This window comes from Pantherophis guttatus, chromosome 12, assembly GCF_059756535.1.
Source record: "Pantherophis guttatus breed Tessera chromosome 12, ASM5975653v1, whole genome shotgun sequence".
Classification (NCBI taxonomy): domain Eukaryota; kingdom Metazoa; phylum Chordata; class Lepidosauria; order Squamata; family Colubridae; genus Pantherophis; species Pantherophis guttatus.
Genome location: NC_142074.1, coordinates 20,967,726 through 21,108,443, shown reverse-complemented (window position 1 = coordinate 21,108,443; position 140,718 = coordinate 20,967,726).

The window sequence follows — 140,718 nt, the reverse complement described above, 5'->3', positions numbered from 1 at the left end:
CAGGCACCAAAAAGGCTTGATTTTTAAAAAGTGGAAGCAACACCATTTTTAGACATGGAATTCCACCCTCAATCTTGTCCTGGGGTCCTTTTTTGCCTTTGGTTTCAAAAAAAAAATTTGCTTCAGAAAAGAGTTTGGTTCCTGGGAAGCATTTTCCTGACCGCGGAGTCATGCGTTTTCTTCCCCCGGCACCAAAAAGGCTTGATTTTTAAAAAGTGGAAACAACACCATTTTTAGACATGGAATTCCACCCTCAATCTTGTCCTGGGTTCCTTTTCTGCCTTTGGTTTCAAAAAAAAATTGGCTTCAGAAAAGCGTTTGGTTCCTGGGAAACATTTTCCTGACCGCGGAGTCATGCGTTTTCTTCCCCAGGCACCAAAAATGCTTGATTTTTAAAAAGTGGAAGCAACACCATTTTTAGACATGGAATTCCACCCTCAATCTTGTCCTGGGGTCCTTTTCTGCCTTTGGTTTCAAAAAAAAATTGGCTTCAGAAAAGCGTTTGGTTCCTGGGAAACATTTTCCTGACCGCGGAGTCATGCGTTTTCTTCCCCAGGCACCAAAAAGGCTTGATTTTTAAAAAGTGGAAGCAACACCATTTTTAGACATGGACTTCCACCCTCAATCTTATCCTGGGGTCCTTCTTTGCCTTTGGTTTCAAAAAAAAAAAAAATTGGCTTCAGAAAAGAATTTGGTTCCTGGGAAGCATTTTCCTGACCGCGGAGTCATGCGTTTTCTTCATCCGGCACCAAAAAGGCTTGATTTTTAAAAAGTGGAAGCAACACCATTTTTAGACATGGAATTCCACCCTCAATCTTGTCCTGGGGTCCCTTTCTACCTTTGGTTTCAAAAAAAAATTGGCTTCAGAAAAGCGTTTGGTTCCTGGGAAACATTTTCCTGACCGCGGAGTCATGCGTTTTCTTCCCCCGGCACCAAAAAGGCTTGATTTTTAAAAAGTGGAAGCAACACCATTTTTAGAGATGGAATTCCACCCTCAATCTTATCCTGGGGTCCTTCTTTGCCTTTGGTTTCAAAAAAAAAAAAATTGGCTTCAGAAAAGAATTTGGTTCCTGGGAAGCATTTTCCTGACCGCGGAGTCATGCGTTTTCTTCATCCGGCACCAAAAAGGCTTGATTTTTAAAAAGTGGAAGCAACACCATTTTTAGACATGGAATTCCACCCTCAATCTTGTCCTGGGGTCCCTTTCTACCTTTGGTTTCAAAAAAAAATTGGCTTCAGAAAAGCGTTTGGTTCCTGGGAAACATTTTCCTGACCGCGGAGTCATGCGTTTTCTTCCCCCGGCACCAAAAAGGCTTGATTTTTAAAAAGTGGAAGCAACACCATTTTTAGAGATGGAATTCCACCCTCAATCTTGTCCTGGGGTACTTCTTTGCCTTTGGTTTCAAAAAAAAAATTGGCTTCAGAAAAGAGTTTGGTTCCTGGGAAGCATTTTCCTGACCGCGGAGTCATGCGTTTTCTTCCCCCGGCACCAAAAAGGCTTGATTTTTAAAAAGTGGAAGCAACACCATTTTAGGACATGGAATTCCAGCCTCAATCTTGTCCTGGGGTCCTTTTCTGCCTTTGGTTTCAAAAAAAAATTGGCTTTAGAAAAGCGTTTGGTTCCTGGGAAACATTTTCCTGACCGCGGAGACATGCGTTTTCTTCCCCAGGCACCAAAAATGCTTGATTTTTAAAAAGTGGAAGCAACACCATTTTTAGACATGGAATTCCACCCTCAATCTTATCCTGGGGTCCTTCTTTGCCTTTGGTTTCAAAAAAAAAGAAATTGGCTTCAGAAAAGAATTTGGTTCCTGGGAAGCATTTTCCTGACCGCGGAGTCATGCGTTTTCTTCATCCGGCACCAAAAAGGCTTGATTTTTAAAAAGTGGAAGCAACACCATTTTTAGACATGGAATTCCACCCTCAATCTTGTCCTGGGGTCCCTTTCTACCTTTGGTTTCAAAAAAAAATTGGCTTCAGAAAAGCGTTTGGTTCCTGGGAAACATTTTCCTGACCGCGGAGTCATGCGTTTTCTTCCCCCGGCACCAAAAAGGCTTGATTTTTAAAAAGTGGAAGCAACAACATTTTTAGAGATGGAATTCCACCCTCAATCTTGTCCTGGGGTACTTCTTTGCCTTTGGTTTCAAAAAAAAAAATTGGCTTCAGAAAAGAGTTTGGTTCCTGGGAAGCATTTTCCTGACCGCGGAGTCATGCGTTTTCTTCCCCCGGCACGAAAAAGGCTTGATTTTTAAAAAGTGGAAGCAACACCATTTTAGGACATGGAATTCCAGCCTCCATCTTGTCCTGGGGTCCTTTTCTGCCTTTGGTTTCAAAAAAAAATTGGCTTTAGAAAAGCGTTTGGTTCCTGGGAAACATTTTCCTGACCGCGGAGTCATGCGTTTTCTTCCCCAGGCACCAAAAATGCTTGATTTTTAAAAAGTGGAAGCAACACCATTTTTAGACATGGAATTCCACCCTCAATCTTATCCTGGGGTCCTTCTTTGCCTTTGGTTTCAAAAAAAAAAAAATTGGCTTCAGAAAAGAATTTGGTTCCTGGGAAGCATTTTCCTGACCGCGGAGTCATGCGTTTTCTTCATCCGGCACCAAAAAGGCTTGATTTTTAAAAAGTGGAAGCAACACCATTTTTAGACATGGAATTCCACCCTCAATCTTGTCCTGGGGTCCCTTTCTACCTTTGGTTTCAAAAAAAAATTGGCTTCAGAAAAGCGTTTGGTTCCTGGGAAACATTTTCCTGACCGCGGAGTCATGCGTTTTCTTCCCCCGGCACCAAAAAGGCTTGATTTTTAAAAAGTGGAAGCAACACCATTTTTAGAGATGGAATTCCACCCTCAATCTTGTCCTGGGGTACTTCTTTGCCTTTGGTTTCAAAAAAAAAATTGGCTTCAGAAAATAGTTTGGTTCCTGGGAAGCATTTTCCTGACCGCGGAGTCATGCGTTTTCTTCCCCCGGCACCAAAAAGGCTTGATTTTTAAAAAGTGGAAGCAACACCATTTTAGGACATGGAATTCCACCCTCAATCTTGTCCTGGGGTCCTTTTCTGCCTTTGGTTTCAAAAAAAAATTGGCTTTAGAAAAGCGTTTGGTTCCTGGGAAACATTTTCCTGACCGCGGAGTCATGCGTTTTCTTCCCCAGGCACCAAAAATGATTGATTTTTAAAAAGTGGAAGCAACACCATTTTTAGACATGGAATTCCACCCTCAATCTTATCCTGGGGTCCTTCTTTGCCTTTGGTTTCAAAAAAAATATTGGCTTCAGAAAAGAGTTTGGTTCCTGGGAAGCATTTTCCTGACCGCGGAGTCATGCGTTTTCTTCCCCAGGCACCAAAAAGGCTTGATTTTTAAAAAGTGGAAGCAACACCATTTTTAGACATGGAATTCCACCCTCAATCTTGTCCTGGGGTCCTTTTTTGCCTTTAGTTTCAAAAAAAAAATTGCTTCAGAAAAGAGTTTGGTTCCTGGGAAGCATTTTCCTGACCGCGGAGTCATGCGTTTTCTTCATCCGGCACCAAAAAGGCTTGATTTTTAAAAAGTGGAAGCAACACCATTTTTAGACATGGAATTCCACCCTCAATCTTGTCCTGGGGTCCCTTTCTGCCTTTGGTTTCAAAAAATTTGGCTTCAGAAAAGCGTTTGGTTCCTGGGAAACATTTTCCTGACCGCGGAGTCATGCGTTTTCTTCATCAGGAACCAAAAAGGCTTGATTTTTAAAAAGTGGAAGCAACACCATTTTTAGAGATGGAATTCCACCCTCAATCTTGTCCTGGGGTCCTTTTCTGCCTTTGGTTTCAAAAAAAAATTGGCTTTAGAAAAGCGTTTGGTTCCTGGGAAACATTTTCCTGACCGCGGAGTCATGCGTTTTCTTCCCCAGGCACCAAAAATGCTTGATTTTTAAAAAGTGGAAGCAACACCATTTTTAGACATGGAATTCCACCCTCAATCTTATCCTGGGGTCCTTCTTTGCCTTTGGTTTCAAAAAAAAAATTGGCTTCAGAAAAGAGTTTGGTTCCTGGGAAGCATTTTCCTGACCGCGGAGTCACGCGTTTTCTTCCCCAGGCACCAAAAAGGCTTGATTTTTAAAAAGTGGAAGCAACACCATTTTTAGACATGGAATTCCACCCTCAATCTTGTCCTGGGGTCCTTTTTTGCCTTTAGTTTCAAAAAAAAAATTGGCTTCAGAAAAGCGTTTGGTTCCTGGGAAGCATTTTCCTGACCGCGGAGTCATGCGTTTTCTTCCCCAGGCACCAAAAAGGCTTGATTTATAAAAAGTGGAAGCAACACCATTTTTAGACATGGAATTCCACCCTCAATCTTTTCCTGGGGTCCTTTTTTGCCTTTGGTTTGAAAAAAAAATTGGCTTCAGAAAAGAGTTTGGTTCCTGGGAAGCATTTTCCTGACCGCGGAGTCATGCGTTTTCTTCCCCCGGCACCAAAAAGGCTTGATTTTTAAAAAGTGGAAGCAACACCATTTTTAGACATGGAATTCCACCCTCAATCTTGTCCTGGGGTCCTTTTTTGCCTTTGGTTTCAAAAAAAAAATTTGCTTCAGAAAAGAGTTTGGTTCCTGGGAAGAATTTTCCTGACCGCGGAGTCATGCGTTTTCTTCCCCCGGCACCAAAAAGGCTTGATTTTTAAAAAGTGGAAGCAACACCATTTTTAGACATGGAATTCCACCCTCAATCTTGTCCTGGGTTCCTTTTCTGCCTTTTGTTTCAAAAAAAAATTGGCTTCAGAAAAGCGTTTGGTTCCTGGGAAACATTTTCCTGACCGCGGAGTCATGCGTTTTCTTCCCCAGGCACCAAAAATGCTTGATTTTTAAAAAGTGGAAGCAACACCATTTTTAGACATGGAATTCCACCCTCAATCTTATCCTGGGATCCTTCTTTGCCTTTGGTTTCAAAAAAAAAAAATTGGCTTCAGAAAAGAGTTTGGTTCCTGGGAAGCATTTTCCTGACCGCGGACTCATGCGTTTTCTTCCCCCGGCACCAAAAAGGCTTGATTTTTAAAAAGTGGAAGCAACACCATTTTTAGACATGGAATTCCACCCTCAATCTTGTCCTGGGGTCCTTTTTTGCCTTTGGTTTCAAAAAAAAAATTGGCTTCAGAAAAGAGTTTGGTTCCTGGGAAGCATTTTCCTGACCGCGGAGTCATGCGTTTTCTTCCCCCGGCACCAAAAAGGCTTGATTTTTAAAAAGTGGAAGCAACACCATTTTTAGACATGGAATTCCACCCTCAATCTTATCCTGGGGTCCTTCTTTGCCTTTGGTTTCAAAAAAAAAATTGGCTTCAGAAAAGAGTTTGGTTCCTGGGAAGCATTTTCCTGAACGCGGAGTCATGCGTTTTCTTCCCCAGGCACCAAAAAGGCTTGATTTTAAAAAAGTGGAAGCAACACCATTTTTAGACCTGGAATTCCACCCTCAATCTTGTCCTGGGGTCCTTTTTTGCCTTTGGTTTCAAAAAAAAAATTGGCTTCAGAAAAGAGTTTGGGTCCTGGGAAGCATTTTCCTGACCGTGGAGTCATGCGTTTTCTTCCCCCGGCACCAAAAAGGCTTGATTTTTAAAAAGTGGAAGCAACACCATTTTTAGACATGGAATTCCACCCTCAATCTTGTCCTGGGGTCCTTTTCTGCCTTTGGTTTCAAAAAAAAATTGGCTTCAGAAAAGAGTTTGGGTCCTGGGAAGCATTTTCCTGACCGCGGAGTCATGCGTTTTCTTCATCCGGCACCAAAAAGGCTTGATTTTTAAAAAGTGGAAGCAACACCATTTTTAGACATGGAATTCCACCCTCAATCTTGTCCTGGGGTCCCTTTCTACCTTTGGTTTCAAAAAAAAATTGGCTTCAGAAAAGCGTTTGGTTCCTGGGAAACATTTTCCTGACCGCGGAGTCATGCGTTTTCTTCCCCCGGCACCAAAAAGGCTTGATTTTTAAAAAGTGGAAGCAACACCATTTTTAGAGATGGAATTCCACCCTCAATCTTGTCCTGGGGTACTTCTTTGCCTTTGGTTTCAAAAAAAAAATTGGCTTCAGAAAAGAGTTTGGTTCCTGGGAAGCATTTTCCTGACCGCGGAGTCATGCGTTTTCTTCCCCCGGCACCAAAAAGGCTTGATTTTTAAAAAGTGGAAGCAACACCATTTTAGGACATGGAATTCCAGCCTCAATCTTGTCCTGGGGTCCTTTTCTGCCTTTGGTTTCAAAAAAAAATTAGCTTTAGAAAAGCGTTTGGTTCCTGGGAAACATTTTCCTGACCGCGGAGTCATGCGTTTTCTTCCCCAGGCACCAAAAATGCTTGATTTTTAAAAAGTGGAAGCAACACCATTTTTAGACATGGAATTCCACCCTCAATCTTATCCTGGGGTCCTTCTTTGCCTTTGGTTTCAAAAAAAAAAAATTGGCTTCAGAAAAGAATTTGGTTCCTGGGAAGCATTTTCCTGACCGCGGAGTCATGCGTTTTCTTCATCCGGCACCAAAAAGGCTTGATTTTTAAAAAGTGGAAGCAACACCATTTTTAGACATGGAATTCCACCCTCAATCTTGTCCTGGGGTCCTTTTCTGCCTTTGGTTTCAAAAAAAAATTGGCTTCAGAAAAGCGTTTGGTTCCTGGGAAACATTTTCCTGACCGCGGAGTCATGCGTTTTCTTCCCCAGGCACCAAAAAGGCTTGATTTTTAAAAAGTGGAAGCAACACCATTTTTAGACATGGAATTCCACCCTCAATCTTATCCTGGGGTCCTTCTTTGCCTTTGGTTTCAAAAAAAAAAAATTGGCTTCAGAAAAGAATTTGGTTCCTGGGAAGCATTTTCCTGACCGCGGAGTCATGCGTTTTCTTCATCCGGCACCAAAAAGGCTTGATTTTTAAAAAGTGGAAGCAACACCATTTTTAGACATGGAATTCCACCCTCAATCTTGTCCTGGGGTCCCTTTCTACCTTTGGTTTCAAAAAAAAATTGGCTTCAGAAAAGCGTTTGGTTCCTGGGAAACATTTTCCTGACCGCGGAGTCATGCGTTTTCTTCCCCCGGCACCAAAAAGGCTTTATTTTTAAAAAGTGGAAGCAACAACATTTTTAGAGATGGAATTCCACCCTCAATCTTGTCCTGGGGTACTTCTTTGCCTTTGGTTTCAAAAAAAAAATTGGCTTCAGAAAAGAGTTTGGTTCCTGGGAAGCATTTTCCTGACCGCGGAGTCATGCGTTTTCTTCCCCCGGCACCAAAAAGGCTTGATTTTTAAAAAGTGGAAGCAACACCATTTTAGGACATGGAATTCCAGCCTCAATCTTGTCCTGGGGTCCTTTTCTGCCTTTGGTTTCAAAAAAAAATTGGCTTTAGAAAAGCGTTTGGTTCCTGGGAAACATTTTCCTGACCGCGGAGTCATGCGTTTTCTTCCCCCGGCACCAAAAAGGCTTTATTTTTAAAAAGTGGAAGCAACAACATTTTTAGAGATGGAATTCCACCCTCAATCTTGTCCTGGGGTACTTCTTTGCCTTTGGTTTCAAAAAAAAAATTGGCTTCAGAAAAGAGTTTGGTTCCTGGGAAGCATTTTCCTGACCGCGGAGTCATGCGTTTTCTTCCCCCGGCACCAAAAAGGCTTGATTTTTAAAAAGTGGAAGCAACACCATTTTAGGACATGGAATTCCAGCCTCAATCTTGTCCTGGGGTCCTTTTCTGCCTTTGGTTTCAAAAAAAAATTGGCTTTAGAAAAGCGTTTGGTTCCTGGGAAACATTTTCCTGACCGCGGAGTCATGCGTTTTCTTCCCCAGGCACCAAAAATGCTTGATTTTTAAAAAGTGGAAGCAACACCATTTTTAGACATGGAATTCCACCCTCAATCTTATCCTGGGGTCCTTCTTTGCCTTTGGTTTCAAAAAAAAAATTGGCTTCAGAAAAGAGTTTGGTTCCTGGGAAGCATTTTCCTGACCGCGGAGTCATGCGTTTTCTTCCCCCGGCACCAAAAAGGCTTGATTTTTAAAAAGTGGAAGCAACACCATTTTAGGACATGGAATTCCAGCCTCAATCTTGTCCTGGGGTCCTTTTCTGCCTTTGGTTTCAAAAAAAAATTAGCTTTAGAAAAGCGTTTGGTTCCTGGGAAACATTTTCCTGACCGCGGAGTCATGCGTTTTCTTCCCCAGGCACCAAAAATGCTTGATTTTTAAAAAGTGGAAGCAACACCATTTTTAGACATGGAATTCCACCCTCAATCTTATCCTGGGGTCCTTCTTTGCCTTTGGTTTCAAAAAAAAAAAATTGGCTTCAGAAAAGAATTTGGTTCCTGGGAAGCATTTTCCTGACCGCGGAGTCATGCGTTTTCTTCATCCGGCACCAAAAAGGCTTGATTTTTAAAAAGTGGAAGCAACACCATTTTTAGACATGGAATTCCACCCTCAATCTTGTCCTGGGGTCCTTTTCTGCCTTTGGTTTCAAAAAAAAATTGGCTTCAGAAAAGCGTTTGGTTCCTGGGAAACATTTTCCTGACCGCGGAGTCATGCGTTTTCTTCCCCAGGCACCAAAAAGGCTTGATTTTTAAAAAGTGGAAGCAACACCATTTTTAGACATGGAATTCCACCCTCAATCTTATCCTGGGGTCCTTCTTTGCCTTTGGTTTCAAAAAAAAAAAATTGGCTTCAGAAAAGAATTTGGTTCCTGGGAAGCATTTTCCTGACCGCGGAGTCATGCGTTTTCTTCATCCGGCACCAAAAAGGCTTGATTTTTAAAAAGTGGAAGCAACACCATTTTTAGACATGGAATTCCACCCTCAATCTTGTCCTGGGGTCCCTTTCTACCTTTGGTTTCAAAAAAAAATTGGCTTCAGAAAAGCGTTTGGTTCCTGGGAAACATTTTCCTGACCGCGGAGTCATGCGTTTTCTTCCCCCGGCACCAAAAAGGCTTTATTTTTAAAAAGTGGAAGCAACAACATTTTTAGAGATGGAATTCCACCCTCAATCTTGTCCTGGGGTACTTCTTTGCCTTTGGTTTCAAAAAAAAAATTGGCTTCAGAAAAGAGTTTGGTTCCTGGGAAGCATTTTCCTGACCGCGGAGTCATGCGTTTTCTTCCCCCGGCACCAAAAAGGCTTGATTTTTAAAAAGTGGAAGCAACACCATTTTAGGACATGGAATTCCAGCCTCAATCTTGTCCTGGGGTCCTTTTCTGCCTTTGGTTTCAAAAAAAAATTGGCTTTAGAAAAGCGTTTGGTTCCTGGGAAACATTTTCCTGACCGCGGAGTCATGCGTTTTCTTCCCCAGGCACCAAAAATGCTTGATTTTTAAAAAGTGGAAGCAACACCATTTTTAGACATGGAATTCCACCCTCAATCTTATCCTGGGGTCCTTCTTTGCCTTTGGTTTCAAAAAAAAAAAAATTGGCTTCAGAAAAGAATTTGGTTCCTGGGAAGCATTTTCCTGACCGCGGAGTCATGCGTTTTCTTCATCCGGCACCAAAAAGGCTTGATTTTTAAAAAGTGGAAGCAACACCATTTTTAGACATGGAATTCCACCCTCAATCTTGTCCTGGGGTCCCTTTCTACCTTTGGTTTCAAAAAAAAATTGGCTTCAGAAAAGCGTTTGGTTCCTGGGAAACATTTTCCTGACCGCGGAGTCATGCGTTTTCTTCCCCCGGCACCAAAAAGGCTTGATTTTTAAAAAGTGGAAGCAACACCATTTTTAGAGATGGAATTCCACCCTCAATCTTGTCCTGGGGTCCTTTTCTGCCTTTGGTTTCAAAAAAAAATTGGCTTCAGAAAAGCGTTTGGTTCCTGGGAAGCATTTTCCTGACCGCGGAGTCATGCGTTTTCTTCATCCGGCACCAAAAAGGCTTCATTTTTAAAAAGTGGAAGCAACACCATTTTTAGACATGGAATTCCACCCTCAATCTTGTCCTGGGGTCCCTTTCTGCCTTTGGTTTCAAAAAATTTGGCTTCAGAAAAGCGTTTGGTTCCTGGGAAACATTTTCCTGACCGCGGAGTCATGCGTTTTCTTCCCCCGGCACCAAAAAGGCTTGATTTTTAAAAAGTGGAAGCAACACCATTTTTAGAGATGGAATTCCACCCTCAATCTTGTCCTGGGGTCCTTCTTTGCCTTTGGTTTCAAAAAAAATATTGGCTTCAGAAAAGAGTTTGGTTCCTGGGAAGCATTTTCCTGACCGCGGAGTCATGCGTTTTCTTCCCCCGGCACCAAAAAGGCTTGATTTTTTAAAAGTGGAAGCAACACCATTTTTAGACATGGAATTCCACCCTCAATCTTGTCCTGGGTTCCTTTTCTGCCTTTGGTTTCAAAAAAAAATTGGCTTCAGAAAAGCGTTTGGTTCCTGGGAAACATTTTCCTGACCGCGGAGTCATGCGTTTTCTTCCCCAGGCACCAAAAATGCTTGATTTTTAAAAAGTGGAAGCAACACCATTTTTAGACATGGAATTCCACCCTCAATCTTGTCCTGGGGTCCTTTTTTGCCTTTGGTTTCAAAAAAAAAATTTGCTTCAGAAAAGAGTTTGGCTCCTGGGAAGCATTTTCCTGACCGCGGAGTCATGCGTTTTCTTCCCCAGGCACCAAAAAGGCTTGATTTTTAAAAAGTGGAAGCAACACCATTTTTAGACATGGAATTCCACCCTCAATCTTGTCCTGGGGTCCTTTTCTGCCTTTGGTTTCAAAAAAAAATTGGCTTCAGAAAAGCGTTTGGTTCCTGGGAAACATTTTCCTGACCGCGGAGTCATGCGTTTTCTTCCCCAGGCACCAAAAAGGCTTGATTTTTAAAAAGTGGAAGCAACACCATTTTTAGACATGGAATTCCACCCTCAATCTTATCCTGGGGTCCTTCTTTGCCTTTGGTTTCAAAAAAAAAAAAATTGGCTTCAGAAAAGAGTTTGGTTCCTGGGAAGCATTTTCCTGACCGCGGAGTCATGCGTTTTCTTCATCCGGCACCAAAAAGGCTTGATTTTTAAAAAGTGGAAGCAACACCATTTTTAGACATGGAATTCCACCCTCAATCTTGTCCTGGGGTCCCTTTCTGCCTTTGGTTTCACAAAATTTGGCTTCAGAAAAGCGTTTGGTTCCTGGGAAACATTTTCCTGACCGCGGAGTCATGCGTTTTCTTCATCAGGCACCAAAAAGGCTTGATTTTTAAAAAGTGGAAGCAACACCATTTTTAGAGATGGAATTCCACCCTCAATCTTGTCCTGGGGTCCTTTTCTGCCTTTGGTTTCAAAAAAAAATTGGCTTTAGAAAAGCGTTTGGTTCCTGGGAAACATTTTCCTGACCGCGGAGTCATGCGTTTTCTTCCCCAGGCACCAAAAATGCTTGATTTTTAAAAAGTGGAAGCAACACCATTTTTAGACATGGAATTCCACCCTCAATCTTATCCTGGGGTCCTTCTTTGCCTTTGGTTTCAAAAAAAAAATTGGCTTCAGAAAAGAGTTTGGTTCCTGGGAAGCATTTTCCTGACCGCGGAGTCACGCGTTTTCTTCCCCAGGCACCAAAAAGGCTTGATTTTTAAAAAGTGGAAGCAACACCATTTTTAGACATGGAATTCCACCCTCAATCTTGTCCTGGGGTCCTTTTTTGCCTTTAGTTTCAAAAAAAAAATTGGCTTCAGAAAAGCGTTTGGTTCCTGGGAAGCATTTTCCTGACCGCGGAGTCATGCGTTTTCTTCCCCAGGCACCAAAAAGGCTTGATTTATAAAAAGTGGAAGCAACACCATTTTTAGACATGGAATTCCACCCTCAATCTTATCCTGGGGTCCTTCTTTGCCTTTGGTTTCAAAAAAAAAAAAATTGGCTTCAGAAAAGAGTTTGGTTCCTGGGAAGCATTTTCCTGACCGCGGAGTCATGCGTTTTCTTCATCCGGCACCAAAAAGGCTTGATTTTTAAAAAGTGGAAGCAACACCATTTTTAGACATGGAATTCCACCCTCAATATTGTCCTGGGGTCCCTTTCTGCCTTTGGTTTCAAAAAATTTGGCTTCAGAAAAGCGTTTGGTTCCTGGGAAACATTTTCCTGACCGCGGAGTCATGCGTTTTCTTCATCAGGCACCAAAAAGGCTTGATTTTTAAAAAGTGGAAGCAACACCATTTTTAGAGATGGAATTCCACCCTCAATCTTGTCCTGGGGTCCTTTTCTGCCTTTGGTTTCAAAAAAAAATTGGCTTTAGAAAAGCGTTTGGTTCCTGGGAAACATTTTCCTGACCGCGGAGTCATGCGTTTTCTTCCCCAGGCACCAAAAATGCTTGATTTTTAAAAAGTGGAAGCAACACCATTTTTAGACATGGAATTCCACCCTCAATCTTATCCTGGGGTCCTTCTTTGCCTTTGGTTTCAAAAAAAAAATTGGCTTCAGAAAAGAGTTTGGTTCCTGGGAAGCATTTTCCTGACCGCGGAGTCACGCGTTTTCTTCCCCAGGCACCAAAAAGGCTTGATTTTTAAAAAGTGGAAGCAACACCATTTTTAGACATGGAATTCCACCCTCAATCTTGTCCTGGGGTCCTTTTTTGCCTTTAGTTTCAAAAAAAAAATTGGCTTCAGAAAAGCGTTTGGTTCCTGGGAAGCATTTTCCTGACCGCGGAGTCATGCGTTTTCTTCCCCAGGCACCAAAAAGGCTTGATTTATAAAAAGTGGAAGCAACACCATTTTTAGACATGGAATTCCACCCTCAATCTTTTCCTGGGGTCCTTTTTTGCCTTTGGTTTGAAAAAAAAATTGGCTTCAGAAAAGAGTTTGGTTCCTGGGAAGCATTTTCCTGACCGCGGAGTCATGCGTTTTCTTCCCCCGGCACCAAAAAGGCTTGATTTTTAAAAAGTGGAAGCAACACCATTTTTAGACATGGAATTCCACCCTCAATCTTGTCCTGGGGTCCTTTTTTGCCTTTGGTTTCAAAAAAAAAATTTGCTTCAGAAAAGAGTTTGGTTCCTGGGAAGAATTTTCCTGACCGCGGAGTCATGCGTTTTCTTCCCCCGGCACCAAAAAGGCTTGATTTTTAAAAAGTGGAAGCAACACCATTTTTAGACATGGAATTCCACCCTCAATCTTGTCCTGGGTTCCTTTTCTGCCTTTTGTTTCAAAAAAAAATTGGCTTCAGAAAAGCGTTTGGTTCCTGGGAAACATTTTCCTGACCGCGGAGTCATGCGTTTTCTTCCCCAGGCACCAAAAATGCTTGATTTTTAAAAAGTGGAAGCAACACCATTTTTAGACATGGAATTCCACCCTCAATCTTATCCTGGGATCCTTCTTTGCCTTTGGTTTCAAAAAAAAAAAATTGGCTTCAGAAAAGAGTTTGGTTCCTGGGAAGCATTTTCCTGACCGCGGACTCATGCGTTTTCTTCCCCCGGCACCAAAAAGGCTTGATTTTTAAAAAGTGGAAGCAACACCATTTTTAGACATGGAATTCCACCCTCAATCTTGTCCTGGGGTCCTTTTTTGCCTTTGGTTTCAAAAAAAAAATTGGCTTCAGAAAAGAGTTTGGTTCCTGGGAAGCATTTTCCTGACCGCGGAGTCATGCGTTTTCTTCCCCCGGCACCAAAAAGGCTTGATTTTTAAAAAGTGGAAGCAACACCATTTTTAGACATGGAATTCCACCCTCAATCTTATCCTGGGGTCCTTCTTTGCCTTTGGTTTCAAAAAAAAAATTGGCTTCAGAAAAGAGTTTGGTTCCTGGGAAGCATTTTCCTGAACGCGGAGTCATGCGTTTTCTTCCCCAGGCACCAAAAAGGCTTGATTTTAAAAAAGTGGAAGCAACACCATTTTTAGACCTGGAATTCCACCCTCAATCTTGTCCTGGGGTCCTTTTTTGCCTTTGGTTTCAAAAAAAAAATTGGCTTCAGAAAAGAGTTTGGGTCCTGGGAAGCATTTTCCTGACCGTGGAGTCATGCGTTTTCTTCCCCCGGCACCAAAAAGGCTTGATTTTTAAAAAGTGGAAGCAACACCATTTTTAGACATGGAATTCCACCCTCAATCTTGTCCTGGGGTCCTTTTCTGCCTTTGGTTTCAAAAAAAAATTGGCTTCAGAAAAGAGTTTGGGTCCTGGGAAGCATTTTCCTGACCGCGGAGTCATGCGTTTTCTTCCCCAGGCACCAAAAAGGCTTGATTTTTAAAAAGTGGAAGCAACACCATTTTTAGACATGAAATTCCACCCTCAATCTTGTCCTGGGGTCCTTTTTTGCCTTTGGTTTCAAAAAAAAAATTTGCTTCAGAAAAGAGTTTGGTTCCTGGGAAGCATTTTCCTGACCGCGGAGTCATGCGTTTTCTTCCCCCGGCACCAAAAAGGCTTGATTTTTAAAAAGTGGAAGCAACACCATTTTTAGACATGGAATTCCACCCTCAATCTTGTCCTGGGTTCCTTTTCTGCCTTTGGTTTCAAAAAAAAATTGGCTTCAGAAAAGCGTTTGGTTCCTGGGAAACATTTTCCTGACCGCGGAGTCATGCGTTTTCTTCCCCAGACACCAAAAATGCTTGATTTTTAAAAAGTGGAAGCAACACCATTTTTAGACATGGAATTCCACCCTCAATCTTGTCCTGGGGTACTTCTTTGCCTTTGGTTTCAAAAAAAAAATTGGCTTCAGAAAAGAGTTTGGTTCCTGGGAAGCATTTTCCTGACCGCGGAGTCATGCGTTTTCTTCCCCAGGCACCAAAAAGGCTTGATTTTTAAAAAGTGGAAGCAACACCATTTTTAGACATGGAATTCCACCCTCAATCTTGTCCTGGGGTCCTTTTCTGCCTTTGGTTTCAAAAAAAAATTGGCTTTAGAAAAGCGTTTGGTTCCTGGGAAACATTTTCCTGACCGCGGAGTCATGCGTTTTCTTCCCCAGGCACCAAAAATGCTTGATTTTTAAAAAGTGGAAGCAACACCATTTTTAGACATGGAATTCCACCCTCAATCTTATCCTGGGGTCCTTCTTTGCCTTTGGTTTCAAAAAAAATATTGGCTTCAGAAAAGAGTTTGGTTCGTGGGAAGCATTTTCCTGACCGCGGAGTCATGCGTTTTCTTCCCCAGGCACCAAAAAGGCTTGATTTTTAAAAAGTGGAAGCAACACCATTTTTAGACATGGAATTCCACCCTCAATCTTGTCCTGGGGTCCTTTTTTGCCTTTAGTTTCAAAAAAAAAAAATTGCTTCAGAAAAGAGTTTGGTTCCTGGGAAGCATTTTCCTGACCGCGGAGTCATGCATTTTCTTCCCCAGGCACCAAAAAGGCTTGATTTTTAAAAAGTGGAAGCAACACCATTTTTAGACATGGAATTCCACCCTCAACCATGTCCTGGGGTCCTTTTTTGCCTTTGGTTTCAAAAAAAAAATTTGCTTCAGAAAAGAGTTTGGTTCCTGGGAAGCATTTTCCTGACCGCGGACTCATGCATTTTCTTCCCCCGGCACCAAAAAGGCTTGATTTTTAAAAAGTGGAAGCAACACCATTTTTAGACATGGAATTCCACCCTCAATCTTGTCCTGGGTTCCTTTTCTGCCTTTGGTTTCAAAAAAAAATTGGCTTCAGAAAAGCGTTTGGTTCCTGGGAAACATTTTCCTGACCGCGGAGTCATGCGTTTTCTTCCCCAGGCACCAAAAATGCTTGATTTTTAAAAAGTGGAAGCAACACCATTTTTAGACATGGAATTCCACCCTCAATCTTGTCCTGGGGTACTTCTTTGCCTTTGGTTTCAAAAAAAAAATTGGCTTCAGAAAAGAGTTTGGTTCCTGGGAAGCATTTTCCTGACCGCGGAGTCATGCGTTTTCTTCCCCCGGCACCAAAAAGGCTTGATTTTTAAAAAGTGGAAGCAACACCATTTTTAGACATGGAATTCCACCCTCAATCTTGTCCTGGGGTCCTTTTCTGCCTTTGGTTTCAAAAAAAAATTGGCTTTAGAAAAGCGTTTGGTTCCTGGGAAACATTTTCCTGACCGCGGAGTCATGCGTTTTCTTCCCCAGGCACCAAAAATGCTTGATTTTTAAAAAGTGGAAGCAACACCATTTTTAGACATGGAATTCCACCCTCAATCTTATCCTGGGGTCCTTCTTTGCCTTTGGTTTCAAAAAAAATATTGGCTTCAGAAAAGAGTTTGGTTCCTGGGAAGCATTTTCCTGACCGCGGAGTCATGCGTTTTCTTCCCCAGGCACCAAAAAGGCTTGATTTTTAAAAAGTGGAAGCAACACCATTTTTAGACATGGAATTCCACCCTCAATCTTGTCCTGGGGTCCTTTTTTGCCTTTAGTTTCAAAAAAAAAATTGGCTTCAGAAAAGAGTTTGGTTCCTGGGAAGCATTTTCCTGACCGCGGAGTCATGCGTTTTCTTCCCCAGGCACCAAAAAGGCTTGATTTTTAAAAAGTGGAAGCAACACCATTTTTAGACATGGAATTCCACCCTCAATCTTGTCCTGGGGTCCTTTTCTGCCTTTGGTTTCAAAAAAAAATTGGCTTTAGAAAAGCGTTTGGTTCCTGGGAAACATTTTCCTGACCGCGGAGTCATGCGTTTTCTTCCCCAGGCACCAAAAATGCTTGATTTTTAAAAAGTGGAAGCAACACCATTTTTAGACATGGAATTCCACCCTCAATCTTATCCTGGGGTCCTTCTTTGCCTTTGGTTTCAAAAAAAATATTGGCTTCAGAAAAGAGTTTGGTTCGTGGGAAGCATTTTCCTGACCGCGGAGTCATGCGTTTTCTTCCCCAGGCACCAAAAAGGCTTGATTTTTAAAAAGTGGAAGCAACACCATTTTTAGACATGGAATTCCACCCTCAATCTTGTCCTGGGGTCCTTTTTTGCCTTTAGTTTCAAAAAAAAAAAATTGCTTCAGAAAAGAGTTTGGTTCCTGGGAAGCATTTTCCTGACCGCGGAGTCATGCATTTTCTTCCCCAGGCACCAAAAAGGCTTGATTTTTAAAAAGTGGAAGCAACACCATTTTTAGACATGGAATTCCACCCTCAATCATGTCCTGGGGTCCTTTTTTGCCTTTGGTTTCAAAAAAAAAATTTGCTTCAGAAAAGAGTTTGGTTCCTGGGAAGCATTTTCCTGACCGCGGACTCATGCGTTTTCTTCCCCCGGCACCAAAAAGGCTTGATTTTTAAAAAGTGGAAGCAACACCATTTTTAGACATGGAATTCCACCCTCAATCTTGTCCTGGGTTCCTTTTCTGCCTTTGGTTTCAAAAAAAAATTGGCTTCAGAAAAGCGTTTGGTTCCTGGGAAACATTTTCCTGACCGCGGAGTCATGCGTTTTCTTCCCCAGGCACCAAAAATGCTTGATTTTTAAAAAGTGGAAGCAACACCATTTTTAGACATGGAATTCCACCCTCAATCTTGTCCTGGGGTACTTCTTTGCCTTTGGTTTCAAAAAATAAATTGGCTTCAGAAAAGAGTTTGGTTCCTGGGAAGCATTTTCCTGACCGCGGAGTCATGCGTTTTCTTCCCCCGGCACCAAAAAGGCTTGATTTTTAAAAAGTGGAAGCAACACCATTTTTAGACATGGAATTCCACCCTCAATCTTGTCCTGGGGTCCTTTTCTGCCTTTGGTTTCAAAAAAAAATTGGCTTTAGAAAAGCGTTTGGTTCCTGGGAAACATTTTCCTGACCGCGGAGTCATGCGTTTTCTTCCCCAGGCACCAAAAATGCTTGATTTTTAAAAAGTGGAAGCAACACCATTTTTAGACATGGAATTCCACCCTCAATCTTATCCTGGGGTCCTTCTTTGCCTTTGGTTTCAAAAAAAATATTGGCTTCAGAAAAGAGTTTGGTTCCTGGGAAGCATTTTCCTGACCGCGGAGTCATGCGTTTTCTTCCCCAGGCACCAAAAAGGCTTGATTTTTAAAAAGTGGAAGCAACACCATTTTTAGACATGGAATTCCACCCTCAATCTTGTCCTGGGGTCCTTTTTTGCCTTTAGTTTCAAAAAAAAAAAATTGCTTCAGAAAAGAGTTTGGTTCCTGGGAAGCATTTTCCTGACCGCGGAGTCATGCGTTTTCTTTCCCAGGCACCAAAAAGGCTTGATTTTTAAAAAGTGGAAGCAACACCATTTTTAGACATGGAATTCCACCCTCAATCTTGTCCTGGGTTCCTTTTCTGCCTTTGGTTTCAAAAAAAAATTGGCTTCAGAAAAGCGTTTGGTTCCTGGGAAACATTTTCCTGACCGCGGAGTCATGCGTTTTCTTCCCCAGGCACCAAAAATGCTTGATTTTTAAAAAGTGGAAGCAACACCATTTTTAGACATGGAATTCCACCCTCAATCTTGTCCTGGGGTCCTTTTCTGCCTTTCGTTTCAAAAAAAAATTGCTTCAGAAAAGAGTTTGGTTCCTGGGAAGCATTTTCCTCACCGCGGAGTCATGCGTTTTCTTCCCCCGGCACCAAAAAGGCTTGATTTTTAAAAAGTGGAAGCAACACCATTTTTAGACATGGAATTCCACCCTCAATCTTGTCCTGGGTTCCTTTTCTGCCTTTGGTTTCAAAAAAAAATTGGCTTCAGAAAAGCGTTTGGTTCCTGGGAAACATTTTCCTGACCGCGGAGTCATGCGTTTTCTTCCCCAGGCACCAAAAATGCTTGATTTTTAAAAAGTGGAAGCAACACCATTTTTAGACATGGAATTCCACCCTCAATCTTGTCCTGGGGTACTTCTTTGCCTTTGGTTTCAAAAAAAAAATTGGCTTCAGAAAAGAGTTTGGTTCCTGGGAAGCATTTTCCTGACCGCGGAGTCATGCGTTTTCTTCCCCCGGCACCAAAAAGGCTTGATTTTTAAAAAGTGGAAGCAACACCATTTTTAGACATGGAATTCCACCCTCAATCTTGTCCTGGGGTCCTTTTCTGCCTTTGGTTTCAAAAAAAAATTGGCTTTAGAAAAGCGTTTGGTTCCTGGGAAACATTTTCCTGACCGCGGAGTCATGCGTTTTCTTCCCCAGGCACCAAAAATGCTTGATTTTTAAAAAGTGGAAGCAACACCATTTTTAGACATGGAATTCCACCCTCAATCTTGTCCTGGGGTCCTTCTTTGCCTTTGGTTTCAAAAAAAATATTGGCTTCAGAAAAGAGTTTGGTTCCTGGGAAGCATTTTCCTGACCGCGGAGTCATGCGTTTTCTTCCCCAGGCACCAAAAAGGCTTGATTTTTAAAAAGTGGAAGCAACACCATTTTTAGACATGGAATTCCACCCTCAATCTTGTCCTGGGGTCCTTTTTTGCCTTTAGTTTCAAAAAAAAAAATTGCTTCAGAAAAGAGTTTGGTTCCTGGGAAGCATTTTCCTGACCGCGGAGTCATGCGTTTTCTTTCCCAGGCACCAAAAAGGCTTGATTTTTAAAAAGTGGAAGCAACACCATTTTTAGACATGGAATTCCACCCTCAATCTTGTCCTGGGTTCCTTTTCTGCCTTTGGTTTCAAAAAAAAATTGGCTTCAGAAAAGCGTTTGGTTCCTGGGAAACATTTTCCTGACCGCGGAGTCATGCGTTTTCTTCCCCAGGCACCAAAAATGCTTGATTTTTAAAAAGTGGAAGCAACACCATTTTTAGACATGGAATTCCACCCTCAATCTTGTCCTGGGGTCCTTTTCTGCCTTTCGTTTCAAAAAAAAATTGGCTTCAGAAAAGCGTTTGGTTCCTGGGAAGCATTTTCCTCACCGCGGAGTCATGCGTTTTCTTCCCCCGGCACCAAAAAGGCTTGATTTTTAAAAAGTGGAAGCAACACCATTTTTAGACATGGAATTCCACCCTCAATCTTGTCCTGGGGTCCTTTTCTGCCTTTGGTTTCAAAAAAAAAATTGGCTTCAGAAAAGCGTTTGGTTCCTGGGAAACATTTTCCTGACCGCGGAGTCATGCGTTTTCTTCCCCAGGCACCAAAAAGGCTTGATTTTTAAAAAGTGGAAGCAACACCATTTTTAGACATGGAATTCCACCCTCAATCTTGTCCTGGGGTCCTTTTTTGCCTTTGGTTTCAAAAAAAAAATTGGCTTCAGAAAAGAGTTTGGTTCCTGGGAAGCATTTTCCTGACCGCGGAGTCATGCGTTTTCTTCCCCCGGCACCAAAAAGGCTTGATTTTTAAAAAGTGGAAGCAACACCATTTTTAGACATGGAATTCCACCCTCAATCTTGTCCTGGGGTCCTTTTCTGCCTTTGGTTTCAAAAAAAAATTGGGTTCAGAAAAGCGTTTGGTTCCTGGGAAGCATTTTCCTGACCGCGGACTCATGCGTTTTCTTCCCCCGGCACCAAAAAGGCTTGATTTTTAAAAAGTGGAAGCAACACCATTTTTAGACATGGAATTCCACCCTCAATCTTGTCCTGGGGTCCTTTTCTGCCTTTGGTTTCAAAAAAAAATTGGCTTCAGAAAAGCGTTTGGTTCCTGGGAAACATTTTCCTGACCGCGGACTCATGCGTTTTCTTCCCCCGGCACCAAAAAGGCTTGATTTTTAAAAACTGGAAGCAACACCATTTTTAGACATGGAATTCCACCCTCAATCTTGTCCTGGGGTCCTTTTCTGCCTTTGGTTTCAAAAAAAAATTGGCTTCAGAAAAGCGTTTGGTTCCTGGGAAACATTTTCCTGACCGCGGAGTCATGCGTTTTCTTCCCCAGGCACCAAAAAGGCTTGATTTTTAAAAAGTGGAAGCAACACCATTTTTAGACATGGAATTCCACCCTCAATTTTGTCCTGGGGTCCTTCTTTGCCTTTGGTTTCAAAAAAAAAATTGGCTTCAGAAAAGAGTTTGGTTCCTGGGAAGCATTTTCCTGACCGCGGAGTCATGCGTTTTCTTCCCCCGGCACCAAAAAGGCTTGATTTTTAAAAAGTGGAAGCAACACCATTTTTAGACATGGAATTCCACCCTCAATCTTGTCCTGGGGTCCTTTTCTGCCTTTGGTTTCAAAAAAAAATTGGCTTCAGAAAAGCGTTTGGTTCCTTGGAAGCATTTTCCTGACCGCGGACTCATGCGTTTTCTTCCCCCGGCACCAAAAAGGCTTGATTTTTAAAAAGTGGAAGCAACACCATTTTTAGACATGGAATTCCACCCTCAATCTTGTCCTGGGGTCCTTTTCTGCCTTTGGTTTCAAAAAAAAATTGGCTTCAGAAAAGCGTTTGGTTCCTGGGAAGCATTTTCCTGACCACGGACTCATGCGTTTTCTTCCCCCGGCACCAAAAAGGCTTGATTTTTAAAAAGTGGAAGCAACACCATTTTTAGACATGGAATTCCACCCTCAATCTTGTCCTGGGGTCCTTTTCTGCCTTTGGTTTCAAAAAAAAATTGGCTTCAGAAAAGCGTTTGGTTCCTGGGAAACATTTTCCTGACCGCGGACTCATGCGTTTTCTTCCCCCGGCACCAAAAAGGCTTGATTTTTAAAAAGTGGAAGCAACACCATTTTTAGACATGGAATTCCACCCTCAATCTTGTCCTGGGGTCCTTTTCTGCCTTTGGTTTCAAAAAAAAAATTGGCTTCAGAAAAGCGTTTGGTTCCTGGGAAACATTTTCCTGACCGCGGAGTCATGCGTTTTCTTCCCCAGGCACCAAAAAGGCTTGATTTTTAAAAAGTGGAAGCAACACCATTTTTAGACATGGAATTCCACCCTCAATCTTGTCCTGGGGTCCTTTTTTGCCTTTGGTTTCAAAAAAAAAATTGGCTTCAGAAAAGAGTTTGGTTCCTGGGAAGCATTTTCCTGACCGCGGAGTCATGCGTTTTCTTCCCCCGGCACCAAAAAGGCTTGATTTTTAAAAAGTGGAAGCAACACCATTTTTAGACATGGAATTCCACCCTCAATCTTGTCCTGGGGTCCTTTTCTGCCTTTGGTTTCAAAAAAAAATTGGGTTCAGAAAAGCGTTTGGTTCCTGGGAAGCATTTTCCTGACCGCGGACTCATGCGTTTTCTTCCCCCGGCACCAAAAAGGCTTGATTTTTAAAAAGTGGAAGCAACACCATTTTTAGACATGGAATTCCACCCTCAATCTTGTCCTGGGGTCCTTTTCTGCCTTTGGTTTCAAAAAAAAATTGGCTTCAGAAAAGCGTTTGGTTCCTGGGAAACATTTTCCTGACCGCGGACTCATGCGTTTTCTTCCCCCGGCACCAAAAAGGCTTGATTTTTAAAAACTGGAAGCAACACCATTTTTAGACATGGAATTCCACCCTCAATCTTGTCCTGGGGTCCTTTTCTGCCTTTGGTTTCAAAAAAAAATTGGCTTCAGAAAAGCGTTTGGTTCCTGGGAAACATTTTCCTGACCGCGGACTCATGCGTTTTCTTCCCCCGGCACCAAAAAGGCTTGATTTTTAAAAAGTGGAAGCAACACCATTTTTAGACATGGAATTCCACCCTCAATCTTGTCCTGGGGTCCTTCTTTGCCTTTGGTTTCAAAAAAAAAATTGGCTTCAGAAAAGAGTTTGGTTCCTGGGAAGCATTTTCCTGACCGCGGAGTCATGCGTTTTCTTCCCCCGGCACCAAAAAGGCTTGATTTTTAAAAAGTGGAAGCAACACCATTTTTAGACATGGAGTTCCACCCTCAATCTTGTCCTGGGGTCCTTTTCTGCCTTTGGTTTCAAAAAAAAATTGGCTTTAGAAAAGCGTTTGGTTCCTGGGAAACATTTTCCTGACCGCGGAGTCATGCGTTTTCTTCCCCAGGCACCAAAAAGGCTTGATTTTTAAAAAGTGGAAGCAACACCATTTTTAGACATGGAATTCCACCCTCAATCTTGTCCTGGGGTCCTTTTTTGCCTTTGGTTTCAAAAAAAAAAATTGGCTTCAGAAAAGAGTTTGGTTCCTGGGAAGCATTTTCCTGACCGCGGAGTCATGCGTTTTCTTCCCCCGGCACCAAAAAGGCTTGATTTTTAAAAAGTGGAAGCAACACCATTTTTAGACATGGAATTCCACCCTCAATCTTGTCCTGGGGTCCTTTTCTGCCTTTGGTTTCAAAAAAAAATTGGATTCAGAAAAGCGTTTGGTTCCTGGGAAGCATTTTCCTGACCGCGGACTCATGCGTTTTCTTCCCCCGGCACCAAAAAGGCTTGATTTTTAAAAAGTGGAAGCAACACCATTTTTAGACATGGAATTCCACCCTCAATCTTGTCCTGGGGTCCTTTTCTGCCTTTGGTTTCAAAAAAAAATTGGCTTCAGAAAAGCGTTTGGTTCCTGGGAAACATTTTCCTGACCGCGGACTCATGCGTTTTCTTCCCCCGGCACCAAAAAGGCTTGATTTTTAAAAAGTGGAAGCAACACCATTTTTAGACATGGAATTCCACCCTCAATCTTGTCCTGGGGTCCTTTTCTGCCTTTGGTTTCAAAAAAAAATTGGCTTCAGAAAAGCGTTTGGTTCCTGGGAAACATTTTCCTGACCGCGGACTCATGCGTTTTCTTCCCCCGGCACCAAAAAGGCTTGATTTTTAAAAAGTGGAAGCAACACCATTTTTAGACATGGAATTCCACCCTCAATCTTGTCCTGGGGTCCTTTTCTGCCTTTGGTTTCAAAAAAAAATTGGCTTCAGAAAAGCGTTTGGTTCCTGGGAAACATTTTCCTGACCGCGGAGTCATGCGTTTTCTTCCCCAGGCACCAAAAAGGCTTGATTTTTAAAAAGTGGAAGCAACACCATTTTTAGACATGGAATTCCACCCTCAATCTTGTCCTGGGGTCCTTTTTTGCCTTTGGTTTCAAAAAAAAAATTGGCTTCAGAAAAGAGTTTGGTTCCTGGGAAGCATTTTCCTGACCGCGGAGTCATGCGTTTTCTTCCCCCGGCACCAAAAAGGCTTGATTTTTAAAAAGTGGAAGCAACACCATTTTTAGACATGGAATTCCACCCTCAATCTTGTCCTGGGGTCCTTTTCTGCCTTTGGTTTCAAAAAAAAATTGGCTTCAGAAAAGCGTTTGGTTCCTGGGAAGCATTTTCCTGACCGCGGACTCATGCGTTTTCGTCCCCCGGCACCAAAAAGGCTTGATTTTTAAAAAGTGGAAGCAACACCATTTTTAGACATGGAATTCCACCCTCAATCTTGTCCTGGGGTCCTTTTCTGCCTTTGGTTTCAAAAAAAAATTGGCTTCAGAAAAGCGTTTGGTTCCTGGGAAACATTTTCCTGACCGCGGACTCATGCGTTTTCTTCCCCCGGCACCAAAAAGGCTTGATTTTTAAAAAGTGGAAGCAACACCATTTTTAGACATGGAATTCCACCCTCAATCTTGTCCTGGGGTCCTTTTCTGCCTTTGGTTTCAAAAAAAAAAATTGGCTTCAGAAAAGAGTTTGGTTCCTGGGAAGCATTTTCCTGACCGCGGAGTCATGCGTTTTCTTCCCCCGGCACCAAAAAGGCTTGATTTTTAAAAAGTGGAAGCAACACCATTTTTAGACATGGAATTCCACCCTCAATCTTGTCCTGGGGTCCTTTTCTGCCTTTGGTTTCAAAAAAAAATTGGCTTCAGAAAAGCGTTTGGTTCCTGGGAAGCATTTTCCTGACCGCGGACTCATGCGTTTTCTTCCCCCGGCACCAAAAAGGCTTGATTTTTAAAAAGTGGAAGCAACACCATTTTTAGACATGGAATTCCACCCTCAATCTTGTCCTGGGGTCCTTTTCTGCCTTTGGTTTCAAAAAAAAAAATTGGCTTCAGAAAAGAGTTTGGTTCCTGGGAAGCATTTTCCTGACCGCGGAGTCATGCGTTTTCTTCCCCCGGCACCAAAAAGGCTTGATTTTTAAAAAGTGGAAGCAACACCATTTTTAGACATGGAATTCCACCCTCAATCTTGTCCTGGGGTCCTTTTCTGCCTTTGGTTTCAAAAAAAAATTGGCTTCAGAAAAGCGTTTGGTTCCTGGGAAGCATTTTCCTGACCGCGGACTCATGCGTTTTCTTCCCCCGGCACCAAAAAGGCTTGATTTTTAAAAAGTGGAAGCAACACCATTTTTAGACATGGAATTCCACCCTCAATCTTGTCCTGGGGTCCTTTTCTGCCTTTGGTTTCAAAAAAAAATTGGCTTCAGAAAAGCGTTTGGTTCCTGGGAAACATTTTCCTGACCGCGGACTCATGCGTTTTCTTCCCCCGGCACCAAAAAGGCTTGATTTTTAAAAAGTGGAAGCAACACCATTTTTAGACATGGAATTCCACCCTCAATCTTGTCCTGGGGTCCTTTTCTGCCTTTGGTTTCAAAAAAAAATTGGCTTCAGAAAAGCGTTTGGTTCCTGGGAAACATTTTCCTGACCGCGGAGTCATGCGTTTTCTTCCCCAGGCACCAAAAAGGCTTGATTTTTAAAAAGTGGAAGCAACACCATTTTTAGACATGGAATTCCACCCTCAATCTTGTCCTGGGGTCCTTTTTTGCCTTTGGTTTCAAAAAAAAAATTGGCTTCAGAAAAGAGTTTGGTTCCTGGGAAGCATTTTCCTGACCGCGGAGTCATGCGTTTTCTTCCCCCGGCACCAAAAAGGCTTGATTTTTAAAAAGTGGAAGCAACACCATTTTTAGACATGGAATTCCACCCTCAATCTTGTCCTGGGGTCCTTTTCTGCCTTTGGTTTCAAAAAAAAATTGGCTTCAGAAAAGCGTTTGGTTCCTGGGAAGCATTTTCCTGACCGCGGACTCATGCGTTTTCTTCCCCCGGCACCAAAAAGGCTTGATTTTTAAAAAGTGGAAGCAACACCATTTTTAGACATGGAATTCCACCCTCAATCTTGTCCTGGGGTCCTTTTCTGCCTTTGGTTTCAAAAAAAAATTGGCTTCAGAAAAGCGTTTGGTTCCTGGGAAACATTTTCCTGACCGCGGACTCATGCGTTTTCTTCCCCCGGCACCAAAAAGGCTTGATTTTTAAAAAGTGGAAGCAACACCATTTTTAGACATGGAATTCCACCCTCAATCTTGTCCTGGGGTCCTTTTCTGCCTTTGGTTTCAAAAAAAAATTGGCTTCAGAAAAGCGTTTGGTTCCTGGGAAACATTTTCCTGACCGCGGAGTCATGCGTTTTCTTCCCCAGGCACCAAAAAGGCTTGATTTTTAAAAAGTGGAAGCAACACCATTTTTAGACATGGAATTCCACCCTCAATCTTGTCCTGGGGTCCTTTTTTGCCTTTGTTTTCAAAAAAAAAATTGGCTTCAGAAAAGAGTTTGGTTCCTGGGAAGCATTTTCCTGACCGCGGACTCATGCGTTTTCTTCCCCCGGCACCAAAAAGGCTTGATTTTTAAAAAGTGGAAGCAACACCATTTTTAGACATGGAATTCCACCCTCAATCTTGTCCTGGGGTCCTTTTCTGCCTTTGGTTTCAAAAAAAAATTGGCTTCAGAAAAGCGTTTGGTTCCTGGGAAACATTTTCCTGACCGCGGAGTCATGCGTTTTCTTCCCCAGGCACCAAAAAGGCTTGATTTTTAAAAAGTGGAAGCAACACCATTTTTAGACATGGAATTCCACCCTCAATCTTGTCCTGGGGTCCTTTTTTGCCTTTGGTTTCAAAAAAAAAATTGGCTTCAGAAAAGAGTTTGGTTCCTGGGAAGCATTTTCCTGACCGCGGAGTCATGCGTTTTCTTACCCCGGCACCAAAAAGGCTTGATTTTTAAAAAGTGGAAGCAACACCATTTTTAGACATGGAATTCCACCCTCAATCTTCTCCTGGGGTCCTTTTCTGCCTTTGGTTTCAAAAAAAATTTGGCTTCAGAAAAGCGTTTGGTTCCTGGGAAGCATTTTCCTGACCGCGGACTCATGCGTTTTCTTCCCCCGGCACCAAAAAGGCTTGATTTTTAAAAAGTGGAAGCAACACCATTTTTAGACATGGAATTCCACCCTCAATCTTGTCCTGGGGTCCTTTTCTGCCTTTGGTTTCAAAAAAAAATTGGCTTCAGAAAAGCGTTTGGTTCCTGGGAAACATTTTCCTGACCGCGGACTCATGCGTTTTCTTCCCCCGGCACCAAAAAGGCTTGATTTTTAAAAAGTGGAAGCAACACCATTTTTAGACATGGAATTCCACCCTCAATCTTGTCCTGGGGTCCTTTTCTGCCTTTGGTTTCAAAAAAAAATTGGCTTCAGAAAAGCGTTTGGTTCCAGGGAAACATTTTCCTGACCGCGGAGTCATGCGTTTTCTTCCCCCGGCACCAAAAAGGCTTGATTTTTAAAAAGTGGAAGCAACACCATTTTTAGACATGGAATTCCACCCTCAATCTTGTCCTGGGGTCCTTTTTTGCCTTTGGTTTCAAAAAAAAAAATTGGCTTCAGAAAAGAGTTTGGTTCCTGGGAAGCATTTTCCTGACCGCGGACTCATGCGTTTTCTTCCCCCGGCACCAAAAAGGCTTGATTTTTAAAAAGTGGAAGCAACACCATTTTTAGACATGGAATTCCACCCTCAATCTTGTCCTGGGGTCCTTTTCTGCCTTTGGTTTCAAAAAAAAATTGGCTTCAGAAAAGCGTTTGGTTCCTGGGAAACATTTTCCTGACCGCGGAGTCATGCGTTTTCTTCCCCAGGCACCAAAAAGGCTTGATTTTTAAAAAGTGGAAGCAACACCATTTTTAGACATGGAATTCCACCCTCAATCTTGTCCTGGGGTCCTTTTTTGCCTTTGGTTTCAAAAAAAAAATTGGCTTCAGAAAAGAGTTTGGTTCCTGGGAAGCATTTTCCTGACCGCGGAGTCATGCGTTTTCTTCCCCCGGCACCAAAAAGGCTTGATTTTTAAAAAGTGGAAGCAACACCATTTTTAGACATGGAATTCCACCCTCAATCTTCTCCTGGGGTCCTTTTCTGCCTTTGGTTTCAAAAAAAATTTGGCTTCAGAAAAGCGTTTGGTTCCTGGGAAGCATTTTCCTGACCGCGGACTCATGCGTTTTCTTCCCCCGGCACCAAAAAGGCTTGATTTTTAAAAAGTGGAAGCAACACCATTTTTAGACATGGAATTCCACCCTCAATCTTGTCCTGGGGTCCTTTTCTGCCTTTGGTTTCAAAAAAAATTTGGCTTCAGAAAAGAGTTTGGTTCCTGGGAAGCATTTTCCTGACCGCGGAGTCATGCGTTTTCTTCCCCCGGCACCAAAAAGGCTTGATTTTTAAAAAGTGGAAGCAACACCATTTTTAGACATGGAATTCCACCCTCAATCTTCTCCTGGGGTCCTTTTCTGCCTTTGGTTTCAAAAAAAATTTGGCTTCAGAAAAGCGTTTGGTTCCTGGGAAGCATTTTCCTGACCGCGGACTCATGCGTTTTCTTCCCCCGGCACCAAAAAGGCTTGATTTTTAAAAAGTGGAAGCAACACCATTTTTAGACATGGAATTCCACCCTCAATCTTGTCCTGGGGTCCTTTTCTGCCTTTGGTTTCAAAAAAAAATTGGCTTCAGAAAAGCGTTTGGTTCCAGGGAAACATTTTCCTGACCGCGGAGTCATGCGTTTTCTTCCCCCGGCACCAAAAAGGCTTGATTTTTAAAAAGTGGAAGCAACACCATTTTTAGACATGGAATTCCACCCTCAATCTTGTCCTGGGGTCCTTTTTTGCCTTTGGTTTCAAAAAAAAAAATTGGCTTCAGAAAAGAGTTTGGTTCCTGGGAAGCATTTTCCTGACCGCGGACTCATGCGTTTTCTTCCCCCGGCACCAAAAAGGCTTGATTTTTAAAAAGTGGAAGCAACACCATTTTTAGACATGGAATTCCACCCTCAATCTTGTCCTGGGGTCCTTTTCTGCCTTTGGTTTCAAAAAAAAATTGGCTTCAGAAAAGCGTTTGGTTCCTGGGAAACATTTTCCTGACCGCGGAGTCATGCGTTTTCTTCCCCAGGCACCAAAAAGGCTTGATTTTTAAAAAGTGGAAGCAACACCATTTTTAGACATGGAATTCCACCCTCAATCTTGTCCTGGGGTCCTTTTTTGCCTTTGGTTTCAAAAAAAAAATTGGCTTCAGAAAAGAGTTTGGTTCCTGGGAAGCATTTTCCTGACCGCGGAGTCATGCGTTTTCTTCCCCCGGCACCAAAAAGGCTTGATTTTTAAAAAGTGGAAGCAACACCATTTTTAGACATGGAATTCCACCCTCAATCTTCTCCTGGGGTCCTTTTCTGCCTTTGGTTTCAAAAAAAATTTGGCTTCAGAAAAGCGTTTGGTTCCTGGGAAGCATTTTCCTGACCGCGGACTCATGCGTTTTCTTCCCCCGGCACCAAAAAGGCTTGATTTTTAAAAAGTGGAAGCAACACCATTTTTAGACATGGAATTCCACCCTCAATCTTGTCCTGGGGTCCTTTTCTGCCTTTGGTTTCAAAAAAAAATTGGCTTCAGAAAAGCGTTTGGTTCCTGGGAAACATTTTCCTGACCGCGGACTCATGCGTTTTCTTCCCCCGGCACCAAAAAGGCTTGATTTTTAAAAAGTGGAAGCAACACCATTTTTAGACATGGAATTCCACCCTCAATCTTGTCCTGGGGTCCTTTTCTGCCTTTGGTTTCAAAAAAAAATTGGCTTCAGAAAAGCGTTTGGTTCCTGGGAAACATTTTCCTGACCGCGGAGTCATGCGTTTTCTTCCCCAGGCACCAAAAAGGCTTGATTTTTAAAAAGTGGAAGCAACACCATTTTTAGACATGGAATTCCACCCTCAATCTTGTCCTGGGGTCCTTTTTTGCCTTTGGTTTCAAAAAAAAAATTGGCTTCAGAAAAGAGTTTGGTTCCTGGGAAGCATTTTCCTGACCGCGGAGTCATGCGTTTTCTTCCCCCGGCACCAAAAAGGCTTGATTTTTAAAAAGTGGAAGCAACACCATTTTTAGACATGGAATTCCACCCTCAATCTTGTCCTGGGGTCCTTTTCTGCCTTTGGTTTCAAAAAAAAATTGGCTTCAGAAAAGCGTTTGGTTCCTGGGAAGCATTTTCCTGACCGCGGACTCATGCGTTTTCTTCCCCCGGCACCAAAAAGGCTTGATTTTTAAAAAGTGGAAGCAACACCATTTTTAGACATGGAATTCCACCCTCAATCTTGTCCTGGGGTCCTTTTCTGCCTTTGGTTTCAAAAAAAAATTGGCTTCAGAAAAGCGTTTGGTTCCTGGGAAACATTTTCCTGACCGCGGAGTCATGCGTTTTCTTCCCCCGGCACCAAAAAGGCTTGATTTTTAAAAAGTGGAAGCAACACCATTTTTAGACATGGAATTCCACCCTCAATCTTGTCCTGGGGTCCTTTTCTGCCTTTGGTTTCAAAAAAAAATTGGCTTCAGAAAAGCGTTTGGTTCCAGGGAAACATTTTCCTGACCGCGGAGTCATGCGTTTTCTTCCCCAGGCACCAAAAAGGCTTGATTTTTAAAAAGTGGAAGCAACACCATTTTTAGACATGGAATTCCACCCTCAATCTTGTCCTGGGGTCCTTTTCTGCCTTTGGTTTCAAAAAAAAATTGGCTTCAGAAAAGCGTTTGGTTCCTGGGAAACATTTTCCTGACCGCGGAGTCATGCGTTTTCTTCCCCAGGCACCAAAAAGGCTTGATTTTTAAAAAGTGGAAGCAACACCATTTTTAGACATGGAATTCCACCCTCAATCTTGTCCTGGGGTCCTTTTCTGCCTTTGGTTTCAAAAAAAAATTGGCTTCAGAAAAGCGTTTGGTTCCTGGGAAACATTTTCCTGACCGCGGACTCATGCGTTTTCTTCCCCCGGCACCAAAAAGGCTTGATTTTTAAAAAGTGGAAGCAACACCATTTTTAGACATGGAATTCCACCCTCAATCTTGTCCTGGGGTCCTTTTCTGCCTTTGGTTTCAAAAAAAAATTGGCTTCAGAAAAGCGTTTGGTTCCTGGGAAACATTTTCCTGACCGCGGAGTCATGCGTTTTCTTCCCCAGGCACCAAAAAGGCTTGATTTTTAAAAAGTGGAAGCAACACCATTTTTAGACATGGAATTCCACCCTCAATCTTGTCCTGGGGTCCTTTTTTGCCTTTGGTTTCAAAAAAAAAATTGGCTTCAGAAAAGAGTTTGGTTCCTGGGAAGCATTTTCCTGACCGCGGAGTCATGCGTTTTCTTCCCCCGGCACCAAAAAGGCTTGATTTTTAAAAAGTGGAAGCAACACCATTTTTAGACATGGAATTCCACCCTCAATCTTCTCTTGGGGTCCTTTTCTGCCTTTGGTTTCAAAAAAAATTTGGCTTCAGAAAAGCGTTTGGTTCCTGGGAAGCATTTTCCTGACCGCGGACTCATGCGTTTTCTTCCCCCGGCACCAAAAAGGCTTGATTTTTAAAAAGTGGAAGCAACACCATTTTTAGACATGGAATTCCACCCTCAATCTTGTCCTGGGGTCCTTTTCTGCCTTTGGTTTCAAAAAAAAATTGGCTTCAGAAAAGCGTTTGGTTCCTGGGAAACATTTTCCTGACCGCGGACTCATGCGTTTTCTTCCCCCGGCACCAAAAAGGCTTGATTTTTAAAAAGTGGAAGCAACACCATTTTTAGACATGGAATTCCACCCTCAATCTTGTCCTGGGGTCCTTTTCTGCCTTTGGTTTCAAAAAAAAATTGGCTTCAGAAAAGCGTTTGGTTCCTGGGAAACATTTTCCTGACCGCGGAGTCATGCGTTTTCTTCCCCAGGCACCAAAAAGGCTTGATTTTTAAAAAGTGGAAGCAACACCATTTTTAGACATGGAATTCCACCCTCAATCTTGTCCTGGGGTCCTTTTTTGCCTTTGGTTTCAAAAAAAAAAATTGGCTTCAGAAAAGAGTTTGGTTCCTGGGAAGCATTTTCCTGACCGCGGACTCATGCGTTTTCTTCCCCCGGCACCAAAAAGGCTTGATTTTTAAAAAGTGGAAGCAACACCATTTTTAGACATGGAATTCCACCCTCAATCTTGTCCTGGGGTCCTTTTCTGCCTTTGGTTTAAAAAAAAAATTGGCTTCAGAAAAGCGTTTGGTTCCTGGGAAGCATTTTCCTGACCGCGGACTCATGCGTTTTCTTCCCCCGGCACCAAAAAGGCTTGATTTTTAAAAAGTGGAAGCAACACCATTTTTAGACATGGAATTCCACCCTCAATCTTGTCCTGGGGTCCTTTTCTGCCTTTGGTTTCAAAAAAAAATTGGCTTCAGAAAAGCGTTTGGTTCCTGGGAAACATTTTCCTGACCGCGGACTCATGCGTTTTCTTCCCCCGGCACCAAAAAGGCTTGATTTTTAAAAACTGGAAGCAACACCATTTTTAGACATGGAATTCCACCCTCAATCTTGTCCTGGGGTCCTTTTCTGCCTTTGGTTTCAAAAAAAAATTGGCTTCAGAAAAGCGTTTGGTTCCTGGGAAACATTTTCCTGACCGCGGAGTCATGCGTTTTCTTCCCCAGGCACCAAAAAGGCTTGATTTTTAAAAAGTGGAAGCAACACCATTTTTAGACATGGAATTCCACCCTCAATCTTGTCCTGGGGTCCTTTTCTGCCTTTGGTTTCAAAAAAAAATTGGCTTCAGAAAAGCGTTTGGTTCCTGGGAAACATTTTCCTGACCGCGGAGTCATGCGTTTTCTTCCCCAGGCACCAAAAAGGCTTGATTTTTAAAAAGTGGAAGCAACACCATTTTTAGACATGGAATTCCACCCTCAATTTTGTCCTGGGGTCCTTTTTTGCCTTTGGTTTCAAAAAAAAAATTGCTTCAGAAAAGAGTTTGGTTGCTGGGAAGCATTTTCCTGACCGCGGAGTCATGCGTTTTCTTCCCCCGGCACCAAAAAGGCTTGATTTTTAAAAAGTGGAAGCAACACCATTTTTAGACATGGAATTCCACCCTCAATCTTGTCCTGGGGTCCTTTTCTGCCTTTGGTTTCAAAAAAAAATTGGCTTCAGAAAAGAGTTTGTGTCCTGGGAAGCATTTTCCTGACCGCGGAGTCATGCGTTTTCTTCCCCAGGCACCAAAAAGGCTTGATTTTTAAAAAGTGGAAGCAACACCATTTTTAGACATGGAATTCCACCCTCAATCTTGTCCTGGGGTCCTTTTTTGCCTTTGGTTTCAAAAAAAAAAAATTGCTTCAGAAAAGAGTTTGGTTGCTGGGAAGCATTTTCCTGACCGCGGAGTCATGCGTTTTCTTCCCCCGGCACCAAAAAGGCTTGATTTTTAAAAAGTGGAAGCAACACCATTTTTAGACATGGAATTCCACCCTCAATCTTGTCCTGGGGTCCTTTTCTGCCTTTGGTTTCAAAAAAAAATTGGCTTCAGAAAAGAGTTTGTGTCCTGGGAAGCATTTTCCTGACCGCGGAGTCATGCGTTTTCTTCCCCCGGCACCAAAAAGGCTTGATTTTTAAAAAGTGGAAGCAACACCATTTTTAGACATGGAATTCCACCCTCAATCTTGTCCTGGGGTCCTTTTCTGCCTTTGGTTTCAAAAAAAAATTGGCTTCAGAAAAGAGTTTGTGTCCTGGGAAGCATTTTCCTGACCGCGGAGTCATGCGTTTTCTTCCCCCGGCACCAAAAAGGCTTGATTTTTAAAAAGTGGAAGCAACACCATTTTTAGACATGGAATTCCACCCTCAATCTTGTCCTGGGGTCCTTTTCTGCCTTTGGTTTCAAAAAAAAATTGGCTTCAGAAAAGCGTTTGGTTCCTGGGAAACATTTTCCTGACCGCGGACTCATGCGTTTTCTTCCCCCGGCACCAAGAAGGCTTGATTTTTAAAAACTGGAAGCAACACCATTTTTAGACATGGAATTCCACCCTCAATCTTGTCCTGGGGTCCTTTTCTGCCTTTGGTTTCAAAAAAAAATTGGCTTCAGAAAAGCGTTTGGTTCCTGGGAAACATTTTCCTGACCGCGGAGTCATGCGTTTTCTTCCCCAGGCACCACAAAGGCTTGATTTTTAAAAAGTGGAAGCAACACCATTTTTAGACATGGAATTCCACCCTCAATCTTGTCCTGGGGTCTTTTTTTGCCTTTGGTTTCAAAAAAAAAATTGGCTTCAGAAAAGAGTTTGGTTCCTGGGAAGCATTTTCCTGACCGCGGAGTCATGCGTTTTCTTCCCCCGGCACCAAAAAGGCTTGATTTTTAAAAAGTGGAAGCAACACCATTTTTAGACATGGAATTCCACCCTCAATCTTGTCCTGGGGTCCTTTTCTGCCTTTGGTTTCAAAAAAAAATTGGCTTCAGAAAAGCGTTTGGTTCCTGGGAAGCATTTTCCTGACCGCGGACTCATGCGTTTTCTTCCCCCGGCACCAAAAAGGCTTGATTTTTTAAAAGTGGAAGCAACACCATTTTTAGACATGGAATTCCACCCTCAATCTTGTCCTGGGGTCCTTTTCTGCCTTTGGTTTCAAAAAAAAATTGGCTTCAGAAAAGCGTTTGGTTCCTGGGAAACATTTTCCTGACCGCGGACTCATGCGTTTTCTTCCCCCGGCACCAAAAAGGCTTGATTTTTAAAAAGTGGAAGCAACACCATTTTTAGACATGGAATTCCACCCTCAATCTTGTCCTGGGGTCCTTTTCTGCCTTTGGTTTCAAAAAAAAATTGGCTTCAGAAAAGCGTTTGGTTCCTGGGAAACATTTTCCTGACTGCGGAGTCATGCGTTTTCTTCCCCAGGCACCAAAAAGGCTTGATTTTTAAAAAGTGGAAGCAACACCATTTTTAGACATGGAATTCCACCCTCAATCTTGTCCTGGGGTCCTTTTTTGCCTTTGGTTTCAAAAAAAAAATTGGCTTCAGAAAAGAGTTTGGTTCCTGGGAAGCATTTTCCTGACCGCGGACTCATGCGTTTTCTTCCCCCGGCACCAAAAAGGCTTGATTTTTAAAAAGTGGAAGCAACACCATTTTTAGACATGGAATTCGACCCTCAATCTTGTCCTGGGGTCCTTTTCTGCCTTTGGTTTCAAAAAAAAATTGGCTTCAGAAAAGCGTTTGGTTCCTGGGAAGCATTTTCCTGACCGCGGACTCATGCGTTTTCTTCCCCCGGCACCAAAAAGGCTTGATTTTTAAAAAGTGGAAGCAACACCATTTTTAGACATGGAATTCCACCCTCAATCTTGTCCTGGGGTCCTTTTCTGCCTTTGGTTTAAAAAAAAAATTGGCTTCAGAAAAGCGTTTGGTTCCTGGGAAACATTTTCCTGACCGCGGACTCATGCGTTTTCTTCCCCCGGCACCAAAAAGGCTTGATTTTTAAAAACTGGAAGCAACACCATTTTTAGACATGGAATTCCACCCTCAATCTTGTCCTGGGGTCCTTTTCTGCCTTTGGTTTCAAAAAAAAATTGGCTTCAGAAAAGCGTTTGGTTCCTGGGAAACATTTTCCTGACCGCGGAGTCATGCGTTTTCTTCCCCAGGCACCAAAAAGGCTTGATTTTTAAAAAGTGGAAGCAACACCATTTTTAGACATGGAATTCCACCCTCAATTTTGTCCTGGGGTCCTTCTTTGCCTTTGGTTTCAAAAAAAAAATTGGCTTCAGAAAAGAGTTTGGTTCCTGGGAAGCATTTTCCTGACCGCGGAGTCATGCGTTTTCTTCCCCAGGCACCAAAAAGGCTTGATTTTTAAAAAGTGGAAGCAACACCATTTTTAGACATGGAATTCCACCCTCAATCTTGTCCTGGGGTCCTTTTCTGCCTTTGGTTTCAAAAAAAAATTGGCTTCAGAAAAGCGTTTGGTTCCTGGGAAGCATTTTCCTGACCGCGGACTCATGCGTTTTCTTCCCCCGGCACCAAAAAGGCTTGATTTTTTAAAAGTGGAAGCAACACCATTTTTAGACATGGAATTCCACCCTCAATCTTGTCCTGGGGTCCTTTTCTGCCTTTGGTTTCAAAAAAAAATTGGCTTCAGAAAAGCGTTTGGTTCCTGGGAAACATTTTCCTGACCGCGGACTCATGCGTTTTCTTCCCCCGGCACCAAAAAGGCTTGATTTTTAAAAAGTGGAAGCAACACCATTTTTAGACATGGAATTCCACCCTCAATCTTGTCCTGGGGTCCTTTTCTGCCTTTGGTTTCAAAAAAAAATTGGCTTCAGAAAAGCGTTTGGTTCCTGGGAAACATTTTCCTGACCGCGGAGTCATGCGTTTTCTTCCCCAGGCACCAAAAAGGCTTGATTTTTAAAAAGTGGAAGCAACACCATTTTTAGACATGGAATTCCACCCTCAATCTTGTCCTGGGGTCCTTTTTTGCCTTTGGTTTCAAAAAAAAAATTGGCTTCAGAAAAGAGTTTGGTTCCTGGGAAGCATTTTCCTGACCGCGGACTCATGCGTTTTCTTCCCCCGGCACCAAAAAGGCTTGATTTTTAAAAAGTGGAAGCAACACCATTTTTAGACATGGAATTCGACCCTCAATCTTGTCCTGGGGTCCTTTTCTGCCTTTGGTTTCAAAAAAAAATTGGCTTCAGAAAAGCGTTTGGTTCCTGGGAAGCATTTTCCTGACCGCGGACTCATGCGTTTTCTTCCCCCGGCACCAAAAAGGCTTGATTTTTAAAAAGTGGAAGCAACACCATTTTTAGACATGGAATTCCACCCTCAATCTTGTCCTGGGGTCCTTTTCTGCCTTTGGTTTAAAAAAAAAATTGGCTTCAGAAAAGCGTTTGGTTCCTGGGAAACATTTTCCTGACCGCGGACTCATGCGTTTTCTTCCCCCGGCACCAAAAAGGCTTGATTTTTAAAAAGTGGAAGCAACACCATTTTTAGACATGGAATTCCACCCTCAATCTTGTCCTGGGGTCCTTTTCTGCCTTTGGTTTCAAAAAAAAATTGGCTTCAGAAAAGCGTTTGGTTCCTGGGAAACATTTTCCTGACCGCGGAGTCATGCGTTTTCTTCCCCAGGCACCAAAAAGGCTTGATTTTTAAAAAGTGGAAGCAACACCATTTTTAGACATGGAATTCCACCCTCAATTTTGTCCTGGGGTCCTTCTTTGCCTTTGGTTTCAAAAAAAAAATTGGCTTCAGAAAAGAGTTTGGTTCCTGGGAAGCATTTTCCTGACCGCGGAGTCATGCGTTTTCTTCCCCAGGCACCAAAAAGGCTTGATTTTTAAAAAGTGGAAGCAACACCATTTTTAGACATGGAATTCCACCCTCAATCTTGTCCTGGGGTCCTTTTTTGCCTTTGGTTTAAAAAAAAAAAATTGCTTCAGAAAAGAGTTTGGTTGCTGGGAAGCATTTTCCTGACCGCGGAGTCATGCGTTTTCTTCCCCCGGCACCAAAAAGGCTTGATTTTTAAAAAGTGGAAGCAACACCATTTTTAGACATGGAATTCCACCCTCAATCTTGTCCTGGGGTCCTTTTCTGCCTTTGGTTTCAAAAAAAAATTGGCTTCAGAAAAGAGTTTGTGTCCTGGGAAGCATTTTCCTGACCGCGGAGTCATGCGTTTTCTTCCCCAGGCACCAAAAAGGCTTGATTTTTAAAAAGTGGAAGCAACACCATTTTTAGACATGGAATTCCACCCTCAATCTTGTCCTGGGGTCCTTTTTTGCCTTTGGTTTCAAAAAAAAAATTTGCTTCAGAAAAGAGTTTGGTTCCTGGGAAGCATTTTCCTGACCGCGGAGTCATGCGTTTTCTTCCCCCGGCACCAAAAAGGCTTGATTTTTAAAAAGTGGAAGCAACACCATTTTTAGACATGGAATTCCACCCTCAATCTTGTCCTGGGGTCCTTTTCTGCCTTTGGTTTCAAAAAAAAATTGGCTTCAGAAAAGAGTTTGGTTCCTGGGAAGCATTTTCCTGACCGCGGACTCATGCGTTTTCTTCCCCCGGCACCAAAAAGGCTTGATTTTTAAAAACTGGAAGCAACACCATTTTTAGACATGGAATTCCACCCTCAATCTTGTCCTGGGGTCCTTTTCTGCCTTTGGTTTCAAAAAAAAATTGGCTTCAGAAAAGCGTTTGGTTCCTGGGAAACATTTTCCTGACCGCGGACTCATGCGTTTTCTTCCCCCGGCACCAAAAAGGCTTGATTTTTAAAAAGTGGAAGCAACACCATTTTTAGACATGGAATTCCACCCTCAATTTTGTCCTGGGGTCCTTCTTTGCCTTTGGTTTCAAAAAAAAATTGGCTTCAGAAAAGAGTTTGGTTCCTGGGAAGCATTTTCCTGACCGCGGAGTCATGCGTTTTCTTCCCCAGGCACCAAAAAGGCTTGATTTTTAAAAAGTGGAAGCAACACCATTTTTAGACATGGAATTCCACCCTCAATCTTGTCCTGGGGTCCTTTTTTGCCTTTAGTTTCAAAAAGAAAAATTGCTTCAGAAAAGAATTTGGTTCCTGGGAAGCATTTTCCTGACCGCGGAGTCATGCGTTTTCTTCCCCTGGCACCAAAAAGGCTTGATTTTTAAAAAGTGGAAGCAACACCATTTTTAGACATGGAATTCCACCCTCAATCTTGTCCTGGGGTCCTTTTTTGCCTTTGGTTTCAAAAAAAAAATTTGCTTCAGAAAAGAGTTTGGTTCCTGGGAAGCATTTTCCTGACCGCGGACTCATGCGTTTTCTTCCCCCGGCACCAAAAAGGCTTGATTTTTAAAAAGTGGAAGCAACACCATTTTTAGACATGGAATTCCACCCTCAATCTTGTCCTGGGTTCCTTTTCTGCCTTTGGTTTCAAAAAAAAATTGGCTTCAGAAAAGCGTTTGGTTCCTGGGAAGCATTTTCCTGACCGCGGACTCATGCGTTTTCTTCCCCCGGCACCAAAAAGGCTTGATTTTTAAAAAGTGGAAGCAACACCATTTTTAGACATGGAATTCCACCCTCAATCTTGTCCTGGGGTCCTTTTCTGCCTTTGGTTTCAAAAAAAAATTGGCTTCAGAAAAGAGTTTGGGTCCTGGGAAGCATTTTCCTGACCGCGGAGTCATGCGTTTTCTTCCCCAGGCACCAAAAAGGCTTGATTTTTAAAAAGTGGAAGTAACACCATTTTTAGACATGGAATTCCACCCTCAATCTTGTCCTGGGGTCCTTTTTTGCCTTTAGTTTCAAAAAGAAAAATTGCTTCAGAAAAGAATTTGGTTCCTGGGAAGCATTTTCCTGACCGCGGAGTCATGCGTTTTCTTCCCCTGGCACCAAAAAGGCTTGATTTTTAAAAAGTGGAAGCAACACCATTTTTAGACATGGAATTCCACCCTCAATCTTGTCCTGGGGTCCTTTTTTGCCTTTGGTTTCAAAAAAAAAATTGGCTTCAGAAAAGAGTTTGGTTCCTGGGAAGCATTTTCCTGACCGCGGAGTCATGCGTTTTCTTCCCCCGGTACCAAAACGGCTTGATTTTTAAAAAGTGGAAGCAACACCATTTTTAGACATGGAATTCCACCCTCAATCTTGTCCTGGGGTCCTTTTCTGCCTTTGGTTTCAAAAAAAAATTGGCTTCAGAAAAGAGTTTGGGTCCTGGGAAGCATTTTCCTGACCGCGGAGTCATGCGTTTTCTTCCCCAGGCACCAAAAAGGCTTGATTTTTAAAAAGTGGAAGTAACACCATTTTTAGACATGGAATTCCACCCTCAATCTTGTCCTCGGGTCCTTTTTTGCCTTTGGTTTCAAAAAAAAAATTGGCTTCAGAAAAGAGTTTGGTTCCTGGGAAGCATTTTCCTGACCGCGGAGTCATGCGTTTTCTTCCCCCGGCACCAAAAAGGCTTGATTTTTAAAAAGTGGAAGCAACACCATTTTTAGACATGGAATTCCACCCTCAATCTTGTCCTGGGTTCCTTTTCTGCCTTTGGTTTCAAAAAAAAATTGGCTTCAGAAAAGCGTTTGGTTCCTGGGAAGCATTTTCCTGACCGCGGACTCATGCGTTTTCTTCCCCCGGCACCAAAAAGGCTTGATTTTTAAAAAGTGGAAGCAACACCATTTTTAGACATGGAATTCCACCCTCAATCTTGTCCTGGGGTCCTTTTCTGCCTTTGGTTTCAAAAAAAAATTGGCTTCAGAAAAGCGTTTGGTTCCTGGGAAACATTTTCCTGACCGCGGACTCATGCGTTTTCTTCCCCCGGCACCAAAAAGGCTTGATTTTTAAAAACTGGAAGCAACACCATTTTTAGACATGGAATTCCACCCTCAATCTTGTCCTGGGGTCCTTTTCTGCCTTTGGTTTCAAAAAAAAATTGGCTTCAGAAAAGCGTTTGGTTCCTGGGAAACATTTTCCTGACCGCGGAGTCATGCGTTTTCTTCCCCAGGCACCAAAAAGGCTTGATTTTTAAAAAGTGGAAGCAACACCATTTTTAGACATGGAATTCCACCCTCAATTTTGTCCTGGGGTCCTTCTTTGCCTTTGGTTTCAAAAAAAAAATTGGCTTCAGAAAAGAGTTTGGTTCCTGGGAAGCATTTTCCTGACCGCGGAGTCATGCGTTTTCTTCCCCCGGCACCAAAAAGGCTTGATTTTTAAAAAGTGGAAGCAACACCATTTTTAGACATGGAATTCCACCCTCAATCTTGTCCTGGGGTCCTTTTTTGCCTTTGGTTTAAAAAAAAAAATTGCTTCAGAAAAGAGTTTGGTTGCTGGGAAGCATTTTCCTGACCGCGGAGTCATGCGTTTTCTTCCCCCGGCACCAAAAAGGCTTGATTTTTAAAAAGTGGAAGCAACACCATTTTTAGACATGGAATTCCACCCTCAATCTTGTCCTGGGGTCCTTTTCTGCCTTTGGTTTCAAAAAAAAATTGGCTTCAGAAAAGAGTTTGTGTCCTGGGAAGCATTTTCCTGACCGCGGAGTCATGCGTTTTCTTCCCCAGGCACCAAAAAGGCTTGATTTTTAAAAAGTGGAAGCAACACCATTTTTAGACATGGAATTCCACCCTCAATCTTGTCCTGGGGTCCTTTTTTGCCTTTGGTTTCAAAAAAAAAATTTGCTTCAGAAAAGAGTTTGGTTCCTGGGAAGCATTTTCCTGACCGCGGAGTCATGCGTTTTCTTCCCCCGGCACCAAAAAGGCTTGATTTTTAAAAAGTGGAAGCAACACCATTTTTAGACATGGAATTCCACCCTCAATCTTGTCCTGGGGTCCTTTTCTGCCTTTGGTTTCAAAAAAAAATTGGCTTCAGAAAAGAGTTTGGTTCCTGGGAAGCATTTTCCTGACCGCGGACTCATGCGTTTTCTTCCCCCGGCACCAAAAAGGCTTGATTTTTAAAAAGTGGAAGCAACACCATTTTTAGACATGGAATTCCACCCTCAATCTTGTCCTGGGGTCCTTTTCTGCCTTTGGTTTCAAAAAAAAATTGGCTTCAGAAAAGCGTTTGGTTCCTGGGAAACATTTTCCTGACCGCGGAGTCATGCGTTTTCTTCCCCAGGCACCAAAAAGGCTTGATTTTTAAAAAGTGGAAGCAACACCATTTTTAGACATGGAATTCCACCCTCAATCTTATCCTGGGGTCCTTCTTTGCCTTTGGTTTCAAAAAAAAAAATTGGCTTCAGAAAAGAGTTTGGTTCCTGGGAAGCATTTTCCTGACCGCGGACTCATGCGTTTTCTTCCCCCGGTACCAAAAAGGCTTGATTTTTAAAAAGTGGAAGCAACACCATTTTTAGACATGGAATTCCACCCTCAATCTTGTCCTGGGGTCCTTTTCTGCCTTTGGTTTCAAAAAAAAATTGGCTTCAGAAAAGAGTTTGGTTCCTGGGAAACATTTTCCTGACCGCGGACTCATGCGTTTTCTTCCCCCGGCACCAAAAAGGCTTGATTTTTAAAAAGTGGAAGCAACACCATTTTTAGACATGGAATTCCACCCTCAATCTTGTCCTGGGGTCCTTTTCTGCCTTTGGTTTCAAAAAAAAATTGGCTTCAGAAAAGCGTTTGGTTCCTGGGAAACATTTTCCTGACCACGGAGTCATGCGTTTTCTTCCCCAGGCACCAAAAAGGCTTGATTTTTAAAAAGTGGAAGCAACACCATTTTTAGACATGGAATTCCACCCTCAATCTTATCCTGGGGTCCTTCTTTGCCTTTGGTTTCAAAAAAAAAAAAATTGGCTTCAGAAAAGAGTTTGGTTCCTGGGAAGCATTTTCCTGACCGCGGAGTCATGCGTTTTCTTCCCCCGGCACCAAAAAGGCTTGATTTTTAAAAAGTGGAAGCAACACCATTTTTAGACATGGAATTCCACCCTCAATCTTGTCCTGGGGTCCTTTTCTGCCTTTGGTTTCAAAAAAAAATTGGCTTCAGAAAAGCGTTTGGTTCCTGGGAAGCATTTTCCTGACCGCGGAGTCATGCGTTTTCTTCCCCAGGCACCAAAAAGGCTTGATTTTTAAAAAGTGGAAGCAACACCATTTTTAGACATGGAATTCCACCCTCAATCTTGTCCTGGTGTCCTTTTTTGCCTTTGGTTTCAAAAAAAAAATTGGCTTCAGAAAAGAGTTTGGTTCCTGGGAAGCATTTTCCTGACCGCGGAGTCATGCGTTTTCTTCCCCCGGCACCAAAAAGGCTTGATTTTTAAAAAGTGGAAGCAACACCATTTTTAGACATGGAATTCCACCCTCAATCTTGTCCTGGGTTCCTTTTCTGCCTTTGGTTTCAAAAAAAAATTGGCTTCAGAAAAGCGTTTGGTTCCTGGGAAACATTTTCCTGACCGCGGAGTCATGCGTTTTCTTCCCCAGGCACCAAAAATGCTTGATTTTTAAAAAGTGGAAGCAACACCATTTTTAGACATGGAATTCCACCCTCAATCTTATCCTGGGGTCCTTCTTTGACTTTGGTTTCAAAAAAAAAAATTGGCTTCAGAAAAGTGTTTGGTTCCTGGGAAGCATTTTCCTGACCGCGGACTCATGCGTTTTCTTCCCCCGGCACCAAAAAGTCTTGATTTTTAAAAAGTGGAAGCAACACCATTTTTAGACATGGAATTCCACCCTCAATCTTGTCCTGGGGTCCTTTTCTGCCTTTGGTTTCAAAAAAAAATTGGCTTCAGAAAAGAGTTTGGGTCCTGGGAAGCATTTTCCTGACCGCGGAGTCATGCGTTTTCTTCCCCAGGCACCAAAAAGGCTTGATTTTTAAAAAGTGGAAGCAACACCATTTTTAGACATGGAATTCCACCCTCAATCTTGTCCTGGGGTCCTTTTCTGCCTTTGGTTTCAAAAAAAAATTGGCTTCAGAAAAGAGTTTGGGTCCTGGGAAGCATTTTCCTGACCGCGGAGTCATGCGTTTTCTTCCCCAGGCACCAAAAAGGCTTGATTTTTAAAAAGTGGAAGCAACACCATTTTTAGACATGGAATTCCACCCTCAATCTTGTCCTGGGGTCCTTTTCTGCCTTTGGTTTCAAAAAAAAATTGGCTTCAGAAAAGAGTTTGGGTCCTGGGAAGCATTTTCCTGACCGCGGAGTCATGCGTTTTCTTCCCCCGGCACCAAAAAGGCTTGATTTTTAAAAAGTGGAAGCAACACCATTTTTAGACATGGAATTCCACCCTCAATCTTGTCCTGGGTTCCTTTTCTGCCTTTGGTTTCAAAAAAAAATTGGCTTCAGAAAAGCGTTTGGTTCCTGGGAAACATTTTCCTGACCGCGGAGTCATGCGTTTTCTTCCCCAGGCACCAAAAATGCTTGATTTTTAAAAAGTGGAAGCAACACCATTTTTAGACATGGAATTCCACCCTCAATCTTATCCTGGGGTCCTTCTTTGCCTTTGGTTTCAAAAAAAAAAATTGGCTTCAGAAAAGAGTTTGGTTCCTGGGAAGCATTTTCCTGACCGCGGACTCATGCGTTTTCTTCCCCCGGTACCAAAAAGGCTTGATTTTTAAAAAGTGGAAGCAACACCATTTTTAGACATGGAATTCCACCCTCAATCTTGTCCTGGGGTCCTTTTCTGCCTTTGGTTTTAAAAAAAAATTGGCTTCAGAAAAGCGTTTGGTTCCTGGGAAACATTTTCCTGACCGCGGACTCATGCGTTTTCTTCCCCCGGCACCAAAAAGGCTTGATTTTTAAAAAGTGGAAGCAACACCATTTTTAGACATGGAATTCCACCCTCAATCTTGTCCTGGGGTCCTTTTCTGCCTTTGGTTTCAAAAAAAAATTGGCTTCAGAAAAGCGTTTGGTTCCTGGGAAACATTTTCCTGACCACGGAGTCATGCGTTTTCTTCCCCAGGCACCAAAAAGGCTTGATTTTTAAAAAGTGGAAGCAACACCATTTTTAGACATGGAATTCCACCCTCAATCTTATCCTGGGGTCCTTCTTTGCCTTTGGTTTCAAAAAAAAAAAATTGGCTTCAGAAAAGAGTTTGGTTCCTGGGAAGCATTTTCCTGACCGCGGAATCATGCGTTTTCTTCCCCCGGCACCAAAAAGGCTTGATTTTTAAAAAGTGGAAGCAACACCATTTTTAGACATGGAATTCCACCCTCAATCTTGTCCTGGGGTCCTTTTCTGCCTTTGGTTTCAAAAAAAAATTGGCTTCAGAAAAGAGTTTGGGTCCTGGGAAGCATTTTCCTGACCGCGGAGTCATGCGTTTTCTTCCCCAGGCACCAAAAAGGCTTGATTTTTAAAAAGTGGAAGCAACACCATTTTTAGACATGGAATTCCACCCTCAATCTTGTCCTGGTGTCCTTTTTTGCCTTTGGTTTCAAAAAAAAAATTGGCTTCAGAAAAGAGTTTGGTTCCTGGGAAGCATTTTCCTGACCGCGGAGTCATGCGTTTTCTTCCCCCGGCACCAAAAAGGCTTGATTTTTAAAAAGTGGAAGCAACACCATTTTTAGACATGGAATTCCACCCTCAATCTTGTCCTGGGTTCCTTTTCTGCCTTTGGTTTCAAAAAAAAATTGGCTTCAGAAAAGCGTTTGGTTCCTGGGAAACATTTTCCTGACCGCGGAGTCATGCGTTTTCTTCCCCAGGCACCAAAAATGCTTGATTTTTAAAAAGTGGAAGCAACACCATTTTTAGACATGGAATTCCACCCTCAATCTTATCCTGGGGTCCTTCTTTGACTTTGGTTTCAAAAAAAAAAATTGGCTTCAGAAAAGTGTTTGGTTCCTGGGAAGCATTTTCCTGACCGCGGACTCATGCGTTTTCTTCCCCCGGCACCAAAAAGGCTTGATTTTTAAAAAGTGGAAGCAACACCATTTTTAGACATGGAATTCCACCCTCAATCTTGTCCTGGGGTCCTTTTCTGCCTTTGGTTTCAAAAAAAAATTGGCTTCAGAAAAGAGTTTGGGTCCTGGGAAGCATTTTCCTGACCGCGGAGTCATGCGTTTTCTTCCCCAGGCACCAAAAAGGCTTGATTTTTAAAAAGTGGAAGCAACACCATTTTTAGACATGGAATTCCACCCTCAATCTTGTCCTGGGGTCCTTTTCTGCCTTTGGTTTCAAAAAAAAATTGGCTTCAGAAAAGCGTTTGGTTCCTGGGAAGCATTTTCCTGACCGCGGACTCATGCGTTTTCTTCCCCCGGCACCAAAAAGGCTTGATTTTTAAAAAGTGGAAGCAACACCATTTTTAGACATGGAATTCCACCCTCAATCTTGTCCTGGGGTCCTTTTCTGCCTTTGGTTTCAAAAAAAAATTGGCTTCAGAAAAGCGTTTGGTTCCTGGGAAACATTTTCCTGACCGCGGACTCATGCGTTTTCTTCCCCAGGCACCAAAAAGGCTTGATTTTTAAAAAGTGGAAGCAACACCATTTTTAGACATGGAATTCCACCCTCAATTTTGTCCTGGGGTCCTTCTTTGCCTTTGGTTTCAAAAAAAAAATTGGCTTCAGAAAAGAGTTTGGTTCCTGGGAAGCATTTTCCTGACCGCGGAGTCATGCGTTTTCTTCCCCAGGCACCAAAAAGGCTTGATTTTTAAAAAGTGGAAGCAACACCATTTTTAGACATGGAATTCCACCCTCAATCTTGTCCTGGGGTCCTTTTTTGCCTTTGGTTTAAAAAAAAAAAATTGCTTCAGAAAAGAGTTTGGTTGCTGGGAAGCATTTTCCTGACCGCGGAGTCATGCGTTTTCTTCCCCCGGCACCAAAAAGGCTTGATTTTTAAAAAGTGGAAGCAACACCATTTTTAGACATGGAATTCCACCCTCAATCTTGTCCTGGGGTCCTTTTCTGCCTTTGGTTTCAAAAAAAAATTGGCTTCAGAAAAGAGTTTGTGTCCTGGGAAGCATTTTCCTGACCGCGGAGTCATGCGTTTTCTTCCCCAGGCACCAAAAAGGCTTGATTTTTAAAAAGTGGAAGCAACACCATTTTTAGACATGGAATTCCACCCTCAATCTTGTCCTGGGGTCCTTTTTTGCCTTTGGTTTCAAAAAAAAAATTTGCTTCAGAAAAGAGTTTGGTTCCTGGGAAGCATTTTCCTGACCGCGGAGTCATGCGTTTTCTTCCCCCGGCACCAAAAAGGCTTGATTTTTAAAAAGTGGAAGCAACACCATTTTTAGACATGGAATTCCACCCTCAATCTTGTCCTGGGGTCCTTTTCTGCCTTTGGTTTCAAAAAAAAATTGGCTTCAGAAAAGAGTTTGGTTCCTGGGAAGCATTTTCCTGACCGCGGACTCATGCGTTTTCTTCCCCCGGCACCAAAAAGGCTTGATTTTTAAAAAGTGGAAGCAACACCATTTTTAGACATGGAATTCCACCCTCAATCTTGTCCTGGGGTCCTTTTCTGCCTTTGGTTTCAAAAAAAAATTGGCTTCAGAAAAGCGTTTGGTTCCTGGGAAACATTTTCCTGACCGCGGAGTCATGCGTTTTCTTCCCCAGGCACCAAAAAGGCTTGATTTTTAAAAAGTGGAAGCAACACCATTTTTAGACATGGAATTCCACCCTCAATCTTATCCTGGGGTCCTTCTTTGCCTTTGGTTTCAAAAAAAAAAAAATTGGCTTCAGAAAAGAGTTTGGTTCCTGGGAAGCATTTTCCTGACCGCGGACTCATGCGTTTTCTTCCCCCGGTACCAAAAAGGCTTGATTTTTAAAAAGTGGAAGCAACACCATTTTTAGACATGGAATTCCACCCTCAATCTTGTCCTGGGGTCCTTTTCTGCCTTTGGTTTCAAAAAAAAATTGGCTTCAGAAAAGCGTTTGGTTCCTGGGAAACATTTTCCTGACCGCGGACTCATGCGTTTTCTTCCCCCGGCACCAAAAAGGCTTGATTTTTAAAAAGTGGAAGCAACACCATTTTTAGACATGGAATTCCACCCTCAATCTTGTCCTGGGGTCCTTTTCTGCCTTTGGTTTCAAAAAAAAATTGGCTTCAGAAAAGCGTTTGGTTCCTGGGAAACATTTTCCTGACCACGGAGTCATGCGTTTTCTTCCCCAGGCACCAAAAAGGCTTGATTTTTAAAAAGTGGAAGCAACACCATTTTTAGACATGGAATTCCACCCTCAATCTTATCCTGGGGTCCTTCTTTGCCTTTGGTTTCAAAAAAAAAAATTGGCTTCAGAAAAGAGTTTGGTTCCTGGGAAGCATTTTCCTGACCGCGGAGTCATGCGTTTTCTTCCCCCGGCACCAAAAAGGCTTGATTTTTAAAAAGTGGAAGCAACACCATTTTTAGACATGGAATTCCACCCTCAATCTTGTCCTGGGGTCCTTTTCTGCCTTTGGTTTCAAAAAAAAATTGGCTTCAGAAAAGAGTTTGGGTCCTGGGAAGCATTTTCCTGACCGCGGAGTCATGCGTTTTCTTCCCCAGGCACCAAAAAGGCTTGATTTTTAAAAAGTGGAAGCAACACCATTTTTAGACATGGAATTCCACCCTCAATCTTGTCCTGGTGTCCTTTTTTGCCTTTGGTTTCAAAAAAAAAATTGGCTTCAGAAAAGAGTTTGGTTCCTGGGAAGCATTTTCCTGACCGCGGAGTCATGCGTTTTCTTCCCCCGGCACCAAAAAGGCTTGATTTTTAAAAAGTGGAAGCAACACCATTTTTAGACATGGAATTCCACCCTCAATCTTGTCCTGGGTTCCTTTTCTGCCTTTGGTTTCAAAAAAAAATTGGCTTCAGAAAAGCGTTTGGTTCCTGGGAAACATTTTCCTGACCGCGGAGTCATGCGTTTTCTTCCCCAGGCACCAAAAATGCTTGATTTTTAAAAAGTGGAAGCAACACCATTTTTAGACATGGAATTCCACCCTCAATCTTATCCTGGGGTCCTTCTTTGACTTTGGTTTCAAAAAAAAAAATTGGCTTCAGAAAAGTGTTTGGTTCCTGGGAAGCATTTTCCTGACCGCGGACTCATGCGTTTTCTTCCCCCGGCACCAAAAAGGCTTGATTTTTAAAAAGTGGAAGCAACACCATTTTTAGACATGGAATTCCACCCTCAATCTTGTCCTGGGGTCCTTTTCTGCCTTTGGTTTCAAAAAAAAATTGGCTTCAGAAAAGAGTTTGGGTCCTGGGAAGCATTTTCCTGACCGCGGAGTCATGCGTTTTCTTCCCCAGGCACCAAAAAGGCTTGATTTTTAAAAAGTGGAAGTAACACCATTTTTAGACATGGAATTCCACCCTCAATCTTGTCCTGGGGTCCTTTTTTGCCTTTGGTATCAAAAAAAAAATTTGCTTCAGAAAAGAGTTTGGTTCCTGGGAAGCATTTTTACTGACCGCGGAGTCATGCGTTTTCTTCCCCCGGCACCAAAAAGGCTTGATTTTTAAAAAGTGGAAGCAACACCATTTTTAGACATGGAATTCCACCCTCAATCTTGTCCTGGGTTCCTTTTCTGCCTTTGGTTTCAAAAAAAAATTGGCTTCAGAAAAGCGTTTGGTTCCTGGGAAGCATTTTCCTGACCGCGGACTCATGCGTTTTCTTCCCCCGGCACCAAAAAGGCTTGATTTTTAAAAAGTGGAAGCAACACCATTTTTAGACATGGAATTCCACCCTCAATCTTGTCCTGGGGTCCTTTTCTGCCTTTGGTTTCAAAAAAAAATTGGCTTCAGAAAAGCGTTTGGTTCCTGGGAAACATTTTCCTGACCGCGGACTCATGCGTTTTCTTCCCCAGGCACCAAAAAGGCTTGATTTTTAAAAAGTGGAAGCAACACCATTTTTAGACATGGAATTCCACCCTCAATTTTGTCCTGGGGTCCTTCTTTGCCTTTGGTTTCAAAAAAAAAATTGGCTTCAGAAAAGAGTTTGGTTCCTGGGAAGCATTTTCCTGACCGCGGAGTCATGCGTTTTCTTCCCCAGGCACCAAAAAGGCTTGATTTTTAAAAAGTGGAAGCAACACCATTTTTAGACATGGAATTCCACCCTCAATCTTGTCCTGGGGTCCTTTTTTGCCTTTGGTTTAAAAAAAAAAAATTGCTTCAGAAAAGAGTTTGGTTGCTGGGAAGCATTTTCCTGACCGCGGAGTCATGCGTTTTCTTCCCCCGGCACCAAAAAGGCTTGATTTTTAAAAAGTGGAAGCAACACCATTTTTAGACATGGAATTCCACCCTCAATCTTGTCCTGGGGTCCTTTTCTGCCTTTGGTTTCAAAAAAAAATTGGCTTCAGAAAAGAGTTTGTGTCCTGGGAAGCATTTTCCTGACCGCGGAGTCATGCGTTTTCTTCCCCAGGCACCAAAAAGGCTTGATTTTTAAAAAGTGGAAGCAACACCATTTTTAGACATGGAATTCCACCCTCAATCTTGTCCTGGGGTCCTTTTTTGCCTTTGGTTTCAAAAAAAAAATTTGCTTCAGAAAAGAGTTTGGTTCCTGGGAAGCATTTTCCTGACCGCGGAGTCATGCGTTTTCTTCCCCCGGCACCAAAAAGGCTTGATTTTTAAAAAGTGGAAGCAACACCATTTTTAGACATGGAATTCCACCCTCAATCTTGTCCTGGGGTCCTTTTCTGCCTTTGGTTTCAAAAAAAAATTGGCTTCAGAAAAGAGTTTGGTTCCTGGGAAGCATTTTCCTGACCGCGGACTCATGCGTTTTCTTCCCCCGGCACCAAAAAGGCTTGATTTTTAAAAAGTGGAAGCAACACCATTTTTAGACATGGAATTCCACCCTCAATCTTGTCCTGGGGTCCTTTTCTGCCTTTGGTTTCAAAAAAAAATTGGCTTCAGAAAAGCGTTTGGTTCCTGGGAAACATTTTCCTGACCGCGGAGTCATGCGTTTTCTTCCCCAGGCACCAAAAAGGCTTGATTTTTAAAAAGTGGAAGCAACACCATTTTTAGACATGGAATTCCACCCTCAATCTTATCCTGGGGTCCTTCTTTGCCTTTGGTTTCAAAAAAAAAAAAATTGGCTTCAGAAAAGAGTTTGGTTCCTGGGAAGCATTTTCCTGACCGCGGACTCATGCGTTTTCTTCCCCCGGTACCAAAAAGGCTTGATTTTTAAAAAGTGGAAGCAACACCATTTTTAGACATGGAATTCCACCCTCAATCTTGTCCTGGGGTCCTTTTCTGCCTTTGGTTTCAAAAAAAAATTGGCTTCAGAAAAGCGTTTGGTTCCTGGGAAACATTTTCCTGACCGCGGACTCATGCGTTTTCTTCCCCCGGCACCAAAAAGGCTTGATTTTTAAAAAGTGGAAGCAACACCATTTTTAGACATGGAATTCCACCCTCAATCTTGTCCTGGGGTCCTTTTCTGCCTTTGGTTTCAAAAAAAAATTGGCTTCAGAAAAGCGTTTGGTTCCTGGGAAACATTTTCCTGACCACGGAGTCATGCGTTTTCTTCCCCAGGCACCAAAAAGGCTTGATTTTTAAAAAGTGGAAGCAACACCATTTTTAGACATGGAATTCCACCCTCAATCTTATCCTGGGGTCCTTCTTTGCCTTTGGTTTCAAAAAAAAAAAATTGGCTTCAGAAAAGAGTTTGGTTCCTGGGAAGCATTTTCCTGACCGCGGAGTCATGCGTTTTCTTCCCCAGGCACCAAAAAGGCTTGATTTTTAAAAAGTGGAAGCAACACCATTTTTAGACATGGAATTCCACCCTCAATCTTGTCCTGGGTCCTTTTCTGCCTTTGGTTTCAAAAAAAAATTGGCTTCAGAAAAGAGTTTGGGTCCTGGGAAGCATTTTCCTGACCGCGGAGTCATGCGTTTTCTTCCCCAGGCACCAAAAAGGCTTGATTTTTAAAAAGTGGAAGCAACACCATTTTTAGACATGGAATTCCACCCTCAATCTTGTCCTGGTGTCCTTTTTTGCCTTTGGTTTCAAAAAAAAAATTGGCTTCAGAAAAGAGTTTGGTTCCTGGGAAGCATTTTCCTGACCGCGGATTCATGCGTTTTCTTCCCCCGGCACCAAAAAGGCTTGATTTTTAAAAAGTGGAAGCAACACCATTTTTAGACATGGAATTCCACCCTCAATCTTGTCCTGGGTTCCTTTTCTGCCTTTGGTTTCAAAAAAAAATTGGCTTCAGAAAAGCGTTTGGTTCCTGGGAAACATTTTCCTGACCGCGGAGTCATGCGTTTTCTTCCCCAGGCACCAAAAATGCTTGATTTTTAAAAAGTGGAAGCAACACCATTTTTAGACATGGAATTCCACCCTCAATCTTATCCTGGGGTCCTTCTTTGACTTTGGTTTCAAAAAAAAAAATTGGCTTCAGAAAAGTGTTTGGTTCCTGGGAAGCATTTTCCTGACCGCGGACTCATGCGTTTTCTTCCCCCGGCACCAAAAAGGCTTGATTTTTAAAAAGTGGAAGCAACACCATTTTTAGACATGGAATTCCACCCTCAATCTTGTCCTGGGGTCCTTTTCTGCCTTTGGTTTCAAAAAAAAATTGGCTTCAGAAAAGAGTTTGGGTCCTGGGAAGCATTTTCCTGACCGCGGAGTCATGCGTTTTCTTCCCCAGGCACCAAAAAGGCTTGATTTTTAAAAAGTGGAAGCAACACCATTTTTAGACATGGAATTCCACCCTCAATCTTGTCCTGGGGTCCTTTTCTGCCTTTGGTTTCAAAAAAAAATTGGCTTCAGAAAAGAGTTTGGGTCCTGGGAAGCATTTTCCTGACCGCGGAGTCATGCGTTTTCTTCCCCAGGCACCAAAAAGGCTTGATTTTTAAAAAGTGGAAGCAACACCATTTTTAGACATGGAATTCCACCCTCAATCTTGTCCTGGGGTCCTTTTCTGCCTTTGGTTTCAAAAAAAAATTGGCTTCAGAAAAGAGTTTGGGTCCTGGGAAGCATTTTCCTGACCGCGGAGTCATGCGTTTTCTTCCCCAGGCACCAAAAAGGCTTGATTTTTAAAAAGTGGAAGCAACACCATTTTTAGACATGGAATTCCACCCTCAATCTTGTCCTGGGGTCCTTTTCTGCCTTTGGTTTCAAAAAAAAATTGGCTTCAGAAAAGAGTTTGGGTCCTGGGAAGCATTTTCCTGACCGCGGAGTCATGCGTTTTCTTCCCCCGGCACCAAAAAGGCTTGATTTTTAAAAAGTGGAAGCAACACCATTTTTAGACATGGAATTCCACCCTCAATCTTGTCCTGGGTTCCTTTTCTGCCTTTGGTTTCAAAAAAAAATTGGCTTCAGAAAAGCGTTTGGTTCCTGGGAAACATTTTCCTGACCGCGGAGTCATGCGTTTTCTTCCCCAGGCACCAAAAATGCTTGATTTTTAAAAAGTGGAAGCAACACCATTTTTAGACATGGAATTCCACCCTCAATCTTATCCTGGGGTCCTTCTTTGCCTTTGGTTTCAAAAAAAAAAATTGGCTTCAGAAAAGAGTTTGGTTCCTGGGAAGCATTTTCCTGACCGCGGACTCATGCGTTTTCTTCCCCCGGTACCAAAAAGGCTTGATTTTTAAAAAGTGGAAGCAACACCATTTTTAGACATGGAATTCCACCCTCAATCTTGTCCTGGGGTCCTTTTCTGCCTTTGGTTTCAAAAAAAAATTGGCTTCAGAAAAGCGTTTGGTTCCTGGGAAACATTTTCCTGACCGCGGACTCATGCGTTTTCTTCCCCCGGCACCAAAAAGGCTTGATTTTTAAAAAGTGGAAGCAACACCATTTTTAGACATGGAATTCCACCCTCAATCTTGTCCTGGGGTCCTTTTCTGCCTTTGGTTTCAAAAAAAAATTGGCTTCAGAAAAGCGTTTGGTTCCTGGGAAACATTTTCCTGACCACGGAGTCATGCGTTTTCTTCCCCAGGCACCAAAAAGGCTTGATTTTTAAAAAGTGGAAGCAACACCATTTTTAGACATGGAATTCCACCCTCAATCTTGTCCTGGGGTCCTTTTCTGCCTTTGGTTTCAAAAAAAAATTGGCTTCAGAAAAGAGTTTGGGTCCTGGGAAGCATTTTCCTGACCGCGGAGTCATGCGTTTTCTTCCCCCGGCACCAAAAAGGCTTGATTTTTAAAAAGTGGAAGCAACACCATTTTTAGACATGGAATTCCACCCTCAATCTTGTCCTGGGGTCCTTTTCTGCCTTTGGTTTCAAAAAAAAATTGGCTTCAGAAAAGAGTTTGGGTCCTGGGAAGCATTTTCCTGACCGCGGAGTCATGCGTTTTCTTCCCCAGGCACCAAAAAGGCTTGATTTTTAAAAAGTGGAAGCAACACCATTTTTAGACATGGAATTCCACCCTCAATCTTGTCCTGGTGTCCTTTTTTGCGTTTGGTTTCAAAAAAAAAATTGGCTTCAGAAAAGAGTTTGGTTCCTGGGAAGCATTTTCCTGACCGCGGAGTCATGCGTTTTCTTCCCCCGGCACCAAAAAGGCTTGATTTTTAAAAAGTGGAAGCAACACCATTTTTAGACATGGAATTCCACCCTCAATCTTGTCCTGGGTTCCTTTTCTGCCTTTGGTTTCAAAAAAAAATTGGCTTCAGAAAAGCGTTTGGTTCCTGGGAAACATTTTCCTGACCGCGGAGTCATGCGTTTTCTTCCCCAGGCACCAAAAATGCTTGATTTTTAAAAAGTGGAAGCAACACCATTTTTAGACATGGAATTCCACCCTCAATCTTATCCTGGGGTCCTTCTTTGCCTTTGGTTTCAAAAAAAAAAATTGGCTTCAGAAAAGAGTTTGGTTCCTGGGAAGCATTTTCCTGACCGCGGACTCATGCGTTTTCTTCCCCAGGCACCAAAAAGGCTTGATTTTTAAAAAGTGGAAGCAACACCATTTTTAGACATGGAATTCCACCCTCAATCTTGTCCTGGGGTCCTTTTCTGCCTTTGGTTTCAAAAAAAAATTGGCTTCAGAAAAGAGTTTGGGTCCTGGGAAGAATTTTCCTGACCGCGGAGTCATGCGTTTTCTTCCCCAGGCACCAAAAAGGCTTGATTTTTAAAAAGTGGAAGCAACACCATTTTTAGACATGGAATTCCACCCTCAATCTTGTCCTGGGGTCCTTTTTTGCCTTTGGTTTCAAAAAAAAAAATTGCTTCAGAAAAGAGTTTGGTTTCTGGGAAGCATTTTCCTGACCGCGGAGTCATGCGTTTTCTTCCCCCGGCACCAAAAAGGCTTGATTTTTAAAAAGTGGAAGCAACACCATTTTTAGACATGGAATTCCACCCTCAATCTTGTCCTGGGTTCCTTTTCTGCCTTTGGTTTCAAAAAAAAATTGGCTTCAGAAAAGCGTTTGGTTTCTGGGAAACATTTTCCTGACCGCGGAGTCATGCGTTTTCTTCCCCAGGCCCCAAAAATGCTTGATTTTTAAAAAGTGGAAGCAACACCATTTTTAGACATGGAATTCCACCCTCAATCTTATCCTGGGGTCCTTCTTTGCCTTTGGTTTCAAAAAAAAAAATTGGCTTCAGAAAAGAGTTTGGTTCCTGGGAAGCATTTTCCTGACCGCGGACACATGCGTTTTCTTCCCCCGGCACCAAAAAGGCTTGATTTTTAAAAAGTGGAAGCAACACCATTTTTAGACATGGAATTCCACCCTCAATCTTGTCCTGGGGTCCTTTTCTGCCTTTGGTTTCAAAAAAAAATTGGCTTCAGAAAAGCGTTTGGTTCCTGGGAAACATTTTCCTGACCGCGGACTCATGCGTTTTCTTCCCCCGGCACCAAAAAGGCTTGATTTTTAAAAAGTGGAAGCAACACCATTTTTAGACATGGAATTCCACCCTCAATCTTGTCCTGGGGTCCTTTTCTGCCTTTGGTTTCAAAAAAAAATTGGCTTCAGAAAAGCGTTTGGTTCCTGGGAAACATTTTCCTGACCACGGAGTCATGCGTTTTCTTCCCCAGGCACCAAAAAGGCTTGATTTTTAAAAAGTGGAAGCAACACCATTTTTAGACATGGAATTCCACCCTCAATCTTATCCTGGGGTCCTTCTTTGCCTTTGGTTTCAAAAAAAAAAAAATTGGCTTCAGAAAAGAGTTTGGTCCCTGGGAAGCATTTTCCTGACCGCGGAGTCATGCGTTTTCTTCCCCCGGCACCAAAAAGGCTTGATTTTTAAAAAGTGGAAGCAACACCATTTTTAGACATGGAATTCCACCCTCAATCTTGTCCTGGGGTCCCTTTCTGCCTTTGGTTTCAAAAAAAAATTGGCTTCAGAAAAGCGTTTGGTTCCTGGGAAACATTTTCCTGACCGCAGAGTCATGCGTTTTCTTCCCCCGGCACCAAAAAGGCTTGATTTTTAAAAAGTGGAAGCAACACCATTTTTAGACATGGAATTCCACCCTCAATCTTGTCCTGGGGTCCTTTTCTGCCTTTGGTTTCAAAAAAAAATTGGCTTCAGAAAAGAGTTTGGTTCCTGGGAAGCATTTTCCTGACCGCGGAGTCATGCGTTTTCTTCCCCCGGCACCAAAAAGGCTTGATTTTTAAAAAGTGGAAGCAACACCATTTTTAGACATGGAATTCCACCCTCAATCTTGTCCTGGGGTCCTTTTCTGCCTTTGGTTTCAAAAAAAAATTGGCTTCAGAAAAGAGTTTGGGTCCTGGGAAGCATTTTCCTGACCGCGGAGTCATGCGTTTTCTTCCCCAGGCACCAAAAAGGCTTGATTTTTAAAAAGTGGAAGCAACACCATTTTTAGACATGGAATTCCACCCTCAATCTTGTCCTGGTGTCCTTTTTTGCCTTTTGGTTTCAAAAAAAAAATTGGCTTCAGAAAAGAGTTTGGTTCCTGGGAAGCATTTTCCTGACCGCGGAGTCATGCGTTTTCTTCCCCCGGCACCAAAAAGGCTTGATTTTTAAAAAGTGGAAGCAACACCATTTTTAGACATGGAATTCCACCCTCAATCTTGTCCTGGGTTCCTTTTCTGCCTTTGGTTTCAAAAAAAAATTGGCTTCAGAAAAGCGTTTGGTTCCTGGGAAACATTTTCTGACCGCGGAGTCATGCGTTTTCTTCCCCAGGCACCAAAAATGCTTGATTTTTAAAAAGTGGAAGCAACACCATTTTTAGACATGGAATTCCACCCTCAATCTTATCCTGGGGTCCTTCTTTGACTTTGGTTTCAAAAAAAAAAATTGGCTTCAGAAAAGTGTTTGGTTCCTGGGAAGCATTTTCCTGACCGCGGACTCATGCGTTTTCTTCCCCCGGCACCAAAAAGGCTTGATTTTTAAAAAGTGGAAGCAACACCATTTTTAGACATGGAATTCCACCCTCAATCTTGTCCTGGGGTCCTTTTCTGCCTTTGGTTTCAAAAAAAAATTGGCTTCAGAAAAGAGTTTGGGTCCTGGGAAGCATTTTCCTGACCGCGGAGTCATGCGTTTTCTTCCCCAGGCACCAAAAAGGCTTGATTTTTAAAAAGTGGAAGCAACACCATTTTTAGACATGGAATTCCACCCTCAATCTTGTCCTGGGGTCCTTTTCTGCCTTTGGTTTCAAAAAAAAATTGGCTTCAGAAAAGTGTTTGGGTCCTGGGAAGCATTTTCCTGACCGCGGAGTCATGCGTTTTCTTCCCCCGGCACCAAAAAGGCTTGATTTTTAAAAAGTGGAAGCAACACCATTTTTAGACATGGAATTCCACCCTCAATCTTGTCCTGGGTTCCTTTTCTGCCTTTGGTTTCAAAAAAAAATTGGCTTCAGAAAAGCGTTTGGTTCCTGGGAAACATTTTCCTGACCGCGGAGTCATGCGTTTTCTTCCCTAGGCACCAAAAATGCTTGATTTTTAAAAAGTGGAAGCAACACCATTTTTAGACATGGAATTCCACCCTCAATCTTATCCTGGGGTCCTTCTTTGCCTTTGGTTTCAAAAAAAAAAATTGGCTATAGAAAAGAGTTTGGTTCCTGGGAAGCATTTTCCTGACCGCGGACTCATGCGTTTTCTTCCCCCGGTACCAAAAAGGCTTGATTTTTAAAAAGTGGAAGCAACACCATTTTTAGACATGGAATTCCACCCTCAATCTTGTCCTGGGGTCCTTTTCTGCCTTTGGTTTCAAAAAAAAATTGGCTTCAGAAAAGCGTTTGGTTCCTGGGAAACATTTTCCTGACCGCGGAGTCATGCGTTTTCTTCCCTAGGCACCAAAAATGCTTGATTTTTAAAAAGTGGAAGCAACACCATTTTTAGACATGGAATTCCACCCTCAATCTTATCCTGGGGTCCTTCTTTGCCTTTGGTTTCAAAAAAAAAAATTGGCTATAGAAAAGAGTTTGGTTCCTGGGAAGCATTTTCCTGACCGCGGACTCATGCGTTTTCTTCCCCCGGTACCAAAAAGGCTTGATTTTTAAAAAGTGGAAGCAACACCATTTTTAGACATGGAATTCCACCCTCAATCTTGTCCTGGGGTCCTTTTCTGCCTTTGGTTTCAAAAAAAAATTGGCTTCAGAAAAGCGTTTGGTTCCTGGGAAACATTTTCCTGACCGCGGAGTCATGCGTTTTCTTCCCCCGGCACCAAAAAGGCTTGATTTTTAAAAAGTGGAAGCAACACCATTTTTAGACATGGAATTCCACCCTCAATCTTGTCCTGGGGTCCCTTTCTGCCTTTGGTTTCAAAAAAAAATTGGCTTCAGAAAAGCGTTTGGTTCCTGGGAAACATTTTCCTGACCGCAGAGTCATGCGTTTTCTTCCCCCGGCACCAAAAAGGCTTGATTTTTAAAAAGTGGAAGCAACACCATTTTTAGACATGGAATTCCACCCTCAATCTTGTCCTGGGGTCCTTTTCTGCCTTTGGTTTCAAAAATAAATTGGCTTCAGAAAAGAGTTTGGTTCCTGGGAAGCATTTTCCTGACCGCGGAGTCATGCGTTTTTTTCCCCCGGCACCAAAAAGGCTTGATTTTTAAAAAGTGGAAGCAACACCATTTTTAGACATGGAATTCCACCCTCAATCTTGTCCTGGGGTCCTTTTCTGCCTTTGGTTTCAAAAAAAAATTGGCTTCAGAAAAGAGTTTGGGTCCTGGGAAGCATTTTCCTGACCGCGGAGTCATGCGTTTTCTTCCCCAGGCACCAAAAAGGCTTGATTTTTAAAAAGTGGAAGCAACACCATTTTTAGACATGGAATTCCACCCTCAATCTTGTCCTGGTGTCCTTTTTTGCCTTTGGTTTCAAAAAAAAAATTGGCTTCAGAAAAGAGTTTGGTTCCTGGGAAGCATTTTCCTGACTGCGGAGTCATGCGTTTTCTTCCCCCGGCACCAAAAAGGCTTGATTTTTAAAAAGTGGAAGCAACACCATTTTTAGACATGGAATTCCACCCTCAATCTTTTCCTGGGTTCCTTTTCTGCCTTTGGTTTCAAAAAAAAATTGGCTTCAGAAAAGCGTTTGGTTCCTGGGAAACATTTTCCTGACCGCGGAGTCATGCGTTTTCTTCCCCAGGCACCAAAAATGCTTGATTTTTAAAAAGTGGAAGCAACACCATTTTTAGACATGGAATTCCATCCTCAATCTTATCCTGGGGTCCTTCTTTGCCTTTGGTTTCAAAAAAAAAAATTGGCTTCAGAAAAGAGTTTGGTTCCTGGGAAGCATTTTCCTGACCGCGGACTCATGCGTTTTCTTCCCCCGGCACCAAAAAGGCTTGATTTTTAAAAAGTGGAAGCAACACCATTTTTAGACATGGAATTCCACCCTCAATCTTGTCCTGGGGTCCTTTTCTGCCTTTGGTTTCAAAAAAAAATTGGCTTCAGAAAAGAGTTTGGGTCCTGGGAAGCATTTTCCTGACCGCGGAGTCATGCGTTTTCTTCCCCAGGCACCAAAAAGGCTTGATTTTTAAAAAGTGGAAGCAACACCATTTTTAGACATGGAATTCCACCCTCAATCTTGTCCTGGGGTCCTTTTCTGCCTTTGGTTTCAAAAAAAAATTGGCTTCAGAAAAGTGTTTGGGTCCTGGGAAGCATTTTCCTGACCGCGGAGTCATGCGTTTTCTTCCCCCGGCACCAAAAAGGCTTGATTTTTAAAAAGTGGAAGCAACACCATTTTTAGACATGGAATTCCACCCTCAATCTTGTCCTGGGTTCCTTTTCTGCCTTTGGTTTCAAAAAAAAATTGGCTTCAGAAAAGCGTTTGGTTCCTGGGAAACATTTTCCTGACCGCGGAGTCATGCGTTTTCTTCCCCCGGCACCAAAAAGGCTTGATTTTTAAAAAGTGGAAGCAACACCATTTTTAGACATGGAATTCCACCCTCAATCTTGTCCTGGGGTCCTTTTCTGCCTTTGGTTTCAAAAAAAAATTGGCTTCAGAAAAGCGTTTGGTTCCTGGGAAACATTTTCCTGACCACGGAGTCATGCGTTTTCTTCCCCAGGCACCAAAAATGCTTGATTTTTAAAAAGTGGAAGCAACACCATTTTTAGACATGGAATTCCACCCTCAATCTTATCCTGGGGTCCTTCTTTGCCTTTGGTTTCAAAAAAAAAAAATTGGCTTCAGAAAAGAGTTTGGTTCCTGGGAAGCATTTTCCTGACCGCGGAGTCATGCGTTTTCTTCCCCCGGCACCAAAAAGGCTTGATTTTTAAAAAGTGGAAGCAACACCATTTTTAGACATGGAATTCCACCCTCAATCTTGTCCTGGTGTCCTTTTTTGCCTTTGGTTTCAAAAAAAAAATTGGCTTCAGAAAAGAGTTTGGTTCCTGGGAAGCATTTTCCTGACCGCGGAGTCATGCGTTTTCTTCCCCCAGCACCAAAAAGGCTTGATTTTTAAAAAGTGGAAGCAACACCATTTTTAGACATGGAATTCCACCCTCAATCTTGTCCTGGGTTCCTTTTCTGCCTTTGGTTTCAAAAAAAAATTGGCTTCAGAAAAGCGTTTGGTTCCTGGGAAACATTTTCCTGACCGCGGAGTCATGCGTTTTCTTCCCCAGGCACCAAAAATGCTTGATTTTTAAAAAGTGGAAGCAACACCATTTTTAGACATGGAATTCCACCCTCAATCTTATCCTGGGGTCCTTCTTTGCCTTTGGTTTCAAAAAAAAAAATTGGCTTCAGAAAAGAGTTTGGTTCCTGGGAAGCATTTTCCTGACCGCGGACTCATGCGTTTTCTTCCCCCGGCACCAAAAAGGCTTGATTTTTAAAAAGTGGAAGCAACACCATTTTTAGACATGGAATTCCACCCTCAATCTTGTCCTGGGGTCCTTTTCTGCCTTTGGTTTCAAAAAAAAATTGGCTTCAGAAAAGAGTTTGGGTCCTGGGAAGCATTTTCCTGACCGCGGAGTCATGCGTTTTCTTCCCCAGGCACCAAAAAGGCTTGATTTTTAAAAAGTGGAAGCAACACCATTTTTAGACATGGAATTCCACCCTCAATGTTGTCCTGGGGTCCTTTTTGCCTTTGGTTTCAAAAAAAAAATTGGCTTCAGAAAAGAGTTTGGTTCCTGGGAAGCATTTTCCTGACCGCGGAGTCATGCGTTTTCTTCCCCAGGCACCAAAAAGGCTTGATTTTTAAAAAGTGGAAGCAACACCATTTTTAGACATGGAATTCCACCCTCAATCTTGTCCTGGGGTCCTTCTTTGCCTTTGGTTTCAAAAAAAAAAAATTGGCTTCAGAAAAGAGTTTGGTTCCTGGGAAGCATTTTCCTGACCGCGGAGTCATGCGTTTTCTTCCCCCGGCACCAAAAAGGCTTCATTTTTAAAAAGTGGAAGCAGCACCATTTTTAGACATGGAATTCCACCCTCAATCTTGTCCTGGGGTCCTTTTCTGCCTTTGGTTTCAAAAAAAAATTGGCTTCAGAAAAGAGTTTGGGTCCTGGGAAGCATTTTCCTGACCGCGGAGTCATGCGTTTTCTTCCCCAGGCACCAAAAAGGCTTGATTTTTAAAAAGTGGAAGCAACACCATTTTTAGACATGGAATTCCACCCTCAATCTTGTCCTGGTGTCCTTTTTTGCCTTTGGTTTCAAAAAAAAAATTGGCTTCAGAAAAGAGTTTGGTTCCTGGGAAGCATTTTCCTGACCGCGGAGTCATGCGTTTTCTTCCCCCGGCACCAAAAAGGCTTGATTTTTAAAAAGTGGAAGCAACACCATTTTTAGACATGGAATTCCACCCTCAATCTTTTCCTGGGTTCCTTTTCTGCCTTTGGTTTCAAAAAAAAATTGGCTTCAGAAAAGCGTTTGGTTCCTGGGAAACATTTTCCTGACCGCGGAGTCATGCGTTTTCTTCCCCAGGCACCAAAAATGCTTGATTTTTAAAAAGTGGAAGCAACACCATTTTTAGACATGGAATTCCACCCTCAATCTTATCCTGGGGTCCTTCTTTGACTTTGGTTTCAAAAAAAAAAATTGGCTTCAGAAAAGTGTTTGGTTCCTGGGAAGCATTTTCCTGACCGCGGACTCATGCGTTTTCTTCCCCCGGCACCAAAAAGGCTTGATTTTTAAAAAGTGGAAGCAACACCATTTTTAGACATGGAATTCCACCCTCAATCTTGTCCTGGGGTCCTTTTCTGCCTTTGGTTTCAAAAAAAAATTGGCTTCAGAAAAGAGTTTGGGTCCTGGGAAGCATTTTCCTGACCGCGGAGTCATGCGTTTTCTTCCCCAGGCACCAAAAAGGCTTGATTTTTAAAAAGTGGAAGGAACACCATTTTTAGACATGGAATTCCACCCTCAATCTTGTCCTGGGGTCCTTTTCTGCCTTTGGTTTCAAAAAAAAATTGGCTTCAGAAAAGAGTTTGGGTCCTGGGAAGCATTTTCCTGACCGCGGAGTCATGCGTTTTCTTCCCCCGGCACCAAAAAGGCTTGATTTTTAAAAAGTGGAAGCAACACCATTTTTAGACATGGAATTCCACCCTCAATCTTGTCCTGGGTTCCTTTTCTGCCTTTGGTTTCAAAAAAAAATTGGCTTCAGAAAAGCGTTTGGTTCCTGGGAAACATTTTCCTGACCGCGGAGTCATGCGTTTTCTTCCCCAGGCACCAAAAATGCTTGATTTTCAAAAAGTGGAAGCAACACCATTTTTAGACATGGAATTCCACCCTCAATCTTATCCTGGGGTCCTTCTTTGCCTTTGGTTTCAAAAAAAAAAATTGGCTTCAGAAAAGAGTTTGGTTCCTGGGAAGCATTTTCCTGACCGCGGACTCATGCGTTTTCTTCCCCCGGTACCAAAAAGGCTTGATTTTTAAAAAGTGGAAGCAACACCATTTTTAGACATGGAATTCCACCCTCAATCTTGTCCTGGGGTCCTTTTCTGCCTTTGGTTTCAAAAAAAAATTGGCTTCAGAAAAGCGTTTGGTTCCTGGGAAACATTTTCCTGACCACGGAGTCATGCGTTTTCTTCCCCAGGCACCAAAAAGGCTTGATTTTTAAAAAGTGGAAGCAACACCATTTTTAGACATGGAATTCCACCCTCAATCTTATCCTGGGGTCCTTCTTTGCCTTTGGTTTCAAAAAAAAAAATTGGCTTCAGAAAAGAGTTTGGTTCCTGGGAAGCATTTTCCTGACCGCGGAGTCATGCGTTTTCTTCCCCCGGCACCAAAAAGGCTTGATTTTTAAAAAGTGGAAGCAACACCATTTTTAGACATGGAATTCCACCCTCAATCTTGTCCTGGGGTCCCTTTCTGCCTTTGGTTTCAAAAAAAAATTGGCTTCAGAAAAGCGTTTGGTTCCTGGGAAACATTTTCCTGACCGCAGAGTCATGCGTTTTCTTCCCCCGGCACCAAAAAGGCTTGATTTTTAAAAAGTGGAAGCAACACCATTTTTAGACATGGAATTCCACCCTCAATCTTGTCCTGGGGTCCTTTTCTGCCTTTGGTTTCAAAAATAAATTGGCTTCAGAAAAGAGTTTGGTTCCTGGGAAGCATTTTCCTGACCGCGGAGTCATGCGTTTTTTTCCCCCGGCACCAAAAAGGCTTGATTTTTAAAAAGTGGAAGCAACACCATTTTTAGACATGGAATTCCACCCTCAATCTTGTCCTGGGGTCCTTTTCTGCCTTTGGTTTCAAAAAAAAAATTGGCTTCAGAAAAGAGTTTGGGTCCTGGGAAGCATTTTCCTGACCGCGGAGTCATGCGTTTTCTTCCCCAGGCACCAAAAATGCTTGATTTTTAAAAAGTGGAAGCAACACCATTTTTAGACATGGAATTCCACCCTCAATCTTATCCTGGGGTCCTTCTTTGCCTTTGGTTTCAAAAAAAAAATTGGCTTCAGAAAAGAGTTTGGTTCCTGGGAAGCATTTTCCTGACCGCGGACTCATGCGTTTTCTTCCCCCGGTACCAAAAAGGCTTGATTTTTAAAAAGTGGAAGCAACACCATTTTTAGACATGGAATTCCACCCTCAATCTTGTCCTGGGGTCCTTTTCTGCCTTTGGTTTCAAAAAAAAATTGGCTTCAGAAAAGCGTTTGGTTCCTGGGAAACATTTTCCTGAACGCGGACTCATGCGTTTTCTTCCCCCGGCACCAAAAAGGCTTGATTTTTAAAAAGTGGAAGCAACACCATTTTTAGACATGGAATTCCACCCTCAATCTTGTCCTGGGGTCCCTTTCTGCCTTTGGTTTCAAAAAAAAATTGGCTTCAGAAAAGCGTTTGGTTCCTGGGAAACATTTTCCTGACCGGAAAGTCATGCGTTTTCTTCCCCCGGCACCAAAAAGGCTTGATTTTTAAAAAGTGGAAGCAACACCATTTTTAGACATGGAATTCCACCCTCAATCTTGTCCTGGGGTCCTTTTCTGCCTTTGGTTTCAAAAATAAATTGGCTTCAGAAAAGAGTTTGTTTCCTGGGAAGCATTTTCCTGACCGCGGAGTCATGCGTTTTTTTCCCCAGGCACCAAAAAGGCTTGATTTTTAAAAAGTGGAAGCAACACCATTTTTAGACATGGAATTCCACCCTCAATCTTGTCCTGGGGTCCTTTTCTGCCTTTGGTTTCAAAAAAAAATTGGCTTCAGAAAAGAGTTTGGGTCCTGGGAAGCATTTTCCTGACCGCGGAGTCATGCGTTTTCTTCCCCAGGCACCAAAAAGGCTTGATTTTTAAAAAGTGGAAGCAACACCATTTTTAGACATGGAATTCCACCCTCAATCTTGTCCTGGTGTCCTTTTTTGCCTTTGGTTTCAAAAAAAAAATTGGCTTCAGAAAAGAGTTTGGTTCCTGGGAAGCATTTTCCTGACCGCGGAGTCATGCGTTTTCTTCGCCCGGCACCAAAAAGGCTTGATTTTTAAAAAGTGGAAGCAACACCATTTTTAGACATGGAATTCCACCCTCAATCTTTTCCTGGGTTCCTTTTCTGCCTTTGGTTTCAAAAAAAAATTGGCTTCAGAAAAGCGTTTGGTTCCTGGGAAACATTTTCCTGACCGCGGAGTCATGCGTTTTCTTCCCCAGGCACCAAAAAGGCTTGATTTTTAAAAAGTGGAAGCAACACCATTTTTAGACATGGAATTCAACCCTCAATCTTATCCTGGGGTCCTTCTTTGCCTTTGGTTTCAAAAAAAAAATTGGCTTCAGAAAAGAGTTTGGTTCCTGGGAAGCATTTTCCTGACCGCGGAGTCATGCGTTTTCTTCCCCCGGCACCAAAAAGGCTTGATTTTTAAAAAGTGGAAGCAACACCATTTTTAGACATGGAATTCCACCCTCAATCTTGTCCTGGGGTCCTTTTCTGCCTTTGGTTTCAAAAAAAAATTGGCTTCAGAAAAGAGTTTGGGTCCTGGGAAGCATTTTCCTGACCGCGGAGTCATGCGTTTTCTTCCCCAGGCACCAAAAAGGCTTGATTTTTAAAAAGTGGAAGCAACACCATTTTTAGACATGGAATTCCACCCTCAATGTTGTCCTGGTGTCCATTTTTGCCTTTGGTTTCAAAAAAAAATTGGCTTCAGAAAAGTGTTTGGTTCCTGGGAAGCATTTTCCTGACCGCGGAGTCATGCGTTTTCTTCCCCCGGCACCAAAAAGGCTTGATTTTTAAAAAGTGGAAGCAACACCATTTTTAGACATGGAATTCCACCCTCAATCTTGTCCTGGGTTCCTTTTCTGCCTTTGGTTTCAAAAAAAAATTGGCTTCAGAAAAGCGTTTGGTTCCTGGGAAACATTTTCCTGACCGCGGAGTCATGCGTTTTCTTCCCCAGGCACCAAAAATGCTTGATTTTTAAAAAGTGGAAGCAACACCATTTTTAGACATGGAATTCCACCCTCAATCTTATCCTGGGGTCCTTCTTTGCCTTTGGTTTCAAAAAAAAAATTGGCTTCAGAAAAGAGTTTGGTTCCTGGGAAGCATTTTCCTGACCGCGGACTCATGCGTTTTCTTCCCCCGGCACCAAAAAGGCTTGATTTTTAAAAAGTGGAAGCAACACCATTTTTAGACATGGAATTCCACCCTCAATCTTGTCCTGGGGTCCTTTTCTGCCTTTGGTTTCAAAAAAAAATTGGCTTCAGAAAAGAGTTTGGGTCCTGGGAAGCATTTTCCTGACCGCGGAGTCATGCGTTTTCTTCCCCAGGCACCAAAAAGGCTTGATTTTTAAAAAGTGGAAGCAACACCATTTTTAGACATGGAATTCCACCCTCAATGTTGTCCTGGGGTCCTTTTTGCCTTTGGTTTCAAAAAAAAAATTGGCTTCAGAAAAGAGTTTGGTTCCTGGGAAGCATTTTCCTGACCGCGGAGTCATGCGTTTTCTTCCCCCGGCACCAAAAAGGCTTGATTTTTAAAAAGTGGAAGCAACACCATTTTTAGACATGGAATTCCACCCTCAATCTTGTCCTGGGGTCCTTCTTTGCCTTTGGTTTCAAAAAAAAAAAATTGGCTTCAGAAAAGAGTTTGGTTCCTGGGAAGCATTTTCCTGACCGCGGAGTCATGCGTTTTCTTCCCCCGGCACCAAAAAGGCTTCATTTTTAAAAAGTGGAAGCAGCACCATTTTTAGACATGGAATTCCACCCTCAATCTTGTCCTGGGGTCCTTTTCTGCCTTTGGTTTCAAAAAAAAATTGGCTTCAGAAAAGAGTTTGGGTCCTGGGAAGCATTTTCCTGACCGCGGAGTCATGCGTTTTCTTCCCCAGGCACCAAAAAGGCTTGATTTTTAAAAAGTGGAAGCAACACCATTTTTAGACATGGAATTCCACCCTCAATCTTGTCCTGGTGTCCTTTTTTGCCTTTGGTTTCAAAAAAAAAATTGGCTTCAGAAAAGAGTTTGGTTCCTGGGAAGCATTTTCCTGACCGCGGAGTCATGCGTTTTCTTCCCCCGGCACCAAAAAGGCTTGATTTTTAAAAAGTGGAAGCAACACCATTTTTAGACATGGAATTCCACCCTCAATCTTTTCCTGGGTTCCTTTTCTGCCTTTGGTTTCAAAAAAAAATTGGCTTCAGAAAAGCGTTTGGTTCCTGGGAAACATTTTCCTGACCGCGGAGTCATGCGTTTTCTTCCCCAGGCACCAAAAATGCTTGATTTTTAAAAAGTGGAAGCAACACCATTTTTAGACATGGAATTCCACCCTCAATCTTATCCTGGGGTCCTTCTTTGACTTTGGTTTCAAAAAAAAAAATTGGCTTCAGAAAAGTGTTTGGTTCCTGGGAAGCATTTTCCTGACCGCGGACTCATGCGTTTTCTTCCCCCGGCACCAAAAAGGCTTGATTTTTAAAAAGTGGAAGCAACACCATTTTTAGACATGGAATTCCACCCTCAATCTTGTCCTGGGGTCCTTTTCTGCCTTTGGTTTCAAAAAAAAATTGGCTTCAGAAAAGAGTTTGGGTCCTGGGAAGCATTTTCCTGACCGCGGAGTCATGCGTTTTCTTCCCCAGGCACCAAAAAGGCTTGATTTTTAAAAAGTGGAAGGAACACCATTTTTAGACATGGAATTCCACCCTCAATCTTGTCCTGGGGTCCTTTTCTGCCTTTGGTTTCAAAAAAAAATTGGCTTCAGAAAAGAGTTTGGGTCCTGGGAAGCATTTTCCTGACCGCGGAGTCATGCGTTTTCTTCCCCCGGCACCAAAAAGGCTTGATTTTTAAAAAGTGGAAGCAACACCATTTTTAGACATGGAATTCCACCCTCAATCTTGTCCTGGGTTCCTTTTCTGCCTTTGGTTTCAAAAAAAAATTGGCTTCAGAAAAGCGTTTGGTTCCTGGGAAACATTTTCCTGACCGCGGAGTCATGCGTTTTCTTCCCCAGGCACCAAAAATGCTTGATTTTCAAAAAGTGGAAGCAACACCATTTTTAGACATGGAATTCCACCCTCAATCTTATCCTGGGGTCCTTCTTTGCCTTTGGTTTCAAAAAAAAAAATTGGCTTCAGAAAAGAGTTTGGTTCCTGGGAAGCATTTTCCTGACCGCGGACTCATGCGTTTTCTTCCCCCGGTACCAAAAAGGCTTGATTTTTAAAAAGTGGAAGCAACACCATTTTTAGACATGGAATTCCACCCTCAATCTTGTCCTGGGGTCCTTTTCTGCCTTTGGTTTCAAAAAAAAATTGGCTTCAGAAAAGCGTTTGGTTCCTGGGAAACATTTTCCTGACCACGGAGTCATGCGTTTTCTTCCCCAGGCACCAAAAAGGCTTGATTTTTAAAAAGTGGAAGCAACACCATTTTTAGACATGGAATTCCACCCTCAATCTTATCCTGGGGTCCTTCTTTGCCTTTGGTTTCAAAAAAAAAAATTGGCTTCAGAAAAGAGTTTGGTTCCTGGGAAGCATTTTCCTGACCGCGGAGTCATGCGTTTTCTTCCCCCGGCACCAAAAAGGCTTGATTTTTAAAAAGTGGAAGCAACACCATTTTTAGACATGGAATTCCACCCTCAATCTTGTCCTGGGGTCCCTTTCTGCCTTTGGTTTCAAAAAAAAATTGGCTTCAGAAAAGCGTTTGGTTCCTGGGAAACATTTTCCTGACCGCAGAGTCATGCGTTTTCTTCCCCCGGCACCAAAAAGGCTTGATTTTTAAAAAGTGGAAGCAACACCATTTTTAGACATGGAATTCCACCCTCAATCTTGTCCTGGGGTCCTTTTCTGCCTTTGGTTTCAAAAATAAATTGGCTTCAGAAAAGAGTTTGGTTCCTGGGAAGCATTTTCCTGACCGCGGAGTCATGCGTTTTTTTCCCCCGGCACCAAAAAGGCTTGATTTTTAAAAAGTGGAAGCAACACCATTTTTAGACATGGAATTCCACCCTCAATCTTGTCCTGGGGTCCTTTTCTGCCTTTGGTTTCAAAAAAAAATTGGCTTCAGAAAAGAGTTTGGGTCCTGGGAAGCATTTTCCTGACCGCGGAGTCATGCGTTTTCTTCCCCAGGCACCAAAAATGCTTGATTTTTAAAAAGTGGAAGCAACACCATTTTTAGACATGGAATTCCACCCTCAATCTTATCCTGGGGTCCTTCTTTGCCTTTGGTTTCAAAAAAAAAATTGGCTTCAGAAAAGAGTTTGGTTCCTGGGAAGCATTTTCCTGACCGCGGACTCATGCGTTTTCTTCCCCCGGTACCAAAAAGGCTTGATTTTTAAAAAGTGGAAGCAACACCATTTTTAGACATGGAATTCCACCCTCAATCTTGTCCTGGGGTCCTTTTCTGCCTTTGGTTTCAAAAAAAAATTGGCTTCAGAAAAGCGTTTGGTTCCTGGGAAACATTTTCCTGAACGCGGACTCATGCGTTTTCTTCCCCCGGCACCAAAAAGGCTTGATTTTTAAAAAGTGGAAGCAACACCATTTTTAGACATGGAATTCCACCCTCAATCTTGTCCTGGGGTCCTTTTCTGCCTTTGGTTTCAAAAAAAAATTGGCTTCAGAAAAGGGTTTGGTTCCTGGGAAACATTTTCCTGACCACGGAGTCATGCGTTTTCTTCCCCAGGCACCAAAAAGGCTTGATTTTTAAAAAGTGGAAGCAACACCATTTTTAGACATGGAATTCCACCCTCAATCTTATCCTGGGGTCCTTCTTTGCCTTTGGTTTCAAAAAAAAAATTGGCTTCAGAAAAGAGTTTGGTTCCTGGGAAGCATTTTCCTGACCGCGGACTCATGCGTTTTCTTCCCCCGGTACCAAAAAGGCTTGATTTTTAAAAAGTGGAAGCAACACCATTTTTAGACATGGAATTCCACCCTCAATCTTGTCCTGGGGTCCTTTTCTGCCTTTGGTTTCAAAAAAAAATTGGCTTCAGAAAAGCGTTTGGTTCCTGGGAAACATTTTCCTGAACGCGGACTCATGCGTTTTCTTCCCCCGGCACCAAAAAGGCTTGATTTTTAAAAAGTGGAAGCAACACCATTTTTAGACATGGAATTCCACCCTCAATCTTGTCCTGGGGTCCTTTTCTGCCTTTGGTTTCAAAAAAAAATTGGCTTCAGAAAAGGGTTTGGTTCCTGGGAAACATTTTCCTGACCACGGAGTCATGCGTTTTCTTCCCCAGGCACCAAAAAGGCTTGATTTTTAAAAAGTGGAAGCAACACCATTTTTAGACATGGAATTCCACCCTCAATCTTATCCTGGGGTCCTTCTTTGCCTTTGGTTTCAAAAAAAAAAAATTGGCTTCAGAAAAGAGTTTGGTTCCTGGGAAGCATTTTCCTTACCGCGGAGTCATGCGTTTTCTTCCCCCGGCACCAAAAAGGCTTGATTTTTAAAAAGTGGAAGCAACACCATTTTTAGACATGGAATTCCACCCTCAATCTTGTCCTGGGGTCCCTTTCTGCCTTTGGTTTCAAAAAAAAATTGGCTTCAGAAAAGCGTTTGGTTCCTGGGAAACATTTTCCTGACCGCAAAGTCATGCGTTTTCTTCCCCCGGCACCAAAAAGGCTTGATTTTTAAAAAGTGGAAGCAACACCATTTTTAGACATGGAATTCCACCCTCAATCTTGTCCTGGGGTCCTTTTCTGCCTTTGGTTTCAAAAATAAATTGGCTTCAGAAAAGAGTTTGTTTCCTGGGAAGCATTTTCCTGACCGCGGAGTCATGCGTTTTTTTCCCCAGGCACCAAAAAGGCTTGATTTTTAAAAAGTGGAAGCAACACCATTTTTAGACATGGAATTCAACCCTCAATCTTATCCTGGGGTCCTTCTTTGCCTTTGGTTTCAAAAAAAAAATTGGCTTCAGAAAAGAGTTTGGTTCCTGGGAAGCATTTTCCTGACCGCGGAGTCATGCGTTTTCTTCCCCCGGCACCAAAAAGGCTTGATTTTTAAAAAGTGGAAGCAACACCATTTTTAGACATGGAATTCCACCCTCAATCTTGTCCTGGGGTCCTTTTCTGCCTTTGGTTTCAAAAAAAAATTGGCTTCAGAAAAGAGTTTGGGTCCTGGGAAGCATTTTCCTGACCGCGGAGTCATGCGTTTTCTTCCCCAGGCACCAAAAAGGCTTGATTTTTAAAAAGTGGAAGCAACACCATTTTTAGACATGGAATTCCACCCTCAATGTTGTCCTGGTGTCCTTTTTTGCCTTTGGTTTCAAAAAAAAATTGGCTTCAGAAAAGTGTTTGGTTCCTGGGAAGCATTTTCCTGACCGCGGAGTCATGCGTTTTCTTCCCCCGGCACCAAAAAGGCTTGATTTTTAAAAAGTGGAAGCAACACCATTTTTAGACATGGAATTCCACCCTCAATCTTGTCCTGGGTTCCTTTTCTGCCTTTGGTTTCAAAAAAAAATTGGCTTCAGAAAAGCGTTTGGTTCCTGGGAAACATTTTCCTGACCGCGGAGTCATGCGTTTTCTTCCCCAGGCACCAAAAATGCTTGATTTTTAAAAAGTGGAAGCAACACCATTTTTAGACATGGAATTCCACCCTCAATCTTATCCTGGGGTCCTTCTTTGCCTTTGGTTTCAAAAAAAAAAAAATTGGCTTCAGAAAAGAGTTTGGTTCCTGGGATGCATTTTCCTGACCGCGGACTCATGCGTTTTCTTCCCCCGGCACCAAAAAGGCTTGATTTTTAAAAAGTGGAAGCAACACCATTTTTAGACATGGAATTCCACCCTCAATCTTGTCCAGGGGTCCTTTTCTGCCTTTGGTTTCAAAAAAAAATTGGCTTCAGAAAAGCGTTTGGTTCCTGGGAAACATTTTCCTGACCGCGGAGTCATGCGTTTTCTTCCCCCGGCACCAAAAAGGCTTGATTTTTAAAAAGTGGAAGCAACACCATTTTTAGACATGGAATTCCACCCTCAATCTTGTCCTGGGGTCCTTTTCTGCCTTTGGTTTCAAAAAAAAAATTGGCTTCAGAAAAGCGTTTGGTTCCTGGGAAACATTTTCCTGACCGCGGAGTCATGCGTTTTCTTCCCCAGGCACCAAAAAGGCTTGATTTTTAAAAAGTGGAAGCAACACCATTTTTAGACATGGAATTCCACCCTCAATCTTATCCTGGGGTCCTTCTTTGCCTTTGGTTTCAAAAAAAAAATTGGCTTCAGAAAAGAGTTTGGTTCCTGGGAAGAATTTTCCTGACCGCGGAGTCATGCGTTTTCTTCCCCAGGCACCAAAAAGGCTTGATTTTTAAAAAGTGGAAGCAACACCATTTTTAGACATGGAATTCCACCCTCAATCTTGTCCTGGGGTCCTTTTTTGCCTTTAGTTTCAAAAAAAAAATTGCTTCAGAAAAGAGTTTGGTTCCTGGGAAGCATTTTCCTGACCGCGGAGTCATGCGTTTTCTTCCCCCGGCACCAAAAAGGCTTGATTTTAAAAAAGTGGAAGCAACACCGTTTTTAGACATGGAATTCCACCCTCAATCTTGTCCTGGGGTCCTTTTCTGCCTTTGGTTTCAAAAAAAAATTGGCTTCAGAAAAGAGTTTGGTTCCTGGGAAGCATTTTCCTGACCGCGGAGTCATGCGTTTTCTTCCCCCGGCACCAAAAAGGCTTGATTTTTAAAAAGTGGAAGCAACACCATTTTTAGACATGGAATTCCACCCTCAATCTTGTCCTGGGGTCCTTTTCTGCCTTTGGTTTCAAAAAAAAATTGGCTTCAGAAAAGAGTTTGGGTCCTGGGAAGCATTTTCCTGACCGCGGAGTCATGCGTTTTCTTCCCCAGGCACCAAAAAGGCTTGATTTTTAAGAAGTGGAAGCAACACCATTTTTAGACATGGAATTCCACCCTCAATCTTGTCCTGGGGTCCTTTTTTGCCTTTAGTTTCAAAAAAAAAATTTGCTTCAGAAAAGAGTTTGGTTCCTGGGAAGCATTTTCCTGACCGCGGAGTCATGCGTTTTCTTCCCCCGGCACCAAAAAGGCTTGATTTTTAAAAAGTGGAAGCAACACCATTTTTAGACATGGAATTCCACCCTCAATCTTGTCCTGGGTTCCTTTTCTGCCTTTGGTTTCAAAAAAAAATTGGCTTCAGAAAAGAGTTTGGTTCCTGGGAAGCATTTTCCTGACCGCGGAGTCATGCGTTTTCTTCCCCAGGCATCAAAAATGCTTGATTTTTAAAAAGTGGAAGCAACACCATTTTTAGACATGGAATTCCACCCTCAATCTTATCCTGGGGTCCTTCTTTGCCTTAGGTTTCAAAAAAAAAAAATTGGCTTCAGAAAAGAGTTTGGTTCCTGGGAAGCATTTTCCTGACCGCGGACTCATGCGTTTTCTTCCCCCGGCACCAAAAAGGCTTGATTTTTAAAAAGTGGAAGCAACACCATTTTTAGACATGGAATTCCACCCTCAATCTTGTCCTGGGGTCCTTTTTTGCCTTTAGTTTCAAAAAAAAAATTGCTTTAGAAAAGAGTTTGGTTCCTGGGAAGCATTTTCCTGACCGCGGAGTCATGCGTTTTCTTCCCCCGGCACCAAAAAGGCTTGATTTTTAAAAAGTGGAAGCAACACCATTTTTAGACATGGAATTCCACCCTCAATCTTGTCCTGGGGTCCTTTTCTGCCTTTGGTTTCAAAAAAAAATTGGCTTCAGAAAAGAGTTTGGGTCCTGGGAAGCATTTTCCTGACCGCGGAGTCATGCGTTTTCTTCCCCAGGCACCAAAAAGGCTTGATTTTTAAAAAGTGGAAGCAACACCATTTTTAGACATGGAATTCCACCCTCAATGTTGTCCTGGGGTCCTTTTTTGCCTTTAGTTTCAAAAAAAAAATTGCTTTAGAAAAGAGTTTGGTTCCTGGGAAGCATTTTCCTGACCGCGGAGTCATGCGTTTTCTTCCCCCGGCACCAAAAAGGCTTGATTTTTAAAAAGTGGAAGCAACACCATTTTTAGACATGGAATTCCACCCTCAATCTTGTCCTGGGGTCCTTTTCTGCCTTTGGTTTCAAAAAAAAATTGGCTTCAGAAAAGAGTTTGGGTCCTGGGAAGCATTTTCCTGACCGCGGAGTCATGCGTTTTCTTCCCCAGGCACCAAAAAGGCTTGATTTTTAAAAAGTGGAAGCAACACCATTTTTAGACATGGAATTCCACCCTCAATGTTGTCCTGGGGTCCTTTTTTGCCTTTGGTTTCAAAAAAAAAATTGGCTTCAGAAAAGAGTTTGGTTCCTGGGAAGCATTTTCCTGACCGCGGAGTCATGCGTTTTCTTCCCCCGGCACCAAAAAGGCTTGATTTTTAAAAAGTGGAAGCAACACCATTTTTAGACATGGAATTCCACCCTCAATCTTGTCCTGGGTTCCTTTTCTGCCTTTGGTTTCAAAAAAAAATTGGCTTCAGAAAAGCGTTTGGTTCCTGGGAAACATTTTCCTGACCGCGGACTCATGCGTTTTCTTCCCCCGGCACCAAAAAGGCTTGATTTTTAAAAAGTGGAAGCAACACCATTTTTAGACATGGAATTCCACCCTCAATCTTGTCCTGGGGTCCTTTTCTGCCTTTGGTTTGAAAAAAAAATTGGCTTCAGAAACGCGTTTGGTTCCTGGGAAACATTTTCCTGACCGCGGAGTCATGCGTTTTCTTCCCCAGGCACCAAAAATGCTTGATTTTTAAAAAGTGGAAGCAACACCATTTTTAGACATGGAATTCCACCCTCAATCTTGTCCTGGGTTCCTTTTCTGCCTTTGGTTTCAAAAAAAAATTGGCTTCAGAAAAGCGTTTGGTTCCTGGGAAACATTTTCCTGACCGTGGACTCATGCGTTTTCTTCCCCCGGCACCAAAAAGGCTTGATTTTTAAAAAGTGGAAGCAACACCATTTTTAGACATGGAATTCCACCCTCAATCTTGTCCTGGGGTCCTTTTCTGCCTTTGGTTTCAAAAAAAAATTGGCTTCAGAAACGCGTTTGGTTCCTGGGAAACATTTTCCTGACCGCGGAGTCATGCGTTTTCTTCCCCAGGCACCAAAAATGCTTGATTTTTAAAAAGTGGAAGCAACACCATTTTTAGACATGGAATTCCACCCTCAATCTTGTCCTGGGTTCCTTTTCTGCCTTTGGTTTCAAAAAAAAATTGGCTTCAGAAAAGCGTTTGGTTCCTGGGAAACATTTTCCTGACCGCGGAGTCATGCGTTTTCTTCCCCCGGCACCAAAAAGGCTTGATTTTTAAAAAGTGGAAGCAACACCATTTTTAGACATGGAATTCCACCCTCAATGTTGTCCTGGGGTCCTTTTTTGCCTTTGGTTTCAAAAAAAAAATTGGCTTCAGAAAAGAGTTTGGTTCCTGGGAAGCATTTTCCTGACCGCGGAGTCATGCGTTTTCTTCCCCCGGCACCAAAAAGGCTTGATTTTTAAAAAGTGGAAGCAACACCATTTTTAGACATGGAATTCCACCCTCAATCTTGTCCTGGGTTCCTTTTCTGCCTTTGGTTTCAAAAAAAAATTGGCTTCAGAAAAGCGTTTGGTTCCTGGGAAACATTTTCCTGACCGCGGACTCATGCGTTTTCTTCCCCCGGCACCAAAAAGGCTTGATTTTTAAAAAGTGGAAGCAACACCATTTTTAGACATGGAATTCCACCCTCAATCTTGTCCTGGGGTCCTTTTCTGCCTTTGGTTTCAAAAAAAAATTGGCTTCAGAAACGCGTTTGGTTCCTGGGAAACATTTTCCTGACCGCGGAGTCATGCGTTTTCTTCCCCAGGCACCAAAAATGCTTGATTTTTAAAAAGTGGAAGCAACACCATTTTTAGACATGGAATTCCACCCTCAATCTTATCCTGGGGTCCTTCTTTGCCTTTGGTTTCAAAAAAAAAAAATTGGCTTCAGAAAAGAGTTTGGTTCCTGGGAAGCATTTTCCTGACCGCGGACTCATGCGTTTTCTTCCCCCGGCACCAAAAAGGCTTGATTTTTAAAAAGTGGAAGCAACACCATTTTTAGACATGGAATTCCACCCTCAATCTTGTCCTGGGGTCCTTTTCTGACTTTGGTTTCAAAAAAAAATTGGCTTCAGAAAAGCGTTTGGTTCCTGGGAAACATTTTCCTGACCGCGGAGTCATGCGTTTTCTTCCCCCGGCACCAAAAAGGCTTGATTTTTAAAAAGTGGAAGCAACACCATTTTTAGACATGGAATTCCACCCTCAATCTTGTCCTGGGGTCCTTTTCTGCCTTTGGTTTCAAAAAAAAATTGGCTTCAGAAAAGCGTTTGGTTCCTGGGAAACATTTTCCTGACCGCGGAGTCATGCGTTTTCTTCCCCAGGCACCAAAAAGGCTTGATTTTTAAAAAGTGGAAGCAACACCATTTTTAGACATGGAATTCCACCCTCAATCTTATCCTGGGGTCCTTCTTTGCCTTTGGTTTCAAAAAAAAAATTGGCTTCAGAAAAGAGTTTGGTTCCTGGGAAGAATTTTCCTGACCGCGGAGTCATGCGTTTTCTTCCCCAGGCACCAAAAAGGCTTGATTTTTAAAAAGTGGAAGCAACACCATTTTTAGACATGGAATTCCACCCTCAATCTTGTCCTGGGGTCCTTTTTTGCCTTTAGTTTCAAAAAAAAAATTGCTTCAGAAAAGAGTTTGGTTCCTGGGAAGCATTTTCCTGACCGCGGAGTCATGCGTTTTCTTCCCCCGGCACCAAAAAGGCTTGATTTTTAAAAAGTGGAAGCAACACCATTTTTAGACATGGAATTCCACCCTCAATCTTGTCCTGGGGTCCTTTTCTGCCTTTGGTTTCAAAAAAAAATTGGCTTCAGAAAAGAGTTTGGTTCCTGGGAAGCATTTTCCTGACCACGGAGTCATGCGTTTTCTTCCCCCGGCACCAAAAAGGCTTGATTTTTAAAAAGTGGAAGCAACACCATTTTTAGACATGGAATTCCACCCTCAATCTTGTCCTGGGGTCCTTTTCTGCCTTTGGTTTCAAAAAAAAATTGGCTTCAGAAAAGAGTTTGGGTCCTGGGAAGCATTTTCCTGACCGCGGAGTCATGCGTTTTCTTCCCCAGGCACCAAAAAGGCTTGATTTTTAAGAAGTGGAAGCAACACCATTTTTAGACATGGAATTCCACCCTCAATCTTGTCCTGGGTTCCTTTTCTGCCTTTGGTTTCAAAAAAAAATTGGCTTCAGAAAAGCGTTTGGTTCCTGGGAAACATTTTCCTGACCGCGGAGTCATGCGTTTTCTTCCCCCGGCACCAAAAAGGCTTGATTTTTAAAAAGTGGAAGCAACACCATTTTTAGACATGGAATTCCACCCTCAATCTTGTCCTGGGGTCCTTTTCTGCCTTTGGTTTCAAAAAAAAATTGGCTTTAGAAAAGCGTTTGGTTCCTGGGAAACATTTTCCTGACCGCGGAGTCATGCGTTTTCTTCCCCAGGCACCAAAAATGCTTGATTTTTAAAAAGTGGAAGCAACACCATTTTTAGACATGGAATTCCACCCTCAATCTTATCCTGGGGTCCTTCTTTGCCTTTGGTTTCAAAAAAAAAATTGGCTTCAGAAAAGAGTTTGGTTCCTGGGAAACATTTTCCTGACCGCGGAGTCATGCGTTTTCTTCCCCCGGCACCAAAAAGGCTTGATTTTTAAAAAGTGGAAGCAACACCATTTTTAGACATGGAATTCCACCCTCAATCTTGTCCTGGGGTCCTTTTCTGCCTTTGGTTTCAAAAAAAAATTGGCTTTAGAAAAGCGTTTGGTTCCTGGGAAACATTTTCCTGACCGCGGAGTCATGCGTTTTCTTCCCCAGGCACCAAAAATGCTTGATTTTTAAAAAGTGGAAGCAACACCATTTTTAGACATGGAATTCCACCCTCAATCTTATCCTGGGGTCCTTCTTTGCCTTTGGTTTCAAAAAAAAATTGGCTTCAGAAAAGAGTTTGGTTCCTGGGAAGCATTTTCCTGACCGCGGACTCATGCGTTTTCTTCCCCAGGCACCAAAAAGGCTTGATTTTTAAAAAGTGGAAGCAACACCATTTTTAGACATGGAATTCCACCCTCAATCTTGTCCTGGGGTCCTTTTCTGCCTTTGGTTTCAAAAAAAAATTGGCTTTAGAAAAGCGTTTGGTTCCTGGGAAACATTTTCCTGACCGCGGAGTCATGCGTTTTCTTCCCCAGGCACCAAAAATGCTTGATTTTTAAAAAGTGGAAGCAACACCATTTTTAGACATGGAATTCCACCCTCAATCTTATCCTGGGGTCCTTCTTTGCCTTTGGTTTCAAAAAAAAAATTGGCTTCAGAAAAGAGTTTGGTTCCTGGGAAGCATTTTCCTGACCGCGGAGTCATGCGTTTTCTTCCCCAGGCACCAAAAATGCTTGATTTTTAAAAAGTGGAAGCAACACCATTTTTAGACATGGAATTCCACCCTCAATCTTGTCCTGGGGTCCTTTTTTGCCTTTAGTTTCAAAAAAAAAAATTGCTTTAGAAAAGAGTTTGGTTCCTGGGAAGCATTTTCCTGACCGCGGAGTCATGCGTTTTCTTCCCCAGGCACCAAAAAGGCTTGATTTTTAAAAAGTGGAAGCAACACCATTTTTAGACATGGAATTCCACCCTCAATCTTGTCCTGGGGTCCTTTTTTGCCTTTCGTTTCAAAAAAAAAATTGCTTTAGAAAAGAGTTTGGGTCCTGGGAAGCATTTTCCTGACCGCGGAGTCATGCGTTTTCTTCCCCCGGCACCAAAAAGGCTTGATTTTTAAAAAGTGGAAGCAACACCATTTTTAGACATGGAATTCCACCCTCAATCTTGTCCTGGGTTCCTTTTCTGCCTTTGGTTTCAAAAAAAAAATTGGCTTCAGAAAAGCGTTTGGTTCCTGGGAAACATTTTCCTGACCGCGGAGTCATGCGTTTTCTTCCCCCGGCACCAAAAAGGCTTGATTTTAAAAAAGTGGAAGCAACACCATTTTTAGACATGGAATTCCACCCTCAATCTTGTCCTGGGGTCCTTTTCTGCCTTTGGTTTCAAAAAAAAATTGGCTTCAGAAAAGCGTTTGGTTCCTGGGAAACATTTTCCTGACCGCGGAGTCATGCGTTTTCTTCCCCAGGCACCAAAAAGGCTTGATTTTTAAAAAGTGGAAGCAACACCATTTTTAGACATGGAATTCCACCCTCAATCTTATCCTGGGGTCCTTCTTTGCCTTTGGTTTCAAAAAAAAAAATTGGCTTCAGAAAAGAGTTTGGTTCCTGGGAAGCATTTTCCTGACCGCGGACTCATGCGTTTTCTTCCCCCGGCACCAAAAAGGCTTGATTTTTAAAAAGTGGAAGCAACACCATTTTTAGACATGGAATTCCACCCTCAATCTTGTCCTGGGGTCCTTTTCTGCCTTTGGTTTCAAAAAAAAATTGGCTTCAGAAAAGCGTTTGGTTCCTGGGAAACATTTTCCTGACCGCGGAGTCATGCTTTTTCTTCTCCAGGCACCAAAAAGGCTTGATTTTTAAAAAGTGGAAGCAACACCATTTTTAGACATGGAATTCCACCCTCAATCTTATCCTGGGGTCCTTCTTTGCCTTTGGTTTCAAAAAAAAAAAAATTGGCTTCAGAAAAGAGTTTGGTTCCTGGGAAGCATTTTCCTGACTCATGCGTTTTCTTCCCCCGGCACCAAAAAGGCTTGATTTTTAAAAAGTGGAAGCAACACCATTTTTAGACATGGAATTCCACCCTCAATCTTGTCCTGGGGTCCCTTTCTGCCTTTTGTTTCAAAAAAAAATTGGCTTCAGAAAAGCGTTTGGTTCCTGGGAAACATTTTCCTGACCGCGGAGTCATGCGTTTTCTTCCCCCGGCACCAAAAAGGCTTGATTTTTAAAAAGTGGAAGCAACACCATTTTTAGACATGGAATTCCACCCTCAATCTTGTCCTGGGGTCCTTTTCTGCCTTTGGTTTCAAAAAAAAATTGGCTTTAGAAAAGCGTTTGGTTCCTGGGAAACATTTTCCTGACCGCGGAGTCATGCGTTTTCTTCCCCAGGCACCAAAAAGGCTTGATTTTTAAAAAGTGGAAGCAACACCATTTTTAGACATGGAATTCCACCCTCAATCTTATCCTGGGGTCCTTCTTTGCCTTTGGTTTCAAAAAAAAAATTGGCTTCAGAAAAGAGTTTGGTTCCTGGGAAGCATTTTCCTGACCGCGGACTCATGCGTTTTCTTCCCCAGGCACCAAAAAGGCTTGATTTTTAAAAAGCGGAAGCAACACCATTTTTAGACATGGAATTCCACCCTCAATCTTGTCCTGGGGTCCTTTTCTGCCTTTGGTTTCAAAAAAAAATTGGCTTTAGAAAAGCGTTTGGTTCCTGGGAAACATTTTCCTGACCGCGGAGTCATGCGTTTTCTTCCCCCGGCACCAAAAATGCTTGATTTTTAAAAAGTGGAAGCAACACCATTTTTAGACATGGAATTCCACCCTCAATCTTATCCTGGGGTCCTTCTTTGCCTTTGGTTTCAAAAAAAAAATTGGCTTCAGAAAAGCGTTTGGTTCCTGGGAAACATTTTCCTGACCGCGGAGTCATGCGTTTTCTTCCCCCGGCACCAAAAAGGCTTGATTTTTAAAAAGTGGAAGCAACACCATTTTTAGACATGGAATTCCACCCTCAATGTTGTCCTGGGGTCCTTTTTTGCCTTTGGTTTCAAAAAAAAAATTGGCTTCAGAAAAGAGTTTGGTTCCTGGGAAGCATTTTCCTGACCGCGGAGTCATGCGTTTTCTTCCCCCGGCACCAAAAAGGCTTGATTTTTAAAAAGTGGAAGCAACACCATTTTTAGACATGGAATTCCACCCTCAATCTTGTCCTGGGTTCCTTTTCTGCCTTTGGTTTCAAAAAAAAATTGGCTTCAGAAAAGCGTTTGGTTCCTGGGAAACATTTTCCTGACCGCGGACTCATGCGTTTTCTTCCCCCGGCACCAAAAAGGCTTGATTTTTAAAAAGTGGAAGCAACACCATTTTTAGACATGGAATTCCACCCTCAATCTTGTCCTGGGGTCCTTTTCTGCCTTTGGTTTCAAAAAAAAATTGGCTTCAGAAACGCGTTTGGTTCCTGGGAAACATTTTCCTGACCGCGGAGTCATGCGTTTTCTTCCCCAGGCACCAAAAATGCTTGATTTTTAAAAAGTGGAAGCAACACCATTTTTAGACATGGAATTCCACCCTCAATCTTATCCTGGGGTCCTTCTTTGCCTTTGGTTTCAAAAAAAAAAAAATTGGCTTCAGAAAAGAGTTTGGTTCCTGGGAAGCATTTTCCTGACCGCGGACTCATGCGTTTTCTTCCCCCGGCACCAAAAAGGCTTGATTTTTAAAAAGTGGAAGCAACACCATTTTTAGACATGGAATTCCACCCTCAATCTTGTCCTGGGGTCCTTTTCTGACTTTGGTTTCAAAAAAAAATTGGCTTCAGAAAAGCGTTTGGTTCCTGGGAAACATTTTCCTGACCGCGGAGTCATGCGTTTTCTTCCCCCGGCACCAAAAAGGCTTGATTTTTAAAAAGTGGAAGCAACACCATTTTTAGACATGGAATTCCACCCTCAATCTTGTCCTGGGGTCCCTTTCTGCCTTTGGTTTCAAAAAAAAATTGGCTTCAGAAAAGCGTTTGGTTCCTGGGAAACATTTTCCTGACCGCAGAGTCATGCGTTTTCTTCCCCCGGCACCAAAAAGGCTTGATTTTTAAAAAGTGGAAGCAACACCATTTTTAGACATGGAATTCCACCCTCAATCTTGTCCTGGGGTCCTTTTCTGCCTTTGGTTTCAAAAATAAATTGGCTTCAGAAAAGAGTTTGGTTCCTGGGAAGCATTTTCCTGACCGCGGAGTCATGCGTTTTTTTCCCCCGGCACCAAAAAGGCTTGATTTTTAAAAAGTGGAAGCAACACCATTTTTAGACATGGAATTCCACCCTCAATCTTGTCCTGGGGTCCTTTTCTGCCTTTGGTTTCAAAAAAAAATTGGCTTCAGAAAAGAGTTTGGGTCCTGGGAAGCATTTTCCTGACCGCGGAGTCATGCGTTTTCTTCCCCAGGCACCAAAAATGCTTGATTTTTAAAAAGTGGAAGCAACACCATTTTTAGACATGGAATTCCACCCTCAATCTTATCCTGGGGTCCTTCTTTGCCTTTGGTTTCAAAAAAAAAATTGGCTTCAGAAAAGAGTTTGGTTCCTGGGAAGCATTTTCCTGACCGCGGACTCATGCGTTTTCTTCCCCCGGTACCAAAAAGGCTTGATTTTTAAAAAGTGGAAGCAACACCATTTTTAGACATGGAATTCCACCCTCAATCTTGTCCTGGGGTCCTTTTCTGCCTTTGGTTTCAAAAAAAAATTGGCTTCAGAAAAGCGTTTGGTTCCTGGGAAACATTTTCCTGAACGCGGACTCATGCGTTTTCTTCCCCCGGCACCAAAAAGGCTTGATTTTTAAAAAGTGGAAGCAACACCATTTTTAGACATGGAATTCCACCCTCAATCTTGTCCTGGGGTCCTTTTCTGCCTTTGGTTTCAAAAAAAAATTGGCTTCAGAAAAGGGTTTGGTTCCTGGGAAACATTTTCCTGACCGCGGAGTCATGCGTTTTCTTCCCCAGGCACCAAAAAGGCTTGATTTTTAAAAAGTGGAAGCAACACCATTTTTAGACATGGAATTCCACCCTCAATCTTATCCTGGGGTCCTTTTCTGCCTTTGGTTTCAAAAAAAAATTGGCTTCAGAAAAGCGTTTGGTTCCTGGGAAACATTTTCCTGAACGCGGACTCATGCGTTTTCTTCCCCCGGCACCAAAAAGGCTTGATTTTTAAAAAGTGGAAGCAACACCATTTTTAGACATGGAATTCCACCCTCAATCTTGTCCTGGGGTCCTTTTCTGCCTTTGGTTTCAAAAAAAAATTGGCTTCAGAAAAGGGTTTGGTTCCTGGGAAACATTTTCCTGACCACGGAGTCATGCGTTTTCTTCCCCAGGCACCAAAAAGGCTTGATTTTTAAAAAGTGGAAGCAACACCATTTTTAGACATGGAATTCCACCCTCAATCTTATCCTGGGGTCCTTCTTTGCCTTTGGTTTCAAAAAAAAAAAATTGGCTTCAGAAAAGAGTTTGGTTCCTGGGAAGCATTTTCCTTACCGCGGAGTCATGCGTTTTCTTCCCCCGGCACCAAAAAGGCTTGATTTTTAAAAAGTGGAAGCAACACCATTTTTAGACATGGAATTCCACCCTCAATCTTGTCCTGGGGTCCCTTTCTGCCTTTGGTTTCAAAAAAAAATTGGCTTCAGAAAAGCGTTTGGTTCCTGGGAAACATTTTCCTGACCGCAAAGTCATGCGTTTTCTTCCCCCGGCACCAAAAAGGCTTGATTTTTAAAAAGTGGAAGCAACACCATTTTTAGACATGGAATTCCACCCTCAATCTTGTCCTGGGGTCCTTTTCTGCCTTTGGTTTCAAAAATAAATTGGCTTCAGAAAAGAGTTTGTTTCCTGGGAAGCATTTTCCTGACCGCGGAGTCATGCGTTTTTTTCCCCAGGCACCAAAAAGGCTTGATTTTTAAAAAGTGGAAGCAACACCATTTTTAGACATGGAATTCCACCCTCAATCTTGTCCTGGGGTCCTTTTCTGCCTTTGGTTTCAAAAAAAAATTGGCTTCAGAAAAGAGTTTGGGTCCTGGGAAGCATTTTCCTGACCGCGGAGTCATGCGTTTTCTTCCCCAGGCACCAAAAAGGCTTGATTTTTAAAAAGTGGAAGCAACACCATTTTTAGACATGGAATTCCACCCTCAATCTTGTCCTGGTGTCCTTTTTTGCCTTTGGTTTCAAAAAAAAAATTGGCTTCAGAAAAGAGTTTGGTTCCTGGGAAGCATTTTCCTGACCGCGGAGTCATGCGTTTTCTTCCCCCGGCACCAAAAAGGCTTGATTTTTAAAAAGTGGAAGCAACACCATTTTTAGACATGGAATTCCACCCTCAATCTTTTCCTGGGTTCCTTTTCTGCCTTTGGTTTCAAAAAAAAATTGGCTTCAGAAAAGCGTTTGGTTCCTGGGAAACATTTTCCTGACCGCGGAGTCATGCGTTTTCTTCCCCAGGCACCAAAAAGGCTTGATTTTTAAAAAGTGGAAGCAACACCATTTTTAGACATGGAATTCAACCCTCAATCTTATCCTGGGGTCCTTCTTTGCCTTTGGTTTCAAAAAAAAAATTGGCTTCAGAAAAGAGTTTGGTTCCTGGGAAGCATTTTCCTGACCGCGGAGTCATGCGTTTTCTTCCCCCGGCACCAAAAAGGCTTGATTTTTAAAAAGTGGAAGCAACACCATTTTTAGACATGGAATTCCACCCTCAATCTTGTCCTGGGGTCCTTTTCTGCCTTTGGTTTCAAAAAAAAATTGGCTTCAGAAAAGAGTTTGGGTCCTGGGAAGCATTTTCCTGACCGCGGAGTCATGCGTTTTCTTCCCCAGGCACCAAAAAGGCTTGATTTTTAAAAAGTGGAAGCAACACCATTTTTAGACATGGAATTCCACCCTCAATCTTGTCCTGGTGTCCTTTTTTGCCTTTGGTTTCAAAAAAAAATTGGCTTCAGAAAAGTGTTTGGTTCCTGGGAAGCATTTTCCTGACCGCGGAGTCATGCGTTTTCTTCCCCCGGCACCAAAAAGGCTTGATTTTTAAAAAGTGGAAGCAACACCATTTTTAGACATGGAATTCCACCCTCAATCTTGTCCTGGGTTCCTTTTCTGCCTTTGGTTTCAAAAAAAAATTGGCTTCAGAAAAGCGTTTGGTTCCTGGGAAACATTTTCCTGACCGCGGAGTCATGCGTTTTCTTCCCCAGGCACCAAAAATGCTTGATTTTTAAAAAGTGGAAGCAACACCATTTTTAGACATGGAATTCCACCCTCAATCTTATCCTGGGGTCCTTCTTTGCCTTTGGTTTCAAAAAAAAAAAAATTGGCTTCAGAAAAGAGTTTGGTTCCTGGGATGCATTTTCCTGACCGCGGACTCATGCGTTTTCTTCCCCCGGCACCAAAAAGGCTTGATTTTTAAAAAGTGGAAGCAACACCATTTTTAGACATGGAATTCCACCCTCAATCTTGTCCAGGGGTCCTTTTCTGCCTTTGGTTTCAAAAAAAAATTGGCTTCAGAAAAGCGTTTGGTTCCTGGGAAACATTTTCCTGACCGCGGAGTCATGCGTTTTCTTCCCCCGGCACCAAAAAGGCTTGATTTTTAAAAAGTGGAAGCAACACCATTTTTAGACATGGAATTCCACCCTCAATCTTGTCCTGGGGTCCTTTTCTGCCTTTGGTTTCAAAAAAAAAATTGGCTTCAGAAAAGCGTTTGGTTCCTGGGAAACATTTTCCTGACCGCGGAGTCATGCGTTTTCTTCCCCAGGCACCAAAAAGGCTTGATTTTTAAAAAGTGGAAGCAACACCATTTTTAGACATGGAATTCCACCCTCAATCTTATCCTGGGGTCCTTCTTTGCCTTTGGTTTCAAAAAAAAAATTGGCTTCAGAAAAGAGTTTGGTTCCTGGGAAGAATTTTCCTGACCGCGGAGTCATGCGTTTTCTTCCCCAGGCACCAAAAAGGCTTGATTTTTAAAAAGTGGAAGCAACACCATTTTTAGACATGGAATTCCACCCTCAATCTTGTCCTGGGGTCCTTTTTTGCCTTTAGTTTCAAAAAAAAAATTGCTTCAGAAAAGAGTTTGGTTCCTGGGAAGCATTTTCCTGACCGCGGAGTCATGCGTTTTCTTCCCCCGGCACCAAAAAGGCTTGATTTTAAAAAAGTGGAAGCAACACCGTTTTTAGACATGGAATTCCACCCTCAATCTTGTCCTGGGGTCCTTTTCTGCCTTTGGTTTCAAAAAAAAATTGGCTTCAGAAAAGAGTTTGGTTCCTGGGAAGCATTTTCCTGACCGCGGAGTCATGCGTTTTCTTCCCCCGGCACCAAAAAGGCTTGATTTTTAAAAAGTGGAAGCAACACCATTTTTAGACATGGAATTCCACCCTCAATCTTGTCCTGGGGTCCTTTTCTGCCTTTGGTTTCAAAAAAAAATTGGCTTCAGAAAAGAGTTTGGGTCCTGGGAAGCATTTTCCTGACCGCGGAGTCATGCGTTTTCTTCCCCAGGCACCAAAAAGGCTTGATTTTTAAGAAGTGGAAGCAACACCATTTTTAGACATGGAATTCCACCCTCAATCTTGTCCTGGGGTCCTTTTTTGCCTTTAGTTTCAAAAAAAAAATTTGCTTCAGAAAAGAGTTTGGTTCCTGGGAAGCATTTTCCTGACCGCGGAGTCATGCGTTTTCTTCCCCCGGCACCAAAAAGGCTTGATTTTTAAAAAGTGGAAGCAACACCATTTTTAGACATGGAATTCCACCCTCAATCTTGTCCTGGGTTCCTTTTCTGCCTTTGGTTTCAAAAAAAAATTGGCTTCAGAAAAGAGTTTGGTTCCTGGGAAGCATTTTCCTGACCGCGGAGTCATGCGTTTTCTTCCCCAGGCATCAAAAATGCTTGATTTTTAAAAAGTGGAAGCAACACCATTTTTAGACATGGAATTCCACCCTCAATCTTATCCTGGGGTCCTTCTTTGCCTTAGGTTTCAAAAAAAAAAAAATTGGCTTCAGAAAAGAGTTTGGTTCCTGGGAAGCATTTTCCTGACCGCGGACTCATGCGTTTTCTTCCCCCGGCACCAAAAAGGCTTGATTTTTAAAAAGTGGAAGCAACACCATTTTTAGACATGGAATTCCACCCTCAATCTTGTCCTGGGGTCCTTTTTTGCCTTTAGTTTCAAAAAAAAAATTGCTTTAGAAAAGAGTTTGGTTCCTGGGAAGCATTTTCCTGACCGCGGACTCATGCGTTTTCTTCCCCCGGCACCAAAAAGGCTTGATTTTTAAAAAGTGGAAGCAACACCATTTTTAGACATGGAATTCCACCCTCAATCTTGTCCTGGGGTCCTTTTTTGCCTTTAGTTTCAAAAAAAAAATTGCTTTAGAAAAGAGTTTGGTTCCTGGGAAGCATTTTCCTGACCGCGGAGTCATGCGTTTTCTTCCCCCGGCACCAAAAAGGCTTGATTTTTAAAAAGTGGAAGCAACACCATTTTTAGACATGGAATTCCACCCTCAATCTTGTCCTGGGGTCCTTTTCTGCCTTTGGTTTCAAAAAAAAATTGGCTTCAGAAAAGAGTTTGGGTCCTGGGAAGCATTTTCCTGACCGCGGAGTCATGCGTTTTCTTCCCCAGGCACCAAAAAGGCTTGATTTTTAAAAAGTGGAAGCAACACCATTTTTAGACATGGAATTCCACCCTCAATGTTGTCCTGGGGTCCTTTTTTGCCTTTAGTTTCAAAAAAAAAATTGCTTTAGAAAAGAGTTTGGTTCCTGGGAAGCATTTTCCTGACCGCGGAGACATGCGTTTTCTTCCCCCGGCACCAAAAAGGCTTGATTTTTAAAAAGTGGAAGCAACACCATTTTTAGACATGGAATTCCACCCTCAATGTTGTCCTGGGGTCCTTTTTTGCCTTTGGTTTCAAAAAAAAAATTGGCTTCAGAAAAGAGTTTGGTTCCTGGGAAGCATTTTCCTGACCGCGGAGTCATGCGTTTTCTTCCCCCGGCACCAAAAAGGCTTGATTTTTAAAAAGTGGAAGCAACACCATTTTTAGACATGGAATTCCACCCTCAATCTTGTCCTGGGTTCCTTTTCTGCCTTTGGTTTCAAAAAAAAATTGGCTTCAGAAAAGCGTTTGGTTCCTGGGAAACATTTTCCTGACCGCGGACTCATGCGTTTTCTTCCCCCGGCACCAAAAAGGCTTGATTTTTAAAAAGTGGAAGCAACACCATTTTTAGACATGGAATTCCACCCTCAATCTTGTCCTGGGGTCCTTTTCTGCCTTTGGTTTGAAAAAAAAATTGGCTTCAGAAACGCGTTTGGTTCCTGGGAAACATTTTCCTGACCGCGGAGTCATGCGTTTTCTTCCCCAGGCACCAAAAATGCTTGATTTTTAAAAAGTGGAAGCAACACCATTTTTAGACATGGAATTCCACCCTCAATCTTGTCCTGGGTTCCTTTTCTGCCTTTGGTTTCAAAAAAAAATTGGCTTCAGAAAAGCGTTTGGTTCCTGGGAAACATTTTCCTGACCGTGGACTCATGCGTTTTCTTCCCCCGGCACCAAAAAGGCTTGATTTTTAAAAAGTGGAAGCAACACCATTTTTAGACATGGAATTCCACCCTCAATCTTGTCCTGGGGTCCTTTTCTGCCTTTGGTTTCAAAAAAAAATTGGCTTCAGAAACGCGTTTGGTTCCTGGGAAACATTTTCCTGACCGCGGAGTCATGCGTTTTCTTCCCCAGGCACCAAAAATGCTTGATTTTTAAAAAGTGGAAGCAACACCATTTTTAGACATGGAATTCCACCCTCAATCTTGTCCTGGGTTCCTTTTCTGCCTTTGGTTTCAAAAAAAAATTGGCTTCAGAAAAGCGTTTGGTTCCTGGGAAACATTTTCCTGACCGCGGAGTCATGCGTTTTCTTCCCCCGGCACCAAAAAGGCTTGATTTTTAAAAAGTGGAAGCAACACCATTTTTAGACATGGAATTCCACCCTCAATGTTGTCCTGGGGTCCTTTTTTGCCTTTGGTTTCAAAAAAAAAATTGGCTTCAGAAAAGAGTTTGGTTCCTGGGAAGCATTTTCCTGACCGCGGAGTCATGCGTTTTCTTCCCCCGGCACCAAAAAGGCTTGATTTTTAAAAAGTGGAAGCAACACCATTTTTAGACATGGAATTCCACCCTCAATCTTGTCCTGGGTTCCTTTTCTGCCTTTGGTTTCAAAAAAAAATTGGCTTCAGAAAAGCGTTTGGTTCCTGGGAAACATTTTCCTGACCGCGGACTCATGCGTTTTCTTCCCCCGGCACCAAAAAGGCTTGATTTTTAAAAAGTGGAAGCAACACCATTTTTAGACATGGAATTCCACCCTCAATCTTGTCCTGGGGTCCTTTTCTGCCTTTGGTTTCAAAAAAAAATTGGCTTCAGAAACGCGTTTGGTTCCTGGGAAACATTTTCCTGACCGCGGAGTCATGCGTTTTCTTCCCCAGGCACCAAAAATGCTTGATTTTTAAAAAGTGGAAGCAACACCATTTTTAGACATGGAATTCCACCCTCAATCTTGTCCTGGGGTCCTTTTCTGCCTTTGGTTTCAAAAAAAAATTGGCTTCAGAAAAGAGTTTGGGTCCTGGGAAGCATTTTCCTGACCGCGGACTCATGCGTTTTCTTCCCCAGGCACCAAAAAGGCTTGATTTTTAAAAAGTGGAAGCAACACCATTTTTAGACATGGAATTCCACCCTCAATCTTGTCCTGGTGTCCTTTTTTGCCTTTGGTTTCAAAAAAAAATTGGCTTCAGAAAAGTGTTTGGTTCCTGGGAAGCATTTTCCTGACCGCGGAGTCATGCGTTTTCTTCCCCCGGCACCAAAAAGGCTTGATTTTTAAAAAGTGGAAGCAACACCATTTTTAGACATGGAATTCCACCCTCAATCTTGTCCTGGGTTCCTTTTCTGCCTTTGGTTTCAAAAAAAAATTGGCTTCAGAAAAGCGTTTGGTTCCTGGGAAACATTTTCCTGACCGCGGAGTCATGCGTTTTCTTCCCCAGGCACCAAAAAGGCTTGATTTTTAAAAAGTGGAAGCAACACCATTTTTAGACATGGAATTCCACCCTCAATCTTATCCTGGGGTCCTTCTTTGCCTTTGGTTTCAAAAAAAAAAAAATTGGCTTCAGAAAAGAGTTTGGTTCCTGGGATGCATTTTCCTGACCGCGGACTCATGCGTTTTCTTCCCCCGGCACCAAAAAGGCTTGATTTTTAAAAAGTGGAAGCAACACCATTTTTAGACATGGAATTCCACCCTCAATCTTGTCCAGGGGTCCTTTTCTGCCTTTGGTTTCAAAAAAAAATTGGCTTCAGAAAAGCGTTTGGTTCCTGGGAAACATTTTCCTGACCGCGGAGTCATGCGTTTTCTTCCCCCGGCACCAAAAAGGCTTGATTTTTAAAAAGTGGAAGCAACACCATTTTTAGACATGGAATTCCACCCTCAATCTTGTCCTGGGGTCCTTTTCTGCCTTTGGTTTCAAAAAAAAAATTGGCTTCAGAAAAGCGTTTGGTTCCTGGGAAACATTTTCCTGACCGCGGAGTCATGCGTTTTCTTCCCCAGGCACCAAAAAGGCTTGATTTTTAAAAAGTGGAAGCAACACCATTTTTAGACATGGAATTCCACCCTCAATCTTATCCTGGGGTCCTTCTTTGCCTTTGGTTTCAAAAAAAAAATTGGCTTCAGAAAAGAGTTTGGTTCCTGGGAAGAATTTTCCTGACCGCGGAGTCATGCGTTTTCTTCCCCAGGCACCAAAAAGGCTTGATTTTTAAAAAGTGGAAGCAACACCATTTTTAGACATGGAATTCCACCCTCAATCTTGTCCTGGGGTCCTTTTTTGCCTTTAGTTTCAAAAAAAAAATTGCTTCAGAAAAGAGTTTGGTTCCTGGGAAGCATTTTCCTGACCGCGGAGTCATGCGTTTTCTTCCCCCGGCACCAAAAAGGCTTGATTTTAAAAAAGTGGAAGCAACACCGTTTTTAGACATGGAATTCCACCCTCAATCTTGTCCTGGGGTCCTTTTCTGCCTTTGGTTTCAAAAAAAAATTGGCTTCAGAAAAGAGTTTGGTTCCTGGGAAGCATTTTCCTGACCGCGGAGTCATGCGTTTTCTTCCCCCGGCACCAAAAAGGCTTGATTTTTAAAAAGTGGAAGCAACACCATTTTTAGACATGGAATTCCACCCTCAATCTTGTCCTGGGGTCCTTTTCTGCCTTTGGTTTCAAAAAAAAATTGGCTTCAGAAAAGAGTTTGGGTCCTGGGAAGCATTTTCCTGACCGCGGAGTCATGCGTTTTCTTCCCCAGGCACCAAAAAGGCTTGATTTTTAAGAAGTGGAAGCAACACCATTTTTAGACATGGAATTCCACCCTCAATCTTGTCCTGGGGTCCTTCTTTGCCTTTAGTTTCAAAAAAAAAATTTGCTTCAGAAAAGAGTTTGGTTCCTGGGAAGCATTTTCCTGACCGCGGAGTCATGCGTTTTCTTCCCCCGGCACCAAAAAGGCTTGATTTTTAAAAAGTGGAAGCAACACCATTTTTAGACATGGAATTCCACCCTCAATCTTGTCCTGGGTTCCTTTTCTGCCTTTGGTTTCAAAAAAAAATTGGCTTCAGAAAAGAGTTTGGTTCCTGGGAAGCATTTTCCTGACCGCGGAGTCATGCGTTTTCTTCCCCAGGCATCAAAAATGCTTGATTTTTAAAAAGTGGAAGCAACACCATTTTTAGACATGGAATTCCACCCTCAATCTTATCCTGGGGTCCTTCTTTGCCTTAGGTTTCAAAAAAAAAAAAATTGGCTTCAGAAAAGAGTTTGGTTCCTGGGAAGCATTTTCCTGACCGCGGACTCATGCGTTTTCTTCCCCCGGCACCAAAAAGGCTTGATTTTTAAAAAGTGGAAGCAACACCATTTTTAGACATGGAATTCCACCCTCAATCTTGTCCTGGGGTCCTTTTTTGCCTTTAGTTTCAAAAAAAAAATTGCTTTAGAAAAGAGTTTGGTTCCTGGGAAGCATTTTCCTGACCGCGGAGTCATGCGTTTTCTTCCCCCGGCACCAAAAAGGCTTGATTTTTAAAAAGTGGAAGCAACACCATTTTTAGACATGGAATTCCACCCTCAATCTTGTCCTGGGGTCCTTTTCTGCCTTTGGTTTCAAAAAAAAATTGGCTTCAGAAAAGAGTTTGGGTCCTGGGAAGCATTTTCCTGACCGCGGAGTCATGCGTTTTCTTCCCCAGGCACCAAAAAGGCTTGATTTTTAAAAAGTGGAAGCAACACCATTTTTAGACATGGAATTCCACCCTCAATGTTGTCCTGGGGTCCTTTTTTGCCTTTAGTTTCAAAAAAAAAATTGCTTTAGAAAAGAGTTTGGTTCCTGGGAAGCATTTTCCTGACCGCGGAGACATGCGTTTTCTTCCCCCGGCACCAAAAAGGCTTGATTTTTAAAAAGTGGAAGCAACACCATTTTTAGACATGGAATTCCACCCTCAATCTTGTCCTGGGGTCCTTTTCTGCCTTTGGTTTCAAAAAAAAATTGGCTTCAGAAAAGAGTTTGGGTCCTGGGAAGCATTTTCCTGACCGCGGAGTCATGCGTTTTCTTCCCCAGGCACCAAAAAGGCTTGATTTTTAAAAAGTGGAAGCAACACCATTTTTAGACATGGAATTCCACCCTCAATGTTGTCCTGGGGTCCTTTTTTGCCTTTGGTTTCAAAAAAAAAATTGGCTTCAGAAAAGAGTTTGGTTCCTGGGAAGCATTTTCCTGACCGCGGAGTCATGCGTTTTCTTCCCCCGGCACCAAAAAGGCTTGATTTTTAAAAAGTGGAAGCAACACCATTTTTAGACATGGAATTCCACCCTCAATCTTGTCCTGGGTTCCTTTTCTGCCTTTGGTTTCAAAAAAAAATTGGCTTCAGAAAAGCGTTTGGTTCCTGGGAAACATTTTCCTGACCGCGGACTCATGCGTTTTCTTCCCCCGGCACCAAAAAGGCTTGATTTTTAAAAAGTGGAAGCAACACCATTTTTAGACATGGAATTCCACCCTCAATCTTGTCCTGGGGTCCTTTTCTGCCTTTGGTTTGAAAAAAAAATTGGCTTCAGAAACGCGTTTGGTTCCTGGGAAACATTTTCCTGACCGCGGAGTCATGCGTTTTCTTCCCCAGGCACCAAAAATGCTTGATTTTTAAAAAGTGGAAGCAACACCATTTTTAGACATGGAATTCCACCCTCAATCTTGTCCTGGGTTCCTTTTCTGCCTTTGGTTTCAAAAAAAAATTGGCTTCAGAAAAGCGTTTGGTTCCTGGGAAACATTTTCCTGACCGTGGACTCATGCGTTTTCTTCCCCCGGCACCAAAAAGGCTTGATTTTTAAAAAGTGGAAGCAACACCATTTTTAGACATGGAATTCCACCCTCAATCTTGTCCTGGGGTCCTTTTCTGCCTTTGGTTTCAAAAAAAAATTGGCTTCAGAAACGCGTTTGGTTCCTGGGAAACATTTTCCTGACCGCGGAGTCATGCGTTTTCTTCCCCAGGCACCAAAAATGCTTGATTTTTAAAAAGTGGAAGCAACACCATTTTTAGACATGGAATTCCACCCTCAATCTTGTCCTGGGTTCCTTTTCTGCCTTTGGTTTCAAAAAAAAATTGGCTTCAGAAAAGCGTTTGGTTCCTGGGAAACATTTTCCTGACCGCGGAGTCATGCGTTTTCTTCCCCCGGCACCAAAAAGGCTTGATTTTTAAAAAGTGGAAGCAACACCATTTTTAGACATGGAATTCCACCCTCAATGTTGTCCTGGGGTCCTTTTTTGCCTTTGGTTTCAAAAAAAAAATTGGCTTCAGAAAAGAGTTTGGTTCCTGGGAAGCATTTTCCTGACCGCGGAGTCATGCGTTTTCTTCCCCCGGCACCAAAAAGGCTTGATTTTTAAAAAGTGGAAGCAACACCATTTTTAGACATGGAATTCCACCCTCAATCTTGTCCTGGGTTCCTTTTCTGCCTTTGGTTTCAAAAAAAAATTGGCTTCAGAAAAGCGTTTGGTTCCTGGGAAACATTTTCCTGACCGCGGACTCATGCGTTTTCTTCCCCCGGCACCAAAAAGGCTTGATTTTTAAAAAGTGGAAGCAACACCATTTTTAGACATGGAATTCCACCCTCAATCTTGTCCTGGGGTCCTTTTCTGCCTTTGGTTTCAAAAAAAAATTGGCTTCAGAAACGCGTTTGGTTCCTGGGAAACATTTTCCTGACCGCGGAGTCATGCGTTTTCTTCCCCAGGCACCAAAAATGCTTGATTTTTAAAAAGTGGAAGCAACACCATTTTTAGACATGGAATTCCACCCTCAATCTTATCCTGGGGTCCTTCTTTGCCTTTGGTTTCAAAAAAAAAAAATTGGCTTCAGAAAAGAGTTTGGTTCCTGGGAAGCATTTTCCTGACCGCGGACTCATGCGTTTTCTTCCCCCGGCACCAAAAAGGCTTGATTTTTAAAAAGTGGAAGCAACACCATTTTTAGACATGGAATTCCACCCTCAATCTTGTCCTGGGGTCCTTTTCTGACTTTGGTTTCAAAAAAAAATTGGCTTCAGAAAAGCGTTTGGTTCCTGGGAAACATTTTCCTGACCGCGGAGTCATGCGTTTTCTTCCCCCGGCACCAAAAAGGCTTGATTTTTAAAAAGTGGAAGCAACACCATTTTTAGACATGGAATTCCACCCTCAATCTTGTCCTGGGGTCCTTTTCTGCCTTTGGTTTCAAAAAAAAATTGGCTTCAGAAAAGCGTTTGGTTCCTGGGAAACATTTTCCTGACCGCGGAGTCATGCGTTTTCTTCCCCAGGCACCAAAAAGGCTTGATTTTTAAAAAGTGGAAGCAACACCATTTTTAGACATGGAATTCCACCCTCAATCTTATCCTGGGGTCCTTCTTTGCCTTTGGTTTCAAAAAAAAAATTGGCTTCAGAAAAGAGTTTGGTTCCTGGGAAGAATTTTCCTGACCGCGGAGTCATGCGTTTTCTTCCCCAGGCACCAAAAAGGCTTGATTTTTAAAAAGTGGAAGCAACACCATTTTTAGACATGGAATTCCACCCTCAATCTTGTCCTGGGGTCCTTTTTTGCCTTTAGTTTCAAAAAAAAAATTGGCTTCAGAAAAGAGTTTGGTTCCTGGGAAGCATTTTCCTGACCGCGGAGTCATGCGTTTTCTTCCCCCGGCACCAAAAAGGCTTGATTTTTAAAAAGTGGAAGCAACACCATTTTTAGACATGGAATTCCACCCTCAATCTTGTCCTGGGGTCCTTTTCTGCCTTTGGTTTCAAAAAAAAATTGGCTTCAGAAAAGAGTTTGGTTCCTGGGAAGCATTTTCCTGACCACGGAGTCATGCGTTTTCTTCCCCCGGCACCAAAAAGGCTTGATTTTTAAAAAGTGGAAGCAACACCATTTTTAGACATGGAATTCCACCCTCAATCTTGTCCTGGGGTCCTTTTCTGCCTTTGGTTTCAAAAAAAAATTGGCTTCAGAAAAGAGTTTGGGTCCTGGGAAGCATTTTCCTGACCGCGGAGTCATGCGTTTTCTTCCCCAGGCACCAAAAAGGCTTGATTTTTAAGAAGTGGAAGCAACACCATTTTTAGACATGGAATTCCACCCTCAATCTTGTCCTGGGTTCCTTTTCTGCCTTTGGTTTCAAAAAAAAATTGGCTTCAGAAAAGCGTTTGGTTCCTGGGAAACATTTTCCTGACCGCGGAGTCATGCGTTTTCTTCCCCCGGCACCAAAAAGGCTTGATTTTTAAAAAGTGGAAGCAACACCATTTTTAGACATGGAATTCCACCCTCAATCTTGTCCTGGGGTCCTTTTCTGCCTTTGGTTTCAAAAAAAAATTGGCTTTAGAAAAGCGTTTGGTTCCTGGGAAACATTTTCCTGACCGCGGAGTCATGCGTTTTCTTCCCCAGGCACCAAAAATGCTTGATTTTTAAAAAGTGGAAGCAACACCATTTTTAGACATGGAATTCCACCCTCAATCTTATCCTGGGGTCCTTCTTTGCCTTTGGTTTCAAAAAAAAAATTGGCTTCAGAAAAGAGTTTGGTTCCTGGGAAACATTTTCCTGACCGCGGAGTCATGCGTTTTCTTCCCCCGGCACCAAAAAGGCTTGATTTTTAAAAAGTGGAAGCAACACCATTTTTAGACATGGAATTCCACCCTCAATCTTGTCCTGGGGTCCTTTTCTGCCTTTGGTTTCAAAAAAAAATTGGCTTTAGAAAAGCGTTTGGTTCCTGGGAAACATTTTCCTGACCGCGGAGTCATGCGTTTTCTTCCCCAGGCACCAAAAATGCTTGATTTTTAAAAAGTGGAAGCAACACCATTTTTAGACATGGAATTCCACCCTCAATCTTATCCTGGGGTCCTTCTTTGCCTTTGGTTTCAAAAAAAAATTGGCTTCAGAAAAGAGTTTGGTTCCTGGGAAGCATTTTCCTGACCGCGGACTCATGCGTTTTCTTCCCCAGGCACCAAAAAGGCTTGATTTTTAAAAAGTGGAAGCAACACCATTTTTAGACATGGAATTCCACCCTCAATCTTGTCCTGGGGTCCTTTTCTGCCTTTGGTTTCAAAAAAAAATTGGCTTTAGAAAAGCGTTTGGTTCCTGGGAAACATTTTCCTGACCGCGGAGTCATGCGTTTTCTTCCCCAGGCACCAAAAATGCTTGATTTTTAAAAAGTGGAAGCAACACCATTTTTAGACATGGAATTCCACCCTCAATCTTATCCTGGGGTCCTTCTTTGCCTTTGGTTTCAAAAAAAAAATTGGCTTCAGAAAAGAGTTTGGTTCCTGGGAAGCATTTTCCTGACCGCGGAGTCATGCGTTTTCTTCCCCAGGCACCAAAAATGCTTGATTTTTAAAAAGTGGAAGCAACACCATTTTTAGACATGGAATTCCACCCTCAATCTTGTCCTGGGGTCCTTTTTTGCCTTTAGTTTCAAAAAAAAAAATTGCTTTAGAAAAGAGTTTGGTTCCTGGGAAGCATTTTCCTGACCGCGGAGTCATGCGTTTTCTTCCCCAGGCACCAAAAAGGCTTGATTTTTAAAAAGTGGAAGCAACACCATTTTTAGACATGGAATTCCACCCTCAATCTTGTCCTGGGGTCCTTTTTTGCCTTTCGTTTCAAAAAAAAAATTGCTTTAGAAAAGAGTTTGGGTCCTGGGAAGCATTTTCCTGACCGCGGAGTCATGCGTTTTCTTCCCCCGGCACCAAAAAGGCTTGATTTTTAAAAAGTGGAAGCAACACCATTTTTAGACATGGAATTCCACCCTCAATCTTGTCCTGGGTTCCTTTTCTGCCTTTGGTTTCAAAAAAAAAATTGGCTTCAGAAAAGCGTTTGGTTCCTGGGAAACATTTTCCTGACCGCGGAGTCATGCGTTTTCTTCCCCCGGCACCAAAAAGGCTTGATTTTAAAAAAGTGGAAGCAACACCATTTTTAGACATGGAATTCCACCCTCAATCTTGTCCTGGGGTCCTTTTCTGCCTTTGGTTTCAAAAAAAAATTGGCTTCAGAAAAGCGTTTGGTTCCTGGGAAACATTTTCCTGACCGCGGAGTCATGCGTTTTCTTCCCCAGGCACCAAAAAGGCTTGATTTTTAAAAAGTGGAAGCAACACCATTTTTAGACATGGAATTCCACCCTCAATCTTATCCTGGGGTCCTTCTTTGCCTTTGGTTTCAAAAAAAAAAATTGGCTTCAGAAAAGAGTTTGGTTCCTGGGAAGCATTTTCCTGACCGCGGACTCATGCGTTTTCTTCCCCCGGCACCAAAAAGGCTTGATTTTTAAAAAGTGGAAGCAACACCATTTTTAGACATGGAATTCCACCCTCAATCTTGTCCTGGGGTCCTTTTCTGCCTTTGGTTTCAAAAAAAAATTGGCTTCAGAAAAGCGTTTGGTTCCTGGGAAACATTTTCCTGACCGCGGAGTCATGCTTTTTCTTCTCCAGGCACCAAAAAGGCTTGATTTTTAAAAAGTGGAAGCAACACCATTTTTAGACATGGAATTCCACCCTCAATCTTATCCTGGGGTCCTTCTTTGCCTTTGGTTTCAAAAAAAAAAAAATTGGCTTCAGAAAAGAGTTTGGTTCCTGGGAAGCATTTTCCTGACTCATGCGTTTTCTTCCCCCGGCACCAAAAAGGCTTGATTTTTAAAAAGTGGAAGCAACACCATTTTTAGACATGGAATTCCACCCTCAATCTTGTCCTGGGGTCCCTTTCTGCCTTTTGTTTCAAAAAAAAATTGGCTTCAGAAAAGCGTTTGGTTCCTGGGAAACATTTTCCTGACCGCGGAGTCATGCGTTTTCTTCCCCCGGCACCAAAAAGGCTTGATTTTTAAAAAGTGGAAGCAACACCATTTTTAGACATGGAATTCCACCCTCAATCTTGTCCTGGGGTCCTTTTCTGCCTTTGGTTTCAAAAAAAAATTGGCTTTAGAAAAGCGTTTGGTTCCTGGGAAACATTTTCCTGACCGCGGAGTCATGCGTTTTCTTCCCCAGGCACCAAAAAGGCTTGATTTTTAAAAAGTGGAAGCAACACCATTTTTAGACATGGAATTCCACCCTCAATCTTATCCTGGGGTCCTTCTTTGCCTTTGGTTTCAAAAAAAAAATTGGCTTCAGAAAAGAGTTTGGTTCCTGGGAAGCATTTTCCTGACCGCGGACTCATGCGTTTTCTTCCCCAGGCACCAAAAAGGCTTGATTTTTAAAAAGCGGAAGCAACACCATTTTTAGACATGGAATTCCACCCTCAATCTTGTCCTGGGGTCCTTTTCTGCCTTTGGTTTCAAAAAAAAATTGGCTTTAGAAAAGCGTTTGGTTCCTGGGAAACATTTTCCTGACCGCGGAGTCATGCGTTTTCTTCCCCCGGCACCAAAAATGCTTGATTTTTAAAAAGTGGAAGCAACACCATTTTTAGACATGGAATTCCACCCTCAATCTTATCCTGGGGTCCTTCTTTGCCTTTGGTTTCAAAAAAAAAATTGGCTTCAGAAAAGAGTTTGGTTCCTGGGAAGCATTTTCCTGACCGCGGACTCATGCGTTTTCTTCCCCAGGCACCAAAAAGGCTTGATTTTTAAAAAGTGGAAGCAACACCATTTTTAGACATGGAATTCCACCCTCAATCTTGTCCTGGGGTCCTTTTTTGCCTTTAGTTTCAAAAAAAAAATTGCTTTAGGAAAGAGTTTGGTTCCTGGGAAGCATTTTCCTGACCGCGGAGTCATGCGTTTTCTTCCCCAGGCACCAAAAAGGCTTGATTTTTAAAAAGTGGAAGCAACACCATTTTTAGACATGGAATTCCACCCTCAATCTTGTCCTGGGGTCCTTTTTTGCCTTTAGTTTCAAAAAAAAAATTGCTTTAGAAAAGAGTTTGGTTCCTGGGAAGCATTTTCCTGACCGCGGAGTCATGCGTTTTCTTCCCCAGGCACCAAAAAGGCTTGATTTTTAAAAAGTGGAAGCAACACCATATTTAGACATGGAATTCCACCCTCAATCTTGTCCTGGGGTCCTTTTTTGCCTATAGTTTCAAAAAAAAAATTGCTTTAGAAAAGAGTTTGGGTCCTGGGAAGCATTTTCCTGACCGCGGAGTCATGCGTTTTCTTCCCCCGGCACCAAAAAGGCTTGATTTTTAAAAAGTGGAAGCAACACCATTTTTAGACATGGAATTCCACCCTCAATCTTGTCCTGGGTTCCTTTTCTGCCTTTGGTTTCAAAAAAAAAATTGGCTTCAGAAAAGCGTTTGGTTCCTGGGAAACATTTTCCTGACCGCGGAGTCATGCGTTTTCTTCCCCCGGCACCAAAAAGGCTTGATTTTTAAAAAGTGGAAGCAACACCATTTTTAGACATGGAATTCCACCCTCAATCTTGTCCTGGGGTCCTTTTCTGCCTTTGGTTTCAAAAAAAAATTGGCTTCAGAAAAGCGTTTGGTTCCTGGGAAAAATTTTCCTGACCGCGGAGTCATGCGTTTTCTTCCCCAGGCACCAAAAAGGCTTGATTTTTAAAAAGTGGAAGCAACACCATTTTTAGACATGGAATTCCACCCGCAATCTTATCCTGGGGTCCTTCTTTGCCTTTGGTTTCAAAAAAAAAAATTGGCTTCAGAAAAGAGTTTGGTTCCTGGGAAGCATTTTCCTGACCGCAGACTCATGCGTTTTCTTCCCCCGGCACCAAAAAGGCTTGATTTTTAAAAAGTGGAAGCAACACCATTTTTAGACATGGAATTCCACCCTCAATCTTGTCCTGGGGTCCTTTTCTGCCTTTGGTTTCAAAAAAAAATTGGCTTCAGAAAAGCGTTTGGTTCCTGGGAAACATTTTCCTGACCGCGGAGTCATGCTTTTTCTTCTCCAGGCACCAAAAAGGCTTGATTTTTAAAAAGTGGAAGCAACACCATTTTTAGACATGGAATTCCACCCTCAATCTTATCCTGGGGTCCTTCTTTGCCTTTGGTTTCAAAAAAAAAAAATTGGCTTCAGAAAAGAGTTTGGTTCCTGGGAAGCATTTTCCTGACTCATGCGTTTTCTTCCCCCGGCACCAAAAAGGCTTGATTTTTAAAAAGTGGAAGCAACACCATTTTTAGCCATGGAATTCCACCCTCAATCTTGTCCTGGGGTCCCTTTCTGCCTTTGGTTTCAAAAAAAAATTGGCTTCAGAAAAGCGTTTGGTTCCTGGGAAACATTTTCCTGACCGCGGAGTCATGCGTTTTCTTCCCCCGGCACCAAAAAGGCTTGATTTTTAAAAAGTGGAAGCAACACCATTTTTAGACATGGAATTCCACCCTCAATCTTGTCCTGGGGTCCTTTTCTGCCTTTGGTTTCAAAAAAAAATTGGCTTTAGAAAAGCGTTTGGTTCCTGGGAAACATTTTCCTGACCGCGGAGTCATGCGTTTTCTTCCCCAGGCACCAAAAAGGCTTGATTTTTAAAAAGTGGAAGCAACACCATTTTTAGACATGGAATTCCACCCTCAATCTTGTCCTGGGGTCCTTTTTTGCCTTTAGTTTCAAAAAAAAAATTGCTTTAGAAAAGAGTTTGGTTCCTGGGAAGCATTTTCCTGACCGCGGAGTCATGCGTTTTCTTCCCCCGGCACCAAAAAGGCTTGATTTTTAAAAAGTGGAAGCAACACCATTTTTAGACATGGAATTCCACCCTCAATCTTGTCCTGGGTTCCTTTTCTGCCTTTGGTTTCAAAAAAAAATTGGCTTCAGAAAAGCGTTTGGTTCCTGGGAAACATTTTCCTGACCGCGGAGTCATGCGTTTTCTTCCCCCGGCACCAAAAAGGCTTGATTTTTAAAAAGTGGAAGCAACACCATTTTTAGACATGGAATTCCACCCTCAATCTTGTCCTGGGGTCCTTTTCTGCCTTTGGTTTCAAAAAAAAATTGGCTTCAGAAAAGCATTTGGTTCCTGGGAAACATTTTCCTGACCGCGGAGTCATGCGTTTTCTTCCCCAGGCACCAAAAAGGCTTGATTTTTAAAAAGTGGAAGCAACACCATTTTTAGACATGGAATTCCACCCTCAATCTTATCCTGGGGTCCTTCTTTGCCTTTGGTTTCAAAAAAAAAAATTGGCTTCAGAAAAGAGTTTGGTTCCTGGGAAGCATTTTCCTGACCGCGGACTCATGCGTTTTCTTCCCCCGGCACCAAAAAGGCTTGATTTTTAAAAAGTGGAAGCAACACCATTTTTAGACATGGAATTCCACCCTCAATCTTGTCCTGGGGTCCTTTTCTGCCTTTGGTTTCAAAAAAAAATTGGCTTCAGAAAAGCGTTTGGTTCCTGGGAAACATTTTCCTGACCGCGGAGTCATGCTTTTTCTTCTCCAGGCACCAAAAAGGCTTGATTTTTAAAAAGTGGAAGCAACACCATTTTTAGACATGGAATTCCACCCTCAATCTTATCCTGGGGTCCTTCTTTGCCTTTGGTTTCAAAAAAAAAAAAATTGGCTTCAGAAAAGAGTTTGGTTCCTGGGAAGCATTTTCCTGACCGCGGACTCATGCGTTTTCTTCCCCCGGCACCAAAAAGGCTTGATTTTTAAAAAGTGGAAGCAACACCATTTTTAGACATGGAATTCCACCCTCAATCTTGTCCTGGGGTCCCTTTCTGCCTTTGGTTTCAAAAAAAAATTGGCTTCAGAAAAGCGTTTGGTTCCTGGGAAACATTTTCCTGACCGCGGAGTCATGCGTTTTCTTCCCCCGGCACCAAAAAGGCTTGATTTTTAAAAAGTGGAAGCAACACCATTTTTAGACATGGAATTCCACCCTCAATCTTGTCCTGGGGTCCTTTTCTGCCTTTGGTTTCAAAAAAAAATTGGCTTTAGAAAAGCGTTTGGTTCCTGGGAAACATTTTCCTGACCGCGGAGTCATGCGTTTTCTTCCCCAGGCACCAAAAATGCTTGATTTTTAAAAAGTGGAAGCAACACCATTTTTAGACATGGAATTCCACCCTCAATCTTATCCTGGGGTCCTTCTTTGCCTTTGGTTTCAAAAAAAAAATTGGCTTCAGAAAAGAGTTTGGTTCCTGGGAAGCATTTTCCTGACCGCGGAGTCATGCGTTTTCTTCCCCAGGCACCAAAAAGGCTTGATTTTTAAAAAGTGGAAGCAACACCATTTTTAGACATGGAATTCCACCCTCAATCTTGTCCTGGGGTCCTTTTCTGCCTTTGGTTTCAAAAAAAAAATTGGCTTTAGAAAAGCGTTTGGTTCCTGGGAAACATTTTCCTGACCGCGGAGTCATGCGTTTTCTTCCCCAGGCACCAAAAATGCTTGATTTTTAAAAAGTGGAAGCAACACCATTTTTAGACATGGAATTCCACCCTCAATCTTATCCTGGGGTCCTTCTTTGCCTTTGGTTTCAAAAAAAAAATTGGCTTCAGAAAAGAGTTTGGTTCCTGGGAAGCATTTTCCTGACCGCGGAGTCATGCGTTTTCTTCCCCAGGCACCAAAAAGGCTTGATTTTTAAAAAGTGGAAGCAACACCATTTTTAGACATGGAATTCCACCCTCAATCTTGTCCTGGGGTCCTTTTTTGCCTTTAGTTTCAAAAAAAAAATTGGTTTAGAAAAGAGTTTGGTTCCTGGGAAGCATTTTCCTGACCGCGGAGTCATGCGTTTTCTTCCCCAGGCACCAAAAAGGCTTGATTTTTAAAAAGTGGAAGCAACACCATTTTTAGACATGGAATTCCACCCTCAATCTTGTCCTGGGGTCCTTTTTTGCCTTTAGTTTCAAAAAAAAAATTGCTTTAGAAAAGAGTTTGGTTCCTGGGAAGCATTTTCCTGACCGCGGAGTCATGCGTTTTCTTCCCCAGGCACCAAAAAGGCTTGATTTTTAAAAAGTGGAAGCAACACCATTTTTAGACATGGAATTCCACCCTCAATCTTGTCCTGGGGTCCTTTTTTGCCTTTAGTTTCAAAAAAAAAATTGCTTTAGAAAAGAGTTTGGGTCCTGGGAAGCATTTTCCTGACCGCGGAGTCATGCGTTTTCTTCCCCCGGCACCAAAAAGGCTTGATTTTTAAAAAGTGGAAGCAACACCATTTTTAGACATGGAATTCCACCCTCAATCTTGTCCTGGGGTCCTTTTTGCCTTTAGTTTCAAAAAAAAAATTTGCTTCAGAAAAGAGTTTGGTTCCTGGGAAGCATTTTCCTGACCGCGGAGTCATGCGTTTTCTTCCCCCGGCACCAAAAAGGCTTGATTTTTAAAAAGTGGAAGCAACACCATTTTTAGACATGGAATTCCACCCTCAATCTTGTCCTGGGGTCCTTTTCTGCCTTTGGTTTCAAAAAAAAATTGGCTTCAGAAAAGCGTTTGGTTCCTGGGAAACATTTTCCTGATCGCGGAGTCATGCGTTTTCTTCCCCCGGCACCAAAAAGGCTTGATTTTTAAAAAGTGGAAGCAACACCATTTTTAGACATGGAATTCCACCCTCAATCTTGTCCTGGGGTCCTTTTCTGCCTTTGGTTTCAAAAAAAAATTGGCTTCAGAAAAGCGTTTGGTTCCTGGGAAACATTTTCCTGACCGCAGAGTCATGCGTTTTCTTCCCCAGGCACCAAAAATGCTTGATTTTTAAAAAGTGGAAGCAACACCATTTTTAGACATGGAATTCCACCCTCAATCTTATCCTGGGGTCCTTCTTTGCCTTTGGTTTCAAAAAAAAAATTGGCTTCAGAAAAGAGTTTGGTTCCTGGGAAGCATTTTCCTGACCGCGGAGTCATGCGTTTTCTTCCCCAGGCACCAAAAAGGCTTGATTTTTAAAAAGTGGAAGCAACACCATTTTTAGACATGGAATTCCACCCTCAATCTTGTCCTGGGGTCCTTTTCTGCCTTTGGTTTCAAAAAAAAATTGGCTTCAGAAAAGCGTTTGGTTCCTGGGAAACATTTTCCTGATCGCGGAGTCATGCGTTTTCTTCCCCCGGCACCAAAAAGGCTTGATTTTTAAAAAGTGGAAGCAACACCATTTTTAGACATGGAATTCCACCCTCAATCTTGTCCTGGGGTCCTTTTCTGCCTTTGGTTTCAAAAAAAAATTGGCTTCAGAAAAGCGTTTGGTTCCTGGGAAACATTTTCCTGACCGCGGAGTCATGCGTTTTCTTCCCCAGGCACCAAAAAGGCTTGATTTTTAAAAAGTGGAAGCAACACCATTTTTAGACATGGAATTCCACCCTCAATCTTGTCCTGGGGTCCTTTTCTGCCTTTGGTTTCAAAAAAAAATTGGCTTCAGAAAAGCGTTTGGTTCCTGGGAAACATTTTCCTGATCGCGGAGTCATGCGTTTTCTTCCCCCGGCACCAAAAAGGCTTGATTTTTAAAAAGTGTAAGCAACACCATTTTTAGACATGGAATTCCACCCTCAATCTTGTCCTGGGGTCCTTTTCTGCCTTTGGTTTCAAAAAAAAATTGGCTTCAGAAAAGCGTTTGGTTCCTGGGAAACATTTTCCTGACCGCGGAGTCATGCGTTTTCTTCCCCAGGCACCAAAAATGCTTGATTTTTAAAAAGTGGAAGCAACACCATTTTTAGACATGGAATTCCACCCTCAATCTTATCCTGGGGTCCTTCTTTGCCTTTGGTTTCAAAAAAAAAATTGGCTTCAGAAAAGAGTTTGGTTCCTGGGAAGCATTTTCCTGACCGCGGAGTCATGCGTTTTCTTCCCCAGGCACCAAAAAGGCTTGATTTTTAAAAAGTGGAAGCAACACCATTTTTAGACATGGAATTCCACCCTCAATCTTGTCCTGGGGTCCTTTTCTGCCTTTGGTTTCAAAAAAAAATTGGCTTTAGAAAAGCGTTTGGTTCCTGGGAAACATTTTCCTGACCGCGGAGTCATGCGTTTTCTTCCCCAGGCACCAAAAATGCTTGATTTTTAAAAAGTGGAAGCAACACCATTTTTAGACATGGAATTCCACCCTCAATCTTATCCTGGGGTCCTTCTTTGCCTTTGGTTTCAAAAAAAAAATTGGCTTCAGAAAAGAGTTTGGTTCCTGGGAAGCATTTTCCTGACCGCGGAGTCATGCGTTTTCTTCCCCAGGCACCAAAAAGGCTTGATTTTTAAAAAGTGGAAGCAACACCATTTTTAGACATGGAATTCCACCCTCAATCTTGTCCTGGGGTCCTTTTTTGCCTTTAGTTTCAAAAAAAAAATTGCTTTAGAAAAGAGTTTGGTTCCTGGGAAGCATTTTCCTGACCGCGGAGTCATGCGTTTTCTTCCCCAGGCACCAAAAAGGCTTGATTTTTAAAAAGTGGAAGCAACACCATTTTTAGACATGGAATTCCACCCTCAATCTTGTCCTGGGGTCCTTTTTTGCCTTTAGTTTCAAAAAAAAAATTGCTTTAGAAAAGAGTTTGGTTCCTGGGAAGCATTTTCCTGACCGCGGAGTCATGCGTTTTCTTCCCCAGGCACCAAAAAGGCTTGATTTTTAAAAAGTGGAAGCAACACCATTTTTAGACATGGAATTCCACCCTCAATCTTGTCCTGGGGTCCTTTTTTGCCTTTAGTTTCAAAAAAAAAATTGCTTTAGAAAAGAGTTTGGGTCCTGGGAAGCATTTTCCTGACCGCGGAGTCATGCGTTTTCTTCCCCCGGCACCAAAAAGGCTTGATTTTTAAAAAGTGGAAGCAACACCATTTTTAGACATGGAATTCCACCCTCAATCTTGTCCTGGGGTCCTTTTTGCCTTTAGTTTCAAAAAAAAAATTTGCTTCAGAAAAGAGTTTGGTTCCTGGGAAGCATTTTCCTGACCGCGGAGTCATGCGTTTTCTTCCCCCGGCACCAAAAAGGCTTGATTTTTAAAAAGTGGAAGCAACACCATTTTTAGACATGGAATTCCACCCTCAATCTTGTCCTGGGGTCCTTTTCTGCCTTTGGTTTCAAAAAAAAATTGGCTTCAGAAAAGCGTTTGGTTCCTGGGAAACATTTTCCTGATCGCGGAGTCATGCGTTTTCTTCCCCCGGCACCAAAAAGGCTTGATTTTTAAAAAGTGGAAGCAACACCATTTTTAGACATGGAATTCCACCCTCAATCTTGTCCTGGGGTCCTTTTCTGCCTTTGGTTTCAAAAAAAAATTGGCTTCAGAAAAGCGTTTGGTTCCTGGGAAACATTTTCCTGACCGCAGAGTCATGCGTTTTCTTCCCCAGGCACCAAAAATGCTTGATTTTTAAAAAGTGGAAGCAACACCATTTTTAGACATGGAATTCCACCCTCAATCTTATCCTGGGGTCCTTCTTTGCCTTTGGTTTCAAAAAAAAAATTGGCTTCAGAAAAGCGTTTGGTTCCTGGGAAACATTTTCCTGATCGCGGAGTCATGCGTTTTCTTCCCCCGGCACCAAAAAGGCTTGATTTTTAAAAAGTGGAAGCAACACCATTTTTAGACATGGAATTCCACCCTCAATCTTGTCCTGGGGTCCTTTTCTGCCTTTGGTTTCAAAGAAAAATTGGCTTCAGAAAAGCGTTTGGTTCCTGGGAAACATTTTCCTGACCGCGGAGTCATGCGTTTTCTTCCCCAGGCACCAAAAAGGCTTGATTTTTAAAAAGTGGAAGCAACACCATTTTTAGACATGGAATTCCACCCTCAATCTTGTCCTGGGGTCCTTTTCTGCCTTTGGTTTCAAAAAAAAATTGGCTTCAGAAAAGCGTTTGGTTCCTGGGAAACATTTTCCTGATCGCGGAGTCATGCGTTTTCTTCCCCCGGCACCAAAAAGGCTTGATTTTTAAAAAGTGGAAGCAACACCATTTTTAGACATGGAATTCCACCCTCAATCTTGTCCTGGGGTCCTTTTCTGCCTTTGGTTTCAAAAAAAAATTGGCTTCAGAAAAGCGTTTGGTTCCTGGGAAACATTTTCCTGACCGCGGAGTCATGCGTTTTCTTCCCCAGGCACCAAAAATGCTTGATTTTTAAAAAGTGGAAGCAACACCATTTTTAGACATGGAATTCCACCCTCAATCTTATCCTGGGGTCCTTCTTTGCCTTTGGTTTCAAAAAAAGAATTGGCTTCAGAAAAGAGTTTGGTTCCTGGGAAGCATTTTCCTGACCGCGGAGTCATGCGTTTTCTTCCCCAGGCACCAAAAAGGCTTGATTTTTAAAAAGTGGAAGCAACACCATTTTTAGACATGGAATTCCACCCTCAATCTTGTCCTGGGGTCCTTTTCTGCCTTTGGTTTCAAAAAAAAATTGGCTTTAGAAAAGCGTTTGGTTCCTGGGAAACATTTTCCTGACCGCGGAGTCATGCGTTTTCTTCCCCAGGCACCAAAAATGCTTGATTTTTAAAAAGTGGAAGCAACACCATTTTTAGACATGGAATTCCACCCTCAATCTTATCCTGGGGTCCTTCTTTGCCTTTGGTTTCAAAAAAAAAATTGGCTTCAGAAAAGCGTTTGGTTCCTGGGAAGCATTTTCCTGACTGCGGAGTCATGCGTTTTCTTCCCCAGGCACCAAAAAGGCTTGATTTTTAAAAAGTGGAAGCAACACCATTTTTAGACATGGAATTCCACCCTCAATCTTGTCCTGGGGTCCTTTTTTGCCTTTAGTTTCAAAAAAAAAATTGCTTTAGAAAAGAGTTTGGTTCCTGGGAAGCATTTTCCTGACCGCGGACTCATGCGTTTTCTTCCCCAGGCACCAAAAAGGCTTGATTTTTAAAAAGTGGAAGCAACACCATTTTTAGACATGGAATTCCACCCTCAATCTTGTCCTGGGGTCCTTTTTTGCCTTTAGTTTCAAAAAAAAAATTGCTTTAGAAAAGAGTTTGGGTCCTGGGAAGCATTTTCCTGACCGCGGACTCATGCGTTTTCTTCCCCAGGCACCAAAAAGGCTTGATTTTTAAGAAGTGGAAGCAACACCATTTTTAGACATGGAATTCCACCCTCAATCTTGTCCTGGGGTCCTTTTTGCCTTTAGTTTCAAAAAAAAAATTTGCTTCAGAAAAGAGTTTGGTTCCTGGGAAGCATTTTCCTGACCGCGGAGTCATGCGTTTTCTTCCCCCGGCACCAAAAAGGCTTGATTTTTAAAAAGTGGAAGCAACACCATTTTTAGACATGGAATTCCACCCTCAATCTTGTCCTGGGTTCCTTTTCTGCCTTTGGTTTCAAAAAAAAATTGGCTTCAGAAAAGCGTTTGGTTCCTGGGAAACATTTTCCTGACCGCAGAGTCATGCGTTTTCTTCCCCCGGCACCAAAAAGGCTTGATTTTTAAAAAGTGGAAGCAACACCATTTTTAGACATGGAATTCCACCCTCAATCTTGTCCTGGGGTCCTTTTCTGCCTTTGGTTTCAAAAAAAAATTGGCTTCAGAAAAGCGTTTGGTTCCTGGGAAACATTTTCCTGACCGCGGAGTCATGCGTTTTCTTCCCCAGGCACCAAAAAGGCTTGATTTTTAAAAAGTGGAAGCAACACCATTTTTAGACATGGAATTCCACCCTCAATCTTATCCTGGGGTCCTTCTTTGCCTTTGGTTTCAAAAAAAAAAAAATTGGCTTCAGAAAAGAGTTTGGTTCCTGGGAAGCATTTTCCTGACCGCGGACTCATGCGTTTTCTTCCCCCGGCACCAAAAAGTCTTGATTTTTAAAAAGTGGAAGCAACACCATTTTTAGACATGGAATTCCACCCTCAATCTTGTCCTGGGGTCCTTTTCTGCCTTTGGTTTCAAAAAAAAATTGGCTTCAGAAAAGCGTTTGGTTCCTGGGAAACATTTTCCTGACCGCGGACTCATGCGTTTTCTTCCCCCGGCACCAAAAAGGCTTGATTTTTAAAAAGTGGAAGCAACACCATTTTTAGACATGGAATTCCACCCTCAATCTTGTCCTGGGGTCCTTTTCTGCCTTTGGTTTCAAAAAAAAATTGGCTTCAGAAAAGCGTTTGGTTCCTGGGAAACATTTTCCTGACCGCGGACTCATGCGTTTTCTTCCCCCGGCACCAAAAAGGCTTGATTTTTAAAGAGTGGAAGCAACACCATTTTTAGACATGGAATTCCACCCTCAATCTTGTCCTGGGGTCCTTTTCTGCCTTTGGTTTCAAAAAAAAATTGGCTTTAGAAAAGCGTTTGGTTCCTGGGAAACATTTTCCTGACCGCGGAGTCATGCGTTTTCTTCCCCAGGCACCAAAAATGCTTGATTTTTAAAAAGTGGAAGCAACACCATTTTTAGACATGGAATTCCACCCTCAATCTTATCCTGGGGTCCTTCTTTGCCTTTGGTTTCAAAAAAAAAATTGGCTTCAGAAAAGAGTTTGGTTCCTGGGAAGCATTTTCCTGACCGCGGAGTCATGCGTTTTCTTCCCCAGGCACCAAAAAGGCTTGATTTTTAAAAAGTGGAAGCAACACCATTTTTAGACATGGAATTCCACCCTCAATCTTGTCCTGGGGTCCTTTTTTGCCTTTAGTTTCAAAAAAAAAATTGCTTTAGAAAAGAGTTTGGGTCCTGGGAAGCATTTTCCTGACCGCGGAGTCATGCGTTTTCTTCCCCAGGCACCAAAAAGGCTTGATTTTTAAGAAGTGGAAGCAACACCATTTTTAGACATGGAATTCCACCCTCAATCTTGTCCTGGGGTCCTTTTTGCCTTTAGTTTCAAAAAAAAAATTTGCTTCAGAAAAGAGTTTGGTTCCTGGGAAGCATTTTCCTGACCGCGGAGTCATGCGTTTTCTTCCCCCGGCACCAAAAAGGCTTGATTTTTAAAAAGTGGAAGCAACACCATTTTTAGACATGGAATTCCACCCTCAATCTTGTCCTGGGGTCCTTTTCTGCCTTTGGTTTCAAAAAAAAATTGGCTTCAGAAAAGCGTTTGGTTCCTGGGAAACATTTTCCTGACCGCGGACTCATGCGTTTTCTTCCCCCGGCACCAAAAAGGCTTGATTTTTAAAAAGTGGAAGCAACACCATTTTTAGACATGGAATTCCACCCTCAATCTTGTCCTGGGGTCCTTTTCTGCCTTTGGTTTCAAAAAAAAATTGGCTTCAGAAAAGCGTTTGGTTCCTGGGAAACATTTTCCTGACCGCGGAGTCATGCGTTTTCTTCCCCAGGCACCAAAAATGCTTGATTTTTAAAAAGTGGAAGCAACACCATTTTTAGACATGGAATTCCACCCTCAATCTTATCCTGGGGTCCTTCTTTGCCTTTGGTTTCAAAAAAAAAATTGGCTTCAGAAAAGAGTTTGGTTCCTGGGAAGCATTTTCCTGACCGCGGAGTCATGCGTTTTCTTCCCCAGGCACCAAAAAGGCTTGATTTTTAAAAAGTGGAAGCAACACCATTTTTAGACATGGAATTCCACCCTCAATCTTGTCCTGGGGTCCTTTTCTGCCTTTGGTTTCAAAAAAAAATTGGCTTCAGAAAAGCGTTTGGTTCCTGGGAAACATTTTCCTGACCGCGGAGTCATGCGTTTTCTTCCCCAGGCACCAAAAAGGCTTGATTTTTAAAAAGTGGAAGCAACACCATTTTTAGACATGGAATTCCACCCTCAATCTTGTCCTGGGGTCCTTTTTTGCCTTTAGTTTCAAAAAAAAAATTGCTTTAGAAAAGAGTTTGGGTCCTGGGAAGCATTTTCCTGACCGCGGACTCATGCGTTTTCTTCCCCAGGCACCAAAAAGGCTTGATTTTTAAGAAGTGGAAGCAACACCATTTTTAGACATGGAATTCCACCCTCAATCTTGTCCTGGGGTCCTTTTCTGCCTTTGGTTTCAAAAAAAAATTGGCTTCAGAAAAGCGTTTGGTTCCTGGGAAACATTTTCCTGATCGCGGAGTCATGCGTTTTCTTCCCCCGGCACCAAAAAGGCTTGATTTTTAAAAAGTGGAAGCAACACCATTTTTAGACATGGAATTCCACCCTCAATCTTGTCCTGGGGTCCTTTTCTGCCTTTGGTTTCAAAAAAAAATTGGCTTCAGAAAAGCGTTTGGTTCCTGGGAAACATTTTCCTGACCGCGGAGTCATGCGTTTTCTTCCCCAGGCACCAAAAATGCTTGATTTTTAAAAAGTGGAAGCAACACCATTTTTAGACATGGAATTCCACCCTCAATCTTATCCTGGGGTCCTTCTTTGCCTTTGGTTTCAAAAAAAAAATTGGCTTCAGAAAAGAGTTTGGTTCCTGGGAAGCATTTTCCTGACCGCGGAGTCATGCGTTTTCTTCCCCAGGCACCAAAAAGGCTTGATTTTTAAAAAGTGGAAGCAACACCATTTTTAGACATGGAATTCCACCCTCAATCTTGTCCTGGGGTCCTTTTCTGCCTTTGGTTTCAAAAAAAAATTGGCTTCAGAAAAGCGTTTGGTTCCTGGGAAACATTTTCCTGATCGCGGAGTCATGCGTTTTCTTCCCCCGGCACCAAAAAGGCTTGATTTTTAAAAAGTGGAAGCAACACCATTTTTAGACATGGAATTCCACCCTCAATCTTGTCCTGGGGTCCTTTTCTGCCTTTGGTTTCAAAAAAAAATTGGCTTCAGAAAAGCGTTTGGTTCCTGGGAAACATTTTCCTGACCGCGGAGTCATGCGTTTTCTTCCCCAGGCACCAAAAATGCTTGATTTTTAAAAAGTGGAAGCAACACCATTTTTAGACATGGAATTCCACCCTCAATCTTATCCTGGGGTCCTTCTTTGCCTTTGGTTTCAAAAAAAAAATTGGCTTCAGAAAAGAGTTTGGTTCCTGGGAAGCATTTTCCTGACCGCGGAGTCATGCGTTTTCTTCCCCAGGCACCAAAAAGGCTTGATTTTTAAAAAGTGGAAGCAACACCATTTTTAGACATGGAATTCCACCCTCAATCTTGTCCTGGGGTCCTTTTTTGCCTTTAGTTTCAAAAAAAAAATTGCTTTAGAAAAGAGTTTGGTTCCTGGGAAGCATTTTCCTGACCGCGGAGTCATGCGTTTTCTTCCCCAGGCACCAAAAAGGCTTGATTTTTAAAAAGTGGAAGCAACACCATTTTTAGACATGGAATTCCACCCTCAATCTTGTCCTGGGGTCCTTTTTTGCCTTTAGTTTCAAAAAAAAAATTGCTTTAGAAAAGAGTTTGGGTCCTGGGAAGCATTTTCCTGACCGCGGACTCATGCGTTTTCTTCCCCAGGCACCAAAAAGGCTTGATTTTTAAGAAGTGGAAGCAACACCATTTTTAGACATGGAATTCCACCCTCAATCTTGTCCTGGGGTCCTTTTTGCCTTTAGTTTCAAAAAAAAAATTTGCTTCAGAAAAGAGTTTGGTTCCTGGGAAGCATTTTCCTGACCGCGGAGTCATGCGTTTTCTTCCCCCGGCACCAAAAAGGCTTGATTTTTAAAAAGTGGAAGCAACACCATTTTTAGACATGGAATTCCACCCTCAATCTTGTCCTGGGTTCCTTTTCTGCCTTTGGTTTCAAAAAAAAATTGGCTTCAGAAAAGCGTTTGGTTCCTGGGAAACATTTTCCTGACCGCGGAGTCATGCGTTTTCTTCCCCCGGCACCAAAAAGGCTTGATTTTTAAAAAGTGGAAGCAACACCATTTTTAGACATGGAATTCCACCCTCAATCTTGTCCTGGGGTCCTTTTCTGCCTTTGGTTTCAAAAAAAAATTGGCTTCAGAAAAGCATTTGGTTCCTGGGAAACATTTTCCTGACCGCGGAGTCATGCGTTTTCTTCCCCAGGCACCAAAAAGGCTTGATTTTTAAAAAGTGGAAGCAACACCATTTTTAGACATGGAATTCCACCCTCAATCTTATCCTGGGGTCCTTCTTTGCCTTTGGTTTCAAAAAAAAAAATTGGCTTCAGAAAAGAGTTTGGTTCCTGGGAAGCATTTTCCTGACCGCGGACTCATGCGTTTTCTTCCCCCGGCACCAAAAAGGCTTGATTTTTAAAAAGTGGAAGCAACACCATTTTTAGACATGGAATTCCACCCTCAATCTTGTCCTGGGGTCCTTTTCTGCCTTTGGTTTCAAAAAAAAATTGGCTTCAGAAAAGCGTTTGGTTCCTGGGAAACATTTTCCTGACCGCGGAGTCATGCGTTTTCTTCCCCAGGCACCAAAAATGCTTGATTTTTAAAAAGTGGAAGCAACACCATTTTTAGACATGGAATTCCACCCTCAATCTTATCCTGGGGTCCTTCTTTGCCTTTGGTTTCAAAAAAAAAATTGGCTTCAGAAAAGAATTTGGTTCCTGGGAAGCATTTTCCTGACCGCGGAGTCATGCGTTTTCTTCCCCAGGCACCAAAAAGGCTTGATTTTTAAAAAGTGGAAGCAACACCATTTTTAGACATGGAATTCCACCCTCAATCTTGTCCTGGGGTCCTTTTCTGCCTTTGGTTTCAAAAAAAAATTGGCTTCAGAAAAGCGTTTGGTTCCTGGGAAACATTTTCCTGATCGCGGAGTCATGCGTTTTCTTCCCCCGGCACCAAAAAGGCTTGATTTTTAAAAAGTGGAAGCAACACCATTTTTAGACATGGAATTCCACCCTCAATCTTGTCCTGGGGTCCTTTTCTGCCTTTGGTTTCAAAAAAAAATTGGCTTCAGAAAAGCGTTTGGTTCCTGGGAAACATTTTCCTGACCGCGGAGTCATGCGTTTTCTTCCCCAGGCACCAAAAATGCTTGATTTTTAAAAAGTGGAAGCAACACCATTTTTAGACATGGAATTCCACCCTCAATCTTATCCTGGGGTCCTTCTTTGCCTTTGGTTTCAAAAAAAAAATTGGCTTCAGAAAAGAGTTTGGTTCCTGGGAAGCATTTTCCTGACCGCGGAGTCATGCGTTTTCTTCCCCAGGCACCAAAAAGGCTTGATTTTTAAAAAGTGGAAGCAACACCATTTTTAGACATGGAATTCCACCCTCAATCTTGTCCTGGGGTCCTTTTTTGCCTTTAGTTTCAAAAAAAAAATTGCTTTAGAAAAGAGTTTGGTTCCTGGGAAGCATTTTCCTGACCGCGGAGTCATGCGTTTTCTTCCCCAGGCACCAAAAAGGCTTGATTTTTAAAAAGTGGAAGCAACACCATTTTTAGACATGGAATTCCACCCTCAATCTTGTCCTGGGGTCCTTTTCTGCCTTTGGTTTCAAAAAAAAATTGGCTTCAGAAAAGCGTTTGGTTCCTGGGAAACATTTTCCTGACCGCGGAGTCATGCGTTTTCTTCCCCAGGTACCAAAAAGGCTTGATTTTTAAGAAGTGGAAGCAACACCATTTTTAGACATGGAATTCCACCCTCAATCTTGTCCTGGGGTCCTTCTTTGCCTTTGGTTTCAAAAAAAAATTGGCTTCAGAAAAGAGTTTGGTTCCTGGGAAGCATTTTCCTGACCGCGGAGTCATGCGTTTTCTTCCCCAGGCACCAAAAAGGCTTGATTTTTAAAAAGTGGAAGCAACACCATTTTTAGACATGGAATTCCACCCTCAATCTTGTCCTGGGGTCCTTTTCTGCCTTTGGTTTCAAAAAAAAATTGGCTTCAGAAAAGCGTTTGGTTCCTGGGAAACATTTTCCTGATCGCGGAGTCATGCGTTTTCTTCCCCCGGCACCAAAAAGGCTTGATTTTTAAAAAGTGGAAGCAACACCATTTTTAGACATGGAATTCCACCCTCAATCTTGTCCTGGGGTCCTTTTCTGCCTTTGGTTTCAAAAAAAAATTGGCTTCAGAAAAGCGTTTGGTTCCTGGGAAACATTTTCCTGACCGCGGAGTCATGCGTTTTCTTCCCCAGGCACCAAAAATGCTTGATTTTTAAAAAGTGGAAGCAACACCATTTTTAGACATGGAATTCCACCCTCAATCTTATCCTGGGGTCCTTCTTTGCCTTTGGTTTCAAAAAAAAAATTGGCTTCAGAAAAGAGTTTGGTTCCTGGGAAGCATTTTCCTGACCGCGGAGTCATGCGTTTTCTTCCCCAGGCACCAAAAAGGCTTGATTTTTAAAAAGTGGAAGCAACACCATTTTTAGACATGGAATTCCACCCTCAATCTTGTCCTGGGGTCCTTTTTTGCCTTTAGTTTCAAAAAAAAAATTGCTTTAGAAAAGAGTTTGGTTCCTGGGAAGCATTTTCCTGACCGCGGAGTCATGCGTTTTCTTCCCCAGGCACCAAAAAGGCTTGATTTTTAAAAAGTGGAAGCAACACCATTTTTAGACATGGAATTCCACCCTCAATCTTGTCCTGGGGTCCTTTTCTGCCTTTGGTTTCAAAAAAAAATTGGCTTCAGAAAAGCGTTTGGTTCCTGGGAAACATTTTCCTGACCGCGGAGTCATGCGTTTTCTTCCCCAGGTACCAAAAAGGCTTGATTTTTAAGAAGTGGAAGCAACACCATTTTTAGACATGGAATTCCACCCTCAATCTTGTCCTGGGGTCCTTTTTGCCTTTAGTTTCAAAAAAAAAATTTGCTTCAGAAAAGAGTTTGGTTCCTGGGAAGCATTTTCCTGACCGCGGAGTCATGCGTTTTCTTCCCCCGGCACCAAAAAGGCTTGATTTTTAAAAAGTGGAAGCAACACCATTTTTAGACATGGAATTCCACCCTCAATCTTGTCCTGGGTTCCTTTTCTGCCTTTGGTTTCAAAAAAAAATTGGCTTCAGAAAAGCGTTTGGTTCCTGGGAAACATTTTCCTGACCGCGGAGTCATGCGTTTTCTTCCCCCGGCACCAAAAAGGCTTGATTTTTAAAAAGTGGAAGCAACACCATTTTTAGACATGGAATTCCACCCTCAATCTTGTCCTGGGGTCCTTTTCTGCCTTTGGTTTAAAAAAAAAATTGGCTTCAGAAAAGCATTTGGTTCCTGGGAAACATTTTCCTGACCGCGGAGTCATGCGTTTTCTTCCCCAGGCACCAAAAAGGCTTGATTTTTAAAAAGTGGAAGCAACACCATTTTTAGACATGGAATTCCACCCTCAATCTTATCCTGGGGTCCTTCTTTGCCTTTGGTTTCAAAAAAAAAAAATTGGCTTCAGAAAAGAGTTTGGTTCCTGGGAAGCATTTTCCTGACCGCGGACTCATGCGTTTTCTTCCCCCGGCACCAAAAAGGCTTGATTTTTAAAAAGTGGAAGCAACACCATTTTTAGACATGGAATTCCACCCTCAATCTTGTCCTGGGGTCCTTTTCTGCCTTTGGTTTCAAAAAAAAATTGGCTTCAGAAAAGCGTTTGGTTCCTGGGAAACATTTTCCTGACCGCGGAGTCACGCGTTTTCTTCCCCAGGCACCAAAAATGCTTGATTTTTAAAAAGTGGAAGCAACACCATTTTTAGACATGGAATTCCACCCTCAATCTTATCCTGGGGTCCTTCTTTGCCTTTGGTTTCAAAAAAAAAATTGGCTTCAGAAAAGAGTTTGGTTCCTGGGAAGCATTTTCCTGACCGCGGAGTCATGCGTTTTCTTCCCCAGGCACCAAAAAGGCTTGATTTTTAAAAAGTGGAAGCAACACCATTTTTAGACATGGAATTCCACCCTCAATCTTGTCCTGGGGTCCTTTTCTGCCTTTGGTTTCAAAAAAAAATTGGCTTCAGAAAAGCGTTTGGTTCCTGGGAAACATTTTCCTGATCGCGGAGTCATGCGTTTTCTTCCCCCGGCACCAAAAAGGCTTGATTTTTAAAAAGTGGAAGCAACACCATTTTTAGACATGGAATTCCACCCTCAATCTTGTCCTGGGGTCCTTTTCTGCCTTTGGTTTCAAAAAAAAATTGGCTTCAGAAAAGCGTTTGGTTCCTGGGAAAGATTTTCCTGACCGCGGAGTCATGCGTTTTCTTCCCCAGGCACCAAAAATGCTTGATTTTTAAAAAGTGGAAGCAACACCATTTTTAGACATGGAATTCCACCCTCAATCTTATCCTGGGGTCCTTCTTTGCCTTTGGTTTCAAAAAAAAAATTGGCTTCAGAAAAGAGTTTGGTTCCTGGGAAGCATTTTCCTGACCGCGGAGTCATGCGTTTTCTTCCCCAGGCACCAAAAAGGCTTGATTTTTAAAAAGTGGAAGCAACACCATTTTTAGACATGGAATTCCACCCTCAATCTTGTCCTGGGGTCCTTTTTTGCCTTTAGTTTCAAAAAAAAAATTGCTTTAGAAAAGAGTTTGGTTCCTGGGAAGCATTTTCCTGACCGCGGAGTCATGCGTTTTCTTCCCCAGGCACCAAAAAGGCTTGATTTTTAAAAAGTGGAAGCAACACCATTTTTAGACATGGAATTCCACCCTCAATCTTGTCCTGGGGTCCTTTTTTGCCTTTAGTTTCAAAAAAAAAATTGCTTTAGAAAAGAGTTTGGGTCCTGGGAAGCATTTCCTGACCGCGGACTCATGCGTTTTCTTCCCCAGGCACCAAAAAGGCTTGATTTTTAAGAAGTGGAAGCAACACCATTTTTAGACATGGAATTCCACCCTCAATCTTGTCCTGGGGTCCTTTTTGCCTTTAGTTTCAAAAAAAAAATTTGCTTCAGAAAAGAGTTTGGTTCCTGGGAAGCATTTTCCTGACCGCGGAGTCATGCGTTTTCTTCCCCCGGCACCAAAAAGGCTTGATTTTTAAAAAGTGGAAGCAACACCATTTTTAGACATGGAATTCCACCCTCAATCTTGTCCTGGGTTCCTTTTCTGCCTTTGGTTTCAAAAAAAAATTGGCTTCAGAAAAGCGTTTGGTTCCTGGGAAACATTTTCCTGACCGCGGAGTCATGCGTTTTCTTCCCCCGGCACCAAAAAGGCTTGATTTTTAAAAAGTGGAAGCAACACCATTTTTAGACATGGAATTCCACCCTCAATCTTGTCCTGGGGTCCTTTTCTGCCTTTGGTTTCAAAAAAAAATTGGCTTCAGAAAAGCGTTTGGTTCCTGGGAAGCATTTTCCTGACCGCGGACTCATGCGTTTTCTTCCCCCGGCACCAAAAAGGCTTGATTTTTAAAAAGTGGAAGCAACACCATTTTTAGACATGGAATTCCACCCTCAATCTTGTCCTGGGGTCCTTTTCTGCCTTTGGTTTCAAAAAAAAATTGGCTTCAGAAAAGCGTTTGGTTCCTGGGAAACATTTTCCTGACCGCGGACTCATGCGTTTTCTTCCCCCGGCACCAAAAAGGCTTGATTTTTAAAAAGTGGAAGCAACACCATTTTTAGACATGGAATTCCACCCTCAATCTTGTCCTGGGGTCCTTTTCTGCCTTTGGTTTAAAAAAAAAATTGGCTTCAGAAAAGCATTTGGTTCCTGGGAAACATTTTCCTGACCGCGGAGTCATGCGTTTTCTTCCCCAGGCACCAAAAAGGCTTGATTTTTAAAAAGTGGAAGCAACACCATTTTTAGACATGGAATTCCACCCTCAATCTTATCCTGGGGTCCTTCTTTGCCTTTGGTTTCAAAAAAAAAAAATTGGCTTCAGAAAAGAGTTTGGTTCCTGGGAAGCATTTTCCTGACCGCGGACTCATGCGTTTTCTTCCCCCGGCACCAAAAAGGCTTGATTTTTAAAAAGTGGAAGCAACACCATTTTTAGACATGGAATTCCACCCTCAATCTTGTCCTGGGGTCCTTTTCTGCCTTTGGTTTCAAAAAAAAATTGGCTTCAGAAAAGCGTTTGGTTCCTGGGAAACATTTTCCTGACCGCGGAGTCATGCGTTTTCTTCCCCAGGCACCAAAAATGCTTGATTTTTAAAAAGTGGAAGCAACACCATTTTTAGACATGGAATTCCACCCTCAATCTTATCCTGGGGTCCTTCTTTGCCTTTGGTTTCAAAAAAAAAATTGGCTTCAGAAAAGAGTTTGGTTCCTGGGAAGCATTTTCCTGACCGCGGAGTCATGCGTTTTCTTCCCCAGGCACCAAAAAGGCTTGATTTTTAAAAAGTGGAAGCAACACCATTTTTAGACATGGAATTCCACCCTCAATCTTGTCCTGGGGTCCTTTTCTGCCTTTGGTTTCAAAAAAAAATTGGCTTCAGAAAAGCGTTTGGTTCCTGGGAAACATTTTCCTGATCGCGGAGTCATGCGTTTTCTTCCCCCGGCACCAAAAAGGCTTGATTTTTAAAAAGTGGAAGCAACACCATTTTTAGACATGGAATTCCACCCTCAATCTTGTCCTGGGGTCCTTTTCTGCCTTTGGTTTCAAAAAAAAATTGGCTTCAGAAAAGCGTTTGGTTCCTGGGAAAGATTTTCCTGACCGCGGAGTCATGCGTTTTCTTCCCCAGGCACCAAAAATGCTTGATTTTTAAAAAGTGGAAGCAACACCATTTTTAGACATGGAATTCCACCCTCAATCTTATCCTGGGGTCCTTCTTTGCCTTTGGTTTCAAAAAAAAAATTGGCTTCAGAAAAGAGTTTGGTTCCTGGGAAGCATTTTCCTGACCGCGGAGTCATGCGTTTTCTTCCCCAGGCACCAAAAAGGCTTGATTTTTAAAAAGTGGAAGCAACACCATTTTTAGACATGGAATTCCACCCTCAATCTTGTCCTGGGGTCCTTTTTTGCCTTTAGTTTCAAAAAAAAAATTGCTTTAGAAAAGAGTTTGGTTCCTGGGAAGCATTTTCCTGACCACGGAGTCATGCGTTTTCTTCCCCAGGCACCAAAAAAGCTTGATTTTTAAAAAGTGGAAGCAACACCATTTTTAGACATGGAATTCCACCCTCAATCTTGTCCTGGGGTCCTTTTTTGCCTTTAGTTTCAAAAAAAAAATTGCTTTAGAAAAGAGTTTGGGTCCTGGGAAGCATTTCCTGACCGCGGACTCATGCGTTTTCTTCCCCAGGCACCAAAAAGGCTTGATTTTTAAGAAGTGGAAGCAACACCATTTTTAGACATGGAATTCCACCCTCAATCTTGTCCTGGGGTCCTTTTTGCCTTTAGTTTCAAAAAAAAAATTTGCTTCAGAAAAGAGTTTGGTTCCTGGGAAGCATTTTCCTGACCGCGGAGTCATGCGTTTTCTTCCCCCGGCACCAAAAAGGCTTGATTTTTAAAAAGTGGAAGCAACACCATTTTTAGACATGGAATTCCACCCTCAATCTTGTCCTGGGGTCCTTTTCTGCCTTTGGTTTCAAAAAAAAATTGGCTTCAGAAAAGCGTTTGGTTCCTGGGAAGCATTTTCCTGACCGCGGACTCATGCGTTTTCTTCCCCCGGCACCAAAAAGGCTTGATTTTTAAAAAGTGGAAGCAACACCATTTTTAGACATGGAATTCCACCCTCAATCTTGTCCTGGGGTCCTTTTCTGCCTTTGGTTTCAAAAAAAAATTGGCTTCAGAAAAGCGTTTGGTTCCTGGGAAACATTTTCCTGACCGCGGACTCATGCGTTTTCTTCCCCCGGCACCAAAAAGGCTTGATTTTTAAAAAGTGGAAGCAACACCATTTTTAGACATGGAATTCCACCCTCAATCTTGTCCTGGGGTCCTTTTCTGCCTTTGGTTTCAAAAAAAATTGGCTTCAGAAAAGCGTTTGGTTCCTGGGAAACATTTTCCTGACCGCGGACTCATGCGTTTTCTTCCCCCGGCACCAAAAAGGCTTGATTTTTAAAAAGTGGAAGCAACACCATTTTTAGACATGGAATTCCACCCTCAATCTTGTCCTGGGGTCCTTTTCTGCCTTTGGTTTCAAAAAAAAAATTGGCTTCAGAAAAGAGTTTAGTTCCTGGGAAGCATTTTCCTGACCGCGGAGTCATGCGTTTTCTTCCCCCGGCACCAAAAAGGCTTGATTTTTAAAGAGTAGAAGCAACACCATTTTTAGACATGGAATTCCACCCTCAATCTTGTCCTGGGGTCCTTTTCTGCCTTTGGTTTCAAAAAAAAATTGGCTTTAGAAAAGCGTTTGGTTCCTGGGAAACATTTTCCTGACCGCGGAGTCATGCGTTTTCTTCCCCAGGCACCAAAAATGCTTGATTTTTAAAAAGTGGAAGCAACACCATTTTTAGACATGGAATTCCACCCTCAATCTTGTCCTGGGGTCCTTTTTTGCCTTTAGTTTCAAAAAAAAATTGCTTTAGAAAAGAGTTTGGTTCCTGGGAAGCATTTTCCTGACCACGGAGTCATGCGTTTTCTTCCCCAGGCACCAAAAAGGCTTGATTTTTAAAAAGTGGAAGCAACACCATTTTTAGACATGGAATTCCACCCTCAATCTTGTCCTGGGGTCCTTTTTTGCCTTTAGTTTCAAAAAAAAAATTGCTTTAGAAAAGAGTTTGGGTCCTGGGAAGCATTTCCTGACCGCGGACTCATGCGTTTTCTTCCCCAGGCACCAAAAAGGCTTGATTTTTAAGAAGTGGAAGCAACACCATTTTTAGACATGGAATTCCACCCTCAATCTTGTCCTGGGGTCCTTTTCTGCCTTTGGTTTCAAAAAAAAATTGGCTTCAGAAAAGCGTTTGGTTCCTGGGAAGCATTTTCCTGACCGCGGACTCATGCGTTTTCTTCCCCCGGCACCAAAAAGGCTTGATTTTTAAAAAGTGGAAGCAACACCATTTTTAGACATGGAATTCCACCCTCAATCTTGTCCTGGGGTCCTTTTCTGCCTTTGGTTTCAAAAAAAAATTGGCTTCAGAAAAGCGTTTGGTTCCTGGGAAACATTTTCCTGACCGCGGACTCATGCGTTTTCTTCCCCCGGCACCAAAAAGGCTTGATTTTTAAAAAGTGGAAGCAACACCATTTTTAGACATGGAATTCCACCCTCAATCTTGTCCTGGGGTCCTTTTCTGCCTTTGGTTTCAAAAAAAATTGGCTTCAGAAAAGCGTTTGGTTCCTGGGAAACATTTTCCTGACCGCGGACTCATGCGTTTTCTTCCCCCGGCACCAAAAAGGCTTGATTTTTAAAAAGTGGAAGCAACACCATTTTTAGACATGGAATTCCACCCTCAATCTTGTCCTGGGGTCCTTTTCTGCCTTTGGTTTCAAAAAAAAAATTGGCTTCAGAAAAGAGTTTAGTTCCTGGGAAGCATTTTCCTGACCGCGGAGTCATGCGTTTTCTTCCCCCGGCACCAAAAAGGCTTGATTTTTAAAGAGTGGAAGCAACACCATTTTTAGACATGGAATTCCACCCTCAATCTTGTCCTGGGGTCCTTTTCTGCCTTTGGTTTCAAAAAAAAATTGGCTTTAGAAAAGCGTTTGGTTCCTGGGAAACATTTTCCTGACCGCGGAGTCATGCGTTTTCTTCCCCAGGCACCAAAAATGCTTGATTTTTAAAAAGTGGAAGCAACACCATTTTTAGACATGGAATTCCACCCTCAATCTTATCCTGGGGTCCTTCTTTGCCTTTGGTTTCAAAAAAAAAATTGGCTTCAGAAAAGAGTTTGGTTCCTGGGAAGCATTTTCCTGACCGCGGAGTCATGCGTTTTCTTCCCCAGGCACCAAAAAGGCTTGATTTTTAAAAAGTGGAAGCAACACCATTTTTAGACATGGAATTCCACCCTCAATCTTGTCCTGGGGTCCTTTTTTGCCTTTAGTTTCAAAAAAAAAATTGCTTTAGAAAAGAGTTTGGGTCCTGGGAAGCATTTTCCTGACCGCGGAGTCATGCGTTTTCTTCCCCAGGCACCAAAAAGGCTTGATTTTTAAGAAGTGGAAGCAACACCATTTTTAGACATGGAATTCCACCCTCAATCTTGTCCTGGGGTCCTTTTTGCCTTTAGTTTCAAAAAAAAAATTTGCTTCAGAAAAGAGTTTGGTTCCTGGGAAGCATTTTCCTGACCGCGGAGTCATGCGTTTTCTTCCCCCGGCACCAAAAAGGCTTGATTTTTAAAAAGTGGAAGCAACACCATTTTTAGACATGGAATTCCACCCTCAATCTTGTCCTGGGGTCCTTTTCTGCCTTTGGTTTCAAAAAAAAATTGGCTTTAGAAAAGCGTTTGGTTCCTGGGAAACATTTTCCTGACCGCGGAGTCATGCGTTTTCTTCCCCAGGCACCAAAAATGCTTGATTTTTAAAAAGTGGAAGCAACACCATTTTTAGACATGGAATTCCACCCTCAATCTTATCCTGGGGTCCTTCTTTGCCTTTGGTTTCAAAAAAAAAATTGGCTTCAGAAAAGCGTTTGGTTCCTGGGAAGCATTTTCCTGACCGCGGAGTCATGCGTTTTCTTCCCCAGGCACCAAAAAGGCTTGATTTTTAAAAAGTGGAAGCAACACCATTTTTAGACATGGAATTCCACCCTCAATCTTGTCCTGGGGTCCTTTTTTGCCTTTAGTTTCAAAAAAAAAATTGCTTTAGAAAAGAGTTTGGTTCCTGGGAAGCATTTTCCTGACCGCGGAGTCATGCGTTTTCTTCCCCAGGCACCAAAAAGGCTTGATTTTTAAAAAGTGGAAGCAACACCATTTTTAGACATGGAATTCCACCCTCAATCTCGTCCTGGGGTCCTTTTTTGCCTTTAGTTTCAAAAAAAAAATTGCTTTAGAAAAGAGTTTGGGTCCTGGGAAGCATTTTCCTGACCGCGGACTCATGCGTTTTCTTCCCCAGGCACCAAAAAGGCTTGATTTTTAAGAAGTGGAAGCAACACCATTTTTAGACATGGAATTCCACCCTCAATCTTGTCCTGGGGTCCTTTTTGCCTTTAGTTTCAAAAAAAAAATTTGCTTCAGAAAAGAGTTTGGTTCCTGGGAAGCATTTTCCTGACCGCGGAGTCATGCGTTTTCTTCCCCCGGCACCAAAAAGGCTTGATTTTTAAAAAGTGGAAGCAACACCATTTTTAGACATGGAATTCCACCCTCAATCTTGTCCTGGGTTCCTTTTCTGCCTTTGGTTTCAAAAAAAAATTGGCTTCAGAAAAGCGTTTGGTTCCTGGGAAACATTTTCCTGACCGCGGATTCATGCGTTTTCTTCCCCCGGCACCAAAAAGGCTTGATTTTTAAAAAGTGGAAGCAACACCATTTTTAGACATGGAATTCCACCCTCAATCTTGTCCTGGGGTCCTTTTCTGCCTTTGGTTTCAAAAAAAAATTGGCTTCAGAAAAGCGTTTGGTTCCTGGGAAACATTTTCCTGACCGCGGAGTCATGCGTTTTCTTCCCCAGGCACCAAAAAGGCTTGATTTTTAAAAAGTGGAAGCAACACCATTTTTAGACATGGAATTCCACCCTCAATCTTATCCTGGGGTCCTTCTTTGCCTTTGGTTTCAAAAAAAAAAATTGGCTTCAGAAAAGAGTTTGGTTCCTGGGAAGCATTTTCCTGACCGCGGACTCATGCGTTTTCTTCCCCCGGCACCAAAAAGGCTTGATTTTTAAAAAGTGGAAGCAACACCATTTTTAGACATGGAATTCCACCCTCAATCTTGTCCTGGGGTCCTTTTTGCCTTTAGTTTCAAAAAAAAAATTTGCTTCAGAAAAGAGTTTGGTTCCTGGGAAGCATTTTCCTGACCGCGGAGTCATGCGTTTTCTTCCCCCGGCACCAAAAAGGCTTGATTTTTAAAAAGTGGAAGCAACACCATTTTTAGAAATGGAATTCCACCCTCAATCTTGTCCTGGGTTCCTTTTCTGCCTTTGGTTTCAAAAAAAAATTGGCTTCAGAAAAGCGTTTGGTTCCTGGGAAACATTTTCCTGACCGCGGAGTCATGCGTTTTCTTCCCCCGGCACCAAAAAGGCTTGATTTTTAAAAAGTGGAAGCAACACCATTTTTAGACATGGAATTCCACCCTCAATCTTGTCCTGGGGTCCTTTTCTGCCTTTGGTTTCAAAAAAAAATTGGCTTCAGAAAAGCGTTTGGTTCCTGGGAAACATTTTCCTGACCGCGGAGTCATGCGTTTTCTTCCCCAGGCACCAAAAAGGCTTGATTTTTAAAAAGTGGAAGCAACACCATTTTTAGACATGGAATTCCACCCTCAATCTTATCCTGGGGTCCTTCTTTGCCTTTGGTTTCAAAAAAAAAAAATTGGCTTCAGAAAAGAGTTTGGTTCCTGGGAAGCATTTTCCTGACCGCGGAGTCATGCGTTTTCTTCCCCTGGCACCAAAAAGGCTTGATTTTTAAAAAGTGGAAGCAACACCATTTTTAGACATGGAATTCCACCCTCAATCTTGTCCTGGGGTCCTTTTCTGCCTTTGGTTTCAAAAAAAAATTGGCTTCAGAAAAGCGTTTGGTTCCTGGGAAACATTTTCCTGACCGCGGAGTCATGCTTTTTCTTCTCCAGGCACCAAAAAGGCTTGATTTTTAAAAAGTGGAAGCAACACCATTTTTAGACATGGAATTCCACCCTCAATCTTATCCTGGGGTCCTTCTTTGCCTTTGGTTTCAAAAAAAAAAAAAATTGGCTTCTGAAAAGAGTTTGGTTCCTGGGAAGCATTTTCCTGACCGCGGACTCATGCGTTTTCTTCCCCCGGCACCAAAAAGGCTTGATTTTTAAAAAGTGGAAGCAACACCATTTTTAGACATGGAATTCCACCCTCAATCTTGTCCTGGGGTCCCTTTCTGCCTTTGGTTTCAAAAAAAAATTGGCTTCAGAAAAGCGTTTGGTTCCTGGGAAACATTTTCCTGACCGAGGAGTCATGCGTTTTCTTCCCCCGGCACCAAAAAGGCTTGATTTTTAAAAAGTGGAAGCAACACCATTTTTAGACATGGAATTCCACCCTCAATCTTATCCTGGGGTCGTTTTCTGCCTTTGGTTTCAAAAAAAAATTGGCTTTAGAAAAGCGTTTGGTTCCTGGGAAACATTTTCCTGACCGCGGAGTCATGCGTTTTCTTCCCCAGGCACCAAAAATGCTTGATTTTTAAAAAGTGGAAGCAACACCATTTTTAGACATGGAATTCCACCCTCAATCTTATCCTGGGGTCCTTCTTTGCCTTTGGTTTCAAAAAAAAAATTGGCTTCAGAAAAGAGTTTGGTTCCTGGGAAACATTTTCCTGACCGCGGACTCATGCGTTTTCTTCCCCCGGCACCAAAAAGGCTTGATTTTTAAAAAGTGGAAGCAACACCATTTTTAGACATGGAATTCCACCCTCAATCTTGTCCTGGGGTCCTTTTCTGCCTTTGGTTTCAAAAAAAAATTGGCTTCAGAAAAGCGTTTGGTTCCTGGGAAACATTTTCCTGACCGCGGGGTCATGCGTTTTCTTCCCCAGGCACCAAAAATGCTTGATTTTTAAAAAGTGGAAGCAACACCATTTTTAGACATGGAATTCCACCCTCAATCTTATCCTGGGGTCCTTTTTTGCCTTTGGTTTCAAAAAAAAAATTGGCTTCAGAAAAGAGTTTGGTTCCTGGGAAACATTTTCCTGACCGCGGACTCATGCGTTTTCTTCCCCCGACACCAAAAAGGCTTGATTTTTAAAAAGTGGAAGCAACACCATTTTTAGACATGGAATTCCACCCTCAATCTTGTCCTGGGGTCCTTTTCTGCCTTTGGTTTCAAAAAAAAAAATTGTTTCAGAAAAGAGTTTGGTTCCTGGGAAGCATTTTCCTGACCGCGGAGTCATGCGTTTTCTTCCCCAGGCACCAAAAAGGCTTGATTTTTAAAAAGTGAAAGCAACACCATTTTTAGACATGGAATTCCACCCTCAATCTTGTCCTGGGGTCCTTTTCTGCCTTTGGTTTCAAAAAAAAAATTGGCTTCAGAAAAGCGTTTGGTTCCTGGGAAACATTTTCCTGACCGCGGACTCATGCGTTTTCTTCCCCCGGCACCAAAAAGGCTTGATTTTTAAAAAGTGGAAGCAACACCATTTTTAGACATGGAATTCCACCCTCAATCTTGTCCTGGGGTCCTTTTCTGCCTTTGGTTTCAAAAAAAAAAATTGCTTCAGAAAAGAGTTTGGTTCCTGGGAAGCATTTTCCTGACCGCGGAGTCATGCGTTTTCTTCCCCAGGCACCAAAAAGGCTTGATTTTTAAAAAGTGGAAGCAACACCATTTTTAGACATGGAATTCCACCCTCAATCTTGTCCTGGGGTCCTTTTTTGCCTTTGGTTTCAAAAAAAAAATTGGCTTCAGAAAAGAGTTTGGTTCCTGGGAAGCATTTTCCTGACCGCGGAGTCATGCGTTTTCTTCCCCCGGCACCAAAAAGGCTTGATTTTTAAAAAGTGGAAGCAACACCATTTTTAGACATGGAATTCCACCCTCAATCTTGTCCTGGGGTCCTTTTCTGCCTTTGGTTTCAAAAAAAAATTGGCTTCAGAAAAGCGTTTGGTTCCTGGGAAACATTTTCCTGACCGCGGACTCATGCGTTTTCTTCCCCCGGCACCAAAAAGGCTTGATTTTTAAAAAGTGGAAGCAACACCATTTTTAGACATGGAATTCCACCCTCAATCTTGTCCTGGGGTCCTTTTCTGCCTTTGGTTTCAAAAAAAAATTGGCTTCAGAAAAGCGTTTGGTTCCTGGGAAACATTTTCCTGACCGCGGAGTCATGCGTTTTCTTCCCCAGGCACCAAAAAGGCTTGATTTTTAAAAAGTGGAAGCAACACCATTTTTAGACATGGAATTCCACCCTCAATCTTGTCCTGGGGTCCTTTTTTGCCTTTGGTTTCAAAAAAAAATTGGCTTCAGAAAAGCGTTTGGTTCCTGGGAAACATTTTCCTGACCGCGGACTCATACGTTTTCTTCCCCAGGCACCAAAAATGCTTGATTTTTAAAAAGTGGAAGCAACACCATTTTTAGACATGGAATTCCACCCTCAATCTTGTCCTGGGGTCCTTTTCTGCCTTTGGTTTCAAAAAAAAATTGGCTTCAGAAAAGAGTTTGGGTCCTGGGAAGCATTTTCCTAACCGCGGAGTCATGCGTTTTCTTCCCCAGGCACCAAAAAGGCTTGATTTTTAAAAAGTGGAAGCAAACCATTTTTAGACATGGAATTCCACCCTCAATCTTGTCCTGGGGTCCCTTTCTGTCTTTGGTTTCAAAAAAAAATTGGCTTCAGAAAAGCGTTTGGTTCCTGGGAAACATTTTCCTGACCGCGGAGTCATGCGTTTTCTTCCCCCGGCACCAAAAAGGCTTGATTTTTAAAAAGTGGAAGCAACACCATTTTTAGACATGGAATTCCACCCTCAATCTTATCCTGGGGTCGTTTTCTGCCTTTGGTTTCAAAAAAAAATTGGCTTTAGAAAAGCGTTTGGTTCCTGGGAAACATTTTCCTGACCGCGGACTCATGCGTTTTCTTCCCCCGGCACCAAAAAGGCTTGATTTTTAAAAAGTGGAAGCAACACCATTTTTAGACATGGAATTCCACCCTCAATCTTGTCCTGGGGTCCTTTTCTGCCTTTGGTTTCAAAAAAAAATTGGCTTCAGAAAAGCGTTTGGTTCCTGGGAAACATTTTCCTGACCGCGGGGTCATGCGTTTTCTTCCCCAGGCACCAAAAATGCTTGATTTTTAAAAAGTGGAAGCAACACCATTTTTAGACATGGAATTCCACCCTCAATCTTATCCTGGGGTCCTTTTTTGCCTTTAGTTTCAAAAAAAAAAATTGCTTTAGAAAAGAGTTTGGTTCCTGGGAAGCATTTTCCTGACCGCGGAGTCATGCGTTTTCTTCCCCAGGCACCAAAAAGGCTTGATTTTTAAAAAGTGGAAGCAACACCATTTTTAGACATGGAATTCAACCCTCAATCTTGTCCTGGGGTCCTTTTTTGCCTTTGGTTTCAAAAAAAAAATTGGCTTCAGAAAAGAGTTTGGTTCCTGGGAAACATTTTCCTGACCGCGGACTCATGCGTTTTCTTCCCCCGGCACCAAAAAGGCTTGATTTTTAAAAAGTGGAAGCAACACCATTTTTAGACATGGAATTCCACCCTCAATCTTGTCCTGGGGTCCTTTTCTGCCTTTGGTTTCAAAAAAAAAAATTGTTTCAGAAAAGAGTTTGGTTCCTGGGAAGCATTTTCCTGACCGCGGAGTCATGCGTTTTCTTCCCCAGGCACCAAAAAGGCTTGATTTTTAAAAAGTGAAAGCAACACCATTTTTAGACATGGAATTCCACCCTCAATCTTGTCCTGGGGTCCTTTTCTGCCTTTGGTTTCAAAAAAAAAATTGGCTTCAGAAAAGCGTTTGGTTCCTGGGAAACATTTTCCTGACCGCGGACTCATGCGTTTTCTTCCCCCGGCACCAAAAAGGCTTGATTTTTAAAAAGTGGAAGCAACACCATTTTTAGACATGGAATTCCACCCTCAATCTTGTCCTGGGGTCCTTTTCTGCCTTTGGTTTCAAAAAAAAAAATTGCTTCAGAAAAGAGTTTGGTTCCTGGGAAGCATTTTCCTGACCGCGGAGTCATGCGTTTTCTTCCCCAGGCACCAAAAAGGCTTGATTTTTAAAAAGTGGAAGCAACACCATTTTTAGACATGGAATTCCACCCTCAATCTTGTCCTGGGGTCCTTTTTTGCCTTTGGTTTCAAAAAAAAAATTGGCTTCAGAAAAGAGTTTGGTTCCTGGGAAGCATTTTCCTGACCGCGGAGTCATGCGTTTTCTTCCCCCGGCACCAAAAAGGCTTGATTTTTAAAAAGTGGAAGCAACACCATTTTTAGACATGGAATTCCACCCTCAATCTTGTCCTGGGGTCCTTTTCTGCCTTTGGTTTCAAAAAAAAATTGGCTTCAGAAAAGAGTTTGGTCCCTGGGAAACATTTTCCTGACCGCGGACTCATGCGTTTTCTTCCCCCGGCACCAAAAAGGCTTGATTTTTAAAAAGTGGAAGCAACACCATTTTTAGACATGGAATTCCACCCTCAATCTTGTCCTGGGGTCCTTTTTTGCCTTTGGTTTCAAAAAAAAAATTGGCTTCAGAAAAGAGTTTGGTTCCTGGGAAGCATTTTCCTGACCGCGGAGTCATGCGTTTTCTTGCCCCGGCACCAAAAAGGCTTGATTTTTAAAAAGTGAAAGCAACACCATTTTTAGACATGGAATTCCACCCTCAATCTTGTCCTGGGGTCCTTTTCTGCCTTTGGTTTCAAAAAAAAATTGGCTTCAGAAAAGCGTTTGGTTCCTGGGAAACATTTTCCTGACCGCGGACTCATGCGTTTTCTTCCCCCGGCACCAAAAAGGCTTGATTTTTAAAAAGTGGAAGCAACACCATTTTTAGACATGGAATTCCACCCTCAATCTTGTCCTGGGGTCCTTTTCTGCCTTTGGTTTCAAAAAAAAATTGGCTTCAGAAAAGCGTTTGGTTCCTGGGAAACATTTTCCTGACCGCGGAGTCATGCGTTTTCTTCCCCAGGCACCAAAAAGGCTTGATTTTTAAAAAGTGGAAGCAACACCATTTTTAGACATGGAATTCCACCCTCAATCTTGTCCTGGGGTCCTTTTTTGCCTTTGGTTTCAAAAAAAAATTGGCTTCAGAAAAGCGTTTGGTTCCTGGGAAACATTTTCCTGACCGCGGACTCATGCGTTTTCTTCCCCAGGCACCAAAAATGCTTGATTTTTAAAAAGTGGAAGCAACACCATTTTTAGACATGGAATTCCACCCTCAATCTTGTCCTGGGGTCCTTTTCTGCCTTTGGTTTCAAAAAAAAATTGGCTTCAGAAAAGAGTTTGGGTCCTGGGAAGCATTTTCCTAACCGCGGAGTCATGCGTTTTCTTCCCCAGGCACCAAAAAGGCTTGATTTTTAAAAAGTGGAAGCAAACCATTTTTAGACATGGAATTCCACCCTCAATCTTGTCCTGGGGTCCTTTTTTGCCTTTGGTTTCAAAAAAAAAATTTGCTTCAGAAAAGAGTTTGGTTCCTGGGAAGCATTTTCCTGACCGCGGAGTCATGCGTTTTCTTCCCCCGGCACCAAAAAGGCTTGATTTTTAAAAAGTGGAAGCAACACCATTTTTAGACATGGAATTCCACCCTCAATCTTGTCCTGGGGTCCTTTTCTGCCTTTGGTTTCAAAAAAAAATTGGCTTCAGAAAAGCGTTTGGTTCCTGGGAAACATTTTCCTGACCGCGGAGTCATGCGTTTTCTTCCCCAGGCACCAAAAATGCTTGATTTTTAAAAAGTGGAAGCAACACCATTTTTAGACATGGAATTCCACCCTCAATCTTGTCCTGGGGTCCTTTTCTGCCTTTGGTTTCAAAAAAAAATTGGCTTCAGAAAAGAGTTTGGGTCCTGGGAAGCATTTTCCTAACCGCGGAGTCATGCGTTTTCTTCCCCAGGCACCAAAAAGGCTTGATTTTTAAAAAGTGGAAGCAAACCATTTTTAGACATGGAATTCCACCCTCAATCTTGTCCTGGGGTCCTTTTTTGCCTTTGGTTTCAAAAAAAAAATTTGCTTCAGAAAAGAGTTTGGTTCCTGGGAAGCATTTTCCTGACCGCGGAGTCATGCGTTTTCTTCCCCCGGCACCAAAAAGGCTTGATTTTTAAAAAGTGGAAGCAACACCATTTTTAGACATGGAATTCCACCCTCAATCTTGTCCTGGGGTCCTTTTCTGCCTTTGGTTTCAAAAAAAAATTGGCTTCAGAAAAGCGTTTGGTTCCTGGGAAACATTTTCCTGACCGCGGAGTCATGCGTTTTCTTCCCCAGGCACCAAAAATGCTTGATTTTTAAAAAGTGGAAGCAACACCATTTTTAGACATGGAATTCCACCCTCAATCTTGTCCTGGGGTCCTTTTTTGCCTTTGGTTTCAAAAAAAAAATTTGCTTCAGAAAAGAGTTTGGTTCCTGGGAAGCATTTTCCTGACCGCGGAGTCATGCGTTTTCTTCCCCCGGCACCAAAAAGGCTTGATTTTTAAAAAGTGGAAGCAACACCATTTTTAGACATGGAATTCCACCCTCAATCTTGTCCTGGGGTCCCTTTCTGTCTTTGGTTTCAAAAAAAAATTGGCTTCAGAAAAGCGTTTGGTTCCTGGGAAACATTTTCCTGACCGCGGAGTCATGCGTTTTCTTCCCCCGGCACCAAAAAGGCTTGATTTTTAAAAAGTGGAAGCAACACCATTTTTAGACATGGAATTCCACCCTCAATCTTATCCTGGGGTCGTTTTCTGCCTTTGGTTTCAAAAAAAAATTGGCTTTAGAAAAGCGTTTGGTTCCTGGGAAACATTTTCCTGACCGCGGAGTCATGCGTTTTCTTCCCCAGGCACCAAAAATGCTTGATTTTTAAAAAGTGGAAGCAACACCATTTTTAGACATGGAATTCCACCCTCAATCTTATCCTGGGGTCCTTCTTTGCCTTTGGTTTCAAAAAAAAAATTGGCTTCAGAAAAGAGTTTGGTTCCTGGGAAACATTTTCCTGACCGCGGACTCATGCGTTTTCTTCCCCCGGCACCAAAAAGGCTTGATTTTTAAAAAGTGGAAGCAACACCATTTTTAGACATGGAATTCCACCCTCAATCTTGTCCTGGGGTCCTTTTCTGCCTTTGGTTTCAAAAAAAAATTGGCTTCAGAAAAGCGTTTGGTTCCTGGGAAACATTTTCCTGACCGCGGGGTCATGCGTTTTCTTCCCCAGGCACCAAAAATGCTTGATTTTTAAAAAGTGGAAGCAACACCATTTTTAGACATGGAATTCCACCCTCAATCTTATCCTGGGGTCCTTTTTTGCCTTTAGTTTCAAAAAAAAAAATTGCTTTAGAAAAGAGTTTGGTTCCTGGGAAGCATTTTCCTGACCGCGGAGTCATGCGTTTTCTTCCCCAGGCACCAAAAAGGCTTGATTTTTAAAAAGTGGAAGCAACACCATTTTTAGACATGGAATTCAACCCTCAATCTTGTCCTGGGGTCCTTTTTTGCCTTTGGTTTCAAAAAAAAAATTGGCTTCAGAAAACAGTTTGGTTCCTGGGAAACATTTTCCTGACCGCGGACTCATGCGTTTTCTTCCCCCGGCACCAAAAAGGCTTGATTTTTAAAAAGTGGAAGCAACACCATTTTTAGACATGGAATTCCACCCTCAATCTTGTCCTGGGGTCCTTTTCTGCCTTTGGTTTCAAAAAAAAAAATTGTTTCAGAAAAGAGTTTGGTTCCTGGGAAGCATTTTCCTGACCGCGGAGTCATGCGTTTTCTTCCCCAGGCACCAAAAAGGCTTGATTTTTAAAAAGTGAAAGCAACACCATTTTTAGACATGGAATTCCACCCTCAATCTTGTCCTGGGGTCCTTTTCTGCCTTTGGTTTCAAAAAAAAAATTGGCTTCAGAAAAGCGTTTGGTTCCTGGGAAACATTTTCCTGACCGCGGACTCATGCGTTTTCTTCCCCCGGCACCAAAAAGGCTTGATTTTTAAAAAGTGGAAGCAACACCATTTTTAGACATGGAATTCCACCCTCAATCTTGTCCTGGGGTCCTTTTCTGCCTTTGGTTTCAAAAAAAAAAATTGCTTCAGAAAAGAGTTTGGTTCCTGGGAAGCATTTTCCTGACCGCGGAGTCATGCGTTTTCTTCCCCAGGCACCAAAAAGGCTTGATTTTTAAAAAGTGGAAGCAACACCATTTTTAGACATGGAATTCCACCCTCAATCTTGTCCTGGGGTCCTTTTTTGCCTTTGGTTTCAAAAAAAAAATTGGCTTCAGAAAAGAGTTTGGTTCCTGGGAAGCATTTTCCTGACCGCGGAGTCATGCGTTTTCTTCCCCCGGCACCAAAAAGGCTTGATTTTTAAAAAGTGGAAGCAACACCATTTTTAGACATGGAATTCCACCCTCAATCTTGTCCTGGGGTCCTTTTCTGCCTTTGGTTTCAAAAAAAAATTGGCTTCAGAAAAGAGTTTGGTCCCTGGGAAACATTTTCCTGACCGCGGACTCATGCGTTTTCTTCCCCCGGCACCAAAAAGGCTTGATTTTTAAAAAGTGGAAGCAACACCATTTTTAGACATGGAATTCCACCCTCAATCTTGTCCTGGGGTCCTTTTTTGCCTTTGGTTTCAAAAAAAAAATTGGCTTCAGAAAAGAGTTTGGTTCCTGGGAAGCATTTTCCTGACCGCGGAGTCATGCGTTTTCTTCCCCCGGCACCAAAAAGGCTTGATTTTTAAAAAGTGAAAGCAACACCATTTTTAGACATGGAATTCCACCCTCAATCTTGTCCTGGGGTCCTTTTCTGCCTTTGGTTTCAAAAAAAAATTGGCTTCAGAAAAGCGTTTGGTTCCTGGGAAACATTTTCCTGACCGCGGACTCATGCGTTTTCTTCCCCCGGCACCAAAAAGGCTTGATTTTTAAAAAGTGGAAGCAACACCATTTTTAGACATGGAATTCCACCCTCAATCTTGTCCTGGGGTCCTTTTCTGCCTTTGGTTTCAAAAAAAAATTGGCTTCAGAAAAGCGTTTGGTTCCTGGGAAACATTTTCCTGACCGCGGAGTCATGCGTTTTCTTCCCCAGGCACCAAAAAGGCTTGATTTTTAAAAAGTGGAAGCAACACCATTTTTAGACATGGAATTCCACCCTCAATCTTGTCCTGGGGTCCTTTTTTGCCTTTGGTTTCAAAAAAAAATTGGCTTCAGAAAAGCGTTTGGTTCCTGGGAAACATTTTCCTGACCGCGGACTCATGCGTTTTCTTCCCCAGGCACCAAAAATGCTTGATTTTTAAAAAGTGGAAGCAACACCATTTTTAGACATGGAATTCCACCCTCAATCTTGTCCTGGGGTCCTTTTCTGCCTTTGGTTTCAAAAAAAAATTGGCTTCAGAAAAGAGTTTGGGTCCTGGGAAGCATTTTCCTAACCGCGGAGTCATGCGTTTTCTTCCCCAGGCACCAAAAAGGCTTGATTTTTAAAAAGTGGAAGCAAACCATTTTTAGACATGGAATTCCACCCTCAATCTTGTCCTGGGGTCCTTTTTTGCCTTTGGTTTCAAAAAAAAAATTTGCTTCAGAAAAGAGTTTGGTTCCTGGGAAGCATTTTCCTGACCGCGGAGTCATGCGTTTTCTTCCCCCGGCACCAAAAAGGCTTGATTTTTAAAAAGTGGAAGCAACACCATTTTTAGACATGGAATTCCACCCTCAATCTTGTCCTGGGGTCCTTTTCTGCCTTTGGTTTCAAAAAAAAATTGGCTTCAGAAAAGCGTTTGGTTCCTGGGAAACATTTTCCTGACCGCGGAGTCATGCGTTTTCTTCCCCAGGCACCAAAAATGCTTGATTTTTAAAAAGTGGAAGCAACACCATTTTTAGACATGGAATTCCACCCTCAATCTTATCCTGGGGTCCTTCTTTGCCTTTGGTTTCAAAAAAAAAATTGGCTTCAGAAAAGAGTTTGGTTCCTGGGAAGCATTTTCCTGACCGCGGAGTCATGCGTTTTCTTCCCCCGGCACCAAAAAGGCTTGATTTTTAAAAAGTGGAAGCAACACCATTTTTAGACATGGAATTCCACCCTCAATCTTGTCCTGGGGTCTTTTTTTGCCTTTAGTTTCAAAAAAAAATTGCTTCAGAAAAGAGTTTGGTTCCTGGGAAGCATTTTCCTGACCGCGGAGTCATGCGTTTTCTTCCCCAGGCACCAAAAAGGCTTGATTTTTAAAAAGTGGAAGCAACACCATTTTTAGACATGGAATTCCACCCTCAATCTTGTCCTGGGGTCCTTTTTTGCATTTGGTTTCAAAAAAAAATTGGCTTCAGAAAAGCGTTTGGTTCCTGGGAAGCATTTTCCTGACCGCAGAGTCATGCGTTTTCTTCCCCAGGCACCAAAAATGCTTGATTTTTAAAAAGTGGAAGCAACACCATTTTTAGACATGGAATTCCACCCTCAATCTTATCCTGGGGTCCTTCTTTGCCTGTGGTTTCAAAAAAAAAATTGGCTTCAGAAAAGAGTTTGGTTCCTGGGAAGCATTTTCCTGACCGCGGACTCATGCGTTTTCTTCCCCAGGCACCAAAAAGGCTTGATTTTTAAAAAGTGGAAGCAACACCATTTTTAGACATGGAATTCCACCCTCAATCTTGTCCTGGGGTCCTTTTTTGCCTTTAGTTTCAAAAAAAAAATTGCTTCAGAAAAGTGTTTGGTTCCTGGGAAGCATTTTCCTGACCGCGGAGTCATGCGTTTTCTTCCCCAGGCACCAAAAAGGCTTGATTTTTAAAAAGTGGAAGCAACACCATTTTTAGACATGGAATTCCACCCTCAATCTTGTCCTGGGGTCCTTTTCTGCCTTTGGTTTCAAAAAAAAATTGGCTTCAGAAAAGCGTTTGGTTCCTGGGAAACATTTTCCTGACCGCGGAGTCATGCGTTTTCTTCCCCAGGCACCAAAAAGGCTTGATTTTTAAAAAGTGGAAGCAACACCATTTTTAGACATGGAATTCCACCCTCAATCTTGTCCTGGGGTCCTTTTTTGCCTTTGGTTTCAAAAAAAAAATTGGCTTCAGAAAAGAGTTTGGTTCCTGGGAAGCATTTTCCTGACCGCGGAGTCATGCGTTTTCTTCCCCCGGCACCAAAAAGTCTTGATTTTTAAAAAGTGAAAGCAACACCATTTTTAGACATGGAATTCCACCCTCAATCTTGTCCTGGGGTCCTTTTCTGCCTTTGGTTTCAAAAAAAAATTGGCTTCAGAAAAGCGTTTGGTTCCTGGGAAACATTTTCCTGACCGCGGAGTCATGCGTTTTCTTCCCCAGGCACCAAAAAGGCTTGATTTTTAAAAAGTGGAAGCAACACCATTTTTAGACATGGAATTCCACCCTCAATCTTATCCTGGGGTCCTTCTTTGCCTTTGGTTTCAAAAAAAAAATTAGCTTCAGAAAAGAGTTTGGTTCCTGGGAAGCATTTTCCTGACCGCGGAGTCATGCGTTTTCTTCCCCCGGCACCAAAAAGGCTTGATTTTTAAAAAGTGGAAGCAACACCATTTTTAGACATGGAATTCCACCCTCAATCTTGTCCTGGGGTCCTTTTTTGCCTTTAGTTTCAAAAAAAAAAATTGCTTCAGAAAAGAGTTTGGTTCCTGGGAAGCATTTTCCTGACCGCGGAGTCATGCGTTTTCTTCCCCAGGCACCAAAAAGGCTTGATTTTTAAAAAGTGGAAGCAACACCATTTTTAGACATGGAATTCCACCCTCAATCTTGTCCTGGGGTCCTTTTTTGCCTTTGGTTTCAAAAAAAAATTGGCTTCAGAAAAGCGTTTGGTTCCTGGGAAACATTTTCCTGACCGCGGAGTCATGCGTTTTCTTCCCCAGGCACCAAAAATGCTTGATTTTTAAAAAGTGGAAGCAACACCATTTTTAGACATGGAATTCCACCCTCAATCTTATCCTGGGGTCCTTCTTTGCCTGTGGTTTCAAAAAAAAAATTGGCTTCAGAAAAGAGTTTGGTTCCTGGGAAGCATTTTCCTGACCGCGGACTCATGCGTTTTCTTCCCCAGGCACCAAAAAGGCTTGATTTTTAAAAAGTGGAAGCAACACCATTTTTAGACATGGAATTCCACCCTCAATCTTATCCTGGGGTCCTTCTTTGCCTTTGGTTTCAAAAAAAAAAATTGCTTCAGAAAAGAGTTTGGTTCCTGGGAAGCATTTTCCTGACCGCGGAGTCATGCGTTTTCTTCCCCAGGCACCAAAAAGGCTTGATTTTTAAAAAGTGGAAGCAACACCATTTTTAGACATGGAATTCCACCCTCAATCTTGTCCTGGGGTCCTTTTCTGCCTTTGGTTTCAAAAAAAAATTGGCTTCAGAAAAGCGTTTGGTTCCTGGGAAACATTTTCCTGACCGCGGAGTCATGCGTTTTCTTCCCCAGGCACCAAAAAGGCTTGATTTTTAAAAAGTGGAAGCAACACCATTTTTAGACATGGAATTCCACCCTCAATCTTATCCTGGGGTCCTTCTTTGCCTTTGGTTTCAAAAAAAAAATTGGCTTCAGAAAAGAGTTTGGTTCCTGGGAAGCATTTTCCTGACCGCAGAGTCATGCGTTTTCTTCCCCCGGCACCAAAAAGGCTTGATTTTTAAAAAGTGGAAGCAACACCATTTTTAGACATGGAATTCCACCCTCAATCTTGTCCTGGGGTCCTTTTTTGCCTTTAGTTTCAAAAAAAAAAATTGCTTCAGAAAAGAGTTTGGTTCCTGGGAAGCATTTTCCTGACCGCGGAGTCATGCGTTTTCTTCCCCAGGCACCAAAAAGGCTTGATTTTTAAAAAGTGGAAGCAACACCATTTTTAGACATGGAATTCCACCCTCAATCTTATCCTGGGGTCCTTCTTTGCCTGTGGTTTCAAAAAAAAAATTGGCTTCAGAAAAGAGTTTGGTTCCTGGGAAGCATTTTCCTGACCGCGGAGTCATGCGTTTTCTTCCCCAGGCACCAAAAAGGCTTGATTTTTAAAAAGTGGAAGCAACACCATTTTTAGACATGGAATTCCACCCTCAATCTTATCCTGGGGTCCTTCTTTGCCTTTGGTTTCAAAAAAAAAAATTGGCTTCAGAAAAGAGTTTGGTTCCTGGGAAGCATTTTCCTGACCGCAGAGTCATGCGTTTTCTTCCCCCGGCACCAATAAGGCTTGATTTTTAAAAAGTGGAAGCAACACCATTTTTAGACATGGAATTCCACCCTCAATCTTGTCCTGGGGTCCTTTTTTGCCTTTAGTTTCAAAAAAAAAAATTGCTTCAGAAAAGAGTTTGGTTCCTGGGAAGCATTTTCCTGACCGCGGAGTCATGCGTTTTCTTCCCCAGGCACCAAAAAGGCTTGATTTTTAAAAAGTGGAAGCAACACCATTTTTAGACATGGAATTCCACCCTCAATCTTGTCCTGGGGTCCTTTTTTGCCTTTGGTTTCAAAAAAAAATTGGCTTCAGAAAAGCGTTTGGTTTCTGGGAAACATTTTCCTGACCGCGGAGTCATGCGTTTTCTTCCCCAGGCACCAAAAATGCTTGATTTTTAAAAAGTGGAAGCAACACCATTTTTAGACATGGAATTCCACCCTCAATCTTATCCTGGGGTCCTTCTTTGCCTGTGGTTTCAAAAAAAAAATTGGCTTCAGAAAAGAGTTTGGTTCCTGGGAAGCATTTTCCTGACCGCGGACTCATGCGTTTTCTTCCCCAGGCACCAAAAAGGCTTGATTTTTAAAAAGTGGAAGCAACACCATTTTTAGACATGGAATTCCACCCTCAATCTTGTCCTGGGGTCCTTTTTTGCCTTTAGTTTCAAAAAAAAAAATTGCTTCAGAAAAGAGTTTGGTTCCTGGGAAGCATTTTCCTGACCGCGGAGTCATGCGTTTTCTTCCCCAGGCACCAAAAAGGCTTGATTTTTAAAAAGTGGAAGCAACACCATTTTTAGACATGGAATTCCACCCTCAATCTTGTCCTGGGGTCCTTTTTTGCCTTTGGTTTCAAAAAAAAAATTGGCTTCAGAAAAGAGTTTGGTTCCTGGGAAGCATTTTCCTGACCGCGGACTCATGCGTTTTTTTCCCCCGGCACCAAAAAGGCTTGATTTTTAAAAAGTGGAAGCAACACCATTTTTAGACATTGAATTCCACCCTCAATCTTGTCCTGGGGTCCTTTTCTGCCTTTGGTTTCAAAAAAAAATTGGCTTCAGAAAAGAGTTTGGGTCCTGGGAAGCATTTTCCTGACCGCGGAGTCATGCATTTTCTTCCCCAGACACCAAAAAGGCTTGATTTTTAAAAAGTGGAAGCCACACCATTTATAGACATGGAATTCCACCCTCAATCTTGTCCTGGGGTCCTTTTTTGCCTTTGGTTTCAAAAAAAAAATTGGCTTCAGAAAAGAGTTTGGTTCCTGGGAAGCATTTTCCTGACCGCGGAGTCATGCGTTTTCTTCCCCCGGCACCAAAAAGGCTTGATTTTTAAAAAGTGGAAGCAACACCATTTTTAGACATGGAATTCCACCCTCAATCTTGTCCTGGGGTCCTTTTCTGCCTTTGGTTTCAAAAAAAAATTGGCTTCAGAAAAGAGTTTGGGTCCTGGGAAGCATTTTCCTGACCGCGGAGTCATGCGTTTTCTTCCCCCGGCACCAAAAAGGCTTGATTTTTAAAAAGTGGAAGCAACACCATTTTTAGACATGGAATTCCACCCTCAATCTTGTCCTGGGGTCCTTTTCTGCCTTTGGTTTCAAAAAAAAATTGGCTTCAGAAAAGCGTTTCGTTCCTGGGAAACATTTTCCTGACCGCGGAGTCATGCGTTTTCTTCCCCAGGCACCAAAAATGCTTGATTTTTAAAAAGTGGAAGCAACACCATTTTTAGACATGGAATTCCACCCTCAATCTTGTCCTGGGGTCCTTTTCTGCCTTTGGTTTCAAAAAAAATTGGCTTCAGAAAAGCGTTTGGTTCCTGGGAAACATTTTCCTGACCGCGGAGTCATGCGTTTTCTTCCCCAGGCACCAAAAAGGCTTGATTTTTAAAAAGTGGAAGCAACACCATTTTTAGACATGGAATTCCACCCTCAATCTTGTCCTGGGTTCCTTTTCTGCCTTTGGTTTCAAAAAAAAATTGGCTTCAGAAAAGCGTTTCGTTCCTGGGAAACATTTTCCTGACCGCGGAGTCATGCGTTTTCTTCCCCAGGCACCAAAAAGGCTTGATTTTTAAAAAGTGGAAGCAACACCATTTTTAGACATGGAATTCCACCCTCAATCTTGTCCTGGGTTCCTTTTCTGCCTTTGGTTTCAAAAAAAAATTGGCTTCAGAAAAGCGTTTCGTTCCTGGGAAACATTTTCCTGACCGCGGAGTCATGCGTTTTCTTCCCCAGGCACCAAAAATGCTTGATTTTTAAAAAGTGGAAGCAACACCATTTTTAGACATGGAATTCCACCCTCAATCTTGTCCTGGGTTCCTTTTCTGCCTTTGGTTTCAAAAAAAAATTGGCTTCAGAAAAGCGTTTCGTTCCTGGGAAACATTTTCCTGACCGCGGAGTCATGCGTTTTCTTCCCCAGGCACCAAAAATGCTTGATTTTTAAAAAGTGGAAGCAACACCATTTTTAGACATGGAATTCCACCCTCAATCTTGTCCTGGGGTCCTTTTCTGCCTTTGGTTTCAAAAAAAAATTGGCTTCAGAAAAGCGTTTGGTTCCTGGGAAACATTTTCCTGACCGCGGACTCATGCGTTTTCTTCCCCAGGCACCAAAAAGGCTTGATTTTTAAAAAGTGGAAGCAACACCATTTTTAGACATGGAATTCCACCCTCAATCTTATCCTGGGGTCCTTCTTTGCCTTTGGTTTCAAAAAAAAAATTAGCTTCAGAAAAGAGTTTGGTTCCTGGGAAGCATTTTCCTGACCGCGGAGTCATGCGTTTTCTTCCCCCGGCACCAAAAAGGCTTGATTTTTAAAAAGTGGAAGCAACACCATTTTTAGACATGGAATTCCACCCTCAATCTTGTCCTGGGGTCCTTTTTTGCCTTTAGTTTCAAAAAAAAAATTGCTTCAGAAAAGAGTTTGGTTCCTGGGAAGCATTTTCCTGACCGCGGAGTCATGCGTTTTCTTCCCCAGGCACCAAAAAGGCTTGATTTTTAAAAAGTGGAAGCAACACCATTTTTAGACATGGAATTCCACCCTCAATCTTGTCCTGGGGTCCTTTTTTGCCTTTGGTTTCAAAAAAAAATTGGCTTCAGAAAAGCGTTTGGTTCCTGGGAAACATTTTCCTGACCGCGGAGTCATGCGTTTTCTTCCCCAGGCACCAAAAATGCTTGATTTTTAAAAAGTGGAAGCAACACCATTTTTAGACATGGAATTCCACCCTCAATCTTATCCTGGGGTCCTTCTTTGCCTGTGGTTTCAAAAAAAAAATTGGCTTCAGAAAAGAGTTTGGTTCCTGGGAAGCATTTTCCTGACCGCGGACTCATGCGTTTTCTTCCCCAGGCACCAAAAAGGCTTGATTTTTAAAAAGTGGAAGCAACACCATTTTTAGACATGGAATTCCACCCTCAATCTTATCCTGGGGTCCTTCTTTGCCTTTGGTTTCAAAAAAAAAAATTGCTTCAGAAAAGAGTTTGGTTCCTGGGAAGCATTTTCCTGACCGCGGAGTCATGCGTTTTCTTCCCCAGGCACCAAAAAGGCTTGATTTTTAAAAAGTGGAAGCAACACCATTTTTAGACATGGAATTCCACCCTCAATCTTGTCCTGGGGTCCTTTTTTGCCTTTGGTTTCAAAAAAAAAATTGGCTTCAGAAAAGAGTTTGGTTCCTGGGAAGCATTTTCCTGACCGCGGAGTCATGCGTTTTCTTCCCCCGGCACCAAAAAGGCTTGATTTTTAAAAAGTGAAAGCAACACCATTTTTAGACATGGAATTCCACCCTCAATCTTGTCCTGTGGTCGTTTTCTGCCTTTGGTTTCAAAAAAAAATTGGCTTCAGAAA